Raw genomic sequence first — 143,545 nt, forward strand, 5'->3', positions numbered from 1 at the left:
TTTCTAGTGGAAAGAAAACGTCGACAATGTCGACGAAGATTCCACTTGAAAAAGCGGGTTCTTCAACTACTCAAAGTAGCTCAAAACCCTTCAGAAAGACAGTAATGGCGGGGAAATGAATGAGGTGCTTGAGATACTGCGAGTACTCAACTCGAATGTGAATGCACAAAATGCCCGTCTTGATAAGCAAGAGAAGTGTATAAATGACATTATGAACTCTGAGTGACCCGCTGAGGGTCAACATGGCATTGATGTTCCGTATGAACAAGATGAGTTTGAGGGACAATTTCAGTCTGAATCCTTCGGGGAAAGTTTCAGTGAAACAACGGAGAATCAGTCGAAATCTATTTTCAAGAAACTGTTTGACAAGTTTCAGCAAAGTGAAGTAGTAGATGCGGAGGTACATTCAGATTTAGCAAATCTGGTAAACAGTTCATTCAGAAATGGTTTGTCGGAGGAAAATCTAGAAGAAATTCTAAAACAAATACACAGACCGCAAAATTGTGACTCTCTTGTAAAGACGCGGGTAAAGCAAGGTATCTGGCGCTTGCTTAAAAGTTTCACACAGGCAGAAGATAGTAGGTTAAGTTCACTTCAAGGTGTACTTTTGAAGGCATCAGTGAATGTTGTAAAGCTTGTGGAAAAGCTGGAAACAGCTGAAAGTGAAACAGACACTGAGCATGTTGAATTAGGCACCACAGCCATTGCTCTCCTTACCCACGCTAACAAAATGATAAATTCAAAGAGAAAAGAACTTCACAAAGCAGACTTGGACTATAAATACCACTATTTGACTTCGGCATCTTTGCCCTACACTGATTTATTGTACGGCAATGACAATGACGTGAATAATAACGTCAGAGAAATCAATAACATGAACCGAATTGGTAAAGCCACAGGCCGTGGTGGAGGTCCGATGAGAGGACGGGGCCGAAGAGGGTTTAACCCATACAATTCGAGAGGCCGAGGCTTCCTTGGTCGTGGTCGTGGTGGTTTTCAAGCCCGCACATAATCCCAATCCATGACAAAAAAACGGCAAATTTCCACAGAAGAAGTAGATCAGGTCAGTACCTTTCGTGCAGGTAGATTACAAGATTATGTCAAAAATTGGAGAAAAATTACAAGTGATGAGAATGTTTTAGATATTGTTGAACATTGCCATATTGAATTTATAAAAGGGGAAAACCCAAAAAACTCTATCTGTTACAGAAGTAAATTTTCGAAAACAGAAGAGCAGGTGATTAGCCAAGAAATTTAAAATTTATTGGAAATGCAAGTCATTGAAGAGGTTTGTCACCATCCAAATGAATATATTTCTCCAATTTTTGTCATACCAAAACGCTCTGGTGAATACCGGATGATTCTCAATCTTAAAAATCTCAACAAATATGTTGAATACCATCATTTTAAAATGGACACCTTTGAATCTGCATTAAAATTGGTAAAACCAAATATATTTTTTGCTAGCACTGATATCAGACATGGGTATTACAGTGTACCAATTGCAGTTGAAGATCAAGTCAAGTTGAGATTTATTCATCTTGGTAAGAGTTGCCAGTATCGAGCCCTGCCAAATGGTATTTCCTGTGCGCCAAAACAATTCACAAAAATGATGAAGCCAGTTTATGCATCTCTGCGCATGATGGGACACAAAAATTCAGGTTATATTGATGATTCATTGTTAATGGGTGATACGTATTCTGAATGTGAGCAAAATGTTCATGATACTGTCAATCTCATGACGGAGTTAGGATTCATGATCCATGAAACAAAATCGGTAATTGTTCCAACTAGAAAAATAACATTTCTTGGTAATGATATTGATTCAGAAAAAATGGTGATAACGTTACCATCAGAAAAAGTGGAAAAAATAGTCCAATCATGCACAGATTTGCAAAAACAGGATAGAGCAAAAATTAGAGATGTTGCTAGGATTTTGGGTCTTTTGGTGTCATCCTTTTCGGCTGTTGAGTTTGGTCCATTGTTTTACAGAACTATTGAATGTGCAAAAATTCAAGCACTTCAACACCATGCTGGTGATTATGAGTCTATGATGTCTATCACAGAAAGTATAAAAAATGAACTCTCATGGTGGATTCAAAATCTTTCTCACCAAAATAAACAGATTATACATGGAAATCCAGATCTCATAATCACCACAGACGCTAGTTCGTTTGGATGGGGTGCTGTTTCAGAGAATGAAAGCATTGGTGGCCGATGGGATGATACTGAGATTCAGAATCATATCAATGTCTTGGAATTGTTTGCTGCAAGCCATGCTCTCAAGTCATTTTGTAAGACAAAATCAAACATCCATGTACAAATACGTTCTGACAACTCGTGTACTGTTGCATATATTTGTTAAATGGGTGGTAAAATAGAACAACTTAACAACATTGCAAAGCATATGTGGCTCTGGAGTAAGGATAGCGCAATTTGGCTTTCAGCAACACATGTTCCTGGAATTGCAAACGAGGCAGATTTTAGTTCAAGACATTTTAATGAAAATGTTGAATGTAAACTAGCAGAATCTGTTTTTTCAGAAGCCGTGAATTGTTTTGGTTTGCCGGAAATTGACATGTTTGCTTCTCGTTTGAATAGGCAATTGGATCGATTTGTTTCATGGAAACCAGATCCAGATGCAGAAGCAGTTGATGCTTTTTCTGTGGATTGAAAAGGTAGACACATATATGCTTTTCCTCCTTTCAGGTGTGTGGCACAAGTAATTCAGAAAGTGAGGCAGGACAGAGCAGAGGCCTTGCTGGTGGCACTTTTTAGGATAACACAGAATTCTTTCACCAGTATTCTGGAAATGTTGACATACGATCCATTCATTCTGAAAGTGGACCAGGACACATTGAAATTACCACAAACATTGAAAGTGCATCCTTTAGTCAACAAACTACATCTAATGCTATGTCGTATATCCGGAGATCCTATGAAAAGCGAAACTTATCTGAAAAGTCTATTAATATCATCATGGCCTCATGGAGAAAGACTACACAGAAGCAATATTCCACGTACATTAACCGATGGATTCACTTCTGTCGTGAAAGGGAAATTGATCCACTTCAAACCCCTATAGAGTACTGCATAGAATTTCTAACTGAACTATATGATTCAGGATTGAGCTATGAAACATTAAATACTGCAAGAATTGCTTTATCAAGTTTATGTAAAAAACAAGATGGTTATAATGTGGGAAGCCATCCATTAGTTATACGTTTTCTCAGTGGTGTTTATAACTTGCGTCCAACTAAACCAAAATACAAAGAGACATGGGATGTGTCAAAAGTTCTGTGTTATTTGAAAACTCTGACACCAGCAAGACAGTTGTCATTAAAGATGCTATCTTACAAGCTAGTTATGCTTATAGCTTTGACTCAGGCAAGTCGAAGCCATTCTATTTCTTTGTTGACACTTGATAATATGATGAAAGACAGTGAGTCTTATGTGTTACACTACTCTGGGCTGTTGAAACAGTCAAGGAAAGGAAAAGTTAATCCGATCCTAAAATTAAACAGATATACGCTAGATAGTGAAATTTGTGTATATAGTACTATTGCAGAATATATTGAACAAACTAGTGGGTTACGTAATGGTGTTAGACAGTTGATAATTAGTTATATTAAACCACACAAACCTGTGGTTTCAACAACTATAAGTCGGTGGATAAAATTGAAAAAATTGTGTTGAAAAGTTCTGGCATTGATATTGATAAATATAGCTCTCACAGCACAAGAAGTGCTGCTTCATCGAAAGTGAAAGCAAGTGGACTTCCAATATCGGAAATAATGAAAGTAGCTGGTTGGTCCACAGATACAACGTTTGCCAGATTCTATGACAATCCCCTGGAGAGAGAAAGTTGTTGCTCCTTCCAGGAAGTTGTTTTACAGTAAACAGGTACCCTTTTTTCTACGAATGTTCGATGTTTTTGAATAAGTGCCTGTACGAGATTGCGCAAGTCATTTTTGTTTGCGTTGAAATCTCATTTGATTCCGAAAATAGTATGACGTAATAGAATTCCCCCAAACAAACGAGACTTACCTGTAAGTAGAAGTTGGGTTGGGATTCTATTAGTCATATTTCTATTGAGGGGATAAAAATATAGTAAATGGGAAGTATGTTACATATGGCGCCCAACCAAGATGACTCAAACATTTTTTTCTCTCAGATATGGTCCCGACACACACCGATTATGAAAAAAATAATGGTTCAGTAGCCGGGGATATGTAATAAACATGTATGCAATGATTATGGTCCTTGTGTACTGCACTTCCCCTCTATTCCCCATCTATCTATATACCAAGCTGTATTTCAATCCTATCAGTTAGTTTTAAGTTATTTTCCGGGTAAGTGTGAGAAGGACGGACGGACGAAATGACGAAGCGACGAATATACACACCTCTCTTTGCGGAGCATAATGTGCGACCTAGTAACCCTTATTTCTCTAAGCTGTTGCATGTAGAGTGTCAATCACATGTTTGTAAGTGAGGTCCAGACATTTCACGAGCATACGTACATTAAGATTTAATTCACGAACTGTTCGCACTATGCTAGCGCATGCGTTAATCCAATCGGAAGATGCTTGAACTGATGGAAAATCACTTAAATCTAAATCATTAAATAGTTACTGCATCCGCTACCCGATTAATTGTAATAATACAAGAGCGCAAAGCACAAGTTTTATAATTTCAATAATGAGGTTTGTGGGTGAATTAACCGTTTCGTACCATGATTTTTATGATTTCCTTCCTCTCATTTCCTTTCCTCACCCTCCCTCCCTCCTTCCTTCCTTCCCTCCCTCCCTCCCTCCCTCCCTCCCTCCCTCCCTCCCTCCCTCCCTCCTTCCTTCCTTCCTTCCTTCCTTCCTTCCTTCCTTCCTTCCTTCCTTCCTTCCTTCCTTCCTTCCTTCCTTCCTTCCTTCCTTCCTTCCTTCCTTCCTTCCTTCCTTCCTTCCTTCCTTCCTTCCTTCCTTCCTTCCTTCCTTCCTTCCTTCCTTCCTTCCTTCCTTCCTTCCTTCCTTCCTTCCTTCCTTCCTTCCTTCCTTCCTTCCTTCCTTCCTTCCTTCCTTCCTTCCTTCCTTCCTTCCTTCCTTCCTTCCTTCCTTCCTTCCTTCCTTCCTTCCTTCCTTCCTTCCTTTCTTTCTTAAAACAAAACATAAGGGCGTATATCTATGTACTTTGTGACCCATACTTTCGCTCATGACTTTAAAGCATATCGGATTTCAAACTACTTGGTATATATAGAGTCGTTTTTATTCACCCCACGCTTTGTGGTGTAATTAATACGAAGAATTCCACTTAAGACGAGTACCTGTCGAATGACGATTGTACTCGTTTAAAAACAAAATCATTTTACAATCAACACTTCCATGAAAGCATTAATCTTACATTACTATCGAGTTCAAGGCTGTTCGTTATCATACTCATGCGCTATAAAATTACAAGTTTAAAGATTAAAAGGTAGATCTAAATAAGGACTGTTTGTTCCTTTATTGAATATTTATATAGCAAATGGTACGAAATATTGACGCAATATATTCTAAATGCGTGGGTGACTTATCACAATTAATTAAACATTCAAACGAATAAGAGTAAATTAAAGTATAAACTTTGAAATTGAGCATACCTTCAAATTTAAATTTGATTGAAAACATTATTTTATTATATAGTTTTTCAATTTAATTACCTTTGAAAATATATGCTACTTTGATTATATCTATAACTACATTGATTAATTAGATTTAGTTTAGAAGTAATGTATAATACAAATCTGATTTTACGCATGATTGTTTTATTCATTGTATGAAGTAGGAAGTATCATTGCTATGTAGAACGAATTGGTTAGATTGGTTCACTTATATTTAGTTATCGGTCCAATTCTACGAACCCTTACCTCTCCCATATTTCAAAGAATCGTTTTGGGAAAATCAACAATCCCATAAGTTTCATTCAAACCAAAAGTGGATAATAAAAGTTTTCTTATTTTATTATATTTAAATCTTATTTGAAATACTGTTTGTGCAATTCGTTATGGAATTAACGTCATCGATATATGATATAGGTATGGATGTATTGTTTTCATAATTATTACTGTTAAATTATGGTAAACGATTGAGTCTTCTTGACACTATCTATTTCTGTTTTCTTAAGCAATTAAGGTTAAAACAGCTGATTTTAGGACTAATATTGCCAAATGTTAATAAAATAATGATGCAAAATTTCAAAAGTCAAAGTTACCTCGTATTTAAAATCAATACATACACATGTATAACAAACATATATTTTGAGTGATAAACCTTTAACTTCTTACTTAATAAAGCATTTGTAGAAAATATTAATTACTGATAACAATATTGTAGCCGTGTATTTAGTTGAAAACGCACCAAACAAAATGACTTGTGTTTCCTAAAAAGTTACAATGATCAATTTCCGTCACATAAGGTAGAAATCTTGTGTTTTTCTGTGCCTTTCTCTAAATATAAACGTAGTATCATTCATAAGAACCATTGTTTTCGATATTTATTCATCCTTTTCGGTAAATTAATACAAAAGGTTTTAATGGTGGTACATCTTGTTTGGGAGTAAGAGTGCATCTTTAACTTACTTGGATTGCGCAATCATTGCAAACCACTGCGCATCACTTCTGCGCACATGTGTCCAAACTCATCGCTGTTCGTTTCATCGAGTTAGAAAAGTTACAAAATGAAGGCAATTCAGGTACTTTTACTTTCTTTTTTCATTGCAAAATCAAAATAAGTACTTAAATTTGCATTTGTCTTTTAATGACTCTTAAACATTGTTTGATTTAAATGTGATTAATCATTTACTCATTGCAATCATGAACAGTCAGCACTTCCTGTTGTTGTGATGATGATCTATACAACTAAACAAGTTCAAACCCTTAGACGGGAGACTCATTAGATGTTTATATTATATTATTAAATATTTGAAACAATGACTTACATGTCATGAATTCATTGAAATGTCTTAACGTGTATTTTTGTTGACAATATACATTCGCATTCACCAGATATCTAATTAAGGCAATCAAAATAAGATACATCGCTCTGTTTGTGCCTAGTTTTCTTACATTAAACTTATGAATACACGAATGTGTCATGTACTTTTCTTGTGTATCATAACATTTTCAAATCATTCTGCATTTTATGTTGTTAAATAGCATTTATTTGAGCTAAAATAATCAATCGTTGCAAGGATGTAACGAATAAACTGCGGTCATTTTGTTTTCTATGCCGGTATATATATAGAGAGAATGTGAAACTATTACTGTACACAAAATATGCATGAATTGTCTAAAGTTTAACAGGATTGTGTACGAAGGTTAAGACATTCTTTAATCAATATTTAAAATAACAGAAACAAAACATACGACCATGTACTGTCGATGTCTTCGGTGTCGGCCATTATAAAAATAAAATCTAAACATACATGTACTTAAATGTATTTATAATTTGTAAATATTATGAACACATATTATCTTCATATTTTTAGGTCAAATTATCTTGAGTTTAACATTTTTTATATATTTATTGAAACTAGTTATCTTTAATAGATGCATATATTGGTTGTATGTTGATAAAACAGAGGTAACATAATATAATATAATATTTTTATTTCATTTAAAAAAAAATAATATCTTGATAATTTAGTTTACTGGTTCCAATTTTCATAAAAAAAAATGCAATGCTGAGAAACAAAAAACTTATTGCTAGCATAAAATATATCTTTGCTCACATTCTAAATGAAACATATATTTTGAGACTGCAAAAAAAAATCAAAATTTAAACAAAAACGAGAAACTTTCGTTCCCGTAAGACTGTAGTTAGTTATGAACTGTTCAGAGTGATTAAACATTGTCAAAATGTCTATATAACTAAGATTGTGTTAAGTTCAATTGAGAAATTCTGAAAACAAATGATATATCAAAAAATAAATGGTTGTTTAATCTACATAGAAATATTATTATTTTTTATCAGTACACTTGAAAATTTCTAACAATGATTGAAATATACAAAAATGGGTTCTTCATCCACATAGAAATATGAATATACCCAGATGTCATTATTACTTTTGATCAGTTCACTTGAAAATTTCTAACAATGATTGAAATATACAAGAATGGGTTCTTCATCCACATAGAAATATGAATATACCCAGATGTCATTATCATTTTTGATCAGTTCACTTGAAAATTTCTAACAATGATTGAAATATACAAAAATGGGTTCTTCATCCACATAGAAATATAAATATACCCAGATGCTATTATTATTCTTGATCAGTTCACTTGAAAATTTCTAACAATGATTGAACTATAAAATATTGAGTTCTTAATCCACATAGAAATAAAGGATACCCAAATTTCTTTATTATTTGTGTTCAGTTGACTTATAAATTTCCAACAAAGATTGATATATGTAAGGAAATGGGTCCTTAATCCACATAGATATATAAATATCCCCAGGCATCATAATTATGTGTGTTTCAGAGTTCACTTGAACATTTCTAACAGAGATTAAAATATACAAATATGGGTTCTCTTATTTTCTAATAAAGATTAAAATATACAAAAATTTAAATAATCAATATAGGAATATAAATGTACTCAGATGCCATTATTATTTTTGATCTGTTCAATTGAACAACAATCTAACTATGATTGAATTATGCAAAAATGCGTCATTAATCAACATAGAAATATAAATATTTCCAGGTTATATAATTATTTGTGTTCAATTGACTTAAAAATGTCCAACAAAAATTGATATATGTATGAAAATGGATCCTTATTCAACAAGATAAATAAATATTCCTAGGTATCATAATTGTGTGTGTTTTTGAGTTCACTTAAAACTTCTAACAAAGATTGAAATATGCAAAAATGGGACGTTAATCCACATATATAGACATATGAATTTATCCAGGTATGATAATTATTTGTTTTCAGTTCACTTTTTTTCTAACAAAGATTGCAATATATTAAAATGATTATTTCATCCACAAATGAATATATATATATACCAAGATATTATTATTATTTGTGATCTGTTGACTTGAAAATAATTCTTACAAAGATTGATATGTATGAAAATGTTTCTTTAATTCATAAGAAATATAAATACACTCAGACATCGTTATTGCATGTGTTCAGTCCACTTATAATTTATATAAAATTGTAAGTTTTATAAATCACATTTGTTCATATTAATTAGTAAAGTAAAAAGATTTAAAATCATAATTTTAGTTTTATAATAAGTTGTTCAAATGAGATTTTAAGTCATTTATAATTTGATTAAATAATTATAATACATAGATAATGAGCAAGCTTAATTATTTGGAATTGATTTATTGGTACCAAAATACCTTACATACGTAAGTGACAAAGGTTCGGTTTCCGGCCTGGGCGTAAGTGGGTTTGGTTTGTGGTCACTAAGCCGGACAAGTGGGTTCCCTCCGGGTACTCCGATTCCCCCTGAAAAAACAACACCACACTCTCGCGTGACATCGTGCCAACAAGAATGATTAATAATATGTTGTAATATCTTGTTTCATAGTCGCTGTAAAGGAAAAAAGTTATACGTTATTCTAACGTTGTAGCCGTTCCCCAAAAGTGATATCAACGATGTTGCGGAAGATCAAGGGCAGTGATTACGAGCAGTCTCAAGTCAGAGTTCAGACTCAAGACTCATTATGGCAGTTCATTTCATTGTAATTTTCCTTCTTTCAGAGCATTGATGTAAAATTTGCTGAAATATATTACTGTTTGAATGTTTTACTATTATTTACATAATTTTTTGTACAAGAAATGGAATAAATACGATTTTTTGTTCCTTTAAAAAAAAAATATTCTGAGTCTGAGTCTAGACTTGGACTTGAGACTGTTCGTAATCATGGCCCCAGGGCTTGTATTCAATATTGGTCTTAATTGGATCTAAGAACGATGTAGCTAATCGGATTTCTCGATATAAATAACGGACCAATACAGTGAATGAAGTCAATGCCGTATGACCATAAGATTGTCCTAAGTTCCATATTGAACACCACACCAGAGACACGATTTAGAAGACAGGCGTGTCGCTGTTATAATGTTTAGAGTATAAGCTAAACAGTTATGGAAGGCTGCTGCACCCTGTCTTTTTGGTCTCTTCTCTTCTGCCCTCATCGGGACTAGAATGTGCACCTTCCTTTCTTCAAAGAATGAAATACTGAAATGTGTAAAATATTTCCTTTATTTTGATTTAAAAACGTAACTTTTAAAATGATTAAAAATGCAAACAAAGTTGACATATTTGGCAGTTGAATCCTAATACCTTAACAATTAAAACACAGTTGTATCTGCTGTCAAGTAAATAATATTCGAGTTCTTCACAACCCGAAACAATGTGCCATTTTCTTCATTAGCATCCTGTCATTCTTTTGCAGCACCCTGTCTTTTATAAAACCTGGAGCAACTCTAATGTCTGCAACTTAGCTTCGACCTTCAATTGATTATTGTTCACAATTCGCTAAAGCCGTGAATAACATCGAGAAAAATTGACGCGTGAATAAATAACGTAAACATGACGTGGGAATATTAACTTGCATTGGGTCGCCGTCGATGCGTTTGTTTCAATCAAAGTAAAATAATACTTCCTCCACTTAAAGTTGGTGGATCTCGTGCCACACAAGGCGTGTAAAACTGGCCGAGAAAAAATGACGTTAAATTGACGTGAGAAAATTAACGGGTGTTGGGCCGCCGTCGTTGCCTTTGTTTCAATCCTTTTAAAAACAATACTTTTTCTACTCACATTTAGCGGATCTCGCGCCGCAAAAAGTGCATAAAACTTGCCGAGAATTACACCTAGGAAAAATTGACGCGTGATCAAATAATGTCAAAATTGACGTAGAAGAATTAACGGGTGTTGGGTCGCCGTCGTTGCCTTTGTTTCAATCCTTTTAAAAACAATACTTCTTCTAATTACATTTAGCGGATCTCGCGCCGCAAAAAGTGCATAAAACTTGCCGAGAATTACACCTAGGAAAAATTGACGCGTGATCAAATAATGTCAAAATTGACGTGGAAGAATTAACGGGTGTTGGGTCGCCGTCGTTGCCTTTGCTTTAATCAAAGAAAAATAATAATTCTTTCATTTAAAGTGAGTGAATCTCGCGCGACAAAAAGGGTGTGTAACTGGCCGAGGATTACATCGAGAAAAACTGAAGCGTGATTAAATAACGTCAAAATTGACGTGGGAAAAATTAACGGGCGTTGGGTCGCCGTCGACTTGTTTGTATCAATCGAAGTAATGCTTGTTTTTTGTTGTTGTTGTTGTTGTTGTTTTTTGTAGATTTTAAAGAATAATAACGGAAAGAGTTTGTATCGGTATAATTAATTGTTCTTTCCGCTATATATTATGAAAACTAGGAGGAAGTCCTCAAACTTCTGAAACAACCCTCGCAAGTCCACTACTGTGGAAAGTTTTGTAACTTTCATAAAATGATTTCTTATAAACATATTAAATGATACAAATACGTATTATTAGTAATTTGGGGGTTTTTAAATTCCAAATCAAAACAAAACAAAATATGTTCTTTTTCTAAAATTGTAGTTCATGGTAATCATTGAAGGAATCTTTTCCTTTTATTTATGTGTATTATTTTCGCATGAATAATGTTATGTATGGAACACATCAGCTTCGAAACTACCGTACCATTTAATTTACAATATCCAATTTATGCTCCTTGTTTTCCGTGTAATATTTATATATACATAAGCATATACCTTCATATAAGTCCTGTTTAGTTTAAACATATATATTTTACAACAATTGTAAAACAAATTATTACAGCAATATTAATCACTCTGGTTGGCACCATGTTACGCGTGAGTGTGGGTCTTGTTTTGTGGGGGTAAACGAAGTATCCGGAGGAAGCCCACTTATCCGTCTTCGTGGCCACAATCTAAACTCACATGCGCCCAGACCAGGAATCGAACCCAGGTCGCCTAACTGAGAAGCGAGTGCTCTAACCATTGTCCTGTCTATGACAATTTTAAATATAAGGATAATTTTATTATACAAAGCTTGTATGGAAAAAATACCACTTTGCTCCATGCTAAAACTACGATTGTATAACTTAACACATTACAATAATTCAAAACTAAAACAATGCATTTCTAGGTTTAGAAGAAAGGTCAATGATTAGATTTTATTGTTATGCGTATAATGCACCAGTCAATTGTAACCACGCCCCCACCCCCACCCCCAGGTCCGGGGAATAGCGGGGACTTCGACTTTCGGTCCAGCCAAGCCCGGGTAAAATCCCCGACCTGCAGTAACGAACTGATGGTAAAATCTCCGCAAAATGCCCCCGCAACCCAGGGACCATAGGTAAGGCCCATTCCCCGCAATATCTGGCGTGAAGACAAAACCAACGCATTCACTGCGGGGCCACCGGCAAGGTAAAACACGGTCCATTTCCCCGGCTATCCCCGGACCTGGGGGTTGGGATGGGGCGTTCTGCCGATTGACTGGTGCATAAAAGTCTACTGTTTAAAAAGAACACTATTTATAATATATTATATATATCAGTATTATGTTCATAGGGTTAGGTAAGTATTAAAAAGGTAGCCCCAGTAGACTTCATTTAAAAAGAACTACATACTGACATTGAGTCATATTTTTAGAAAAAGACAAAAATAATTTGTTTCAGTATCTTTGGGAATAAGGATTGGTTCAAACTGCTCCTGTCGAGTTTCTTGATCATACAAATACAAAAGCAATGAATCTCATGAAATGATACTTTGGAAAAGTAGTCATGCGGCATTATAAGAAAATGTAATACATGTAAGTCTATTTGTATCGATGCTAAATTTTTATAGTTTGTTTTTATTTTATTATTAGGATTTTGTTAAATAGTGAAAGTATTTATCCCTAATGTTTTGATCGAAATATTGTCAATTTACTGTTAAAGTATCGGTGTTGCGGTAATCTTCCGCTCTAAGGCTTCCGTCTTTCGCTCGAAGACATTTAAATATTGCGTCTTCCGTTCAAAGACTTGTCAGTCAGCCGTCTTCCGCTCAAAAGTTTTTAGGGTTTACGTCTTCCGCTCAAATACTTGTTAGTCTTCCGTCGTCCGCTCAACTGCTTGTATGTTTTCCGTCTTCCGCTCAAAGTCTTGTATGTCTTCTATCACCGCTTAAAGGCTTTAAGTTTTCCGTCTTCCGCTCAAAGCCTTGTAAGTTTTCCGTACAAAGTCTTGTAAGTCTTCCGTCTTCCGCTCAAAGACTTGTAAGTCTTCCGCTCAAATACTTATAAGTCTTCCGCTCAGAGTCTTGTTAGTCTTCCATCTTCCGCTCAAATACTTGTAAGTCTTCCGCTCAAAGTCTAGTAAGTCTTCCGTCTTCCGCTCAAAGTCTGTAAGTCTTCCGTCTTCCGCTCAAAATTGTGTAAGTCTTCCGTCTTCCGCTCAAAGACTTGCAGGTCTTTCGTCTTTCGCTCAAAGACTTGTAAGTCTGCCGCTCAAAGTCTTGTAAGTCTTCCGTCTTCCGCTCAAAGACTTGTAAGTCTTCCGCTCAGTCTTGTAAGTCTTCCGTCTTCCGCTCAAAGACTTGTAAGTCTTCCGCTCGAAGTCTTGTAAGTACTCCATCTTACGCTTTTAGGTTTTCCGTCTTCCGCTCAAAGACTTGTAAGTCTTTCGTACAAAGACTGGCATTTCGGTAATTTCCCGGGTTGAAATATTGCTTTGCTTATTACCTTGTCTTTAACTAAACCGGTTGGAAAACCTTTGAAACTTGGAACACATGATAAAAATAGCGATGGGCATATGCGTAGCAAGTTTCGTGACCCTAGCCAAGATATTGCCAACTGAAAAAACGGACGATTTGCGATATTTTTGCGGCCATGTAGTCTACGTAAAGTAACCATGGTGAATATTTGCTGCTGACATTGTCAGCATAGTTTCATTTATTCCGATTGCCAAATCTTTATCAAAAGGAGAACCTCGGCCATTTTCCTTCGATACAACCTCGGATGTATATGGACGAATTTTTAACATTTGTTGATTACTTTTATTTGAATTTTGGATCCAATATGACCCCATTTTTTAAATATCGTTTGAAAGGGATATGTGGGTAGAAAAAGAGTATGAAAAAATGTGCTAAAATAAATTTATGTTGTTTGCGTTTTGACGATTAGAAAATAGACCGTTTCACGTCTAATTTCAGTTGAAATAGAACATAAATATTCAAATTGCCATAATATTATTAATAAGAAATAAATCGTACATTTATTTTATAAATAAGTGATCAGCATTTGATTCCTTTTCAAATAATATCAAACATTAGTTAACATTATCATCAAATACGCATCAGAATTTAAAGGCGCACAACATTGGTTGATACAAAAAAATATTCTAATTTTAATGCATTATCGTGTTTAACTCAAATGACTTCCATTGTCAAATCCAAAAAAAAGTACTGTTAAGGTACAAATAAGATAGTATTAGCGTTCTTTAAGGGGTTGTCTCACGTATGATAAAATAGCGAAACAAAAAATTGTCGAAAACTGACATAAACTTGGCATGTGTACAATGCATTGAAACTTACTAACTAAAGTACCACATAGTTAACAATTTATTTAAGTTTAGCAGTTATTTCGTATTTTTCCATTAAAAAAGATTACTGGGTATGTCTACCAGGTATAATTCATTCCTTATGCGTGATTGGATAGTCGGTGTTATCACGTGATATTACCGAGGTAGGTGAATAGCTTAATTATGTCACCCGATTAGCATAAGCCTTTGTAGCTCAGTGAGTAAGACGCAGGACTTCAATTTTGGCGACGCGGGCTCGAACCCGGTCTCCGACACATTATTTTTTTACATTTTGGTACTTTTATTACAATTATGATATCAAAGTGTAAGACATTCTATTAGATAATTGTCCTGAGATTCGTTACAGAAAAAAACTTTTTTTGGTGCCAATCTGTAACACAGTCCCTTTAAGGCCCTTTCAGGCGGGGTATTTGCGTATTCGTAGCTATTTATTAAAAAACATGTATAAATCTGTTCCTAAAACATATGTTTTTGTTGTTTTTTATTATTAAAGTCAAATAAATTAAAGATGGTTATGCAGGAAAATTAATAAAAAAATGCATCAACATATATTGTACGCCTGAAACACAATTACCAATGGTAAGCAAATGTTGAGTACCCGGATGATATCCTAAAGAGATCAAACTCCTTTAGGTTTCACTATTTCTGGCAAAGTTTCAGAATAAAATGAAACTATCATGTTCGGTTGATCACATATGCTATTGCTTGGTTCGACAACTTTTCGCCTATATTTCTTTACAAACGATTCCAGTGCGCAAAATGTTTAAAATGTACTAAGAAAACTTGAAATGTCCGATAAAAGGTGTATGGAGCATTTAACGCTTAAAATGCCATTTTAGTCTAGGATCAGAGGAAAAGCCTAGAATAATTCAGATTGAGCTAGTTTCGGGTGCGTTTAGGTGTATAGTTATAATCGAAAGTGTTTTCCAAATGCAGGGAGTGACTTCCAAGTATTTCATTTTCCGGAAACTAGACAATAGTTAATACCCTTGTAATTGTGACAGAATTTGAAAACTTGAAGTGTTTTTATTCCTTTCCTGATTAAAGTAATTATCATTTCGATTACTGTATATTAATGTTGCTTTGAAATGTACAAATCGAATATATTTATGAAGTGAACACTTCGTGCAAACGCAACTTGAGGCCAATATAAATTAATTGATAGATTTTCATCCAATGTCTTTTCTTTTTTTTCGGGGGGGGGCGGTCGGGGGAAGGGTGACATTTTTTCTCAGATGACTTTTTTTCACCGTTGAATATGTGTTCATGGTCTTTCTTATAACATAAGGACCCCAACACATGAGTTTCTAACAAAAACACAAACACAATCGTAACACCTTTTCAATGTCCGCCTAATGCCGCCTAATGAAACAGAAACAGGGTGCGTTGTTTTGACACATCCCTTTGACCACGCCCCTCCCCCTCCCTCATTTTTTTTAAAAAAAATCCCAGGCTTATTTTTTATGATGGAGGAACTTTTTCTAATAAAAACTTACTAAAAATGATTTTTTATTCTATAATCTTTGAAAAGGGTGACGACTTACCCCTGTGTTTCCCCATATTTGTCGCGACGACCATGTTCAAGAGGCCATTATATATATATAAACTTTGTCAAATCTCAAACAAACTCTACAATTTTGATCTTTCCTTGTTAAGTGAGTACAAATCTTTAAGCAAATTTACAAGTTTACAAACATGTGCCATTTCAAACCCAAAATGCCAAAAACACGCTACTCGTCGAACCAACTACCCGCTAATTTCACCCAAGTTTTCCAGACTAAAAGACATTATCCAGCTATTGCATCATCAATTCAACACGTGTGCCGAAGATAAACCATATATCTATTACACTATCTGTAAAATGGAAGTCAAATGTTGTCCCATAGAGCCGTGCACACGATTTACAATCTGTGTTTATTTCTGGACACATATATATCTGCCGACATGAAAATTGCGCAATTGTTTTCAACCGGAAAATCTTCACGGCACATGCGTTGGTGCCCTGCTTGCATGTACGATATAGTTGCGTTGCGTGGATCAATTTGATCGTGTATACACATTCTTGCTGGCATATATATTTACGTAAACAAAGTCTGAATATTGTTTATTTGTGAGCACAGCTCAATGTGGCACTATTTGTTTGGTTGAGATTTGACAAAGTTATGGCCTCTTGAACATGGTTGTCTCGGCAAATACGGGGACATACATGGACAAGTCGTCACCCTTTACAAAGATTAAAGCCGAAATAAAAATTCAAGTTCTTTTTTGTAAGGTATTATTGGAAACAGTTCCTCCATCATTATCAATAAGCCTGGGATTTTTTTTAATGGGGCTGGGGGGGGGGCGTGGTCATAGGGGTGTGTCAAATCAACGCACCTTGCCCCTGTGTCTAATGCCACTCATCCAATTCACACTCTCTGCGTCAGAGTTTGCGTTGACAATGTCTCAGCCTATGAGGTAGGATTCTAAAACATTTAGATGACCTGAAGGAATATTTAATCATCAAGAAGGGCAAATTCGCTACGCTCACTCCGCCAGTTCTTAAACAATAAGATGTTAATTCATGTCATCTAACTATAACGTAAAATAACGTTCCAAGGCGGGACCTAAACAATCCTTGGTAAACACCCATATTTGTATACATTCTTAATGCTGTGGGTTGTTTGTGGATATTTGTGTTCTACGTTTCTGGTTTTGGCCGTATGCCATTGAACGGAGTTTATACAAATATTGTAGTTGTTCTTTTGCTTCTAGGCTTGTCTGTGTAGTCCTCACTAGCGGATCTAGAGGGGGCGCACCGGCGCGTGCCCCCTCCCCCTTAAAATCGTCCAAGTTTGATAGGTATTTCTATAAAGTAGAAACAAATAATTAAATACGCACGAAATGCACCATTTCGGACTAGAAATCGTTAAACTCCAAGGGAGACACTTCAAATCAAATTAATTTCGGTTCTGAGGGAGGGGCGCAATTCAAAAGGTTACGCCCCTAAGTTACGCCCCCTCTTATGTGGAATCCTGGATCCGCCCCTGTTACTTAAGTTTCTATGATTTGTTATAACTTTGAAAATTTACTTATAATACAATGGAGATTTTATTGGGACGAGCCCGGGCCCCGATTTCTCGAAACTTCTTAAGCTTAACTGGCTTAAGTCGCTTATTTCAATAAGCCAAAATACATACTGAAAATGGATTTTGATAAATGAAAAATGGTTTATTCTGGTAATCATACAGAGTATTCCTACATAATTTCTAAAATTTCTTGAAGAAGTAAATATAACACATTTTATAGACCAACAAAAATAGTGAGATTAGCTTAATCCTGTTATAAGGGACTTAAGAAGTTTCGAAAAATTGGGGCCAGTGATTAAAGCTGCACTCTCACAGATTGAACGTTTTGACAACTATTATATTTTTTGTCTTGGAACGAGCCAATTTATGCGAGAATGCATGGAAACAAGTCATATAAGACTCCTGACAAAAAATAGTTCGCAGAATTTTATATTTAAGTTCAAAAAATAATGTGTTATGCATTTTTCTTAAACCGTTTCTTAGCCATAAAACATTAATTTTCGAACGAAAATATGAAAATCTGCGATCTGATCTTTTGTCAGCAGTCTTTTATTACTGGTTTGCAGATATTTACGCAAAAAATTTCTTATTCCAAAACAAAAAATTAAACAGTTGTAAAAACGGTAATTCTGCGAGAGTGCAGCTTTAAAACCTTTACAGTGACTTTGTTCTAGCCAAAACAATCAAGGCCCAACAAACACTTCGCTTTAAAGTTTGAAAGTTATAATAGTCAAGGCTCATTTAGAGCCCCTGACAAATCAATGCAATAAACAATATGAACATTAAAACATGTTTACCACATAACTAAACAGACCCAGATTGCATTAATAAGAAAACATCGTTATCAATACATGTTGTCACTTTCCACTGCAGGGGCGGTTCAAAAAGCTAACGTTAGAAGGGGAGGGGGCGTAATTTCGGGGCGTTACCTTTTAACTTGCGTTCTTCCCTCAAAATCGAGATTTATTTGGTTTAAAATGTTGGCAGTGGAATTGGTTTTTTTTGCGTCACTGTAATTTGAACAAATTCAAGTCCGAAATGTGCATTTTAGGCGTATTTAATTTTAAATGTAACCCCCCCCCCCCCCGGATCCGCTACTGAGCCACTATTCTCATTTGTATTTGTGTTCAAAGCCAAACAAACATTTCGCTACATGACAACAGACGAATATTACGTAAACAAGAAAAAACGTTATCTATAAATAATGTCGTTATCAACCACTATTCTTCTTCGTGTTTAAATTTCATTTTTAATGTTTGCCTTACTTATGATATAAGTGTCACTTTATCATAAAATGATAAATATCTGAAATACTTCTTTGCATTGATTTGAGGCAATATACATACTTTTATGCTGAAAAGACACTTCTACTTTTTTCTTATTTGACTATGAATGATTACAATGCCAAGCCCTGTAGCTTCCGTTTAATCACTTCTTGTTTTATTTCAAGGCCAAATAAAGGCCTAGTTTAAGAAATGTTTGACATGATAATTCCCTGCTGTGCATCTCCTGCTAATTGCACTATTGTCACATAAGGGCCAATTTCCTGTGTATTTGTTAATTGGCTCAGGGTCATTAGGGTCCATTTCTAGAATAAAACCTCCAAAACTGCACAGCAGGATACTAAGATCGGATATATGATTAAAAGGGATCAAGGTAAGTAGATAAAGATCAATACACAGAGGCCGTACACCTATTGGGGGGATGGGGTCACTTCTAAAAGTCTCAAAACTAGGCCTTCAAGGAGTGTTGGGCATGATATTTTCCCCTGTTGTGCATCCCTTGTGTATTGCATTGGTCTCACAAAAAGGGTCCACTTGCCTGTGTATTTATTTTTTGGCTCAGGGCCATTTGAAGTTGACAATTTTACAGTAGATAATCTCAATGTTTAGCTTATACATATACAATTTATAATAATAATAATAATAATAATAATAATAATAATAATAATAATAATAATAATAATAGTAATAATAGTAATGATAGTAATAATAATAATAATAATAATAATAATAATAATAATAATAATAATAATAATAATAATGATAGTAATGATAATAATAATAATAATAATAATAATAATAATAATAATAATAATAATAATAATAATGATAGTAATGATAATAATAATAATAATAATAATAATAATAATAGTAATGATAGTAATAATAATAATAATAATAATAATAATAATAATAATAATAGTAATGATAGTAATGATAATAATAATAATAATAATAATAATAATAATAATAATAATAATAATAATAATAATAGTAATGATTGTAATGATAATAATAATAATAATAATAATAATAATAATAATAATAATAATAATAATAATAATAATAATAGTAATGATTGTAATGATAATAATAATAATAATAATAATAATAATAATAATAATAATAATAATAAAAATAATAATAATAATAATAATAGTAATGATTGTAATGATAATAATAATAATAATAATAATAATAATAATAATAATAATAATAATAATAATAATAATAAAAATAATAATATAATAATAATAATAATAATAGTAATAATAATAATAATAATAATAAAAATAATAATTACAAATTAAACGCCATAAATACACACTCATTTACTTTGAAGTAATCGGACACATTAGAAGAAAAAATACTTCGAGAAAATTAACCCGAGTCAAAAAATACAAACAATCATGAAAAAATCATTATTCTGCCAAAAGAAAAAAAAAACGATATGAAGTGTCGAAACTGTTAAAAAACGTATATATTCAATTCTGTATGTTAACTCACCCAAAGTGCTCTCAGACGACCAATTTTATTGTTAATAGTGTTATCTTTAATCGTTGCAATAAGAGATTACACTAATTGAGATGTATTACACCCACTCCAAAAAACACAACAATAATAACCGATAATAAAAGTGTTATTTGGACACGGATGTCCCACATTGATGCATTTGTCCCATGACGAACGTATGTTTTGCCTATATCACAAACAACAACATCAACAGCAACAACAACAACGTTTTTTGGCAAACCGGCATAGTTGCTCAGTAAAAACAGCATGCGATGCATAGTCAGTAAAAACAGCATGCTATGTATAGTCAGTAAAAACAGCATGCGATGCACAGTCAGTAAAAACAGCACGTGCATAGTCAGTAAAAACAGCGTGTGATGCATAGTCAGTAAAAACAGCGTGTGATGCATAGTCAGTAAAAACAGCGTGCGATGCATAGTCAGTAAAAACAGCGTGTGATGCATAGTCAGTAAAAACAGCGTGTGATGCATAGTCAGTAAAAAACAGCGTGTGATGCATAGTCAGTAAAAACAGCGTGTGATGCATAGTCAGTAAAAACAGCGTGTGATGCATAGTCAGTAGAAATAGCGTATGATGCATAGTCAGTAAAAACAGCGTGTGATGCATAGTCAGTAGAAACAGCGTGTGATGCATAGTCAGTAAAAACAGCGTGTGATGCATAGTCAGTAAAAACAGCGTGTGATGCATAGTCAGTAGAAACAGCGTATGATGCATAGTCAGTAAAAACAGCGTGTGATGCATAGTCAGTAAAAACAGCGTGTGATGCATAGTCAGTATAAACAGCATGTGATGCAGTGTCAGTAAAAGCAGCATGTGATGCACAGTCAGTAAAATAACATGTGATGCATAGTCAGTAAAAACAGCATGTAATGCACAGTCAGTAAAAACAACATGTGATGCATAGTCAGTAAAAACAGCATGTGATGCAGTGTCAGTAAAAACAGCGTGTGATGCATAGTCAGTAAAAACAACATGTGATGCATAGTCAGTAAAAACAGCAAGTGATGCATAGTCAGTAAAAACAGCAAGTGATGCATAGTCAGTAAAAACAGCAAGTGATGCATAGTCAGTAAAAACAGCGTGTGATGCATAGTCAGTAAAAACAGCAAGTGATGCATAGTCAGTAAAAAACAACATGTGATGCATAGTCAGTAAAAACAACATGTGATGCATAGTCAGTAAAAACAACATGTGATGCATAGTCAGTAAAAACAGCGTGTGATGCATAGTCAGTAAAAACAGCAAGTGATGCATAGTCAGTAAAAACAGCAAGTGATGCATAGTCAGTAAAAACAGCAAGTGGTGCATAGTCAGTAAAAACAGCAAGTGATGCATAGTCAGTAAAAACAGCATGTGATGCATAGTCAGTAAAAACAGCATGTGATGCATAGTCAGTAAAAACAGCATGTGATGCATAGTCAGTAAAAACAACATGTGATGCATAGTCAGTAAAAACAGCATGTGATGCAGTGTCAGTAAAAACAGCAAGTGATGCATAGTCAGTAAAAACAGCAAGTGATGCATAGTCAGTAAAAACAGCATGTGATGCATAGTCAGTAAAAACAGCGTGTGATGCATAGTCAGTAAAAACAGCAAGTGATGCATAGTCAGTAAAAACAGCAAGTGATGCATAGTCAGTAAAAACAGCGTGTGATGCATAGTCAGTAAAAACAGCAAGTGATGCATAGTCAGTAAAAACAGCGTGTGATGCATAGTCAGTAGAAACAGCGTATGATGCATAGTCAGTAAAAACAGCATGTGATGCATAGTCAGTAAAAACAGCGTGTGATGCATAGTCAGTATAAACAGCATGTGATGCAGTGTCAGTAAAAGCAGCATGTGATGCACAGTCAGTAAAATAACATGTGATGCATAGTCAGTAAAAACAGCATGTAATGCACAGTCAGTAAAAACAGCAAGTGATGCATAGTCAGTAAAAACAGCAAGTGATGCATAGTCAGTAAAAACAGCAAGTGATGCATAGTCAGTAAAAACAGCATGTAATGCACAGTCAGTAAAAACAGCGTGTGATGCATAGTCAGTAAAAACAGCAAGTGATGCATAGTCAGTAAAAACAGCGTGTGATGCATAGTCAGTAAAAACAGCAAGTGATGCATAGTCAGTAAAAACAGCAAGTGATGTTTAGTCAGTAAAAACAGCATGTGATGCATAGTCAGTAAAAACAGCAAGTGATGCATAGTCAGTAAAAACAGCAAGTGATGCATAGTCAGTAAAAACAGCATGTGATGCATAGTCAGTAAAAACAGCAAGTGATGCATAGTCAGTAAAAACAGCATGTGATGCATAGTCAGTAAAAACAGCGTGTGATGCATAGTCAGTAAAAACAACATGTGATGCATAGTCAGTAAAAACAACATGTGATGCATAGTCAGTAAAAACAGCGTGTGATGCATAGTCAGTAAAAACAACATGTGATGCATAGTCAGTAAAAACAGCAAGTGATGCATAGTCAGTAAAAACAGCAAGTGATGCATAGTCAGTAAAAACAGCGTGTGAAGCATAGTCAGTAAAAACAGCGTGTGATGCATAGTCAGTAAAAACAGCGTGTGATGCATAGTCAGTATAAACAGCGTGTGATACATAGTCAGTAAAAACAGCATGTGATGCAGTGTCAGTAAAAGCAGCATGTGATGCATAGTCAGTAAAAACAGCATGTGATGCATAGTCAGTAAAAAAAGTCAGTAAAAACAGCATGTGATGCATAGTCAGTAAAAACAGCATGTGATGCATAGTCAGTAAAAACAGCATGTGATGCATAGTCAGTAAAAACAGTCAGTAAAAACAGCATGTGATGCATAGTCAGTAAAAACAGCATGTGATGCATAGTCAGTAAAAACAGTCAGTAAAAACAGCATGTGATGCATAGTCAGTAAAATCAACATGTGATGCATAGTCAGTAAAATAACATGTGATGCATAGTCAGTAAACACAGCATGTGATGCATAGTCAGTAAAAACAACATGTGATGCATAGTCAGTAAAAACAGCACGTGATGCATAGTCAGTAAAAACAGCAAATGCATAGTCAGTAAAAACAGCATGTGATGCATAGTCAGTAAAAACAGCATGTGATGTTTAGTCAGTAAAAACAACATGTGATGCATAGTCAGTAAAAACAGTCAGTAAAAACAGCATGTGATGCATAGTCAGTAAAAACAACATGTGATGCATAGTCAGTAAAAACAGCATGTGATGCATAGTCAGTAAAAACAGCAAGTGATGCATAGTCAGTAAAAACAGCATGTGAAGCATAGTCAGTAAAAACAGCAAGTGATGCATAGTCAGTAAAAACAGCATGTGATGCATAGTCAGTAAAAACAGCATGTGATGCATAGTCAGTAAAAACAGCAAGTGATGCATAGTCAGTAAAAACAGCATGTGATGCATAGTCAGTAAAAACAGCAAGTGATGCATAGTCAGTAAAAACAGCAAGTGATGCATAGTCAGTAAAAACAGCAAGTGATGCATAGTCAGTAAAAACAGCATGTGATGCATAGTCAGTAAAAACAGCATGTGATGCATAGTCAGTAAAAACAGCAAGTGATGCATAGTCAGTAAAAACAGCAAGTGATGCATAGTCAGTAAAAACAGCAAGTGATGCATAGTCAGTAAAAACAGCAAGTGATGCATAGTCAGTAAAAACAGCAAGTGATGCATAGTCAGTAAAAACAGCATGTGATGCATAGTCAGTAAAAACAGCAAGTGATGCATAGTCAGTAAAAACAGCAAGTGATGCATAGTCAGTAAAAACAGCGTGTGATGCATAGTCAGTAAAAACAGCAAGTGATGCATAGTCAGTAAAAACAGCAAGTGATGCATAGTCAGTAAAAACAGCAAGTGATGCATAGTCAGTAAAAACAGCATGTGAAGCATAGTCAGTAAAAACAGCAAGTGATGCATAGTCAGTAAAAACAGCATGTGATGCATAGTCAGTAAAAACAGCAAGTGATGCATAGTCAGTAAAAACAGCAAGTGATGCATAGTCAGTAAAAACAGCAAGTGATGCATAGTCAGTAAAAACAGCAAGTGATGCATAGTCAGTGAAAACAGCAAGTGATGCATAGTCAGTAAAAACAGCAAGTGATGCATAGTCAGTAAAAACAGCAAGTGATGCATAGTCAGTAAAAACAGCAAGTGATGCATAGTCAGTAAAAACAGCATGTGATGCATAGTCAGTAAAAACAGCAAGTGATGCATAGTCAGTAAAAACAGCAAGTGATGCATAGTCAGTAAAAACAGCAAGTGATGCATAGTCAGTAAAAACAGCAAGTGATGCATAGTCAGTAAAAACAGCGTGTGATGCATAGTCAGTAAAAACAGCAAGTGATGCATAGTCAGTAAAAACAGCAAGTGATGCATAGTCAGTAAAAACAGCAAGTGATGCATAGTCAGTAAAAACAGCATGTGATGCATAGTCAGTAAAAACAGCAAGTGATGCATAGTCAGTAAAAACAGCAAGTGATGCACAGTCAGTAAAAACAGCAAGTGATGCATAGTCAGTAAAAACAGCAAGTGATGCATAGTCAGTGAAAACAGCAAGTGATGCATAGTCAGTAAAAACAGCAAGTGATGCATAGTCAGTAAAAACAACATGTGAAGCATAGTCAGTGAAAACAGCAAGTGATGCATAGTCAGTAAAAACAGCAAGTGATGCATAGTCAGTAAAAACAGCGTGTGATGCATAGTCAGTAAAAACAGCAAGTGATGCATAGTCAGTAAAAACAGCAAGTGATGCATAGTCAGTAAAAACAGCGTGTGATGCATAGTCAGTAAAAACAGCAAGTGATGCATAGTCAGTAAAAACAGCGTGTGATGCATAGTCAGTAAAAACAGCAAGTGATGCATAGTCAGTAAAAACAGCAAGTGATGCATAGTCAGTAAAAACAGCATGTGATGCATAGTCAGTAAAAACAGCAAGTGATGCATAGTCAGTAAAAACAGCAAGTGATGCACAGTCAGTAAAAACAGCAAGTGATGCATAGTCAGTAAAAACAGCAAGTGATGCATAGTCAGTAAAAACAGCAAGTGATGCATAGTCAGTAAAAACAGCAAGTGATGCACAGTCAGTGAAAACAGCAAGTGATGCATAGTCAGTAAAAACAGCAAGTGATGCATAGTCAGTAAAAACAGCAAGTGATGCATAGTCAGTAAAAACAGCAAGTGATGCATAGTCAGTAAAAACAGCAAGTGATGCATAGTCAGTAAAAACAGCAAGTGATGCATAGTCAGTAAAAACAGCAAGTGATGCATAGTCAGTAAAAACAGCATGTGAAGCATAGTCAGTGAAAACAGCAAGTGATGCATAGTCAGTAAAAACAGCATGTGAAGCATAGTCAGTAAAAACAACATGTGATGCATAGTCAGTAAAAACAGCGTGTGATGCATAGTCAGTAAAAACAGCATGTGAAGCATAGTCAGTAAAAACAGCAAGTGATGCATAGTCAGTAAAAACAGCATGTGAAGCATAGTCAGTGAAAACAGCAAGTGATGCATAGTCAGTAAAAACAGCATGTGAAGCATAGTCAGTAAAAACAACATGTGATGCATAGTCAGTAAAAACAGCAAGTGATGCATAGTCAGTAAAAACAGCATGTGATGCATAGTCAGTAAAAACAGCAAGTGATGCATAGTCAGTAAAAACAGCAAGTGATGCACAGTCAGTAAAAACAGCAAGTGATGCATAGTCAGTAAAAACAGCAAGTGATGCATAGTCAGTAAAAACAGCAAGTGATGCATAGTCAGTAAAAACAGCAAGTGATGCATAGTCAGTGAAAACAGCAAGTGATGCATAGTCAGTAAAAACAGCAAGTGATGCATAGTCAGTAAAAACAGCAAGTGATGCATAGTCAGTAAAAACAGCAAGTGATGCATAGTCAGTAAAAACAGCAAGTGATGCATAGTCAGTAAAAACAGCAAGTGATGCATAGTCAGTAAAAACAGCATGTGAAGCATAGTCAGTAAAAACAGCATGTGATGTTTAGTCAGTAAAAACAGCATGTGATGCAGTCAGTAAAAACAGCAAGTGATGCATAGTCAGTAAAAACAGCAAGTGATGCATAGTCAGTAAAAACAGCATGTGAAGCATAGTCAGTAAAAACAGCATGTGATGTTTAGTCAGTAAAAACAGCGTGTGATGCATAGTCAGTAAAAACAGCAAGTGATGCATAGTCAGTAAAAACAGCATGTGAAGCATAGTCAGTGAAAACAGCATGTGATGTTTAGTCAGTAAAAACAGCATGTGATGCAGTCAGTAAAAACAGCGTGTGACGCATAGTCAGTAAAAACAGCATGTCACATCAAGGTCACAGACTACTTTATAAATATCCTATATTTTCTATAGACATTTAACCAATTTGCACGCGAAATAACACTGGTATCTAATGCTTCACTACCCCAACACCATACATGGGTAGAAATCACTTGCACCGGATTTTCAAACTCATTCATTTTTTCTTTAAATTTTAAAAAAATATTAGAATTCCGAACTAAAATTATAATGCCAGTGGTAAAATGTTCCACATGTGAACTTAATATTAAACAAAATTAATTAAGATAAAAGTAACATTTCTTATAAAAAAAACAAAAAACTGCGTCATCGATCACGTGACCAAATCTGATGTAGGAGAACAAACAATTCGGTGAAAATGTAAACAAAATAGTAGATCCAGCATGCTTTTGAAATTACAAACCATTCACCTTTAAAAACTCAGTGACTGTATACCACGTGATAAATGACGTCATAAATGCTACGTTGGAAGGCAACATTTTGCCTCGAATGATGACTTTAAACAAAGATAACTTTTCTTTTTCTTCACCTTTTTAAGAGAAGCAAAGGACAGTATAATTATGCCCTTTAAAGAGCCCCACCTTCGTTTATTACCGGAGTTTGATTAGGTGATTAGTTTCCTCAAACACTTCGGCAAACTTGTTTCCAAATAATGTTTTGACACTGCTCCATCAGGCTGCGGTTTTGTGACAAGGTTTGTCGACGTGTTGTAAGAAACTAAACTCTCAATCAAACTCTAGTAAAAGGACAAAGGCGGAACTATGTAAGATGCGTAGACTGATCTATGTTTCATTTAAAATGGTGAAATAATAGTAAAGTTATCTTTGTTTAAAGTCTTCATTTGCAACAAAATATTGCCTTCCGACACAGCATTTATGACGTAGAATATCATGTGGTAAAGACGCACTGAAACTTAGAATTATGGAAAGTAACCGATCGTCTGAGATGGTATAACCATGATTTGATTCACTGTCATGTGTAAAGTTAAAGTAATAAGCCATGTAACTATGAATAGGCACTTCCGAATTGGTGTAAATTGCCCTCAACGAAGGTATCGTGCGATCGCTTAATACTACCCGAAAGTGGTAGTTTGATTGGTCGGTTTGGACTCAATGTATCTGATTTAAAGCTGCACTCTCACATATTTACCATTTTTACAACTTATTTTTGTCTGGAAAGAGCAATTTTTGCATAAATGTCTGAAAACCAATGATATAAGATCAGATCGCAGATTTTCTTATTTCCATTCGAAAATTAATGTTTGATTGCTTAAACTGTCACAAACGGTTTAAGAAAAATGCATAAAACATCAATTTTTGAATTTAAAGATAAAACTCTGCGATTTAATTTTTTGTAAGCAGTCTTATATAACTGGTTTCCATGGAAATTCTCAAAAATTGGCTCGTTCCAAGACAAAAAATAAAAACAGTTGTCAAAACGTTTAATCTGTGCAGCTTTGAGAAGTAAAACGTTTATCTTTATTTGAATTCAATCACAATGTTTGAACATGGGAAGAGTGTGGGAGAGACTGGTTCAGTCCGTTAAGAAAGCCTTACATTCTGAAATCAAAGAGTAGCTTTTGAATGACGAAGCACCTGAAGTCTCCTGGGGATCTACTTAGGAACCATATCAATTGGTGACAAGCGATAATTTGGAATTGGATTTGAAACAGACGGACCTGCCACACGACCTGTAGCTACTTCCTTCGAGTTATTTTCTAAAATTATCCATGATATGAGTTTGCAGCCTTAAAGTTAGTTGATTACCCGGGGCCGCTGTAGTATAAAGAAACCACATACGTTAATTCGTCAAGTTTGTATTCAGCTTGATCGATCGGATATTCATGAAGTTCAGCTTGTAATTGGTGTATGTGAATTGGGGAGGATGCAAAAGGCAAAATGCAAATTCACTGTAATGCACTATTCAATTGTAACCACGCCCATCCCGGTCCGGGGGTTTACCGTGGATAGCGGGAGAAATGGCCGTGCTTTTGTCTTTCCGTTGGCCCCGGAGTGCCGAATGAGTGTAGTGATTTTAGTTTTCGCACCGAAAATAGCGGGGAATGGGCCTTACCTAGGATGTCCCCAGGGTGCGAGGGCATTTAGCGGGGATTTTACCTGCAGTTTTTCCCCGCAGAGCGGAGATTTTACCTGGGATTGGCTGGACCGAAAGTCATAGTCCCCGATATTCGGCGGATCCGGGGGGGGGGGCGGTGTTGGGGAGGAGGGAGGGCGTTGGCGTGGTTACAATTGACTGGTGCATAAGACCCTCGCCGGCCATACTTCCGTCCAAAGGTTCTCCTCGCATAAGTCAATAAAAAGGGGGGTCAAGTTATTCCTAAGAAAAATCACTCCACTTGAAAAACAAACTCTAAAAATTGCACCGTCCGCCATGACAGTTCTTCCAAAATGACCTTTCAACTATAGGGCAGCGGTTTATGCTTTAATCTCTACTCTAATATTAAATCAAGCAAGAATAGATACTTAAGGTATAAATGTTTCAGGAATAATGATAGTTTTGATTTACAGTGTATTGAGCATGTGAAAACATGTCTATTAATCATAAGAACATTTTTTTTATTGAGAATTTTCCACACAACGGAAGTACAATTAACCCATACTTTTACTTAAATGCACGCGTTCTTTTCCTCGAAATTTTTCAAGGGGGGCTATTTTTTACTGAATGACGTATTGCTGTATCCGATAAGCTCAGTAATCTAATCTTACGTTTTTTATTTCCATTTCAGTTCATGCCAAACATAACATATTTATTCTCTTAATCTCAAGTTAAATAAACATATTAACATAGTGTAGGTGTTCCAACAAGCAGGGTGTTTTATTTGTTTATGTTATTTCAATTCAAAACACATGCACACTGGCATTGATTCCTCTGAATGGATAGCCAAAAACTTGTTTTTATACACAGTGGATTAATTTACATGTAATATCAATTCCAAAACACATGCACACTGGCATTGATTCCTCTGAATGGATAGCCAAACACTTGTTTTTATACACAGTGGATTAATTTACCTGTTATTTCAATTCAAAACACATGTACACTGGCATTGATTTCTTTGAATGGATATCAAAAACGTGTTCTTATACGCAGTGGTTTAATGCTTCTGCATTTTGGTAATGTCCGAAATCAATGCTCCTCACTACGGAATGCCGTTAGGGACATCGCCTAGTTTAGTTTAGTTTATCGCATTATCATCATCGTACTGTCTCGTTTTCATGATCGTACTGACGCGTTTTCACCATCGTAGTTTCGTGATTTCGCGTTTTCATCATCGTACTATCGAGTATCGCGTTTCAGATCAACACTTTCACAGGCGATGGCCATAACGGCATTCCGTACCTCACAGCTTTCAACAAGAACAAACATCTCACTCGTACATTGGTTTATACAGGAACAGTAAACAAACTGAACAAAAATCCCTATGTGTTAATGATACTCAACAAAAAAACTGCATCCTATTTTGCGATAATAGTTATGGTAATAAAAACGCCATTTCTTTATAAGATGTGTATACCACCCTGCTTGCTAATCGAATGATTAACAACCAAATCAGTATATCACTCAATACTAGTTTTTTCCTCGTGGGAAAAGTAAAATTTATATAACCAATCGTACCATATCAAATATAAACGCACTTCCGTATTTAACCATATCCATTCCGAATATGAATAGTTAGATGGTATAAAGTAACATTTAAACGACTAAGAATGGATGTAGTGAGCGTAGCGAACGATATATGTAGTATGCAACTTACATTTTAGTCAATGAAATTATAGGTAGGCATGAATTAAGTGCTAGACTTGATCATTAAGCATTTCAACTTGCGCGGGCGTTTAAAAGTCCGCCTACTGTCACTTATTCGATACACACTCCCTGCGTCAGATTTAGCTTGGCAATACATCAGCCAATGAAGTTGTATTCTAAGTCAGTAAGATGACCTGAAGTAATAATCTTAATAATCAAGAATGGACTCGTTCACTACGCTCACTCCGCCCATTCTTAATCATTAAGAATTTACATCATGTCATCTAACTATTACATATAATGATTGTTATTGTTGGCATGTAAACTGACCCTTTTTAATTATCAGTATTTTTCTTTGTTGCTTCCTTACCGCTGTTCGCATTTTACTTAGGTGAAAGAATGTAAAAAGGATAAATTTTTAATCCCTTATTTGGCTTGAACCCACAATTCCCACGTCCAAATCGACTCCTGTAATCTTGGATTACACGGCACTCTGGATTAACAATGGATCAAATATATAATTGTTTGCCAACACTAAAATACTGCTGTCTATAAAGGCAGTAATGCTAATTCTATTTTTATCTGCACGACATCAAAAATCGCCCACTTAATTATGGTGGGTTCTTGTAGTATTTTTGTTAGTCATTGGAAGTGTCAACAGGTGCATTTCCTGCCGGTTCATTTCAGTGAATGATTTGGGTAATGTTGTTCTATTTTTAGAAAATGACACGGCCATAGCTGTTTCCTGTGCCAGTGCAAAAATCAAAACATTAAACATGTCTTTGGCAAGATTTTGTTCATCTATTTTAGTATAAATTAGTATATACAATTTAAATCGACTGAAGAAGTTCATTGATTTACTTAAAATAAAGAATAATTGAATCTCATTTAACCAATAGGAGTATCATTGAAGGGTATTTGTTTTTCACTTCATGGAAGACAAGCCTTCTCGCGCTTTATCTTTCTATAGAAATTTCCCAGAAGACTCTGAAAGAGAAAGTGGACTCATCTTGGTTATAGTTAGTTAGTTTATTGGTATGAACATGAATACTTCTTTTGCAAAGTAATATCAATAAAACTACATGGACAAGCCCAGTAGCCAAACATTTTACGAAAACCCTGTTTGAACGCACAATGTCAAACCCCAACAGTCGATAAAGAAGTCTTATAAAAATGTTCAGGGTGGATAGGGGGGTACTGAAAAAAGTATTTTTAATAATTTTTAAGTAAATCTTATTGACAAAAATGAAGATATGTTGATAGTCGGACATTTGACGAAACGTTCGTTTCGCCGAGAAGTCAGGTGCACCCCCGGCTGTAGCAGTCGCCGTTTTAGAAACATTTCCGCTTGGCTCAAATTTTCCGTGGCTCGAGTTTTTTCTTGCCTGTCCATGGGAGTTCGAGCCCTTAAAGAGCCCCGCCTTCCTTTTATAACCGGAGTTTGAAACGGTGGTTAGTTTCATCAAACACATTGACAAACCTGTATCCAAAATAATGTTTTGACAGTGCTCCGTCAGATGGCCGTATTGTAAAAAATGTTTGTCGAAGTGTTTTAAGAAACTTAACTATCTATTTAACTCTGGTAAAAGACCGAAAGTGGGGCTCCGTAAGCGGCGTTGACTGCGCTATGATTCATTTAAAATGGTGAAGAATAAGTGAAGTAATCTTTTTTTAAAGTCTTTTATTCGAGGCAAAATGGTGCCTTCCGACGTAGCATTTATGACGCAATTTACCACGTGGTATACACACACACTCACTGATATATGTCACACTGTATTTCAGATGCATATCTTAATGATTCGCTGACCGTTCCAATGCGGTAATCCCAGCGTTTGTCGGTGAAGCTATTTTGATTCGTGTGTGGTCTGTTTGTGTTTGAGCCCTTAATTTGTACCTCTCAACAGGGATTATATTTGATTGACTACTGGGTTTGTCCCTGTAGTTTCCATTGCATTCTTCTTAGTTCATTTTGACCGAGTGTTTCAAACATTCGGCCGCAGTCAATTGTATACAGTAGCCAGTTGTATAAAACCGGTTATCTTTTTTGTTTGGTCAAAGTTATTTGATATGTTTATTGATTGGTCAATATTTATCCAACGTTTTTTTCTAACCAATCAAAGCATTGAAAAGTGTACACTGGCCGAAAAAAAGCCTGTTGACAACGTATCCGAGTCTTATATTATTGGTCAATAGTGTGAATTGGTTGCAGTGACGGATCCAGGATTTGACATTAGAAGGGGTGTCACTTAGGGGTGTGGCCTTTTGACTTGGGTCCCTCACCCCGAACCAAAATTTATTTGGATTAAAGTGATGGAAGGGGGGGGGGGGTTAACGGGAACTTCTCCATGGCAATGTTAACCATTTCTAGTCAATATGCTGCATTTTGAGCGTATTTAATTACTTTCTTCTCCTAAATTAAAATAAAAGTACGCCCCCCTAGATTCGCTAGTATTTATCCAATGAAAAGTATTACCCAATCAAATCATTGAAATTTGAAAACTGGCCATAATATAACCTGGCCCCAATTTCTCGAAACTTCTTAAGCTTAACAGGCTTAAGTCGCTTATTTCAGTTAGCCAAAATACATACTAATAATGGATTTTGATAAATGAAAAATGTTTTTTCTAATTAGCATACAGATTTTTCTTATATAATTTATAAAAACTCTTAAAGAAGTAAATATAACGCATATTATAGAACAACAAAATAGCGAGTTTAGCTTAATCCTGTTATAAGGGACTTAAGAAGTTTCGAGAAATTGGGGCCAGGGGATATCCAAGTTATAAACAAACAACTGCTACTGAAATATATTTGGCATTAGGTACTCTGAATTGTATTCCTTCGTCTGAAGATAAGGTCGGGATCCCTAATCATAGAAGTACTTGTGGTTTACCTATTGGTTTATTATTATTTGTTTTATAATTAAGTTTCCACAAGTTATTGCATACTTTGATAATATTTACCATTTACGTTTCGACTTTATTCGTTATTGATGGGATAAGACATTCGGAACTCCTCGGCCATTTTATCGAAAACAACCTCGGATGTATTTGGACGGTTTACATACTCAAAAAGTGGTACGTTTAAGTCCGCACCAAATAGGTCGCGTAGTAATCTTATTTAGTAGTTGAACTTTATGACTTAACTCTTGGGAATCTTAATTATGTTTGCAATAAAACACTTCACAGGCAATCAATTTAAACTGAGAACATTAAATAAAACTCTTGAACACTACATTTAATTAATGATATTATTCAAAATTTTACGGACTACTTCAACTGAAATACCAGCATACATCCGAGGTTGTTTTTGAAAATAATGGCCGAGGAGCTCCGAATGGGGATAAGAGTGAGGTTGTGCACACAAACTGGTTTTAACTCCCCTGAGTAAATTTGCATTTTACTGACCGTTTAAAAGCCTTACCTAACAATCCTTGATAAACAACCCTAGTTTTTTTATAAAGTGTATTTTGTACTGTGTTGTTTTATGGAGTTTTGTGCTGTAGTTTTATGTGTCTGGTTTGTGATTGTTTGTGTTTGTGTTCAATGTCTTTGGCGTTTACCATGTGTCATTAAACGGGGTTTATGTTTAAACTTTAAACTTTGATAACTGAGCTTGTTTCTGTTGTTTTTCATATAAATATTGTGTTGTGCAGCGTGGTGAAACACAGTGTGTGTGTGTATAACACTTGATAAATTTGATTAGGTACATAAAACACTTCGATAAACATTTTCACAAAACAGCAACCTGATGAAGCTCTGTCAAAACAGTATTTTGGAAACAGGGTTGTCGAAGTGTTTGAGGAAACTAATCACCTAATCAAACTCCGGCAATACAATTAAGGAAAGGCTCTTTGAGCGGCCTTTTGTTTCTTTTAAAATGGTGAAAAAAAGAAAAGTTTTCTTAGATTTAAGTCATCGTTCGTAGCAAAATATTGCCTTCCGACGTAGCATTTATGACGTATTTTATCACATGGTATTCACACACTGATATTTCTATATGTACAAAAACGTTATAGCAAGATACTCTATCTATTTGAAGAGCACTTTATAATGCTTCAAAACGATACTATTGTATGTAATATTTTCACAATCACATGAATGGGCACACAACAATTTAGGACTATTTTTTTGGCAAAAATGTGCATACTTACTTTACCAAAGTAATAATAATAATAATAATAATAATAATAATAATAATAATAATAAATAATAATAAATAATAATTATAATTATAATTATTATTATAATGATTGTTATATTGAAGATTTGCCAATGGAAGCTAAACATGCAATATGAGCATCATACCGATTCATATTATCGATCAACAAATCGTTTTTGTAGTGATTTAAGGGGGTGATTGTTGATGGTAACTTGGACATTTAAACTCTTCTTTTTCTTCTTCCTTGTTCTTCTTCTTCTTCTGCTTCTTCATCCTCTTCTTCTTCATCCTCTTCTTCTTCTTTTATTAACATCCTCATCCTCATCCTCATCATTTCACCATCAGCAGCAGCATCAGCAGCAGCAGGATTAATTAAAGGCTGCACATTGACCAATGAAATGAAGCAGAGTACATAATGAACCAATGATATGACCTATTAAATTAGGTAGAAAACATTATAAACCAATGAAATAAAGAAACAAATTTTGTATGAGAAAACTGGCCAATAAAACATAACATTGGCCGATGACGTAAATCCCAAATGCTAAATAACAGCGAAAAAAAGGGAGATTACATACCTTTAAACGAAATGAAAACATGTAATGGATGATCTTCAATGAAAAGCGAACATGTTTATAGCTCAAATATTAATAATTTAAGCCGTGAAATAATATACTGCAACTCGATATTTATTCTACTTGAGTATTACACTACGGTCATGAAATACATTCGTACTCAAACTGGCGCAAATATTTATAAATAGCGACCACGTATTCCTGGATTTTGGTCTATAAATAAACTAAGTGGTTTTTATCTCATTGCGTCCCGGCTTCAAGTGTAGTTTATAATGGCGGTATGGATAACAAAATATGATCGGAAACCAGTCTTCCTGGTATTCCCGATTGTTTTCTAAAAATCACCCGTACCCGGCTACCTACTTTCTTTATAACATTTAAGTCGAAACTTATCATTCAAAATAAAACACTGCTCGTCAATAGATAAATTTGTTGGAGTTTATATTAAATTAAATAAACGTTGTTATCTTAAAACTTACGAGTGCTATTATCCAAATATGAAATGTAAACAATGCTTCAGTTTGCAGACGACAATTTAGACGCATTTAGAGCATTGATATATTTATAATTTACTTTATTTAGCGCTATTCAAAACCTAATTATAACGTCGAAGAAACGGTGCATTTTGTGCGAAATCAGAAAGGATATATACTTTCTTGGAGTTTCAAATGTGAAATCAAAACTTTATTTTGTGCAATCAGGTTCCACCGGAGATGACAACATTCGAAATTGGGCCTGATGGGACGGGGTTTATGGATATTGAGGTGCAGCACGACGTCGAGGAGGAACTGCAAGGTATCGATGAGTTTTGTGCAAATTTGGTACAAATGCACCAACTTTGTCTGCAAATATTGCAAGCGTGTACATGTAGTTCGTAATCTAAGGTTACACTGAAAATGCAAATGATGAGCCTTATTTAGTAGTTCGCAATATTTGATTGATTGATATATTGAGATTTTGATATTGAAACATTGATTGATTAATTGATTGATAGACTGATTGATTGAGATTTTGATATTGATTGATTGATTGATTGATTGATTGATTGATTGATTGATTGATATTCAGTTATTGATTGATTGTTTGATTCATCAATATAATGATTGATAGTTTTTATGATTATTGAAAAAAGTGTGGCCTTTTTATTTTTCACGTAACGTGTATTTTTCTCCGTACTGTTGATTGCTTCTTGGTGCAATTACTCCTATTGAACAAATTTTGCATATATCTATCTGCTTGTAGGACAAGGTTTAATTATAACCGTGCTCTGATATTTAAACATGCTATTTGTAGTAACTGATGCGTTCTATTTATTTTCTGCTATATGCTTAAACACCGAAAACATGAGCCTAAATCGTCTAGGGTATATATTTTTTGTATCCGGTTTTCTAAATTATGTAACAAACAATGACATAGCAGGTTATTGTATAGATTAATGGTACTCATATATACAAATATATCTTTGCTGTTATCAGACTACTGCAATGATTCGGTCGTGGATATGTTTACATATAATATTTATATCATTGCAATGGTATCTTAAGGACTACAAAATCATCACGTGCAGCTTTAATGACATAACGTCAACAGAGATTGCAGCAATATGCAGCAATATAATCGGATGCAAAGATTACATAATGTGATTAGATCAAATGACGCATATGACAAAAAGTAAGCTACTTCTTAAACCATTGCATCCAATTGTAAGCTACTTCAAAAACCACAATTGTAAGCTGCTCCACAAACTAATTTTTTTAACTGCTTTGCAATAAACATAAATTGTAATCTGTCCGTCTAGCCGAAATTGTAAGCTGCTCAAAAACCGGTTATGTAAACTGCCCTACAGGCCAAAATTGCAAGCTTCCCGTCAAACCGAAATTGTAAGCAAACTGAAATTCTTAACTGCTCCACAAACCGATATTGTTAGCCCATCAAGCAGAAATTGTAAGCTGCTTCACAAACAGAAATTGTAAGGTGCTCAACAAACTGATATTGAAAGCTACCCGTCAAACCGAAATTGTAAGCTGCTTCACAAACCGAAATTGAAGACTGCCCAACAAATTGGATGACAAACATTCTCAAAACACATATGTGTGTTAATAGTTGTGTTGTTGTTGTTGTTGTTGTAATTGATGCTGTTGTTGCTGCTGCTGCAATTGTTGTTTTTGTTGTTGTAATTCTGTCGCAGCGGGGTTCACTCGAGAGTACACCGGTTTTGCAAATATTCCAGCTGGCCTTACTCAGACTTCTTTACATGACAAACATTTACCCCAGGAAGAAGTTTATACCCACGGGGCAAATTCTGGAAGAGTTTATATATATAAATTAAAAATAAATCCTCAATATTTTCAATAGTTTGATTTAGAAACAATACATCAGCATTTTGATAAAGCATATATTTTGTGACCTGTGTCGATATATTTATATATCATACTATTGAATTTTGCTTAAGTATGTCAGTCATCAATCCAGTAGAAATTTTAGAGAGGTGAGTTAGCAAAATAAATGTCCTGTGTGCTGTATTCACTCATCCATCTATTATTCAAAACTTCAAATTTTAGCTGCTCTTTAAAACTTGGTTTAGTGGGTCAACATATTTTGTCCAATGGGAAGGCAGTATAAATCAAGTATTCAATTACATTTATTCCAGTAAATCAGCAGTCAGTCATTTTTGACTTTGATCAGGTGAAGCGGTAGATAAAAACAGTGACCCAGTTAAAGTTTAGTGTACACAATATAATGTAGACCACTTAAACAATTAAAGTTTGTTATTATGTACTTACACAAAATAAATGGTTATCCGACGATGCATCAAACCATTTATTTTTGTAAGTACACATACTAATAATAGTGAACCAAACATAGTCCTACATTTAAGGTATTAATACTTTTCTGAACGTCAGCAAATTTAATCGTTCATCATTACAATGTACACACAAAATCGCCTGAAAATAGGACTTGGAATCTGATCATGTATTTTGATTTTTGACTATACACTTCTAGCTATCATAATCGAGGGGTGAAAGCGAAAAGGTTCTATCTGCTTCTTTATTTAATGTCACTTAGAACCTTTTCGCATTCACCCCTCGATTATTATGCTTGTGATGGACTTTACCTTATAAAAATCCGACTGAAATGTGGCCTTTGAATTAGACCTAGTTTATGGCTATAAACTTTCCGGTATCATATTTTTTCTTTACCAAATAAACCCCTCAGGTCTGGTTAATTTATTAGGTCATATATGTTAAAATGCATTTTGCTCTTGCAGTCCACCTTGATAACAAAAATACGTCAATGGTCTTTTCAGTAAAGACAAAGCACTTCATGTAACATATGTTAATGTAATAATCCTTCAAAACACTGCATGCATCTGTTGATATCTTTTGTCTGAACGCAAAAAATACAGTGACATGCATTCTTTTTTACCTAAGGAGTGATAAATATCTAAGGTCAGGCTGAATTCGGCCAACTTGCATATTTGTATTTTATCATGTGTTCCATTTTAATCAAAATCATAAATCAATTTAGCGAACGCAACTACGCGCTAAATGGTGAGTGACTCAACTTTTTGTTATGATTTCCAATATGACATCAAAGTGTTCATGTTTAAGGACACTCAAACACTTGTATAGTGTAACCATTTATTATGTCACATTCATTGATAAGTGTCTGTGGTTATTTATATTAAAGAAATTAAAATTAATAATGTTCACGTACCATGTGACTTCTTCAGCAGTTTGTTATTACAAATGTGACAAGTTCAAGGATGGAAGAGAGATCAGTCGTCTGCGGGCAATACTAAGCTGCATACCAAGTATACATATAAGTATGTTAGGTTTGTCTTAATGCATCAGTCAACTGTAACCACGGCCCTCCCCAGGTCCGGGGGTATACCGGGAAAAGCTGGAGAAAGGGGTCGTGTTTTTGCCTGCCAGGGAGCCCCGCTGTACCGAGAGAATGTGGTGGTTTTGTTTTCGCGCCGAAAATAGCGGGGAATGGGCCTAACCTAGGATGTCCCTGGGGTGCGGGGGAATTTGGGATCGGCTGGACCAATAGTCAAAGTACCCGCTTTTTCCCGGACATAGGGGGAGGGGGAGGGGGGGTGTGGTTACAATTGACTGGCGCATTACAAAACATTGTTGAAATACCATCTCCGTGACCTGTTTGTTAGAGCGTCCGCCTACAGAGCGACTTGTCGAACATCCGAGCCCACTAGGGTCCTGTTCTGATAATGGTCGGTTGCTGACCGAGCAACTAGTTAAATAATGGGTTCCGATCGCCTCCTTGCCAGGCGGTGGGTATATAGATGGGAATCCGAGGTAAACGTGTTCATTTGTCAAGGTGTCCCATAAGTCCAGCTTGCTGCCAATGTAATTGAGGGGGATGGGTACTATAATAAACAGACGCTTGACTTACAAAGAATGAAGGTATGAAGGTATTTGACACTATTAAAATGTATTTTACTATGAATTCTTTGAGACAGACCTTAATTGAGGAGTTGATACTATAATAAACAGACGCTTTACTTACAAAGAATGAAGGTATGAAGGAATTTGATACTGTTTAAAATGCATTTTAATATGAATAATTTGAGACAACCATTGATTGAGGCGTTAATACTTTAATAAATAGACGCTAATGACTTACACAGAATGAAGTTATGAAGGTATTTGAAACTATTAAAAATGCATTTTGATATGTATTCTTTGAGACAACCATTAATTGAGGCGTTGATACTTAACTAACAAACACTTTACTTACATATAATGAAGTTATGAATGTATTTGGTACTATTAAAAATGCATTTTGATATATATTCTATGAGACGAAGGTATTTGACACTATTCAAAATACATTTTGATATATATTCTATGAGACGAAGGTATTTGACACTATTCAAAATACATTTTGATATGTATTCTATGAGACGAAGGTATTTGACACTATTCAAAATACATTTTGATATGTATTCTATGAGACGAAGGTATTTGACACTATTAAAATGCATTTTGATATGTATTCTATGAGACGAAGGTATTTGACACTATTAAAAATACATTTTGATATGTATTCTTTGAGACGAAGGTATTTGACACTATTAAAAATACATTTTGATATGTATTCTTTGAGACGAAGGTATTTGACACTATTAAAAATACATTTTGATATGTATTCTTTGAGACGAAGGTATTTGACACTATTAAAAATACATTTTGATATGTATTCTATGAGACGAAGGTATTTGACACTATTCAAAATACATTTTGATATGTATTCTTTGAGACAACCATTGAGGGGTTAATACTTTAATAAACAAACACTTTAATTACATAAAATGAAGTTATGAATGTATTTGGTACTATTAAAAATGCATTTTGATATGAATTCTTTGAGTCAACCCTAAATTGAGGGGTTAATACTTTAATAAACAAACACTTTACTTACACAGAATGAAGGCATGAAGGTATTTAATACTGTTGAAAATGCATTTGAATTTCAATGAACAATTTGAAACAGGATAAGGGTAGTTAGTACATCGAATGAACTGACTTGTATATGCTGCGATTGACAGGGAGAAACTCGTCATGGGGATCGATCACTCTGACTCTGTCTGAAGAAGCTTTGTTTAGCTCTCGTAGTTATTGAGAATGTAGGACAAAACGTCCCATGGACAAAACATCCCATGCCATTTTTTGACTAGGTGGACAAAACCTCTCATATCATTATTACAGAGTGAACAAAACATCCCAGATCATTTAGACATGGTAGACAAGACAAACGGTTTAAAGGGTTTGGGGATCTAGGATGTTTTGTCCACCTTGTCAAAATGATCTGGGATGTTTTGTACACCATGTCAAAGAGATCTAAGATGTTTTGTTCACCTTGTCAAAATGATCTGTGATGATTTGTCCACCTTGTCAAAATGATCTGGGATGATTTGTCCACCTTGTCAAAATGATCTGGTATGTTTTGTCCACCTTGTCAAAATGATCTAGGATGTTTTCTCCACCATGTCAAAATGATCTGGGATGTTTTGTCCACCTTGTCAAATGATCTAGGATGATTTGGCCATCTTGTCAAATGATCTAGGATGTTCTGGCCACCTTGTCAAAATGATCTGGAATGTTTTTTTCCACCTTGTCAAAATGATGTAGGAGGTTTTGTCCACCTTGTCAAAATGATCTGGGAAGTTTTGTCCACCATGTCAAAATAATGTAGGAGATTTCATCCGCCTAGTCAAAAATGACATGGGATGTTTTGTCCATGGGATGTTTTGTCCGGCTCCAATTAATTGATCGTATCATTTACCCAGTATCGGGTATCAGTTCTCAAACATGTATCCCTTATTCTGCTTTATCCTCATGTCCTTGTTTTGAATATTGGCGAACTGTTTAAGGCCAATATAAATTAATTGCTCGATTTTTATCCATTTTTAATGGGCGGTGTTAACTTTTTTTTTAAAATTGCCTTTCTTAGATGACTGTTTCACCAATGAATGTGTGTTCATGCTCTCTCTCTTATACCATAATGGACCATAAGCATGTGTTTCTAGACGAACAATGGACACCATCGTAACAATTCTCCTTTTTCACATGTGAATGTTTACATCGACACCGGCTGGTATGAATAAACGCCGTTCCCGGACAGTACCGGACCGATACGGAATTACAGACCCCTGTTTGAGTAAAAACAATAATTAAAGGGCCGGCGGAAAAAAACGGTTGAGGCGGGCGGTGATAAAAATAATTTATAGTCGCCTAAGCGAAATACCCTTATCCAACTAGAACTTAGGCATTCCAGTTTATAAAATGCATGATGACGTTAAAGTTATCAATGAACTGGCCTTTTTTGGTAGTTTGTATATATTATCGTAAACGCTGGTTAAGGCTTCCATAAAATGCATCATTATTATCTAAATAGATGAATCAAAAGTCAATCAAGGTTTCCTATTCCATATTTGTCTATACAGTAAAAACTCGCTTTGTCGAAGTCGTTCGGACCTCGGGGAATACTTCGAGATATCGAACATTCGATACAACCGAAATAGAAAATATGTCTTTCTTAACCCAACACGTTCGAAATAGCGAATTCGGATTGTACTTATTCTTTCTTTGTATGTTCAATCAAGAATATTTAACAGCTATTTTAGGTGCTCTTTCCTAAGGCATTGCTATGTTATCCAGTGAAAAAGAGCCGATTGCTGATATTCAAGTTTCGACAATGCCCAATATATCATTCAAGTCTGATATAATACAAGACGTTATTGCACCTGTACCTTGAAAAGGTTCGGGTACTATTTTGACTACTCTATGCGTTTTGTGGGCTTATAAGAAGAGCCAACATGATAAACACAAGGACACCCGGCCCATGTGATAAAAGAAGAACCGGACGTTGTCCAGTGAGCGAAGTGTTTAGCGCCCTCACACTCTCGCTTCTCGCCACCGCGTCCTGGGCGGTTTCGATTCCTGGCCTGGGTGTATGTGAGTCTTGTTTGTGGTCACCAAGCTGGGCAAGTGGTCTTTCATTCGTTACGATGGTTTCTCCAACACTCTCGCGCAACACCGTTCCAACGAGAGTGACTTAGCATAAGTCAATATAGCTTTCTCACCAATCGTTGTAAATCAAATATATTTTATATTGACGAAAACTAAACAAACAGTTTTAGGTGGAACGGGGCTTTTGTGTGTAAAGGAAATCTGACAAATCGAGTCTTGTTTACAAAAGAAATAAAATCTTGTAGAGGAAATCTAACTTTGCAAATTTTCTGCAGGAAATTCGATTAAGCGGATCTGATTGAAACTATTGATTTATTCCATGAACTATGACCATGACCGTTGCGTTTTGAGACTGAAACGATTAGACAGAGGAAAAGTTTGAGTCTTTAAGGTAGTCGACACATAGATAGCTCATTTTCTAAGTTGCATTTACCATAATGCTACTTGCCGATGCCTGGCCACAATATCACAAAAATACTTAAGTCAAATCTCAATATCAAGTCATTTTTCCACCTTACAGTATGACATTACAGGGCTTTTTCACCCAAAATTGTGAAGAGGCCTAGCCTTTTCAATTTGGGAAATTTAAACTCGTGAAATTCTGCAAATTGTGAAATTTAAATGCGTTAACGTCTCAAAAATGGGAAATTCCACACATGAGGACTGAAGACACTTTTTAAACACTGGTCAAGGTATCCATATGAAACTTGGGACTCAAGTTACAAAAACAGGCTCATATCTTACGTGTGAGTCTACTTATAGCTGAAAAAGAATAATTTGCTCAAACAGGATAATTTTTTATTGTAAATTAAGTAAGATATTCCTTTTTGGGAAAAATATCTGGGAATTGTGAAAAAAATATCTAGAAATTGGGAAAATATACCATTTTTTCCAATTGTGAAGAAGCCTAATTTCGGCCCCTAGCAAAGAAGGTGAAAAAGCCCTGCATTATTAAAATGACTTATGTTCTACTATTTTTTAAAGCACACTCTCACATGCATTATGTTGATAAACATGATTGCTCAATATTCTAAACAAATTATTTCTACAACACAAAATGTGCTTGAGTAAAACTGAGAAATAATAAATTGGACTCAAGTACAATTTTGGCTCTTATTTATTTTTTCATAAAATATTGACCAAATATTTTAATCAACATAATCAATGAGAGAATGTGATTTTAAAAAGGGAAAACAATTTACAATTTTGAATCATATGATGCTGTAATTTGATAAAAAGAGTTGAGACTGAGATTGAGATTTGACTTGAGTATTTTCGTGATATTGGGGCCATGACCAGTATTCAATATTGATCCTATCCTTATCCTTAGACATGCCTCAGTGATTGCATGCAGCCTATTGGTCAGCTAAATATACTGGCCAATCAAAACACTTTTAAGGTTTTAATCTTAAATCTTAATCTTAAATCTAAGTTCAATCTAAGTTGGTTATTGAATACGGCCCCAGGTGTCTTTGAAATGGTATTACTTGATGAGTATATATATAATATGAGCGAATATACAGAATAGATACAGTTATTAAAGTAATTACTTTTTTGTTCTTTATTTTAAATGAAATCGCACCTGAAATGGCCGATTTGCAGTCTTTAAAGGAAAACAAATGTATATTTCAAAACAATATTTTAGTATAACGATTACATTTTCCTTCCCTACAAATTTAACCTTAAAATGATACCCAAATAGTTAAGTCGGGGCTACCAGCAGCCAATTGTATAAACAATGGTAAATAATTACCCTGGGTAAATCTGTTTATACAATTGGCTGCAGGTATCCAAACTTCCAAAGTGACTCGCGCATGTTTTTAGACCAAAAATTAGTATTCCCGGTAATGCATCTGAAAACACTTATTTTATCATTAATTTACTCTATAAAATCGAAATTGCAGAATGAAATACAGTTATAGCATAAACAAGTATTTTGGTTTAAGTAGGGTTCGAACCCAAACCGGTAAAGTCAAGAAAGTAGTAAACAGCCGGCTAGTCAACACGGCCACCGGGACTTTAACAAAAAGGGTGGATATGTTGACCTGTTAGGGGTACATTGATAACATCACGTGATAATATAAATCAACTTATCTCGCAACACCACGGCAGTAATTAATTTTCAGTCACGTTATAAACGCTAACGAAAAGTGTGGTCTTCAAAGACGATATTTGACCTAATATCAACATTTGCTGAAGGGTTCTAGCTTTTGGTATTTTTGTTTTAACACTCCTTATGATTTGCCACACTTTATTTCGAAATTAAAAAGTGCATTTTACAAACCATGAGCGAGTTACTTAAATCATTTTCTATAAGACTTGAAAGTTTGAGGTTCGATCGCCATTTTGCAGATAAATAGCTCTGTTAATTTGGGATGTCATTTGTTACGGCGCAGCTTTTCTGAAACAAAAAGAAAGTCCATTATAACGCTTTGAATTGCCATGTTTCTTTATGCACTGTGCGTCACTTATGTTCAAAATGATGCATTTTTTATAAGTTGCACATGTTTGTTAGAAATAACTCAATATACATGTACATGTGCCAATCGATTGAGCTTACGAGCTACCTATAAAGAATGCCGTGCGAATAATTGATTCATCCCATATCTCGTTTATAACGAGTGTCATATTTCAGAATATTAAATTCACCGTTGTATGGGTAACAATTAAACGTTAATAGCACACGATTTAATAATGATGAAGTTTACAAACTGTAAAAATTTTGAGAAGGGGGAGGGGGGCATACATGCCATTGTATTCGTCCGTCTGTCTTTCGGTCCGTAACGAAATCGCACATGTCTCCTGAAGTAAATAAGTAAAAAGAAAGACTGATGAAACTTTACAGGCATGTTCAGCACCATGTGGAAATGTGCACCTGTGGTTTTGTGTGCGAATGAGCCCAGCAATTGCAGAGTAATAGCCCTTGACTTCGTTAAATAACATCCTTTAGAGCCTGCGATCTGTTATTCAAAAGTTGTATGAACTAGAGTCACACATCTTTAGAGAATTTTAAATTTAAAGTAGCGCATGAAGCTGTGCATCGGTGTTCGCCCAATGAGTGCAGAGTAATGGCCCTTGACTTTGAGAAAACATGATATATAGAGAATGCAGCCTTGTATCGCGCATATCGCTAAAAGAATGAAAGCCAGAGTCATGAAACAATACGGGAATGCATTATGCCATAATACAAATACAGTCGAACTTCGTTGGCTCGAACTTCGAGAGAACGGGAACCTCGAGCCTCGGAAAACTCGAGCGACGCGGGATTGTATACCTTCATCGGTCATATTCATCTGGTTCGAGCCAACGAGGAATTCGAGCCAAGCGAGTTCGAGCCATAGGAACAAAGAGCATTGAATTTAGTGTCTTAAATGGTGTTCGAGTTAAACTTTCTCTGAGATGTTTGCATGTGAAGTTGTGTACCTGGAGTCAAGGTCACTGCAGACAACGGATTTCACTTCATATCTTTAAATCAAATCAATATATAGTTATAACTTATAAGATATAGTATGTAGGTGCGTATACTTTAAGGTGGAAACATTCATCGTCTTCGGGGAGAATAATTGCCCTGGGCGAAGAGAGAGGGCATCTGTCTCCTGTTGGTATTTTTCTAGGTATCTTTACGTACACAAAACAGAACTACAGTCGAAACTCGCTATGTCGAACTCTCGACTTCTGTTACATCGATGTTCCGGTTATGTCGAACTATTTTCGATTATTTGGATCAGTTCCAACGACTTCGGCATAACGAGTTTAGAGTGTATCTATAATGCGGTTAAACAAAATGTAAAACTCAGTTGTATATATAAAATATTATAATTTAATGTTTCGTTTAATTCCGGATTAAAAGACGCATCCTGCAAAAGTAGATTCGATATCCTTGCTCTTCGTTTTAAGAACGTGTGCTGTTGTATTTGCATTTCAGCACTAATCTAACCTTCTTTTATTTTTTATACAACCTCAGATTGCGAACTGTCTACTGTCATTATTATTTAAACCCATACTCATTGTTATGCTTTATATAAAGGGAAAGGAACATTTATGTCTAACCAGGACGCCATAATCACGTGTGACCGAATATCACGCAAACTTATACAAAATTGAAAATTTAACTGTGTCCTGGTATACATGCCACCGCAGCCAAAAACACTGTCACAATTCGTCCTGCCCAAGGTCATATTAAACAATGGGCCGTATATGAATTCCATAGTACGATTTTGCTTGAAACTTGAGCCCGGATCATTTTAAAAGCAAGCTAGAGTTACTTAAGTATTTACAGACATGAATAGTATGCGTGCATGTAACTATTGAGTGAAATAATTGATTGCATATCTGTTAAAGTGCATTTGCATTTGTAAATGCACAAATGCACGCCTTAGCCGGTTAGTTTGTGCATGGCAACGTGTTAGTTAGTTTGTGCACGGCAACGTGTTAGTTAGTTTGTGCATGGCAACGTGTTAGTTAGTTTGTGCATGGCAACGTGTCAGTTAGTTTTTGCACGGCAACGTGTCAGTTAGTTTGTGCACGGCAGCGTGTCAGTAAGTTTGTGCACGGTAACGTGTCAGTTAGTTTGTGCACGGCATCGTGTCAGTCAGTTTGTGCACGGCATCGTGTGAGTTAGTTTGTGCACGGCATTGAGGCAGCTAGTTTGTGCAAGGCATCGTGTAAGTTAGTTTGCGCACGGCAACGTGTCAGTTAGTTTGTGCACAGCAACGTGTCAGTTAGTTTGTGAACGGCATCGTGTCCGTTAGTTTGTGCACGGTATCGGGTCAATTAGTTTGTGCACGGTATCGTGTCAGTTAGTTTGTGCACTCATCGTGTCAGTTAGTTTGTGCACTCATCGTGTCAGTTAGTTTGTGCACGGTATCGTGTCAGTTAGTTTGTGCACGGTATCGTGTCAGTTAGTTTGTGCACTCATCGTGTCAGTTAGTTTGTGCACGGTATCGTGTCAATTAGTATGTGCACGGTATCGTGTCAGCTAGTTTGTGCACGGCATAGTGTCAGTTAGTTTGTGCACGGTATCGTGTCAGCTAGTTTGTGCACGGTATCGTGTCAGCTAGTTTGTGAACGGTATCGTGTCAGTTAGTTTGTGCACTCATCGTGTCAGTTAGTTTGTGCACGGCATAGTGTCAGTTAGTTTGTGCACGGTACCGTGTCAGCTAGTTTGTGCACGCTATCGAGTCAGTTAATTTGTGCACTGATCGTGTCAGTTAGTTTGTGCACGGTATCGTGTCAGCTAGTTTGTGCACGGTATCGTGTCAGTTAGTTTGTGCACGCCATAGGGTCAGTTAGTTTGTGCACGGCATAGTGTCAGTTAGTTTGTGCACGGCATAGTGTCAGTTAGTTTGTGCACGGCATCGTGTCAGTTAGTTTGTGCACGGTATCGTGTCAGCTAGTTTGTGCATTGTATCGTAACATCTAGTTTGTGCACGGCATCGTGTCAGCTAGTTTGTGTACGGCATCGTGGAAGCTAGTTTGTGCATTGTATCGTGGCATCTAGTTTGTGCACGGCATCGTGTCAGCTAGTTTGTGTACGGCATCATGGAAGCTAGTTTGAGCACGGCATCGTGGCAGCTAGTTTGTGCACGGCATCGTGGCAGCTTGTTTGAACACGGCATCGTGACAGCTAGTTTGTGCACGGCATCGTGGCAGCTAGTTTGTGCACGGCATCGTGGCAGCTTGTTTGAACACGGCATCGTGGCAGCTAGTTTGTGCACGGCATCGTGGCAGCTTGTTTGAACACGGCATCGTGACAGCTAGTTTGTGCACAGGCATTGTGACTGTAAAACTCGCGATTATTTGACGATTTGGAGTACATTTAGGGTGCCCTTTCTTCTTGATAAACATATTAGTATCCGTCTTTAAGACTAAAGACGTTTCCTCGCTGAAAAAGTACTTTTAGAAGACGCACAAAAAAACAGCTGATTGTTATTTACAGAAAATGATCATACTTGCTCAATCATTTACAGAAAATTAGTAGGAAGTGCCCTCATTACCCTCGGGTGGCAAATTTAATTGGCTTGAAGCATAGTTTCTAGGACCAATTAACTTGTAGTATGTAATCTACAAATAAATTGTAATACAATGAATCTGGAACCTTTTGACCCTCAAAATGTGATCATTTTCGGAACACAATCAAATCCATCTTCCATTGTTTTAAATAATAGTTCGATTGACAGCTTGTTAAATAGGAAATACACCATTATGACACTTTGGACGTGAGGATCTAGGTCACCATCTATCTTAAATATAAAAAAATGCTTCTTTAATTAGATAATGTTAAATAACAAAGTATCATTTACAGAATTTAAAATTAAAATTCTAAAAAGAATGAAAAATAAACACTTTAAGATTAAGGCTTTATTTAGGCATAACTTTAGTCAAAACTCGCTATGTCGAACTCTGTTTTCACGATGTTCCGGTAATTTCGAACTTTTTTTATTTGAACATGTTGGGTGTACTCAGACATGTTTTGTATTTCGGTTATATCGACATAACGAGTTTTGACTATATTTCAGTTTTGAAGATTTGTGATTCATTAGATAGATTAAAGTATAACTTTTCCAGTTGTGATAAATGATAAGAAAACGGTCAAAATTCGTTATGTCGAAGACGTTGGGGCATCGGGAAATACTTCGAGATAACGAACATTCGATGTAGCCGAAATACAAAACATGCCTATTTAAACTCAAAATTAAGTTCGATATATCCGGAACTTCGTGATAACAGACTTCGACATAGTGAGTTTCGACGGTATTTCATCTGAAACAGGCCCTTTTAAGAAACCTGCAGTATGCATGACACGAATATAAATGCTCTGATGTTTAAGCGGAACGCGGATAAAGGTAATTTTTACCAAAATTTAACAAATCTTCGCATTGTGCACCGAAAAATAGGCAGATTTACGCAGATAATGATTCTGGTTCTTTGTGTTCTATGATTCATGTTTGTATACCTCACATCATATGAACTATTTATGTGGATGGTAGACAGGAGTCGTTAAAACTCTGGGTCAGTATGTACACAAAACTATAGATTCGGAACTCCTCGGCCATTTTCCATTCAAAACAACCTCAGATGTATGCCAGGACATCAGTAGAAGTTGTTCGTAAAAAATAAAATAATAGTATTATTTAACAGTAGTGTTTTAACGTGTATTATGTATAACTAAGTTTAAATTGATTGCCATTGTAGAGTATTATAATTCCCAAGAGTAAGGTCATTACGTTTAACAGCTAAATTGAAATAACTTCACGATTTACTTGCAGCGTAGTTAAACGTAAAGATTTCTGACATTGTAAACCGTCCATATATTCATATATATCTGAGGGTTGTTTTCGCTGGAAAATGGCCGAGGTGTTCCGAATGAAAACTATATTGCGACCACATTGGTTCAGATATATATATATATATATATATATATATATATATATATATATATATATATATATATATATATATATATATGACGCCCATTCTTGGAATAATTCATGTTCAATTGATCTTCTGAAGTCAAGTCAAGTGCAGTCAAGTGTATTTAATTGAATGAAACTCAAGGTCTCAAGTGTTTTCACTTGAATCAAGTATTTAGAACAGTGCAGACATTTCATTTAGACTTATACAACGTACATTTAATTTATCTACAATGCATACATGTTTTCATTTAGAAAAATAAGACAATTGGTTACTCTTATAAAAGACGCAATTTTAACGTTTTATGAAACTCTGGGCCGATTGGTCAGAAATTAGAATTAACAACGTGATTAACAATATCGTTGTTAACTTTTTAACGTGTTTTATGATGTGCTCATGATTTTAAATAAAACAAGTACATCTGAAACAACTGTTTCATATCTTGTTAGATACTCAATATTGTGTTCATTGGACTTCCAGAGCAGTAAAGATTTAAAAGTTAACAACGACGATGTTAAAAACGTTGTTAACTTTAACAAAATTCTGAAGAAAAAACCCGGTCAATTATCTCCTGTTTACCCTTCAATTCAGAATGCTCAGCGTTCCATATACTGTCGAATTTTAGTTCACCTTCAATAGAGTATACATTTTAAACACACGGGTAATTTTAATGCCTCGTAAAACATTCTTTATGTGCCTTTTGAAATATTCATCCTAACATTTTGAAAAGTATCCATCCACGTTATTCTAATCGCATGGCTGTCCCTTTTTCAAGGACGATTCAATTTCAACGAACACATTGACGTGGGTACAATAAAGTCGATCTGCAGTATTTGTATAAATTTATTGAGGAATAGCTCACACCTTAGCCTGTTGTATTTATCGCATTGACAATCATTTGATAAGGGTATGCATAAGCCAGACAATAACAGTATTGACCGTGTAAACCAGCACATGCGGTCTAATTTATGTATTGTACAAGGTCAAGGTTGCATGTGCACAGGCATAGTCGAACTAGTATGGAGCGAAGGAAAACAAACACAGGTTGAATGAAAAACAGGCATGTTTAGTTATAACCGTGTAAACTTCGATAGGTATCAGTTACACAGGTGCCCTTGTGTTGTGTTTTTGAAAGAGACAAATGTATAGGTACGCTTTGGTGTTTAAATCTCTAACCGTGTAAACTTTGATAGGTATCAGTACTGGTATCCTTGTGTGCAGGCTTTTAAGCGGGCCCTTCTTGTCCCTACTCTTTTGTTCGGCTCCTACTTTTCCCTTCTTTTTCTTGAAAAAGCCCTACTATCCCTATTGTTTTTGTATAAATAGTTTGGGGGGGGGGAGTTAAAACTAAATGAATTGATTGAGATAATCTTAATCTTGATTTTAATAAGAAATTGGTTTGATGCAAAAGATATCCAGTGCTGCAAAAAGGGTTCTATGGTGGGAATGGGTAGTAAATGTTGACAAGTCAGAGACACCAATTCCAGATTCATCTCCTCATCCTGTGGCTGAATCCCTCTTGAAGCACTGGCTTCTAAGCAAAGATCACTACATGTACATCACAATTGATGAATTAATTTAGTAGTCATTTATTTGCATCCAAAAAGGTAAGTAAAGAGCACTACTATCCCTTCTCCTTGCTCTTAATATCCCTATTTTACCCTGCTTTTTCAAACAAATCCTACTTATATCCTTACTTTTTTGTTATTTTTCACTTGAAAGCTTGTATATATGTGGTGTGTTTTGAAAGAGACGAAATTAAATGTATAGGAAGGCTTTGGCGTTCAAATTTATAACCCGGTGTAAACTTCGATAGGTATCAGTACATGTGCCCTTGTGTTGTGCTTTTGTAAGAGACAAATGCATATATAGAAACGCTTGGGCGTTCAATGAATATATTCTGAAAGTAAAATCATCTTTCGGTAACACCCGACTACATCCACGGCTAGAAAACCCATGTACGGAGCAGTTCTATTTGATAACACCTGTTCGATGACAAAAATGAGCGTGTTACACTGTCTATTGGTATTAAAAGAGTCGTTAAAATTACAAAGTGAATTCATGGGCCTACGCTCTAGACGAAGTACGGTGTGACATTTTACATTCGTCTCACATCACGTACCTCCAGCTGTAGTGAAAGGTTAAGTTACCCGTCGACTTCCGTACCTGTAGTGAAAGGTTAAGTTACCCGTCGACTTCCGTAGCTGTAGTGAAAGGTTAAGTTACCCGTCGACTTCCGTACCTGTAGTGAAAGGTTAAGTTACCCGTCGACTTCCGTACCCAACTTTTTAAAGGGACTCGCTCATGTCTTGATAAAACGAAATAAAGTGTTGCAAATCATTATTAGAGTTTAAACTAAGATACTCATTTTCGGATCGGGGGAGAGGGGGGGGGGGTCACCCGGTGCGCGCCACCCCAACCCCATAAATTGTCCAAGTTTACTTTTTATTTCAATATAGGAGACAAAAGTAATACAAAATAAAAAACGCCAAAAATGCACCCTTTCGGACTAGAAATTGTTTAGTAAAAAACCCCTGCCAATACTCTAAAACAAATAAATTTAGGTTCTTAGGGAAGGGCGCCCCTAAGTTACGTCCCCTCTAACGTCGAATCCTGGGACCGCTTCTGATACGGGGCTGGAATTCTTCAATAAATGTTGATATATGGTCAACTATTGTATTTGAAAGCCACGATTTTGATTTGTGTTAGTAACGCGATTGAACAACAGGCTAAAAGGGTTAGGTAACCACCTGCTGTGTAAGAGTCCTTGGGGGCGAGTGGTTTTCGTGTCATTTTTCCTTGACTGTACCGGTGTGGGTTCGAACCCCACTACAACCAGACTTTTATACTAATTGAATTTTGTTTAGCAATATCGGTATTTAAGAGTAAAGACACAATACTCTGGTGTTTTTCATATGCCTACAGTGAAAACAGGTTGAACCGAAACATGAGCGAATCCCTTTAACGTCGAACCAGGATGAATAATATTACTAGGATTTTGATGTGAAAAATTCAAAAAATTGTTTTTAGTCTTCTAGACTATGTCTATAATCTAGACTATGTCTATTGTATCAGTAATATTTAATTATTACATGCACGTAATATAAATATGCTTCAACACTTGGTTTCTGATCATTTGATATATCTATGCTAACGTGCATTTTAACTAAAAATCAGATAACAAGAATGCATATAATTTTGACAAAAGTCTGCACTCTTTAAACACTAGCAAAATATCATCGGAATGTTCGCCGAAGTAACAACAGACATTTTTTGTATCTGTTTTTTTGTCAAATTTATGAAACAGATTTACCTTAACCCAGCTATCGACTTCATACGATTACGGTTATGGTAACATGACTGATGGTGTTAATTTCGATGCACAGACACATGGTTGGCTAACTTATAAACCAATAGCATTCATTGGGTGTATAATATCATTTTTGGAAATCCGAATTCCATGAAATCATTAATGCATTCAATTCACGGTGTTTTCCAAAATCGTAATAACCGAACTATTCCGGAAATGGCCGAGTTAAATCGGTGACTGTCGAACGCGTTTCAGTCTTCAGAAGTATTTGGAATAACGAAAGAAAAGAATGCCCGGATTAAGCCAACCATTGTCCGTTTAAGATCGGAAGATCGGGTTTAATCTTTTAGAAAATTTGGAATGCTCATTTTTTTATCATTCTGTGAATAAATTTTTCGATACAATGGAACATTTTTATCAGACGGGTATTGAACAATTTTGAAATAGAAGAATGTATTTAGGCTTACCACGGCATACATTCGTGAGAAAAAATATGAATAGGAATAAATATGGAATTGGCCTTTGACAATTTCGACAATACATGCCATTTAGTATTCATCGCACAATGGTGACAGTTTTCAACTACAGTCTCGTCATTAATAGCTAAATTCTTTGAAAAAGCTTGTTGTGCAGTATTTATTCAAAAGAGAATAAAAAAATGACAAGTGTACATGCATAATATAATAAACGTTAAAGGTACTCGCTCACGTTTTTTTTGGTGAAATGTACTCTTTTGTATGAAGAAATTAAGTGTGGCAAATCCATTCCATACTTTTATTTTCTAAAACAATACAATGTTTATAACAAACAACAACAAAAATACATCAATATCAAATGGAAGACATTGAATTAACAAGGACATACGATGGATAAATTGATACTAAAAATTAGCAATAACAACGTAAATTTTTTATTTCATGCGGTATATTAAAGTGATATATCATTGTGAAGGTTACGTCATTACAAACTCAAATATTCACATTTTTTTAAAATCCATCAATATTTGACAGAATTATGGCCCTTTTAATGACAGAATTATGGCCCTTTTAATTTTACATTTTTTATAGTGGTATTAGCATTGTGCAGAATAGGGAAGTGTAAAAAACGACGTTACGTTGTTATTGATACTAAAATGCTTGTTCTAAGACATAACATTTATAACAATCGAGTTTGATTTGCTAATTATATAAATTATGATATATCATAAAGATTTTTCTTAGATGTTGAACTCATTAAAGTGTCAAATTTTTTAAATGATACATTGCAAATCATTAGGAGGGTTAAAACTAAGATACTAAAAGCTGGAACCCTTCAGCAAATGTTGATAGTTGCTCAAATGTCGTCTATGAAGACCACAATTTTCATTAGCGTTAATAACGGAATTAACTACTTTGTTGTTGCGTGATTGGTTGATTGATATTGTCACTTGATGTTATCAATGTATTGTTAAAAGGTCAAAATACCCATAATCTTTGTATACGTTTTGGTGGTCTTGTGGTAAAGAGTCGGATTCCTAATTTGTTCTTGACTTTACCGGCGTGGGTTCGCTCCCCATTAAAACCAAAATACTTTCTTTATACTATAATTGTATTTGTTCTGCAATATCATAGAGTAAAAAAATGATGAAACAAGTGTTTTCAGATGCATTACCTGTAAAAGTAATTTTTGGTCCAAAACATGAGGGAGTTCCTTTAATGGGGGGGGGGGGGGGGGGGGCAAAATGGTTTTACACTTGAAAGATGAACAAACGAAAGGTACTTATTTATTACATGAGTTTATTTGATTTTGAAATATCTGTCGTAAGAGGATAGCACTTAGATGTACCGCCTGAGGAGAAAGAATAACTCGTTCAAATGAAATGATAAGGCATCATTATATAAGATAAATGTGTTTAGAAACTAGGTCGAACAATTTAATCACTCCTTTGCTATTAAACAGAACTGATAACGAAGGTGACGAAGCGATTTAAGTCTCCACAATTTATTCAAATTTCTTCACGCACAAAATCAAAGTGACACTCTTATTCAAAATCAATACATACACTTGCATAACAAACACATATTTTGAGTGATAAACCTTAAACTACTTACTAAATAATGCATTTATGAAAAATATTAATTACTGATAACAAGATTGTAACCGTCTATTTAATAGCTGAAAACGCACAAATATTAAATGATTGGTGAATCATGCTAAAAGTTTATTTATCGTCTCATTAGGTAGAAGGAAGGTGTTTTCTGTACCTTTCTTTCAAATTAATCTCGGTATCCTTTATAAGAACAAGTGTTTTCGACATTTTCGACATTTTTCATCCTTATTAGACAAATGTATTAATTGTTGTAAATCTTATTTGTGAGTAAGAGTGCATATTTTATTTTATTTTCATGGCTCCTTATGTGCATTGAGCTGTATTTAGTTGAAATCATCGAACTTAACTGAAAGTCATGTAATGGTAAATATCTTCAAATTTTTCTGTGATCTACATCATATTGTTTAAACTCCCCACTAACTAGGCCATCCACTGTTTTTATCTACCGCTTCACCTGATTAAAATCAATAACGGCTGGCTGCTGATTTGCTGAAGTATTTTTATTTGAAAAATACTGCCTTAGTGGTCAACAGTATATTTTGTCCAATCAAGTCGCATCAAAGCTTTTACGTTTGTAAGTACACCCTAACAATCTTTAACCAAATACTAAATGATTATATTGTTAAGCAAATGACTGACATCAGTTTACCAATGCAGCTAAGCAAATGACTGACATCAGTTTACCAATGCAGCTAAGCAAATGACTGACATCAGTTTACCAATGCAGCTAAGCAAATGACTGACATCAGTTTACCAATGCAGCTTTTCAAGAGATTTTCTGTTATTCCAACCGAAGCGCAAGAGCTGTAACGCATTTCAATGATAGAAAATGATATTTATAAAAAAAAAAAAACGCAATAGGTTGATAATAAATTAATAATTCAGTTTAACTTTGATTTATTTAACAACGGTTGTAAAGAAAGTTACATTAACTCTCGTTCGAACAATACTGCACGAAAGTGTAACCATGTGTTGTGTGTGTGTGGGGGGGGGGGGGGGGGGGGAGAACCTGCAGAAAACTTACTTGTCCTGCTTGATGACCACAAACCAACCCCACATACGCCAGGGACAGGAATCGAACCGGGATGCCTTGGTGGAAAGCGAATGTTCTAACCTATGAGCCAACCGAACAATCTAAACATTTTTTTTTGGTTGGAAGGCCACGAGAAGGTACAAACATATGAGATGTTCTGATTTACCCATGTTCTCTTAGTCACGAGTGCGGAAACCTAATAAACTACGAAAAATACAACATCGATTTTATCTTCTTAGTATTCTCCTCAACAGTTTTGAACGTTTTAATTTTAAAATGATTGTGAAATGAATTATTTAAACATCATATTATGAGCTCCCATTGACACGATGTAACGCGAGAGTGTGGTCCTTTGTTATGGGAGAATGGGGGTGTTGTCGTGTGTTTTGTCTTAAACAGAAGTAACCCACCTTGTGTCCACCTTGATGGCCACAAATCAAACTCTTATGCGTCCAGAATTGATGCATCTAACTTGAGGAGCTATATAAACACCTTTCTTACCGCACATGGAACCTACTTTATAATGACGGGTGAGATTTCTTGCCATAGCGTCAGAATACTCCGTACCTTGGTTGGTATTCAATCTTGGTCTTAATTGGATCTAAGAACGATGTAGCTAATCGGATTACATGTTATCAATAACTGACCAATAGAGTGAATGAAGTCGTTAATGATGTATGTCCCTCAGAATATTTTATACCACCCCGTATCGTTTAGTTTTACACAAAGGGTTTGCAATTCATATTTCATTTAATGAAAAGAAGAGCTTTCACAGACACGTAAGAAATGCCATCGAGTTAGCCATTTGTTTAATATGAAGGAAAATTAAATAGATGATTACAGGTGAGACATGCGTTATTATCAGTACTTTATTGTCTCTATCCCAATTGCACAACATTGACATTCAAGAGTGACCTTGACCTTCTAGATGAGAATTTTACGGTCGACAAAAGTTCAAATGGTGCGCTATAAATGTGTAGAAATTGATTCAATTCCCATCAAAAGTGAAGAAGTTTTGAGATATACGCACAAATTGAATGCGCATGAGCACACTTCCTATGGCGCTCTACAAATGTGTTGAAATTGGTTGAGTTCGCATGCGTAGTTAAAACGGTATGGCTGCGACACGAATTATTGCTATGAAATGCATTACGTTTAAGACTAACCTCCAAGTTTGACCTTGACCTATGAGATACAATCGCGACACAACTTCCATGTTGGCCTACAAATGTGTTATTGAATGAGTTCAAATTCATACTTAAAACGTTATGGCTGAGATACAAATTATTGGCTATGAAATCAATTGTTTATATGATTAACCTTCGAGTTTGACCTTGACCTTTGAGATAAGATAAGATAGCGACAATCCTTCATATGGTGCCCTCCAAATATCTAGAAATTGATTAGTTCGCATTCATACTTAAAAAGTTATGGATTAGACATGAATTATTGCTATGAAATCCATTGTTCATTTGATTAACCTCCAGGTTTGACCTTGACCTTTGAGATAAGATAGCGACAATCCTTCATATGGTGCCCGCCAAATGTGTAGAATTTGATAGACTTCGCATTCATGCTTAAAAAGTTATGGCTGAGACACGAATTATTGCTATGAAATCCATTGTTTATTTGATTAACCTCCAGGTTTGACCTTAACCTATGCGATAAGATCGCGACACACCTTCCTATGGCGCTCTTTAAATGTGAAGGGATTGATTGAATTTCAATTTAAAGTTGCAAGGTTGCAGGTGTCCGTCACTAAGCTTGGACACTCAAATATTACCCTTCAGTCCTTTGATGTTGTTTAGATAGTAATTATAAAGAAATTCAACAAATATCCTCGAGTTTTATTTTTAAAAAAACACTATATAAATATAGTATATATAGTACATGTATATCTATATAATTGACAAGGTGATCATGTCCAGAAATCTCGGAAACCACAGTTGCCCTTAACAACGACAAATAGTTCCTAAAATAATTGACAGTAACTTATACTTTTTTACATTGCCAGAAAGGTGAAAGACAGCTACAGGTAGAAAATAACCTTTATGATAGTTCTATCTACAATTTTTAACATAATCAGACGAAATTCGTAGACTCAGCACTGAAAATGCGAATCACAAAAAATGTTATGGTTAAAAAAAAAAACTACGAAAATTCTACCCTAACATGCGATAAATACAGACTGACGCACATTCTTTGCGCCTATATTATAAAAAAAAGCTTGCTATATCACCCCTATCGCCGTGAACTCGATGATTAACACGCGTTTTTATCTTAATGGATTTTGTTTCGTTTCGGATCTTCTACTTTCACTTTCGGTCGACTCTTGAAATCATTTGAAAGTGTATTGCGTACTTATTTTTAGTATAAAAAGGTTATGATAGTTTGTATTTAAATATGCACTGCTCTCCCAAATATAAAATTGACACATATACCTTAAAGAATGAACAAATGTCGAAAACAATGGTTCTTAGGAAGAATACCGAGTTAAATTTAAAAGAAATGTGCAGAGAACAGGGTATGTCTACCTTTATGAGACCATAGTAAAACGCAGTAAATCTTTTAGCATTCACCAAACATTTAATATTTTTGCGTTTTCAGATATTAAATACACAGTAATATTAAATTTTGCTATTAGTAATTAATATTTTCCATAAATGCATTATTTTGTATGAAGTTGAGGGTGTATCACTCATATTTTTGTTTGTTTCACATGTGTATGTATTGATTTTGGATAAGAGTGTCACTTGAATTGTATTTTGGTTCTTTATTTCAATTGAAATCGAAAGTAAAATGATCGTTTTTCCATTTTTCCAGTTTAAATGAACATGTTTGTAATATTATTATCAGTATAATATTTACATACTGTTTTTCTGCACGTTAAACTCTCTCGTATGATGCCACAATAAAATGGCGCCACCAGACATAAAAAAAATCCGTTAACGCAGGGGCGAAAACAGGAATTGACGTTAGGGGGTGGGGGAGCGTTACTTAGGGGCACCACCATTCAACATCCACCCCTCCCTCAGAACCGAAATGCAAATGGTTTAAAATGTTAGCAGTTTTTGTTCTTCACGTGTATTTTACTTTCTTTCTCCGATTTTGACATAAAAAGTAAACTTGGACGATATTATGCACCAGTCAACGGCTCCCCCAGGTCCGCAGAATAGCGGGGACTTTGACTTTCGGCCCAGCTAAGCCCGGGTAAAATCCACAGCCTTCGGGAACGAACTGCTGGTTAAATTCCCGCCAAATGCCCCCGCACCCCCGGGACCCTAGGTGAGGCCCATTCCCCGCTATATTTGGCGCGAAAACAAAACCACCGCATTCACCCGGAACTGCGGGGCCACCTGAAAGGTAAAAAAACGGCCCATTTCCGTGGTTATCCCCGATACCCCGTGACCTGGGCGGGGCGTGGTTACAATTGACTGGTGCATTAAGGTTAGGGTAAGGTGCGCCGCTACCCCCCCCCCCCCCCTTACTAAATCCGCTAGTGTAGAATGTTTATCTGATACCTGAAGGAGTGCACGTTGACCATTATCTTGTTCTGCTTTGAATTTTTTACAAGCAAACAGCAGGGTTTGTTTGTGTATGATACTCAGACATAATTTATGAACGTTGTGAGGTTTTTTTTACATTCAAATTAGGTCAAGTGGTGACTTTTGACCGATGTCTACGAGGGCTGCTTGAATGGCTTATCCGCAATAGATAAATAAATTCACTTTAAAGCAAAAGTCCACTGTTTACGAAGCAAAATACAATTTCAAGTTAACCTTTCTGCTGGCTAAGAGACTTTAATGGTTATATGTACTTTCGTATTTAGTTTCGAAAGTAGACCCGGTTTTCCGATTGCATTATAAATAAACCCAAGCGATCATTTTTCGAAAATTCGTGTTGCATTGTTAAACCTGCTGTTTTTGTTAAATCTTAAAGTTTTTCTCATTGGATTGTTCAAATTTTGCGGTACAAATGGAAACCCCAAGCTTCTGTAAGTTTTTGTTTATCTAGTTATCACTTTTTGCTGTTGATGAAGAGAACCATTGATAATCGCTTCACTGCTCAGTGCATAAAGCGTACCGTTGATAATGATATCAGTGGAAAGGGAAACAACTCAAAATAATAATGTTCGTAATCATGACCAAGTCACCTCCCTACATTAAAATTGACAGGGGCAAAGAGTCGTACTTGTTTAGTAACTAAAAGTGTTGGAGTTGTTTCCCCATTATTGGTAGCGTTATTTTAAGGTCGAATCAAATAATTGTTACCGTATCCGACTATTGGCTATTTTTACGAGTTCTGAAGTTGAACGGTTTGTGATTTCAAAAACTTACAGAACATGCTGGTTTATTTTCCTTTTAAAGTGACGCTTGTATTTAAAATCATTACATACACATGTAAAACAAACATAAATGTTGAGTGATAGACCTTTAACTACTTACTAAATAATGCATTTATGGAAAATATTAACTACTGATAACAAGATTGTAACCGTGTATATAATAGCTGGACACGAAAAAATATACAGTGATAACTATAAATTCATAAGGTAAAAATACCGTTTTTACACAATTCTTTAAAAATTAAACACGGTATTCTTCATAAGAACCATCGTTTTCGATATTCATTTTTCCTTTCCAGTAAATTAAAATAATTATTTCTATTGTGGTACATCTTATTTGGGCATAAGTGTGAATCTTAGAGAAACGGGAGACTTTTCTAAAGTTGTTCTGAATATATTGGAAATGAATCAATTGTCTATAATCTTTAAAGTAATCTACAGTCAAAATGGATTACATCAACATGTATGAAGAAATAAAAGATTAGTTTAAAAATAAAGTTGATCGCAAGCAGGGGTCGGCACTAACTATATTTTTCAGGGATCCTACAGTCACGGACCATGATTACAAGCAGTCTCAAGTCTGTGTTCAGACTAAAGTGGCAAAATCTTCATTTTATTGTAACTGTCCTTCATATTAAGTTTTGATGATGAATTTTGCTAAACTTATTACTATTTGGAATTGAAAAAAGTTGTTTCCATTTTTTTTGTAAAATAAATGGAATAAGAATGATTATTTGTGATTTTCTAAGATTGCTTTTCTGGGTCTAGACTCGAACTTGAGAATGTTCGTAATCATGGGTACATGTGTCCCTGGGAACATTCGTCTTTTTTCTATGTCAGTGTGCGTATACCACGTGATAAATTGCGTCATAAATGTTCCGTCGGAAGGCAATATTTTATTTTTTTTGAACGAAGACTTTTAACAAATATTTATTCACAATTCTAAATGAAACGTGACACAGTCTATGCCGCTTTCAGATGCCCGCCTTCGGTGTTTTACCGGAGTTTGATTGAGAGTTTAGTTTATTACAACACTTCGACAAACCTTTTCACCAAACTGCCGCCTGACGGAGCACAGACAAACTTTATTTCGGAAAGAGGTTTGTCGGAAGTGTTTGAAAAATTTACACCTTTTCAAACCCGGTAATAAAATGAAGACGGGGATCTTTAAGCGGCACATACTGCCCTTTGTTTCATTTAAAATGATAAAGAGAAAATGTATAATGCTTCATTTTCCTTGGAACTATTTAAAAAGACCGATTTGACTATTAACATTAACTTGATCACTGCGTGCATATCCATGACAACCACATGCTATCGCATATCCATACGCAATTATTTTCACTAAGCATAAAAGAGTTCCAGCTAAAAATACATTTTTACTTAAATTTGTTTAACTGAGGTGGGAGAAAAAGCATCTACCATAGCCGCTCGTGTAAGATAGTTTCATCCCCACCCTACGCTCGGGTCGGAATGAACCTATCTTACACTCTCGGCCATGGAAGATATTTATAATCTTCAGACATCGATCTTGGCCTGCCCACCTCGGCCCCACTACCTCTATCAGGGTCTGCGCCAATGTTTTCACATCCTTTCATTATTTTATTCCCTTCAATAGTTTGGACATTCACTAGTTGTGCCATCCCACTTCGGTCAGGCAGGACACCAGGACTTTTTCTGCCCATTTTGGACCCGAGACATTTTGAGAAATTTTGCGTCGTGAAAATGCCGAAATTGGGAAATTTTACAGTTAAAAGAAAAAGCTGTCTAGTCTCCTGCGAATTAATATTAGTTTATTTTCCTTTTAAAAGACCCCAAAAATATAAATCCTTGGGGTGTAAATATATTTTGCTTTGGGAATGGGTCCGATAGTCGAACCCGTGGGTACTATAGAAAAAGCCCTGGACATGAGCGGATTGTTCAGAACTTAGTTGAATTTATCAACGAGACTATCAAAAACATTGTTAACTTTAAAACGCGAAATATTTCAAGATGTGTTAATATATATTCAAATAAAACAATTTAAGTTGAAAGGGTCGTCTCAAATATTGTTAAGAACACTAAGAACACAGGTGTATCCATTTAACTTCCAGTGGAGGTATTCAATAAGCAACTTAGATTAAACTTAAAAATAAGAATAAAAACTAAGTGTGTTGATTGGACTGTATAATTAACTGACCAATAGGCTGAATAGAATCACGGAGGCATGTACTAGAATAAGAATAAGATCAATATTGAATACTGACCCAGAGCAGTAGCGATTTGAAAGTAAAAACGATAACTTTAACAACGTTGTTAACTTTTTTAGAAATTTTTAGTTCCGAATAATCGGCTCTGAAGCATGTATAGAAGTTCGAAGTAAACAAAGTGTCGAACAATCGGCCCTGAAGCATGTATAGAAGTTCGAAGTAAACAAAGGGTCGAATAATCGGCTCTGAAGCATGTATAGAAGTTCGAAGTAAACAAAGTGTCGAACAATCGGCCCTGAAGCATGTATAGAAGTTCGAAGTAAACAAAGTGTCGAATAATCGGCTCTGAAGCATGTATAGAAGTTCGAAGTAAACAAAGCGTCGAACAATCGGCTCTGAAGCATGTATAGAAGTTCGAAGTAAACAAAGCGTCGAACAATCGGCTCTGAAGCATGTATAGAAGTTCGAAGTAAACAAAGCGTCGAACAATCGGCTCTGAAGCATGTATAGAAGTTCGAAGTAAACAAAGCGTCGAACAATCGGCCCTGAAGAATGTATAGAAGTTCGAAGTAAAAAAAGTGTCGAACAATCGGCCCTGAAGCACGTATAGAAGTTCGAAGTAAACAAAGTGTCGAACAATCGGCCCTGAAGCACGTATAGAAGTTCGAAGTAAACAAAGTGTCCAACAATCGGCTCTGAAGCATGTATAGAAGTTCGAAGTTAACAACGTTGTTAACATAAACAAATTGTCTAACAATCGGCCCTGAAGCATGTATAGAAGTTCGAAGTAAACAAAGTGTCGAATAATCGGCTCTGAAGCATGTATAGAAGTTCGAAGTAAACAAAGTGTCGAATAATCGGCTCTGAAGCATGTATAGAAGTTCGAAGTAAACAAAGTGTCGAACAATCGGCCCTGAAGCATGTATAGAAGTTCGAAGTTAACAACGTTGTTAACATAAACAAAGTGTCGAACAATCGGCCCTGAAGCATGTATAGAAGTTCGAAGTTAACAACGCTGTTAACATAAACAAAGTGTCCAACAATCGGCCCTGAAGCATGTATAGAAGTTCGAAGTTAAAACGCTGTTAACATAAACAAAGTGTCGAACAATCGGCCCTGAAGCATGTATAGAAGTTCGAAGTAAACAACGTTGTTACTGTTATCAAAGTGTCGAACAATCGGCCCTGAAGCATGTATAGAAGTCCGAAGTTAACAACGCTGTTAACATTAACAAAGTGTCGAACAATCGGCCCTTAAGGATGTATAGAAGTTCGAAGTTAACAACGTTGTTAACATAAACAAAGTGTCGAATAATCGGCCCTGAAGCATGTATAGAAGTTCGAAGTTAACAACGCTGTTAACATAAACAAAGTGTCGAATAATCGGCCCTGAAGCATGTATAGAAGTTCGAAGTTAACAACGCTGTTAACTCTCCGAACAATAGGCCCTTATCATATCGATTTTTACACCGTTTGTATCCTCTCACCGTTTTGTCCCATTATATTTCAGGCATCGACCTTGGCATGCTGACATCGGTCCTGTACGACACAGAATCGTGCCCTGATGTTCAGTGTGAGGTTGAGGTCGGCACCTCTGAGGCGGAGGACGGAGACGAGGAGGCGGAGGAGAACGAGAAGGTCTACCACAACCTTGACAATCTCTCTAGCAGCCCATCGTCTGACTATGTCTCCGGTAAGTCACAGTTTGATCAGACAATATTAATACCACTGATAAATCTAAGACACAAATAGATCACACTGCATCGTAGAATTAATTGCCTTTTCTCGAATATGTTTTTAGACGGATTTTACATCGAACTCGCTACAACATTCAATATCATTCGGAACTACTCGGCAATTTTCACTGGCAATCAATTTGAACTTCGTAATACAAAATACACGTTGAACACTACAATTTATTAGTATCGTTATTTTAAAAAAATATTAACTTCTTCAACTGATGTGATGGAAATTGGCGGAGGTGTTCCCAATGGGCCTCGGAAGGTTTAGAGCTTCCATTTAGATTAAAGGACGTACTTGAACTTTGGCGTATGATTAAGGTCACCAATTTTACCTCTTATTTGAACAGTCTAGTTATTATCGCATTCACCATTACATAATTATATTAGATAAAAGTGCGCCATAACAAAAATGCCAATTCATAATGGAAGCATAAATTCATTACCTGCATATCTCTCTTGACAAATATAGAAATAAGGATGACCTAAACATGACAGCAATGCTATAATCTATTTTTGTTCTCAAACGATTTACCGCGTTCATAAGCTGTTGAAATATCGTGATATATATGATAAATGTATGGAGATACGATCTTGCCCAAAGTGCCCATCTCATATGCACATTTTTATCCGCAAAACACGACAGGTAATTCTCGTGATTTTTCAAGGAAATTTTCTCGAGGAAACGGTTCGTAGCTTACTTAAAACAAAACCGAATAGAGCAGAAATACCCTCATAGGTTTCCCCAAATTGCATGTACATGTATGTAAATATATAGCTAACACACAGATAAACAAAAACAGTTCGCGTGCACCCAAGCTAAATCTTATAACTAGTATGTCCATCAGTAATCAACGACTCCATTCGTCCGTCTATCGGAACAATCACTCACAAGGAAAAGACATTTGTCGCCTTTACTATAAAAACAAGGGCGACTACTGAAGAGAAAAGAACGTTGAATTTGTCATCAATATATTGGGTTGTTTCCCTTTATCTTTTTTTTTTTACATCTATTTATTATTATAACCCCCAAAACAAAGTTTGGGGGGGTATACTGGAATCGGGTTGTCCGTCTGTCTGTCCGTCCGTTTTTTTTGTCCGGGATTCATCTTTGTCGTTATTGAACAAATCTTTTTCAAACTTTCAGATATTAATGGCCATGATGTAAACTTGCGCCTCTGTGAAATTGGTACGGGTCACATGACCCTGACCAGAGTTATCTCCCCTTGATGTGTTAAAGTAGGCAAAATAAGCCCTGTCCGGGATTCATCTTTGTTATTATTCAACAAATCTTTATCAAACTTTCAGAAATTAATGGCCATGTTGTAAACTTTCGCCTCTGTGAATTTGGTACAGGTCACATGACCCTGACTGGAGTTATCTCCCCTTGATGTGTTAAAGTAGGCAAAATAAGCCCTGTCCGGGATTCATCTTTGTTATTATTCAACAAATCTTTACCAAACTTTCAGAAATTAATGGCCATGTTGTAAACTTTCGCCTCTGTGAATTTGGTACAGGTCACATGACCCTGACTGGAGTTATCTCCCCTTGTAGGCAAAATTAGCTTTGTCCGGCCTAACTCCAGGGCAAACAACCTAGACATGGAGGGGTGGGGGGTATTCGTTAGCCTATGGCTTACAGTTCTAGTTCATTATATTCTTTATACCGTCTAATGGTGAAAAACAACTCTTACTTTGCTGTATGTAAACACTTCAGTTTTGGTTGAAAAACTTTATCACAATTGGGGACAAGTTAAATCTCTTGAAAATGCGTTCCATATCATATATATAATGACATAATTTTGCCTGAAGTTGTATTTTAAGAGCCTATTCATTAAGATAAAATCAATTTTTATACTATTTGTATGTCTTTGTAAGATAGCAATTGAATTATAATAATAGTTAACAAAACAAAACACAAGAAACGGTAACACAATTTATTCGTGAAAAATCTCAAAGACCAAAAGCTTGTACGAAATGTTTCAACAATAAACTTTAAAATATGAAAATCTGTGATCTGATCTTTAGTCAGCAGTCTTATATTATTGGATTGCGGATATTAACGCAAAAATTTGCCCATTTCCAAGACAAAAAATAAAAAAGTTGTAAAAATGGTAAATCTGTGAGAGTGCAGCTTTAACAGCAGTTGACAAAATGCTTAAGTCACTTGGCGGAACTAAATTGCATTCACTTCTCAAAAGAAAAACTTACATAACGGCGTTATGTAGTAGATTAAATACCAGTTATTTCCCGTTGTGCAAATATCTTAGCATTCAAAAATTTATATCATTTAATTATTTAGTATCTGAAATGTTATGCTATCTACCTAAATAGTTTCAAAGTCAATGTTTTGAATAAAAACATATATACTTAAATAAACATATATACTTAAATTTAAAAAGATGGTTATCTTTAAGCCCGTCAGTATAGAGCACTGGAATGACCTTTTATCTGACAAAACAAAACCCATCGAATTCGGAAGAAATGAATCAGATATGAAGAATATTTTTTTTACTCTTCGCTTTTTTGGATGATTATTTCATGACAATTACACGTTATTTTTTCTACATTTTTTTTAATGTATACACGTTCTTATGCTATCTACTCTTAAAGAACATTGTACCGTACTCTGACAGTATACGAACTTTTTATATCGTATTTGATAAAGGCACATAGAGAAGTTTTAATTTGTTGTTGAAGTTATCTTTAAACCCGTCAATTAATTATTTTTAGTCAGAGTTAAACAAAAAGTAGTTTTTGGACTCATTTTCGGAGCGAATTGACAACTAGAAATAACATATATGTGCAGAGCAAGCCTCGCCTGCGTCAATATAGATGTACTCAATGGGTTGTTCCATTCTTTTTGATGAATGGAGCCATTCGAATCTTGCCTAAAGCGACAAAATGCCTTAAATTGTGAAATTATTATAGTATATTTCATAAAAGAAAACAAAGCAAAAAAAAAAAAAAACCTTGGGATTCCTTAAAACCTTAATAATATATTTAGAATGTAGTATTGTACCGTCAAAAATAAACATACAATTGTACGAGCTCTTACTTGTGAATGTTCCAAAAGGCCCGGTAATCGTTAAACCCTTTCCGTTTTAGAATACAATCTTCATTTTCAGCCAATGATATTGCAGATCGACACTCACTACCACTTAATCATGGAGAATTTCCACTTTCGCGTGTTTTCCGCCTCCTCCCACTCATCCGACACACACTCCCTGCGTCAGAGTTTCCTTTGACAATGTATCAGCCAATGATGGTTGTATTCTAAGTCAGTTAGACAACCTGAAGTAATATCCTACTGATTAAGAGGGCTCGTTCGCTACGTTCATACTTCATTACCATTTTTCATCGAGAACAACCTCAGATGTAAACGAACGGTTTACAATATCAGAAATTTTAACATTTAACTACGCTGAAAGTAGATCGCGTAGTAATTTCAATTTAACAGTTCAGTTATACTTCATGACACTTTTGATAATCTTAATGAGTTATGCAATAGTGCACTTCACTGGCAATCAATTTTATATATGTAATACAAATACACGTAAAAACACTACAATTATTTAAAAAATGTATTCAAAATTTTGCGAACTACTTCTACTAAATACCGGCATACATACGAAGTTGTTTTCGATGGAAAATGGCCGAGGTGTTCCGAATGCTACTTATTACGAAGATTCGGTTTATTTTCCGGAAACATCGTTTAATCTTTTTAATTTCTTTCTAACCTTGATCTTTATTTCCTTGATAGATATAAATGTGATCTTTATTTTTTTAAGAAAACGATCGTTATTTTCTTTTTTTTTCAATAGACATTAACCAACCTTTGGAAGGTTATGTTCCGAATGTGCGTATGGTAAGCTTGAAAACAATCATAAAGGTAGTTGTTTTGGACAGAAGTTGTTTCTGAAAAAAAAACGCGTCAATATTAGTTATAACTGTAATTTAAAATACTAGAATGTAATTCTAAGTGTCTATAATAAAAATAGAAGTCCAATTTCAACATTAATTTTAACAACGTTTCAGTCAATTTGACCTTCATCAGTATGTACGCAATATAGGAAATGACGTCATGAACAGGATATTTTTAAATGTCGGAATTGAATATTAAATATTGAAAACTGAACGTCAAGATAAGGCAAAACTGTTCATAGAAAAACAATGACAATGTACCTTTAACAGACCTTAACCCAACATTAGTCTGTTGATTTCATAAAACCCAATGACAATGTGCCTTCAACAGATATCAACCTTAACACAACATTAGTGAATTAAACCAGTTGATTTCATAAAACCCAGTGACAATGTGCCTTTAACAGATATCAACCTTAATCCAACATTAGCGAATTATACAAGTTGATTTCATAAATCCAGTGACAATGTACCTTTAACAGATATCAACCTTAATCCAGCATAAGTGATTCATACCAGTTGATTTTATAAAACCTAATGACAATGCACCTTTAACAGATATCAACCTTATCCAAACATTAGCGAACTTATAATACCTGATGATTTCATAAAACCCGATGGCAATGTACCTTTAACAGATATCCCCTACCTTAACCAAACTTAAGCGAATTGAACGAGATAATTTTTCTAATACCTAATGATAATGTACCTTTAACAGACATGCCAGCCGTAACTTAACATTTAATAGCGAATAAAAGAAGTTATTTTTTTCTAAAACCTAATGACAATGTACCTTTAACAGATATTCCCCAACCTTAACCAAACATAAGGCGTATTATACATGTTCAGACTAGGTTTGGCGATAAATGTACATTAAGCGCGTTGTGTTTATTATACCGTAGTTTTATCGCGAGCTGGTTTAAACGAGGAAGGATAAAGCGCCGACCTTTAATGCAGTTGTGGCTTTATATAGACATTTTAAGCGACAGAAACGACGTATCGAATAATAAATAGATATAGAACATTCTCGGCCTGTGTTATATGGGAATGAATTTTTCAGTTTTTATTTGGATTTGAAGGTGACATGAACGATCATTTAAGTGTAGCATTACAAATTAAGTACTCAGGAAATTGTGTTGGACATATACAGTATAGTGATATCATATTGGCTAAGATCTCATCTCGTTTTAAGCTGTGGTAAAGGGCGAGTTTAAAGTGAAGGACACTTTGTTGTTTAGTGTTGTTGTGAACGATCGGTGAAACAGGAAGTAGTTTAGATACACAACAGAACACTATAGTTACGTGGAAACGAGGAGATATTGGATTTTCTGTGTTCCATATATAGCGTGGCAGTATGAATGTTAGCTTCGTATTCAATACAAGCCATTGATTTCACTACGAAGGTGATCGATAGACGTCGTTCAAAATCTCCGACGTTGTAATTGCGAGAAACGACCATCTTAAGTTCAGAACTTATCATCAAGATAATACAAAAGATAAAAAACACACAGAGGCGACAAGATTATTCGACCACAGTACGCCATCGAGAACAACATGCTGTTCTAAGAAACTAGCTCTAATTCATCCTTCAAGTTTAAGACATGACCATTTTTATCAATTCTGAAAGGTTTCTTGAAATTTGTCACCTTATCAGCTGGAGTTCCAAGAAGAAAACATTATACCCATGGGCGTAGAGTTGAACATCACCCGAACGTACGTTACTCCAGCTATGAAGAAAGCCCATTTGCGGAAGTGGCGGAAGGAGTCACGCCGCGGCTGTACGCCCCACGGATGCTCCGAGAGTGTTCGTCCCACGGATTATCACCCAAGCACGAACGGCTACAAATATGTTCTTAATCTCATTCCAATTTCGCCCGCCCACGGTGGAGGTAAAGCCTATATTCATTCTTACTAATTAAATTCATTGTAGATTTTACGATACATTAGTTTTGAAAACTGGTGTCTAAAACAATATATCCGAGTACATATTGTCCAATGTCACCGAAATAGTCTTATTAAAAGTAATTTTCTCGATTTTTGGCAAGATAAGACTGAAAAGTTCTTTTGATTATGCCTGTCAAAGAATACATTATTCTATGTTCTATATTGGTCGTTTTAAAGAAATCCGTTTCAAAGTATATTTCATACATTGATTTATAGATAAAACAAACCCTACTTTCTGTTAAAAGTACTTGAAAACGCCCTTTTCCATGAATGAAATATAGTACAATTTTCAAAATCAGTCTACAAGTACAGGATTGGAAGTAAAAATGAAGAGGGAGTAGTAAATCCGAGATTGTTCGTCCCGGAGTTGCCCCGAGTCTATTCGTCCACAGTTGATCCGAGAATGTTCGTCCCATGGATACTTACCCTAACACGAATGCTTTTAAATATGTATTTAGCTTCATACCAATTTCGCCCGTTTACGCCTGTTTTTTTATTATTTTCTTACAAGTTGAGGATGACCTTCAATATAGCAATTTCACACAGGGAACTGTTGTCTAAAGCTGTTAAATACTGATTATGTATGATCAAACAAAAGTCAGGGGAACAAAAGTTCCATTCTGTCGGTTCAGAAAAAAGACCAAAGTGTATGCTGAGCCTGTAAAACAATAAGTTCTTCCAAGAATGCTCTTTATCCACGGGTATAAACATGAAGTTTAAAGAATAATCCAAATATTGATTTATTAGTAAATAATAAAACCGTGTTAGGACATCATCGTTAATATAAGTATTTAGTTTACGAAAACGAGAAATCCACAATAGTGTCTGGAACAAGAGACAAAATGACTCGTAAATCTAAAATCTTTAAATCATACTAAACGTAGAAAAAATCCCGTTTCCTTAACCTTTAATCCATCATTAAATTAGAAACACGTAGAAAAAATCCTCTACAATCTAGAACCTTTGATTCATATTAATATCAGATACAGGTTGCAAAATCTCTCCAGAATCTAGAATCTTTCATCAATATTAACATGAGATACAGGTTGCAAAATCTCTCCAGAATCTAGAATCTTTCATCAATATTAACATCAGATACAGGTTGCAAAATCACTCCAGAATCTAGAATCTTTCATCAATATTAACATCAGATACAGGTTGCAAAATCTCTCCAGAATCTAGAATCTTTCATCAATATTAACATCAGATACAGGTTGCAAAATCACTCCAGAATCTAGAATCTTTCATCAATATTAACATCAGATACAGGTTGCAAAATCTCTCCAGAATCTAGAATCTTTCATCAATATTAACATCAGATACAGGTTGCAAAATCTCTCCAGAATCTAGAATCTTTCATCAATATTAACATCAGATACAGATTGCAAAATCTCTCCAGAATCTAGAATCTTTCATCAATATTAACATGAGATACAGGTTGCAAAATCTCTCCAGAATCTAGAATCTTTCATCAATATTAACATCAGATACAGGTTGCAAAATCACTCCAGAATCTAGAATCTTTCATCAATATTAACATCAGATACAGGTTGCTAAAGTACTCTACAATCTAGAATCTTTATTTTATGTTAACATCAGATACAGGTTGCAAAATCACTCCAGAATCTAGACTCCTTCATCCATATTAACATCAGATACCGGTTGCAAAATCACTCCAGAATCTAGAATCTTTAATTCATATTAACGTCAGATACTGGTTGCAAAAGTGCTCTATAATCTAGAATCTTTATTTTATATTAACATCAGATACAGGTTGCAAAATCACTCCAGAATCTAGAATCTTTAGTTCTTATTAACATAAGATACAGGTTGCAAAATCACTCCAGAATCTAGACTCCTTCATCCATATTAACATCAGATACAGGTTGCAAAATCACTCCTCATTTCTAGAATTTGTAATTCATCAATTTCAAGCTCATTAATATTCCATATATATATATATATATATAGCTTCTTTATAATGGTTTTAAGTGAAGATACTGGCTTGCTATATTCAAATATGCTAAAGCTGTGGCCATGATTACTTACTGTATCCAAGTCAGTGTTCAGACCACAGTTGCGAAGGTGCAACTCTTACTTTCTTTGATCAACTTTTTCCAGTTGTTTTCTGATGACGAAATTTAACTATTAGAAATTTTTCAATGGTCAAATTGTTTTGAAAAACGAATACAGTAAAGATGATTCTTTGTAATTTAATAAAAGTGCTTTTCTGAGTATAGACTTGCACTTGAGGATGTTGGTATTTATCATGACCACAGGTTACTTGTTTTAAACAGAGTTTCGAGCGTCGAGTATCTTAAATGTCTCATTAAAAATAATTCGAATCCACTTTCATACTAATTATGATCTTATTTTTTTCCCTGATCACCTGATTGTGAACCTTATTGTTTGTGCATTTCGTAAGCATCAAATTGTCATTGGTCAAGTGTATAGTGTTTGACGTATTTTGCTAAGTGTTTTGGGTTCAAAGGCTTGACATCCACATTGTTTGCTGTATGATTTTATGTCTACGATGAGAAAAAGTGAATGTTTCGCTTCCTTGTCTGTTTTGTTATATTCTGAAAGCAAATGTTGATCCCCCCATAATTTTCTGTTTAATTATGTGGTGTTTGTTTTTCTCTTTCGGTAAACCTCTTTTTTGTACTGGATGTCATTTATTTCAAGCTATGTTGAAGCAATGATATACACTCGATTTGCGCAATAGTGAATACATTTGCGTCGACAAATTTTACCTCGGCAGTTTATATCTCATTATAAAGCAGTCGATTTCAGACAGCGCTTAAGGAAAAGCATCCGATTTCTGTAAAAGAATATTCGCCATTTCTGGGAAAACGGCTGGCTATATGATATCCATGTAATGTTTCCAGAAACTTTGTCACAGCTAATTTCAGCCAAGTTCTTTCGCAGCCTTGCATGTAAGTTTTTGCTATAATATATAAAGGATAACTGTTTGTTTTAGTGTAGTATCGCAATATATTTCACCAATGGTGAAGTATTTACTTTTTTTGTGTTCACGAGGTGAATTATATTGCGATCTTGAACTTATACTAACAACTTATGATGGACATAAAATGACAACTTATTGTAAAGTTTCAGTTATGCTTGTTTATTTTGTCTCCAATGAAATACTTTGGAAGTAGATCGTATGAACAAAAATCCGTCAAATATCAGTGGGCCTAAAACAATAGATTTGGTTCGGGTTACCCGACCCTACCGATTTTATAGTCAGTTGGTAAAAATAGAAATAAACGTTTTTAAGCGTGTGCTTTAAGATGTAATTTTAATCTTTTAAAGCTTTCTACAGAAGATAACTTTAACACAATTCTCCAATGATGACAATAACGTTCTAATATAAAGCCTAAACAAATACCTGTTTTTGGAAAGGATGTTGCCCTAACCAAACCATTTTATTTTGGCTAGTGTACAAGGCGGTGTCAAAGGGTCAAATAACATAAACATATCGGCCATTTAGGTTTGATAACAATTTTATATAACTGCTTAATCTCAACAGTTCAAACAGCGTGTATTTAACTTGTCCAGTGAAGGTCAGTCATCGTCGTGTTGAGGAAGTTAAACTCAAGATTTGATCAAGGTGTTGAAGTATTGCCCTTTCTTTTGTTTGACTTTGTTAATGACACCAAAGATTCAGTAACAATGGTTATGAATATGTTGAAAACAAATAGGACAAGTTCATGTTAAATATTGACCCAGGACATGTATATAAAGTTTGGTATGCCTACCTTGGTGCTGGGTGTTATATGATATCTTGAACGTATTCATATCGTTTATGGTCAAAATCGATATAAAATTGTTATTCAAAAACTGTTTGAATTTTAATTTCAAACATTTGATTTATTCGCAAATGGTTATGTGGTTATCTTTAGACCCGCGAATTAGCACATACACAGAGAGGAATGACTTTTCGTCTGCAGGGCCAAAAAAACTTAAGTCTTATTTCTCTTCGAAAACAATCAGATGATAAACACACTTCATTTGATATCCTCTCAATTCATCGAACAATTATATAAACAATTATATTATTTAATGACAAAAATTGAACAGAATAAAACTGAAAATAGGATCTACTAAAAACACATAAGTTAATATTTAAATTGCTGGCATATCATAATGGGAATTTCCTTTAAACATGTTTGACCGTTTTAGAATTAGAAACAAAATTTTGTTTTATATTAAATCAATTCAATTTAATTCAGTTCAATTGTATTTGATAGTTGAATAAAATGGATCCCTTTTGAGGAAGAATGATGATAATATCTTGATGCAGATACATCAAATTTCATCCCTGTTTTTTTTCTTCGGCATGTCATAGCAAACATATTTATTATCTAATATAGATCAGTTTAATATGTGCTGACACTACAGATCATGCATTTCCATAAAATGTATTTTATATCTAGATTTAAAACGTGTTTACGCTTAAGTATGCAGGCTAATTTTCTGTTATCGTTCAGTGCTACTTTCGACTCGCCCGAGCATTTAAATCACTTTTACGCAAACTCCCATGTATGAAAATTTCAAGTCCGTGTCTGAATATCATATTAATGTATATTTGTGGTTACAAGCTTTTAAGATAAAAAAAGTTAGGATTGGCTTTGACCAAACTTGTGTTGGTTGTTTTTTTCTTAAAGTACATAGAGGATTCACTGGTGTCAGTCAGAGATGGTGTCTTAAAGCTGCACTCTCCCAAATTGAACGTTTTGACAACTTTTTTTTATTTTTTTTGTCTTGGAAAGAGCAAACTTTAAGTGCAACTTTAAAGTACATAGAGGATTCACTGTCGTGTCAATCAGATATTGTGTCTTAAAGCTGCACTCTCACAGATTCAACGTTTAGTCACCTTTTTTTCCTTTTTTATCTTTTGTCTTGGAAATAGCTATTTTTGTGAAAATGCATGGACACCAGTGATATAAGACTGCTGACAGAAATTCAGATGGCAGGTTTTCATATTTATGTTCAAAATTTAATGTTTTATGCATTTTTTCTTAAAGCATTAGTAACGCTTTTAGCCATATATCATTAATATTCGAACGTAAATATGAAAAACTGCGATCTGATCTTTTTGCAGCAGTCTTATATCACTGGTTTAATATATATATATATATATATATATATATACGCCAACATTGGCTCATTCCAAAACAAAAATGTTGTCAAAACGGTAAAATTGTGAGAGTGCAGCTTTACAATATTATGTGTTTGATGTATATACGAGCGAAAGATTTGAAGATATTGGTGAATGATAACTTGATCAGGGAAATAATAACATTTAATCACTTTCATTCCGGCTTGATATGAACTACTTTTTTCAAATATAAGGTGAACTTGCAGTTGGAACGGATCGAATTAATCTGGTGTGGGCGAGAACAAACATTCGAACATGAACCTTATTATTGAAGATCATTTCCATCGCTTATTGAGTCAGGGGATCTGATGTCTGTAGGACTATATGCGCAGTGTGTGTATACCACGTGATAAATTACGTCATAAATACTACGTCGAAAGGCAACATTCTGCTTCTAATCAAGACTTTAAACAAAGATAACTTTACAACTTTACTATTTATTCACCATTTTAAATGAAACATATTGCAGTTTTCGCCGCTTACAGGTCTTTCACCAGAGTTTGATTGATAGCTTAGTTTCTTAAGACACTTCGACAAACCTTGTCACAAAATCGTCACTGTCAAAATATTATTTTTGAAAGAGGCTTGTCGAAGTGTTTGAGGAAACTAATCAACTAACAAACTCTGGTAATATAACAAAGGCGGTGCTCTTTAAGCGGCATAGACTGCCCTTTGTTTCATTTAAAATGGTGAAGAAAAAAGAAGTTATCTTTGTTTTATGTCATCATTCGAAGCAAAGTTTTGCCTTCCGAACTAGCATTTTATGACGTAATTTATGACGTGGTATACATACACTGATGCTGGTTTTGACATGCATCCATGATAGTGGCAATCCACATATTTATGTAACATGTTAATGCACCAGTCAACTGTAACCACGGCCCCCAGGTCCGGGGAATAGCGGGGACTTTAACTTTCGATCCAGCCAACCCCGGCTAAGATCCCCGCCCTGCGCGGATTAACTGATGGTAAAATCCCCGCCAAATGCCTCGGCACCCAAGGGACTTTAGGTTAGGCCCATTCCCCGCTATATGTTGCGCGAAGACAAAACCACCGCATTCAACCGGCACTGCGGGGCCAACTGAAAGGTAAAAATTGACTTGTGCATAATGTGTATAGACAAAGGCAATGACAAAGCAAAACCCAATGAGATGTTGATCATCACCAACTTTCATGCTCAAAACTTTACAGAACGGTCGAACAATCAACTTTTATAAATCGTATGAATTAATATTTTTGAGTTGAAAGTAAGAGCTTTAATGGTCCGCTTATGCAAACACTATTTGATTCGTGACGCTGTAATTCATGATCGAGATGGCATTGCACGCCCTCTTAAATAAACAACTACCGTGTTGCACGAATGTATTTTATTCAGACCAGTATTAAGTGAAAAGAACTGTACAATACTAGCGGGTTTAGACCAGGGACGAATCCAGGATTTGACGTTAGAGGAGGCGTAACTTTCTGACTTACGCCCTCCCTCCGATACAAAGTTAATTTGGTTTGAACTGTTGCCAAGGGGTTGTGGGGGTACTCCACCTGAAAACTTTAACATTTTTTAGTCCGAAATGGTGCATTTTGGGCGAACTTTATTACTTAACTTCTCCTAGATTGAAATTTAAAGAAAACTTGGACGATTTCAGGTGTGTGGGGGAAGGGGGGTGGGGGGGCGCTTACCCTTAAACATGTTTAAATTTGTATTTTGATGTCTATATCCGAAAGCAATATGAATGGACTGCACTTAAATGCAATATAACATACTCGAATCGCTATATCTTTTCTTTGGCAATGATGTCAAGCTATAATTAACTCATTTAAACTATGTATTGTTCGTATTAGGAAGGGGGTGTACTTTCTTAGTTGCGCTCAAAACAGTGCGCCCCTCGCTTAGCATGAAACCGCCACTGTACACTCTTAAGTTCTCAAACTCCGTCCATGTACATTCTTAAATTGTCAAACTTTGCAAACCATACTTTAATCAATTATGACTAACTCAACTTAGCTTACATATTACCAAATATCGTATTCAACGTTTAACTGTTGGGGAATAATGGTTTGTATAGGAATGTAAAGAGCTGCGACCTACTTTCAGAACACAACGGGACAAGAGGTAGTTGAAATACTAAACGATATATTGAATTTTACAACACCCAGTTTGTTAAACGCTCAAGCGACAGATTTGTTTACTACGTCCTTTATCGGTCAATGACATTAAACCAGCAACATTTTAAAGCCGCACTCTTACAGAAAAACCATTTTTACAACTTTTTTTTTTTTGTCTTGGAAAGAGCAAATTTTTGCGTAAATATCTGCAAACCAATGATATAAGATTGCTGATAAAAAATCAGATCGTAGTGGCTTAAACCGTTACTAACGGTTTAGGAAAAATGCATAAAACATCATTTTTTGAACTTTAATAAAAATCTGCGATCTAATTTTTTGTCAGTAGTCTTATATAACTGGTTTCCATGGATTTTTGCAAAAATTGGCTTGTTCCAAGACAAAAAAAAATAATGTCAAAACCTTTAATCTGTGAGAGTGCAGCTTTAAAGCGACACTCCTACGCCACAAACTAATAAAAATACACTATTTCAATTCATTATGGGAATAAATTACTTAAAAGTGCTTTACTTATTTATGGTTAAAATGCAGAACAGATACACCCCGAACATTATTGTGTACAGCTATTTAATACAAGGACCACTGCTTTTGATAAATGAGTGCATACACATCATGTTAATTATACGCAACGTACATGTATGAAACATCATATACACTAGCGGACCTGGGCACCCAACCGCCGCCCCCCCCCCCCCCTTAATCGTTCGCGTTTATTTTTTTATTTTAATATTGGAGAAATAAAGTTATAAAATACAAAATACGCCCAAGTTTTGGACTATATATTGTTAAAATTGTCTATGGGGAGTACTCCAAAAAAAACCTTCTGCCAACACTTTAAACCAAATGAACTTCTGTTCTTATGGAGAGGCGCAAGTCTAAAGGTTACGTCCCCTAAGCGATGCCCCCACTAACTTTGTATCCTGGATTTTTTCCTGAAATACACTCGACAAAATTTATAAAAGGTTACTACAATAATACATTTCTTGAAATATTAATTTAAAAAACAATAGGGTCCGACTATTCGCTAACAACTTGAGTCTGAATTTAAGTGTATTTTAAAATTGAAGTACATTATTGTTTAACATTTATGTTTAAATAATTGTTATACATAGTGTTTGCAACATATATGCCATGGGCGGTTCCAGCAATTGACGTTAGAGGGGGCGTATCTTAGGGGCACAACCTTTTAACATTCGCCCCTACCCCAGAACCGAAAGTATATGGCATAAACTATTTGCATGGGGGTCTCAGGATACACCCTCAAGAAAGTTTGAACAATGTTTAGCCCGAAATGGTGCATTTCTTATTACTTTTTATTCTCCACTGTTGAAACAAAAAGCAAACTTGGACGATTTAAGAGGGGGTGCGTAGATTAAAGATGCTCTCTTACTCCCAACTAAGATTTACCATATTTGATACAATTGTTTCAATTTACCAAAAATGATTAATTAATGTCGAAAACAGTGGTTCTTATTAAAGATACTGTGATTAATTTGAAAGAAAGGTGCAGAAAACACGGTAGTTCTACCATATGCGACAACAGTAGATCGCAGTAAATCTTTTAGCATTCACCGATCATTTAATATTTTTGCGTTTTCAGCTATTAAATACACGGTTATAAACTTGTTATCAGTAATAAATACTTTCCATAACTGCATTATTCAGTAAGAAGTTGAAGGTTTATCACTTAAAAAGTATGTTTGTTATACATGTGTATGTATGTATTGATTTTGAATAAGAGTGTCAGTTTAAACAAATTAACGGATGAACTATGCCTGTTTTAAATATGATATGAGTAAAAAAAATATCCTAATCAAAAGAAGTAAATGATTAACATAGCAATACAATGAAAACTGCAGAGACAAGCCCTGTTATAAAAACAAATAAAAAATTACCCTGGTTGAAAGGCACACGAGCCCGAACAACAATGAACTCACAAACGTATCTACAACACCACATACACAAATACAAAAACCACATACTCAAATACAAACACCACATACACAAATACGAACACCACATACACAAATACAAACACCACATACACAAATACAAAAACCACATACACAAATACAAACACCACATACACAAATACAAACACCACATACACAAATACAAACACCACATACACAAATACAAACACCACATACACAAATACAAACACCACATACACAAATACCACATACTCAAATACAAACACCACATACACAAATACGAACACCACATACACAAATACAAACACCACATACACAAATACAAACACCACATACATAGATACAAATACCACACGCACAAATACAAACACCACTTGCAAAAATACAAACCCCACATACACAAATACAAACACAAACAAACACAAATACAAACACCACATACACAAATACAAACACCACAAAAAACACACACATCAAAATAACTTGACTGATAAAAGATGGGATTACCGCCGCCTCGAAACGGCCAGTGAAACACGAGTTCACTTGAACACGAGTCTACTGGGGGCTTTAACTGGTTTGTATGGCCATACCCGCACACTATAAATATTTTTACAAACTTGGCCTCACTATTTACAGAAAGTTGCAATAGCGGCTAATTCCTATGGAGTTCATTAAAGCCTCGTTATGAGGAAAGTTGGAGAATGTCATGATGTTTGGTTGGGTGGGCGTTGGGTCACATTCCCCGGTGATCAGGAAAATATTCCTTGGTTTCTAGGTAGGGATGCTTTCATCTCGCCGCTGCTAATTGAACTACCTGTTTGCCATAATTGGTAGGTCATAACCTTGATAGCACTTTTTGTACGCTCGTGTGATACAGTTTTTTGACTGCTTTCTAAACATGCAAATAACTCAGTCAGTGGGTTGACGGGACATCATGATGTTTGCAGATTATCCTCAACGTGTCGTGAACAACTTTCCACGACTGTCCTTGATGGCTTTTGCCCTGATTGTGGAATTCTTGTTTGGCTGCTCTCAACTTGCAAAAACTGGAATGGTATTGCATCATGATGCTTGCAGATTCTATCTCGCTGGTTTTAGAATACTTTTTCAACTGTTCTTGATGCACTCTGAATTGAGTTAAAGGGACTAGACTCCAGATGATACCATTGCAAGAAAAACAGAAAATGGTCAAAATTGTACATACAATTGGTATCGTTATGTACAACGCATTGGATCTTACTTATTGATGTTTCACATCGCTTACTACAAATGTATCTTTCGATGTTTTTGTGTGTGTTTTTCCAATTCAAAATGTATTGGGTTTGTCTACCATGTAAATCCTAGTAAAATTAAAAATAGAGTCGGTGTATGTATCTGTTATAATCACGTGATTTTTACATGCTACATTTACACACTAAACTGGCAAACCATTATACGATATTTTTTAATTGGTATACAGTTGAGGCAACGACAAATTATTATTTAATTAATGTAAAATGATGTCTTATTGGGCTCAAACTAGCTTGTATTGACAATTCTATTCTTGTTTGGGGAAAATACTGTATTTTTCGATTTTGGTACAATATGTGTCTAGTCCCTTTAATGTCTTCCGTCTTTCCTGTTTGACTGCAGATTCTTCCTCATTTGCTTAATAAAAACTTTCCACGACTGTCCTTGATGGTTCCTGAACGGACTAAAAACCTTTTGTCTTTATGTTATAAAATATTTGATTGCTTTAAACTCGTAAATCACTGCATCACGGTGTCTGCAGATTATTTTCGGTTGGTTGTAAAACAAACCTTTCCACGACAGTCCTTGATGGTGATTGCACTTAGTTTATGCCTTGTAAGTTTTACCAGGGTAAGTTTGTGTGGTATTCTTGATTGGTAGTTCTGAACTCGCAAACCGGAATCACATCGCATCAACATGATTACAGATTATGTCTTGTTGGTTGCAGAATGTTTTTTTTAAATACTACACAACATTGTATTCTAGATCCTCTCCGCATTGATGTCGCTTTACACATCGGTAGGTTCGTGTTGTATTCTTGTAAAACTCCTCCAAGGTTAGGAATCACGTGACTTCAAAGGGGTTCTCACATGGGTCATCACGGGTTACAACCGATTTAAACGAACACGTCGGTGACGTTATTTTCTGAATACTTTTGTGACAGAAAATATATGAAACTATTTCAAAGCCTATAAAAGAATATGCTATATTCTGCTTCTACACCTGTGTACTTTTTTAGATTTGCTTGTATTTTAGTGATGCAATAATTGGCCAAAATATAAGCGTTGTCACGTTCTACAAAATTCCGTCAAGTTGCAAAAAAACAGCGTTTAATCGTTCTACAAAATTCCGTCAAGTTGAAATTTCGGTCAATGATTGGGACATAAAATTCAAGCCAATGTTAAATAACGTTTACCATTTTTATGAACATCGATTTCGAACTCAAGTTTTGTGCAGTTCAAACGGGTATAATCTCTTTGGTTTTTTAAGGTTTAATAGTAAATGTTTCCTGGTGACGAACAATTTATAGCAATTCAATAAAGACTTGTTTACCCAGACCCAACCTGATAATTTCTGTTGACCCTGTTCGAAGTACTGATAAAAACAATCTTAGGTCATATTCGAAGGCCCGTAATCAGTTCAATACACGTGTTAATACTGCACTTCCACAGATTGACTGGGTTTTTAAAAAAAAAAATGTCTTAGAATGAGCCAATCGTTGTGCAAAAATCTGGAAACCAGTAATATAAGACTGCTGACAAAAGATCAGATCTCAGTTTTTCATATTTACGTTCGAAAATTGATGTTTTATGGCTAAAAGCGTTACTAACGCTTTAAGGAACATGTTCATCAGCTGATTCTTAGACCAAAAAAAAAAAGTGTAAAAACAGCCAATCTGTTAGAGTGCAGCTTTAAATGGTTACCATTCAAATAACATCAATACGAGTAACGTCATAGATGTACCCGGTTTTAAAAGTGCTGTTTGTAAATTCTTAAGTTATTACGCGCCTTGTTTACCCCACTGATTTTAATAATGCTGTTCATCCCGTATGTTTATAGACGCGAGGGTACGAATTGTTGACGCACTTGAAAAGGAAATCGAATACGAAACTCACGACTCAATAAGAGGTGTGTAATTTTTTGAGGTCGTTAAAACAGTTTACGCACACCCTTAGATGTCAGTTTTGATTTTAAACAAATTAGCAAAGTTTTTTAACTTCAAAACAGAAAATAATAAGTGAGGTTTATTACATGTAGAAAAATAAATCCAGTTGAAAAATTGATAAATCCAATTGAAAAATTGATTTTATATCAATATTTTGTGAAAAGAAAAAACATCTTCAGAATATTTAAGATGTTAAACATTAATGTTCCGAAATTGTTAAAGCACCTTATTTAACTTACCTAGTCAATATTTTGCCTGCTTTTTTAGAATATCTTTAAACCCGTCAGAAATTAGGACTGCCATTTTTGGTCGGACGGACAAAGACCTTTCGGGTTCATTTCTAATGGAAAGAGGCAAAACTAACCATAGTTCTTTTACTTTTTCCTCAGCTTTAGTTTTAATCTTAAAGAATGATATTGTTCTAGAAAACACTTTTCTTATACGGAACATTCATAGTACGCTACTAATTTTTTTTATATAAACAGCACGAAATATGATATGGGATTTTTGTTTGTCAGGGAACAATCCTTTAAAGAAGTAACCATATACCATATAATTCTTAAACAAAAACGTGTGCTAGTTATTTACACTTGAGTCTGGTGATGTTACGATAAACTGCTACCAACCACTATACCGAATACTTTCTTCCAGTAAATGATCTGTGCCGTAGTAATTGTATACATAGGGCGAGCACTCTTTATTGAAGCTATTCTGTACTATGCATTATGGATCGAAAGGATTGCCTTGTATTAAACGCGCCCACTGCAGAATCTTCAATCATGAACGACATAACAATTATTGTCACAGGCACTAGTCCACCCAAGCGTTTAAAGCTGTACTCTCACAGATCGATTGTTTTGAAAACTTTTTTATTTTTTTTTGTCTTGGAATAAGCCAATTTTTGCGTAAATGTCTGGAAACCAGAGATATAAGACTGCTGACAAAAGAGGAGATTGCAAGTTTCATATTTACGTTCGAAAACGTAATGTTTTATGGCTGAAAACGTTGCTTTAAGAAAAAGAAAATTTTCGGCAGTTTACCATAGAATTGAGATCTGTTATATTGTGATTTTCTTTATATGACTGAATTGAAGGCACCGATGCCAAAATGAGCTGATTTGAGACTAAAACATAAAGGTCAAAATATATTTGTTATAAAGCAGCTTTAATACATTGAATGCACTAGTTTACCCAAGCGCTTCAAGCTACCCATTGACACAGGCACTAGTTTACCTAAGCGCTTCAAGCTACCCATTGACACAGGCACTAGTTTACCCAAGCGCTTCAAGCTACCCATTGACACAGGCACTAGTTTACCCAAGCGCTTCAAGTTACCCATTGACACAGGCACTAGTTTACCCAAGCGCTTCAAGCTACCCATTGACACAGGCACTAGTTTACCCAAGCGCTTCAAGCTACCCATTGACACAGGCACTAGTTTACCCAAGCGCTTCAAGCTACCCATTGACACAGGCACTAGTTTACCCAAGCGCTTCAAGTTACCCATTGACACAGGCACTAGTTTACCCAAGCGCTTCAAGCTACCCATTGACACAGGCACTAGTTTACCCAAGCGCTTCAAGCTACCCATTGACACAGGCACTAGTTTACCCAAGCGCTTCAAGTTACCCATTGACACAGGCACTAGTTTACCCAAGCGCTTCAAGCTACCCATTGACACAGGCACTAGTTTACCCAAGCGCTTCAAGCTACCCATTGACACAGGCACTAGTTTACCCAAGCGCTTCAAGCTACCCATTGACACAGGCACTAGTTTACCCAAGCGCTTCAAGCTACCCATTGACACAGGCACTAGTTTACCCAAGCGCTTCAAGCTACCCATTGACACAGGCACTAGTTTACCCAAGCGCTTCAAGCTACCCATTGACACAGGCACTAGTTTACCCAAGCGCTTCAAGCTACCCATTGACACAGGCACTAGTTTACCCAAGCGCTTCAAGCTACCCATTGACACAGGCACTAGTTTACCCAAGCGCTTCAAGTTACCCATTGACACAGGCACTAGTTTACCCAAGCGCTTCAAGCTACCCATTGACACAGGCACTAGTTTACCCAAGCGCTTCAAGCTACCCATTGACACAGGCACTAGTTTACCCAAGCGCTTCAAGTTACCCATTGACACAGGCACTAGTTTACCCAAGCGCTTCAAGCTACCCATTGACACAGGCACTAGTTTACCCAAGCGCTTCAAGCTACCCATTGACACAGGCACTAGTTTACCCAAGCGCTTCAAGTTACCCATTGACACAGGCACTAGTTTACCCAAGCGCTTCAAGCTACCCATTGACACAGGCACTAGTTTACCCAAGCGCTTCAAGCTACCCATTGACACAGGCACTAGTTTACCCAAGCGCTTCAAGCTACCCATTGACACAGGCACTAGTTTACCCAAGCGCTTCAAGCTACCCATTGACACAGGCACTAGTTTACCCAAGCGCTTCAAGTTACCCATTGACACAGGCACTAGTTTACCTAAGCGCTTCAAGTTACCCATTGACACAGGCACTAGTTTACCTAAGCGCTTCAAGTTACCCATTGACACAGGCACTAGTTTACCCAAGCGCTTCAAGTTACCCATTGACACAGGCACTAGTTTACCCAAGCGCTTCAAGTTACCCATTGACACAGGCACTAGTTTACCCAAGCGCTTCAAGCTACCCATTGACACAGGCACTAGTTTACCCAAGCGCTTCAAGCTACCCATTGACACAGGCACTAGTTTACCCAAGCGCTTCAAGCTACCCATTGACACAGGCACTAGTTTACCCAAGCGCTTCAAGCTACCCATTGACACCCACTGAAAATGTACTCCTTTGACAAACACAGAATTTATGATGAAATATTTTAAAGTGGCACCTTATTTAAAATCAATACATACACATGTATAGCAATCATCAATTTTGAGTAATAAACCTTAAACTACTTTCTAAATAATGCATTTATGGAAAATATCAATTACTGATTACGAGATTGTAAACGAGTGTTTAAAGTTAGCAAACGCAAAAATATTAAATGATTGGTGAGTGCTAAAACATTTACTGTATTATACTATAGTCTGATAAGGTAGAAATACTGTGTTTTATGCTCATTCCTTTCAAATCAAACTAGGTTTCCTTCATAAGAACCTTTGTTTTCGACATTTATTCATTCGTTTTGGAATATTAAAAATAATATTATTAATTGTGGTAAATCTTATTTGGGAATAAGAGTGCATCTTTAAATAGGACAGAACATATACCATATTAACAGTTTATTAAGATCTGTACCTGGTACGAACATCGTCGTCGTCACCACATATATAAACCAAAAAATGGTGAATCGACATGGTATATAAAATATGAACTATAAAATAGTTAAATACTTGCATTTCAATAGAAAATTTATGACTAAGTAAGGAGAGGACGATCAAAAACACCTGTGAAATTTCCATATTTAATATTGTTTGCGTTAAACACAAAGCTTTTTAACAAACAAATATGATTTAATAATTTCTATTAGATTTATAAATATAATTATATAAGATGGTAACGTTTATTCAACGACCTCACCACCGGCGTCGTACGCAGTGAGAGAATCATTCTTCTTAAGCTGTGGACCAGAGTTTGTAACACTGGTTAGAACTACTTCGGTTCATTAACATGGACCAGTGTACAGTGTATAGACACTGTCAAACGGGACCCCCGTTTAAAGCGCCCTCTCCCCCGATTGGGGCGATTCCGGCGCGCGCCCTCTCTAAAATCGTCTAACTGTACATTTTATATCAATATGGGAGGAAAAAAGGTAATGAAATATGCTCATTATGCACCATTTCCGACTACAAGTCGTTATTTTTTCTTAAGGGAGTAAACCCATATCCCCATGCAAACAGTTTACACCATATACTTTCGGGTCTGAGGGAGGGGCGCATGTCAATAGGTTGCGCCCCTAAATTACCCCCCCCCCCCCACGTCAAATCTTGGATACACCGCTGTAAATCTCAAAAATCTGATTGATTGACTCCTGACTAATACTTAAAAAGTATCAGCCAATCAATTGATTGCTATTCTTACCAACAGTATGACTAACCAATTTCATTTTTGTAAGATCAATTGACTCTATTCATTTGCAAATTAATTATTTCGAAGTAGCCTATAAGAAACACGTCGTTGCATAATTAAAATTTGCTTTTTCATTTTATAACGAATAATTGTTTTTCATACCGGTTTTATCTATTTATAACGAATATTTATTGCAGTTGCTTTATATGATATTATTTACGATCACGTTTTAGAATAGTGAATGCGTGATGTATAGTGCATGTTGGGTTATACAGTTTAAGTAACTTCATGGTCTGTCGTTCATCATCAATTCGTAAAGATATTATAATTGAAATGCACTGAAACATTAGAGTACATGTCCATCCTATAAATGCATGTATAAATGTAATGGTATAGTTGATGTCCTTACACGTCATAGCGTTTTTTATACCGAACATTTGTGGCAATAACAGTTCAACATTGTGAAAAAGGCATATAAACAGTCGAACCCCGTTGGCTCGAACTCGCTTGGCTCGAATTCCTCGATTGCTCGAAATGAATGTTAAGGACCGATTTTCTTATACTGAACTTAAGCATTCTCGCTTAGCTCGACTTTTCCGAGGCTCGAGGTATTTTCGCTGGTCCCTTGGAGTTCGAGCCATCAGGGTTCGATTGAAATTAAATACAAGTCACCTTTTTTCTTCTTTTCTTCTTTTCTTCTTCTTGCTGTAAAATTAAACATCTTTTAAACAAGCCTAATTCTGAAAATAACAATATCATAACAATATATTTTTGATCTGCTTCAGATTTTATTACGACATTAAACAAGAAATATTTTTACGATTAAAGGTAGGTTAGGTGAGGTTTTCATTTATCTTTTTATTAGGCATAATGTAAAAATCTATTTGTCATCATTTGGGAATCCTGTTAAAGTGATCTTAATCATTAAGCCTTTTAAACTACATATTAAAACACGCACAGTGTCGGGTAACCCGAACCAGAAGTATTTTTAGACCAGACGAGCGCCTTTCTAATGTTATGTTACTCATATGATGTCGAACACACGGGACATGTGCGTGATCAATTTAATAATGGAAACTTATTCAAAAGTGCGCATCACTGAATAAAATTTGGGAGGTTTTGTTAACTAACCGATGTTTTTGAACAAAAAGTAAGGTTTGAACTTGAAAAGAAAATGACTCGCTAAAATATCGAGTGGGCATGAAATTCTACTCGCATTTTCTGAATTTGACTCGTATTTAGCGGGTTAGCGACCGCTAATTTTGAACTCTGAATTGATCATGGGTTAACATAGTTCATTGATGTAGATGTAATGTTCTGAAATGAATGTGTGGTCTTGTTATTGTACGTTATAAATAATATGTATATAAGTATCTATAAAAAATAGATTATTTCACAATCTCTGACTGATAGTGCTACCTGTGTAACTGAGAGATTTTCATTCTATAAATACGATATCTTCATTCATGAAAACTTAATACATCATCTGGGTTATCAATAAAGCTATTGATTCCTAAAGCAAAAACGAAAATCATGTCCCGGTTCAAATCCCATTGATCTTAGTTTTCAGATAACAGAGTTCAAAAGGTGTGCTATATATAGAATTTATGGTCGATATAGTCAAAAAGCGCCATGGAAATTTTGAAATTTATTTAAGTATAAACAGAAGCCAGAAATGTTATTTAAGAAATTTATATACAAGAGAAATTAGATTCAGCCTCAAAATGAGTATGGCCATTGATAAAGATAGCTTAAAATGAATTATGATAATCAAATGGTCATAAAACTAGAAAGGTTAAGATTTACATTAATGATGTCATACAATTTCGCGACAACTTCCTCTACAAAAGCCGCACATGCGCAATACAAAAATACGTGTAATTTGATTTATTACCCAGTGCATGGTGTAACTTTATATTTAACTTCCTTGTGGCTGCTGACTAATGGTTTTAAACTTTTCGTTTAATTAGTTTGCTTTTTGTCAATTCGAAGCGTGAAAAAAACAGTACATAACAACAGCGATAAAACATGACGTACATGTTATCTCAATGTATTCGTTAAGCTTTTTTACAGTCATTTCCCGCTTATCAAATTTCAGTGCATGCATGCACGCGAGCTATGCTGTTTTTTATTTAATGATATCCTTTTGATTATAAACAGGCATGCATAGTTATACTGCTTGAAAATGTACATGAACGTTAATTGAGATGGTCGAGTGGTGTATATTTCTCGTGGCGCGATATCTACTGCGAGATTACCGGTTTCAACCGGAACACCTCAGCTTTTATGAAATATATATCCCGAAGCTTGCCGGAGATGGCCGAGTTGTTACAAGGGTGCCGTTTTTTTTTTTTTACTGAACCCGGAAAATGACTAGAACATGATCCTGTTTGTGAATTAAATATCTCTGGCAATCTAGAGGCATAATCTGACTAAAAAATATGCGGTGCATTGCTTGGCAAGCAGCCAATCAGCGTTCAGATGACATGGCCTATTTCTCGTTTAGTAGTTTGTGTGGCTATGCGAAGCTGTGACGTCATTATTAAATGTGTGATCGATTTAACGGAGTGCCAGCAATTAACTAAAAGCTACATTTTTAAAATGAATGACGAACTAAACAATTATATCTTCTTTCAACGATGAAGACATAAGCATCATTAAAACCTCTCAATCAAATACGCACACACTAGAATTGACACACGCATTCACCTATCAAACCAGGAAGTAAAAGACAAAACATTAGTGAATGATATTCTTTGTCGACCAACTGCAGACCAATTCACTACCTCGTACGTCCTCAACAAAAACTTCCGGCTTTGATTACTCATTTTATTGTCAACGTGTTCCGCCATTTTATGATCGAAACATTCATGATTAACATTAGGGCATAAGCAAGCGATTGTATTTTGATGCAGCCTTGTCGCAAGTATTACAATATTTTATGTTGTTTTTGTTTGATAATGATCGTGTATTATACTGCTTTGCGTTGAAAACCACAGGCTTTCTTGGAAGTTAAGTGGACAACCGCGTATAAGTTATATGCATCCGTTTGCATCTAAATGACTGATTCATTTGTTTGCTTGCAAAGCAAAATTATTTTTGCTATTTGTTTTTGAATTCCAAACGTATTTGGTCATGATTGTTTCATGAAATTTCTATAAATATATTTTTTATATGTACGCAAATACGTAAAGGATACTTTAAATGCGTTTTAAAATGCGATGAATAGATTTCTGTATGTAATAAGTATGTATTTATTTACCATGTTTGTTGTGTATTATCCCGAAATAAGTTATTCTTTTTGTACACTTATTTTTATTAATAAGTCATTATATATGGTTATCTGCCCATCTCTTACAGACGATAACTGATATGATCATTGGATTAAACTGGGGTGGTATTCAATTTGCAACTTAAATTAATCTTAGGGTCATACATCATTGACTTCATCCACTCTATTGGTCAGTTATTAATAACAAGTAATCCGATTAGCTATACCGGTCTTAGTTCAATTAAGACCAATATTGAATACCAGCCCTGAGGCATACGTAACATTTCCTCAAATTTCACATCAACAAGGAACAATTGTGGTTATTCGAAATATCGGGAAACTCGAGGTTTTCTGAATGTCTCGATCGTATTCGAGTCATCGCCTGTATTCTGAAGTCAGGGGCTGTATCCAATAAACATCTTCGATTAAAATTGAAGATGAAAGTGAAATTCGGCTGTTTTGATTAGACTTGAATAATTATTGACCAATGAAAACACTTTTCACGATTTTGTTCCTTATATTAAGATTGATTTAAGATGCTTATTGAATACGGCTCCTGACAAACATAGCGGATCCGAGTTTTACTTCAGCAAGAAAATAAAAGAAGTTATTCGAAACATCGGGTAACTCGAGAGAAGTTCTGTCGGTCCCAAGCTTCCTGGAGTTAAAGCCTGTTTACTGTATACTTTCAGAATCTGAACAAACGCAAACCTCAAACATGGATCTCGGCGCTGGCTCGCTTGACCTTACCGTACGCGGCCCTAACAGAGACCTCCCTTCCGGTTTGTCGCCGTCAGCTGGTGACGTCAGCCGTCCACGTCCGTGTTTTGGCATCGACAAGCCATTCTTTCCAGCACCAAGCATCGTCCTTAATATCACCGGAAGTGAGGATGCGGGGGACACGGGTACGTGCCTTGACCTCAGTAAAAGTGGACCGAACGCCGCCTTAAACGGAAGTAGCTATATGCACTATAGTGGCGGTACGTTGGGACGCAATAGCGGCTACGTCCCGAATGGTTTTATGCCCGGCTTCCAGTTGCCGAGGATCAAACTGCAGCCAGGGCTCGGAATTGGTAAGTAAAGAAGCATCGAACTTTATTAACACGGCTATGATAATGGAATTTTATTAAATAAATGGTCGTAAAAACTAAGTTGTTCGGGACCTTGATGGCTTTTATTTTTTCGTTTTTAATATGATACAATATGATGATTAAACAAGTTAGTAAAACTATCATGATTTAGAATTATTTCTCATGTTAATGAAATTTGAATGTGCACTAGATAGTATTTTTCTTCTTCAAATGTTTCAGATCAAAGCGTCAAAGTTGAGGCTAGAACAGACTTGAATCATAATGATAGTGTACCGATGGATAGTTCTAATAACATTCCCCCATTTGCCAAGTCTTTCGCTCATTATCCAGACCAGGAAATGAGCAATGGAATAAACGGTGTGAATGGACTATCATATGCGAATGGAATTCCCACAGAGCATGGTTGTGACGTAGAAACAGGTGCGCAATCACGTGTCACTGTAGAGGAGTGTCACGCGGAGGATTTCAGTAGGATTCCTCTAACTGTGACGTCACAGGATGACGACATCGATAGCGGTACGGAGAGTATAGACTCTAAAGATTCGGACTCGAGTATAAGACTTAGTGTGGGTGGAGAAAGTACAGAAAACAATAAGGAAAAATCCGATAGAAAGAGGCCGGGTCGCAAGAAAGGGCAAGGTCAGTGAAAAAACAACATTATAAGAGTTTCAAATACAATTTTTTACCGTTAAGTTCGAGATTATGAGAATTCACTACTAAATTCAATAAATTAATCAGTGACACAGTTCTTTATGTGGAAATTGATCAACTCCTTTCAATTTTGGTAGTTTTGATAATCATATGTTTTGTTGTTGTTGTGTTTTCTTTTTCTTGTTTTCAAGTTAAAAGAAACTATTTATCATGATTTTATCAGTTTGTCAAAAATACAAGAAGCATACAATTAATTGAAATGATCCACAAAAACTTACCTTTTTCTCTCTCGCAGTATCCAAGGTTTACCATCTCTGGGAGTTTATTCGTGACGTATTGAACGACCCTCGATACAGCGGAAACGTTATCAAATGGGAGAACGAGGAGGAGGGCATTTTCCGCGTCGTCCAATCAGAAACAGCCGCTAGCATGTGGGGGGCAAAGAAAAACAATCGAACAAAAATGACATACGAAAAAATGAGCCGCTCAATCAGGTACATATATACGTTAACATTTTAAAAAGAATTTTAACGAATATAGACATTTCAAATAAGATTATAAGTGCCAAAACTGCGGTGTCTTTACGCATCTTCTATGACCTTCCTACGCTCTTCTTTCTTCAAATATACCAGACAATTAACAACCGTGTATTTTGCACACATTACAGATTATCAGATTGAAAGTTGTATCGCTATTATTACATAAGAAAAAAGTTCTATATTGTGAAACAAAAGCTTTTATTTTAAACTCGTTCAGCAATAGTTGACCCTTGATCAGGCATATCTTTAGACCGCAAAACTATATAAGTTTGTTAAATATCTAAATAAGACTTCTTATGACGTCATCACACCAACAATTCAATTGGTTATTTATACATTCAACATGATCAAAATCATTTACAAACGTTCAGGCAGGTCAGTATTTGACTCTTTGGTATTGAAATGCTTAATATACCTCAGATATGCTACCAAATACGAATACAAAGGCTTTTTTAACTTAAAGATAACAGACAAAAGAAAAGTTAGCTTTTGTTCGAGTTCATGTAAAACTTTTGTTCGAGTCCATGTAATTTTTAAGCAATTTGATATTGAAATGAATATGAGATGAATGATAACGATCCTTTAACTTCCTTGTATAACAATAGACCAAACGAAATTTTGTGACGATATGGTTTGTAGATATTGTTGAGTGTATAAATAGAGACCTTTGTAATTAAAAACTGGTTGGTTTGCGGTTCTGACTGAGATTTATCTTTTTATCGACTGTTCGTCTTACCGAAAATACGTTACGTTCGGTGAAACATCTTTAACGGCTTTAATTAACGTTATCCATCAGGCGCGTAGCTGCCTATACGCGACTGAATTCACATGATTTTGACGAAAAAAATCATCCATCTGCCGAGTAAAGGGTGTATCTATTGATATATGATCCTAAAACTGTCTATTTTTCAGTACTAAATAATGCACCTCAGAATGACCAGAATGCACCATTGTTTTGAAAAATGTCGGGGGGGGGGGGGCGATCCCCCACAATTATTAATCCATATGATAAAGAGGGCTAGCTACGCCCCTGTTCATATGTTAAAAATAAAGTTATTTCTTGCTTGTACTAACATATAAGCTGATAATTCAATGACCAAGTCGAGAGGTAAAAGCATTATTTAATGTCACTTAGAACCTTTTCGCATTCACCCCTCGAAGTCCTTTATACATTTGTTTATTTGGTTCGTCCGTCCGTCTCACCTTCACTTTGATCGACGGTAGAACATACTTGAATTTTGAAATCAAATAATTTTATAAATACACACACTCAAATTAGTTCACTGCATTATTACATGTTAGGCCTTAAAAAAGGTTTGGTTAGGGTTACATCCTTTTCAAAAATAGGTAAACTTGTTTTTATTATTGGGCTTTATATAAGAATGTCATTTTCATCATTGGAGAATGGTGTTAAAGCAATCATCTGTATAAAGCATTCAAAGTTTAAGTTTTTCAAATTTCTTTTCAAGCTGACTATAAAAACAGTAGGGTCGGCGCCTTTTTCATAAGTAGGGTCGGGTAACCCGAACCAAATGTATTTTTTATGCCTTATTTACGTTCTTTTGTAACACAAGGTGTTTTAATATTAATTATACATCTTTGTTCAGGTATTCAAGGAAAGAGGGTTACTTTGATGACCTCCCAAAAGACAAAGGCTATCCAAAGAAACTTTGCTTCAAGTTTGGAAAGAAAGCCATGGGCTGGAACAACAAGAACCCCAGTGACCGACTGTGAAGGCGTAGACAACATTCAGATGTTGGCTCCCTATTTATGCAAACTGCTGACGTTTGAGAAGTTGGTTTATGGAGTGTAGTTGTTTTGCAGGAGGTTAAACTCATGTGACAAACGTACGGAAAAGCCAAGTGTCACTTGTTTGCAATTCTATTTTGTTTTGCAAAAACACGAAGTGCAGTAACAGATGTGATGATAAGCTGAGTTGCAATTGTTCGGAACGCTCTTTGTTTTGCAAAAATACGAAGTGCTGTAACAAATGCAATGATTATGTGCTTTGAATGGGGATGCTTAGAATCATTTCTATGATCTCTAGTGGAAGGAAAACGGAGTGTGATCGATCAAACTTGAATTTACGGAGTGTTATGATAATTGCACGTGTAATGACAATATGGCCATACAAATGTGTAAATACATGTAAGACATGAACATATATGCACATGTTAATATTGAAGATTTGAAATTCTCATCACATTCCAAAATTCATCGGCACAAAGACATTTTGATAAAATTCTATTTTGGATGTAGTATACGGGGCATTATAATTATATCTTCTACTCTGAACAATATGTGTTTTGTAGAATGATAGAAACATAAAAAGCTTTATATCTTTGTAATACTGACCTTAAAAAATTGTTTATAGATTCTAGATAAATATTTTTATGTTTTTTAATGCTTTAAAAGCCTTATAAAAGATACATGATTATGTCTGTGTATATATTTTTAGGGGTGTATTTTGTTTTGCACAAGTTCGAATTGCTGTATCGAATGTACTGAAAAGCCAAGTGTTATATATAATTATGTGAAAAAAACACATATTGTATGAATTAATAATTCGTAAAGGTAATGAATGTAATTGTAAATCAATCTACTGTGATAAAACCAGCGAGCTATACTACATAATACGTTTGGGAGAAAAAGTAATGAAAACATGAAATGATATTTAATAATTATACATGTTGATATTTTTTAATAAGGACAATACGTAACATGTCGCTGTGTAAGATATTTATTTTGCTCAGTTTTAAAACCATTTATAACCGGTGTCTAAATGCATATTTGCTTTGAGATATTTTGATGCATCGAGGCGGCAGTATCAGTCCGAGATAGTGACATAATTACATACTCCTAAACGGTGTTCAACTATTGCCCAATACACCTTATTATTCAAGTTACAAAACAAATGGATACAGACATGTACCTGCACATGTCCAGAAGGACTATTAAACATACACTAGCACCGTTTGTGTATAAGGGTCGGTATTCACAAAACATCTTAAGCCTCTTTCTAACTTACGTCAATTTCTGGTTATATAATATAATGACCAAATAATATATGAATATACATACTTTCATTTCATAAACACTTATAATTTATTTTGAATATGACTTCAAACATTAAAGGTAATCGACTAAATTTAAGAAACAACTTTATTTTCATAACTTCATAACGTAATATACATACTTCTATGTTAAAAACATTTCTTTTAATTTGACTATGAAATATTACGAAATCCAATAAAAGTTAATAAATGACTTAAGATGTTTCATAAATACCGCCAAGGCTTTTCAGGCAAGTGATGAAGCGGTCCTCGATACCTTCTTACTGGTATAAAGTTTTATAATGAAATTTACCATCTCTGATTTATACTGCTATCTATGACACTGTGAGGCTTTTAACTATATTTTTATATTCAAAATGTCACATCAACAAAATAGATGTCAACGGGATTTTTACTATCATAACTTGCTGTGCTTAGACTTAAATATTAAAATGTCTGTTAAATGTATTTTTTTGTAAAGATCTCACATTTTAAAGGGGTTATTGTATGTCATAAACTTTGTTATTTCATATAGATTTTTGCTTGAGAGTTAAGGGCTAATGCATATGAATTTGTGTATGTTAAATTTGGCTACATCCACGAGTGCAATCAATTTGTTAATTTCATTAATGCATTATTTGTAAATAGCAAACACAAATGTATCTGGAATTTCGCGAATTCATTAAAATGCAGTCTTTAAGGTTTATACCTCTTGCTACAAGCATAATAGCGCTTGAAGCTTGAATACTTCATGATCCAAGCATAGTAGCATATATATATATACCACAAAAATCAAGCATAGTAGCATTTGAATTTATACACCACATTACCTAAACATAGTAGCACTTAAAGCTTATATACCACAATATCCAAGCATTGTAGCACTTAAATTATATATACCACACTATCAATAAAAAGTGGCATTTAAAGACTAGGTTATACTCTCCAGAACTTAAGGGAATCTTATAATCTGATTCAACAGTTATACTTTCCTCTTATTTAAACAAAATACTTCTTTCTTTGTGAAACCGGGCTCAGTACCACAATATCTAAGCATAGTAGCACTTCAAGCTCATATACAACTGGATCCAAGCATAGTAGCACTTCAAGCTCATATACCACAAGATCCAAGCATAGTAGCACTTCAAGCTCGTATACCACAAGATCCAAGCATAGTAGCACTTCAAGCTCGTATAGCACAAGATCCAAGCATAGTAGCACTTCAAGCTCGTATAGCACAAGATCCAAGCATAGTAGCACTTAAAGCTCATATACCACAAGATCCAAGCATAGTAGCACTTCAAGCTCGTATAGCACAAGATCCAAGCATAGTAGCACTTAAAGCTCATATACCACAAGATCCAAGCATAGTAGCACTTTAAGCTCGTATAGCACAAGATCCAAGCATAGTAGCACTTAAAGCTCATATACCACAAGATCCAAGCACAGTAGCACTTCAAGCTCGTATAGCACAAGATCCAAGCATAGTAGCACTTTAAGCTCGTATAGCACAAGATCCAAGCATAGTAGCACTTAAGTTATATATAACAACAGTTATACTTCCCTCTTATTTAAACAAAATACTTGTTTCTTTGTGAAACCGGGCTAAGTACTTAGATTTTTTAATTAATCCTTAAGTCATATATCTATGTTAATCTTTTTAGCAATATGAGATGGATTCTTGTTCTGTTTCATTAATAGTTGAAGTTAAAAATGTAATATAATTAAATTATTTATGGGAGTACTATAATATCCCGTCTTATTTATTTCTGTAGACAGGTCTTAGATTTACACATAAAGTACACATATGATTAAAAATGAAATTATCGACAATTAATTGGTTTTACTATAACGAAACATAATAAAATTGATTATATGTTAACTCCTTTTTTGTGTAATATGTGCATAATTAACATACATATTAACACTACAATCGGATCGGATTATATATTTTTTACTTGAAATATGTTTTCGTTTAAGACTTTGTGAAACTAGGTGCAGAACCAGCTTTTATTAAACCATTTTGCTTATTTTGTCATGAAGATGTATTATATGTTGCAAATTCAACCCCGAAAACCGATTCCATAGATTTTGTCCTATGCATAAATGTGCCTTAGAACTATGCATGATTATGTATGTTAATTATTGTCATTCTGTGATAATATTTGTAGTTATGTTTTTTGTTGTTTTCCGAAAGTTGAAGTGTTCTACATTATGTCCTGGACATGTTAATTAAATGTAAAGTTGTTATGCAAATACAAATAAGGATTGTGTTATTATCGGTTAAGAAAACACCCACTTAACTTAAGTTTTGAAAAACTGGCTTGTTTAAGTGTTTTTCAATTGTATACATATTATGAATACCTTCCCCTAATCAGTTTTATCTCCTCTTAAGTAATGCAAAATGTTTTGGCCTAGATAGTAAGTCATTTGAAACTTTGACTGTTTGGTTTAGCGATTCAGACGACAGTATCTAAGCGGAGTAGTTATACACTTTTAAAGGAGCTTTACTAAGGTTAAGATTAAATTAAGAAACGAAGAATACACAAACGGAATACTGAAATTGCAGGGGCGGATCAAGGAATTGACATTAGGCGGGGCGTAACTTTGGGACGCAACCTTTTAACATGCGCCCCTCCCTCGGAACCGAAAGTACATGGCATAAATTGTTTGCATGTGGATTTAGGGATACTCCCTCAAGGAAAACTTAGCAATTTGTATTATGAGCGTATTTCATTACCTTTTCCCTCCCATATGGATAGAAAAAGGAAATTTCGACGATTATAGAGTGGGCTCGCGCCGGGTGCGACCCTCAAAAACCGCTTGTGAACTGTGCAAATAAACAACTTTCCCGGCTCTTTAACAATCGTAGGAATAGCAAGTTTTAAAGATGTTGTAATTCTGAGAATAGTCACATGCTTTGAAGAAGTATCCCCCTGTATCATTGTCACGTTTATGTTTCAAATAACTGAAGTAAACCACGTGACGTCATCGAAAGATTTGACGTTATTTTAGAAAAAAAAAATCAGAATAATCAAAATTTTACATTTTCTTTTTTTCTGCTAGTATATTGAAAAATTATAAATAAATATATAGAAATATATTTATTTTCACCGACAACGAATCTGATAAACATATTTTATACATGATATGGCAAACCTTATTTTGTATTAACAATACTGAACTGTAGTATTTTGCTAAAAGTTTATGCAAATGCATTAAAAAAAAGCTACGCGGTTCTGAAAAGACCTTATTTAGTATAAAGCTATTGAAATTCGTTTTTTTTTAATATAAAGATAACATTTGTCATAAACCATGATAAACGTCCTTTCAATTTTGAAACTACTGTACCAATGGTTAAATCAGTAAATTCGGCGTACTACCTTTAACATATTTATGAAGTTTAAGTAGGACGCAGTTAAGTCGGTTTTCCATCTGACTTCCGTTTAGAGATAAATTCATCGAATCGATATCCCAATTCATGGAAACCGTCAAACACGGCAGTGTATCGTTTATAGAATGTAAACTTGGTTGAGGTTATGCGGTTAGTTCATTGCTATTTGAATAGCGATCTATTTTTTTGTATGAAAACTTTGGTTGTCCCCGACTTTTATCATATTTATTGTGTTTCTTTGTTATTTTTTTTTAGTGCTTTTAACCTTTATATATATAGCTTTTTTATGTTAATGATTTGTTTTGCTGGTAATTTAATTATGTAGCACGTTAATAGAAAAGTGCGTGTACATACAATTTTTAATATTATAATATATGGTATAAATACTATTGGTTAACTAATGAAGTACATTTCATGTATTTTCATTTGTATATATATATCCATTTATGTTTATACTTCGAGAACCTTAAGGTTTCTCTCATAAATGCCAAAAAAAATAAATAATAAAAGATACAGAAATAATTTTAAGTTATTTTATATCACAAGACAGACTTGGCGTCACAGAACAAAGGTATTGACCTGCCTGGACTTCGGCGTCACAGACAAGAACACCATAATTAACAATAGGATATTCCTCTTGGTCAAGTAATATTCTCCGTCTCCGTGGCCTAGTGGTTAAAGCATCCGCCTACGGGGCGGGAGGTCGTGGGTTCGATCCCTGACCGCTTCATACAGAAAGACGTTCAAAGTTGGTACAAGTAGCTTCCTTGCCTGGTGCTCGGCATTTAAAGGGTAGTGCTTGGAAAAGTGGTGTACTCGGTCCTGGTTTTACTCAGGAAGTTGTACCCTGTGTAGCGGTGCTTTACACCAAGCACGTAATGAAACAAGAAGTATCTTTGCAAAAAAGAACTACGGTATCGAACCCGAACTTCCTTGTATCCCACCGCCGTCTCTTTCGCGTACTGTCCCTTTTAGCAAAAACGGTGGACCCCGTTGGAAGTGCTTGCACTGTCACGGGTTATTCTTGACCGCAAGGTCAAAAGAAATACATACATACATTCTGGCAGATGTAGAGATAAAAGTCAAGACACAATGCACCAGTCAATTGTAACTACGCCCCCCCCCCCCTCCCGGTCCGGGGGAATACCGGGGATAGCCGGGGGAATGGACCGTGTTTTTACCCATCAGGTGGCCCCGCAGTGCCGGGTGAATGCGGTGGTTTTGTCTTTGCGCTAAATATATATAGCGGACAATGGGCCTTACCTACGGTCCCTGGGGTGCGGGGGCATTTTGCTTGGATTTTACCATCAGTTCGTTTCCGAATGGCGGGGATTTTACCCGGGGTTGGCTGGACCGAAAGTCGCTATTCCCCGGACCTGGATGGGCCGTGGTTACAAGTGACTGGTGCATAAGACAAAAACATTGTTATGAATATATAAGCATTGGAACTAACTGGTGTTCTAATAACAGTCGATACAAAATACAAGATACAAGAATCTTTATTTAAAGTCGGGTATGTTTTAGAAAACATAAGCTCAATCAGTTATTTTCCGACATGAATAACAAACATACATAACAAATCAAATAAAAATAACAAAGAGCTTGTGACCTGGAAATAAAAACATATATATCTTAAAATGAACACATATTGGAGCATGCAAACAAATACAACAAGGAAAATTGGATTAGAGCATCGAGAATAGTAATAACATCATCAAGTTTTCTACGGAATGCCGTTAGTACGATGATGAAAACGCGACAGTACGATGCTGAAAAGGCGATAGTACGATGATGAAAACGCGATAGTACGATGATGAATACACGACAGTACGATGGTGAAAACGCGACAGTACAATGATGAATACACGACAGTACGATGGTGAAAACGCGACAGTACGATGATGAAAACGCGATAGTACGATGGTGAAAACGCGACAGTACGATGATGAAAACACGACAGTACGATGATGAAAACGCGATAGTACGATGATGAATACACGACAGTACGATGGTGAAAACGCGACAGTACGATGATGAAAACGCGATAGTACGATGGTGTAAACGCGATAGTACGATGATGAAAACACGACAGTACGATGATGAAACACGACAGTACGATGATGAAAACGCGATAGTACGGTGGTGAAAACGCGATAGTACGATAATGAAAACACGACAGTACGATAATGAACGCGATAGTACGATGATGAAAACACGATAGTACGATGATAAAAACACGACAGTACGATGATGAAAATACGATAGTACGATGGTGAATACACGACAGTACGATGGTGAAAACGCGACAGTACGATGATGAAACACGATAGTACGATGGTGAAAACGCGACAGTATGATGATGAAAACGCGATAGTACGATGGTGAAAACGCGATAGTACGATGATGAATACACGCCAGTGCGATGGTGAAAACGCGATAGTACGATGGTGAAAACGCGACAGTACGATGATGAAACACGATAGTACGATGGTGAAAACGCGACAGTACGATGATGAAAACGCGATAGTACGATGGTGAAAACGCGATAGTACGATGATGAATACACGCCAGTGCGATGGTGGAAACGCGATAGTACGATGATGAAAACACGACAGTACGATGATGAAACACGACAGTACGATGATGAAAACGCGATAGTACGGTGGTGAAAACGCGATAGTACGATGATGAAAACACGATAGTACGATGATAAACGCGATAATACGATGATGAAAACACGACAGTATGATGATAAAAACACGACAGTACGATGATGAAACCGCGATAGTACGATGAAGAAAATACGACAGTACGATGATGAAAACGCGACAGTACGATGATGAAAACACGATAGGTAGTTTCGTGATTTCGCGTTTTCATCATCGTACTATCGAGTATCGCGTATAAGATCAACACATTCACAAGCGATGGCCCTAACGGCATTCCGTAGATTTCCCGGCTGTACGGCCAGTCGACATGAGGGGTTTGCAGTATGAGGTTTGATTTCCTCACGTTCGAGTAATAATCAGGCTTTGACACATCTCTTGCCGACTATAGGTTACACACCACCATTGTAATTCCCTATATAATTCAATGTAAAATTATAATTTTTAGACAACATTTAAAGGCATTTCGAGCGAATGCAGGCTATGATAACCACATATATTCTTAAAGTACAAGCTTTAAATTACCTTTTAAGCCAATAAAAAAGGGGGTCAAGTTATTCCTAAGAAAAATCACTCCACTTGAAAAACAAACTCTAAAAATTGCACCGTCCGCCATGACAGATCTTCCAAAATGACCTTTCAACTATAGGGCAGCGGTTTATGCTTTAATCTCTACTCTAAATGATAAATCAAGCAAGAATAGATACTTAAGGTATAAAAGTTTCAGGAATAATGATAGTTTTGATTTACAGTGTATTGAGCATGTGAAAACATGTATATCAGTCATAAGAACATTTTTTTATTGAGAATTTTCCACACAACGGAAATACATATGACGTAATGGTGACGTCATTCCTATAGTTCGTATTTGACAACGGAGTAATGGCTCTTGGCTTACTTACATTTAGTGTCTAAGGTCGAAAGGATTCACATTAAATCTTTTAGAAGACCTCAGACAAATATTTGTGCCAAATATCAAGTAAGGCACTTATTGCTTTTATTAAAAGGGTTATTTAGAAGCTCACGAATGTGAGCTGGCTAGTGAAGAGGCATTTCGTGCTTAACATTAAGAAATTAGACATTCATGTTTACTCTTCTAAACAATTACGTGGGCGTCGGGCTGCGCCCGCCCTGGTGACGTATTTGTTTGAAAGAACAAAAATAGACATTAACTATTACATAATGGACATGATTAATGAAACAAAATTATTAAGTTAGACAACTGGAATTTAGGGTCTTTCACAGTGCAAAAGTGGGTGGGGAAGGCCAGAAATTAAAACGTTTCTGTTGTTAAAAATTGCTCAACCCTTTATTACAGCTACAAATGTCACATTAGCTAAATATCGAACCTCAAAATTAAATAGAATTTAAAACAAAACAAAAACATTTTAAGTGTTTGTCCTTCTAACGAGTTTTGCACTGTGGAAGGCCCTTAATTAAATGCTTGACGACGAATCTGCCTTTTAACAATGCCAATGGGTGAGAATGTGTTCGACAGTGATTTAATACGAGGTTAATATTGTGTGATACACTAGAGGGAAACCTGTATGCATTGAGCAATACTTAAAACACGTTTTTTTGGCAATAAAGTTTTGTATTTCAATGAACAAGTTGCGACCGAACATTGAAATATGCGCTTTACGTATGACTTGCTGAAGTTGCTACGATACGCTAGGTTTCCTTTAGAATATATTACATTCCTAGTTCGAGTGAATCACCTTCTCGTGAGTCATATACGAGTTGTGTCTAGAGTGATCACCGTTTCAAAATCGGGACTTCTCGGAAATTTTTATCATCGCTTCAATTCAGTATGCATTATTTGGACTTCTTTTGTAGATGTTAATCGCTGTAACGACAGCAACGGTTTTTCAACGAAGTAACTAGGCATGCGCCAGTACGCCCGGACGTACAGATCAGTTTGGTTCCTAAGAAAAGGAGAGTGCTGAACTATCGAAATCAGGAATAAAAATCGAAGGCTGAGTGGATGTTTGTACATGCAACGTTTACGTAGCTACCGATTATTGTAATTTCAAGGAATGTTTGCATTCAGACAGCTTGAACATTGTTCCTTTATTGTTGTATTCTTCAAAGTCTTCCAACGTTTAGAGGCACTCCTCCAGCTTCCATCCATATAGCATTTTCTGACAACACCATTTGAAAACCTCCAAATGTTCACGGCTCATCACGACTTGCTCAAATATACGAGTGTACAATTCGAAATGCTTTAGGTACGCCCCTGTTCTTGCAATACTTTCAACATTAACTTGCACCGGCTTCAGTGATAATCAGTAAGTTATACTCATTGAATTTAAGGTTATAGACTACTAATTAATTTCCTGATAAATTTCAATGTAAATAAGCAAACTACAGACTAGAACAAAATACCACTTATAGAGTTTCACGTGCCTGAAAACCATATATTCCCTTAAGATTCAGTTCAATTATAATTGATTAAAGCAATAACGATGTATGTCATGTGTCCTCTTAGAAAATGATATCACTTTGCACCATTAATTGTTCATGTAATCCATTTGCATAAGGCCGGAAGCAAAGGGCAAATCCAGCGGTAAATATATCAATCTCCCTTTTCTTTCTGATTGCAGGTATTGGACTGAATTCAGGGTATAACAACAATTAATAATTTGCAATACTCAGACTTGAACATAATATAAACCTAAAGAAACATTTTCAATTTAAATATAAAAAGTACACCCTGGACCACATCCGGGCACTTGGAATTTAGTAATGACGTACCCGATGGTATACGAGCGGAAGTCGACAAAAACTTTCGTATCTACAGGCGCCTACGACAGAGATGACAGGGGAATTTCTCTTAAAGATGTCCTCTTACCCCCAAATAAGACTTATTACAATTTATACAATTGTTTTAAAATACCAAAAAGGATGAATAAATGTCGAAAAACAATGGTTCTTATAAAGGATGCCGAGTTTAATTTGAAAGAATGGTGCAGAAAACACGCATTTCTAACTTATGAGACGATAGTAGATCACAGTAAATCGTTTCGCACCTACCAATCATTTAATATTATTGTCTTTTCAGCTTTTAAATACTCGGTTACAATCTTGTTATCAGTAACTAATATTTTCCATAAACGCAATATCTAGTAAGTAGTTAAAGATTTATCATTCAAAATGTTTGTTTCTTATACATGTGTATGTATTGATTTTGAATAAGAGTGTCACTTTAATGTACATTTACTGGTTTGAAATCTACATTGTTAACTAAATAAGTTTACACTCCAAACGACTTCAATAAATGGACACACTTCCTTTTCAGCATCTGTTTACCGAAACGAACCAATGACCGTGGCACTAAAGTTCATAACCTTCTGATGCGCCTGGGAAAGTAACTTACTTACCGTCACGTGTGTTTGCTTTATTCTTTATTCCAAACTCCCATGATCTGGGTAGGTGGAAAGCTTGAACAAAAAATGAAAACAAAACTAAAATTAAAACATTCAAGATTTAGATAACAAACAGAAATCATAATCTTAAAACAAGGTGTACATGGTCATTCAGTGCGCCGTTTCATCATTTCTGGATGCAATTTCGTACCTAGAAAGGATTTAGCACTTGAAAATCGCCCATATTATTCTTGATGAAATGGCCCCCGGATGCCTATATTTTCCAATCGAACCTTTTCCATTACATCATTAATATATTTATTTAGATATAATTTCCGATATTTTCGTATTGCATGACAACCTGATAGCGGCCAAAATGGCAGAAACATGGGGTCGATTTCATATCATCAAATATTTCAGGTTTAAGGGTTTACCCTGTGCCATTAAAGGGGTTTATGTTTAAAATTTTGACTACTGAGCTTGTTTCTGTAGTTTTTCATATAAATATTAACATTGATCTCGTTTATCCCGTTGCTTACACATTTTATATACATATGAATGCCTTATTAAATCTGTATTCCTACATCTAGTGATTTGAAAGCAAAAATGCCTAATTTGTAAAATGCATGTACACACCACAGGGGCAGGTCGCGTTGTTTTGAAAAGAAACGGGCGGGGGCGTGGTGTGTCAAAAACAACGCATCCTGCCCCTGTGTTCTCACAATCTGTCAAGATTCCTTCAAAATTCTAAATGTTTTACTAATAGAGCTCCTTTAGCATAACTGTAATCTGTCAGAGTAATAAAAAAAACATGAATACAAACTAGAAACATGGAACAACAGCACAAAACTCCACAAACAACACAGTTCATAATTATATATATATAAAACAACTCCAAGGCACACATGAAAGGCAATGTACAAGAAAGAAACGTACATGACATTATAAATTTATAATCACAGAAAAGATGTAATTTCAGATTAAAGAAATTATTTATCCAATGTTTAATTATCAATTTTAAACTGAAACTTACTTCGTGTGGAACCTAGAATGGCTTAATTTGCCTATAACTCTATCGATTTTCTGAAAACATTTTTGAAAAAAATGGCTTAATTGGAAACAAGGGCAGTAATCGCGCTCCGCAAAAGGGCAGTACGAGTAGGTTACTTGCTCATTACAATGCAATACACTTACTTCGTCTGATATGTTTTAAAGTGTTATCACAAACAAGACTTTAAACACATTTTACACCACCTCAATACAAAGTAGATCACTAAGTAAGTGTACGCGTCGTGAAATTGTAAACTAATTGCCCACAAAATTTAACAACCAAAACAGTTTGTGCTTTTATAGTTTGATACACGCCTCGACTGCCTATCGCCTTAATCACGCTATTTATCGGCTGATGTCGAATGGAATGACGTAGGTATCACCTAACATTGCTCACAAAGACAACATCTTGCTATTTGCTTTAAAGGGACTCGTTCAAAGATGTTTTGTGCCAACGATTTTTTATTGAGACTGTTTTTACTTACTTATACAAACAAGCAACAATTCGCAACTAGTTCATACTCAGCTGATTTTTTTTTTTAAATCAAAGCCTAAAATCGGCTAATTTTCAATAGCAATGCTAACGCTTTGCGGTGAAACAGAGTATATTTATTTCAATAACTAATACAATTAGAACTCTTATCTGAACTGTAGATGATATTGTATCAATGAAAAAAACATCGTGTTCAAAAATGAAATTAAATTTGATGATATCTGACCCTATTACACGTGAATAAGATTATGTATCCATCGAACAAGTAGAAAAATAGTATTTGCTCTTTTTTTTATCTCCAAAACAGATTGTCTACAAGGACTTAATATGTGAAAATACCTTCCTTTTTACGCCCATACCCTCAGCTTTTTGTATTGTATTTTTTCCATATTCATTAAATGTATAGTAATTTTTATATGTTCATTTTGTTCCTTTGTAGTGGAACTTTCAAATGGATTTCATATTGTAATTTTCGTATGTAATGTGTGTTTTCAACGCATCTAGTATCCACAGCGAATGCATAGTTCTGTCATACCTGTAGAATCTTTTCGGGTTCTGTTGTAAGGACACCAAAGGCCTCTGTAGTAGTTCAATAGAGATTAAATGTTTGGTCAAGTAAGGTTAACAAACGACATTAGCAAATTACCATATGTGGTCGTACAATTGCAGTATATAATCTCTCAAAAATATACTTGCTCATAAAACTGAAGGAATTTTTTATTATTGACAGAATCATATTGTCTTTGTTATTTTGTATAGATATATGGTTGTTGCATTACATGTCCTTCTTAATTACAACCCCTAGAACACATTTTCAACAATATTTAAAAATTCTCTTCTCTCATGGGGTATGAATTTCAGGATGATTGTGTTCATAGTGTATAGCTATGCACATTTTGGCATTGAAAGACAGGTTCCAATCTACAGCCCATTTGGACAAATGTTCTTGGTCTTCTTTAGAACAGCGGAATGTGATGTTAAATCATCTTTTTTCTTCAGCAAAATTTGTAACCGCACAGCTGACAATGTCTGGAATATCATTCACATATATGATCACTATTTTAGGACCGTTGACACTGCCCTGAGGTACGCCACTCTCCACTGTTTTCATTGTCGAGGTAAGGCCGTTTACAGACACACACAGGTTACCGGTTAGAAAGTATTTCAACCAAGACGACGCAGACCCATATATGTCGTATAATCACAATTCCATCACCAGTCGAAAGTGTGCAACTCTGTCGAATGTTTTGGTTATGTCTACATATACTATATCCTAACTCCCTTAATCACCAATGAACTCACACCAGTCATTTAATACACGTAATAGCTGTAGTTGACATGCTCTACCACCCTGAACACCCTGAACACCATTCTGATCATCTGATAGTAAATTGTTTTGTTCAATAATTACGTTAGTAGTTAGTAAATGATTTCATACACTTACAGAGTCAGGCCGTTTAATTACTTTGTTCTGTTCTAATGACCTTTTGAATCATGGAGTAGTTCTCGCTTCTTTACAAGCTATTGGTAAAGTTCCATCACAAATAGACGTCCTTAATACGATTGATTTTGTAAATATGTTTGCCATGTTTTTGTAACAGATGAGGGAGTATATTGTCCATAACAATCGATTCAGAAGAACCAGACGCTGAAAGGCTTTACGAAGGTCGTCTTCACTTATATCTATATCATTCAAGATGTGGTTTCTTAGATTTATTTCTACATCCGGGGTGTTTTTCAAGTTTTTTTTGTGAACGCAGTGCTAAATCATCATTTCATAGTTTTGCTTTATTTTGATTTGAAGACAATTATTGAGTATTTTCAGATTGGACACTCTTGCTGCCTAGAGTTTTGTTGTTGTTTTTTTACATAAAATTGCTTTGGTCAAATTCAATCCGAGAGATATTTTTTCATTATTTCTTGGGCACAATTTTCTTTCATAAGCACTTTGTTAACCTGATTTCGTAAAAGATTGTTATTTTAACAATGAACATCGCAATATCATCTGACTAAGCATTTTTTTTCCAGTATAAGTCTCTTCAAATACATAACATTGCCTATGGTTTGGTTTTTGATTCTTGGTTTGGTTTAGATTTCGGTACATGATCATATACACATTTATCAAATCCATTTGTAAAAGGTTCCCACATATCTTCATATTCAAGTTTTTTAATCTATCATGTAAGAGTTCCTTAATATCCATATTTTTAAAGATGATATTGGGCATTGGACATATGACCGTTTGCTTTGTTCGCGTGACAAGTAGTCCTTGGCGTATTTTAAAATTATATTTTTTCATTGAACTGGGTACAGACAAAGCAATTTTCTTGAGTATTAGTTCCTTCACATACATGGCAAAAAGGTTCAGTATGGCTTGCTTTAAAACGAATCTATTACTATGTTAATGTTAAAGAACTGTTGTCAGCCGGTCTTCGTCAGTTGTCCGTTGTCTTTAAAGGCAGTCAACTCCATTTGAAAAATGTAAAAAAGTACCTTTGCGACGAAAAGGTATAAAGTATCACAAAAATACTAAAACCAAATTCGAAATAAGTCAAATTCCACCAAAACAACAAGTTAAAAAATGGGGATTCTCATTTTCTGGCTACGATCGAAGTGCTTTATTCTCAGATGTATTTGTTACGAGTGCATATAGTAAATGTAGACGTTTCCATTCTGAAAATAGAATTTGGCATTCCGTATGGGTACAACATTTTCAAAAAAGGTGTATTTTTTTTGTAGCTTTATTTTGCATTTCTCTTTCATTTGAAGGACTGATAATGTTATCAAATTCCCAGTATAAGAATTGTATCGCTATTTTGTATATTTTTGTATTGAAACATTTGCGTTTGGCTGCCTTTCAGCGACTCCTCTGTAACCGTTTGGCTTATTCGTTTTAAAACTTGATAGACATCTCTGTATTTACGACACCGGAATCTCCTTGGCTGAATCAATGTTCTTGGCTTGAGATAGTGTCTAAGCAGCGCGTTTGCCTGAAGTCCTTTGACAATTTTGTTCAAATTATCCTATTATAATCACAGATGTCCAGGCAAAGGGTTATAGTTTCCATTGTATTTTTAAATTGTTAGATTTTCGACCAAAGACCTTATCAGTATACGTACTTAATCAGTATTTAAATCAATCAATCATTCGGTAAATCGTTGAACAGATGTTCGATATCCCATTTCAAATTCAAAATGAATGGGTAAAGGGAGACCACCGATACATGTAAGCGCAGTTCGCCGTACATAGTATTGCATATTGGTTTGAGAGTGAAACGAGCCGAGAACTTGTGGATCACTGTGAGCATAATATTAATCTTAGTTATTTACCTTAAGTGTTTAAATTGCATTAGCTTCTACCAATGGCGTTATTGATGATATTCAGTCTTTGGATATTTACTAGAACTAAATAGACAACGTTCGACCAGTTTGTCCTTAAATTTAAGGGTTTCACTCGTAATCGTAGTTTTGAGCTACCCATGGTGTGATTTCATTAATTGTTCTTACTTGTCATTATTATAATGGTAAAATCAGCTATATATCTATCTTTGGAGCTATCTATTTACGAAAGACTCATACAACACGGGTAGGATGGAAATTCTTTCGAGTCCTCTGCACTTATGTGTTCGTTTGAGACCAGCCTCCAAAATAATAATATTATTCAAAACGCTCGTCAGACATGACATCTTAAACAAGTTTTTTTTTACCCAAGTCACAAAGTGGTACTTTTGATTCTGTGTGGGGCGAAATGAGGTTGTTTGAAGACGCGTCGCCATCACTGTTTAAAATGATTGTTGCCAACGGTTTTGTCGCAAAAAACTACCTGCCTATTATACGGTCTGCTCGATGTCAAAGGTAAAGGTTAAAAAGAAGTCAAAATGATGAACAAATAAGTTACATTTTTTGTCTTTACCTATATTGTATGTCTTACAATATGCTAAACGAGTAATTAAGAATCATTTACCATAATCATCGACGAGGTTCTGGTTCAGAGTTCGACATGCTATTTTTAATGTTGCATTTTCTCGCTGTCCAAAATCAAATGCCGAAAAATTGCTGCGATAAAGAACGACGCAAGAAGAGCTGCGACATAGTCTGTATTTCACTACGACATTTATTTGGAGAGTACATGAGACAGGTAAAGCCATGCAGGCGTTATATACGTTTTTACGAGCAAATATGGAGTATGCGAACGACTTTCTGGAAGTCAAATCTGACCATTAATCATTTAAACCACTTCTTGTGGAAATTCTGATCATTCCGAACGAATTTTGATTTATACTATTTTATTTTCGAAAACTCGTCTGACCCGTATTAGCTTGTACCTGATCGAAAACAATTCTGAGTTTCCGTAATAATGTGGAATACTTGTCGAAAGAGTTCCGGTTAATATTGAAAACATTGTCGTCAAAGTATTTTGTTGTGCACTCCAAAATATTTCAAACGCATGCGATGAAACTTCCGATCAAGTTGTCTTCGAATACCTCGGCGTAATCGAGCAGTGTTTTCTTGTCTTCCGCTGCTTCAAACAAATCGCCTTAACAACGTGTTTCAACAATAATCGGGTCAAAATTCCACACGAGGTCCAGACCTGGAAGAATAAACCATACTGAAGTCAATGTGTACAGGCCAACCTGTTATGGAAGGTTCCCATAGTTATACGACTATATTCGACGGCTTTACTCGAAGGTAATTTTGAAAGTGTAAGAAAGAATATGTCTGCCACAGTCTGTATGACTTCCATATAAGTACGTGATAAACTTTGTGTTAAAACTCTTTCACTCGCACAATGCCAACACTTTTTGTCGTTAAAAGGAGAAAAATCGAATTCAGATATAGATTTACATGCGAATGTAAACATTATAGTATTAGTTGAGATGGTAATTTCCCACACGAGTATATTAATTATACGCAGATTTCTTTCAAAAGTTTCAGGAGAACATAACCTTGCTGTTAGGAAATTTTGCTATTGTGTTTTTGTTAGATGATCTCGCCTAAACTCATCGACATATTGTTAATTGCCGTAAATTGTCGAAACAATTTCGAAGTGTAACCAACATGTTTCGTGCTTTCCCGGCACAGTATTTTGGTTCCATACGTAATGCTTCAAACTTTAAGTTTGAATGAACATCGGTATTATTCATTTAGCCATGAAACATGATAGTAATGGACAGTGATTTGCAACAGTTTATGAGAAAATATAACGACAGAGGATCGTATTAAGCCAAGCAGCATCCATTCGATGCTTCCTTAACAGCGGTCATGTCGTGGCATAAGTCACAACGGAGAAGAGGGCCGTAGAATTAACGAATGTAAAGGAGCAGGTGTAATTCAAATTAGAGAAGAAACATGTTTTATTAGATATTCTTTAATTATCTTTAAAAATATTCTGTGCACGGAATGCGCATAACTTAAACCTTTAATTCGGTATTTTTGCTGCTGTGAATTGTATCATTAAGCCTTGAAAGTCGAAAAGGTTTCTTGACTGTCGCGTGGTAAATTTGTACTCCTTCAAATTGTCAATATCATGACACCTTTTTCGACTTTCAGGACCTAACGACGCCAAGGATCACCCACGGCTACTTCTAACAAATCTTCATATCGATGGCACCATTTAAAAATGCCGAACTTACATTTTTGCACTTTTTCGGAAGATACAAAAAACAATATAAAATGTCATATACAATGACATGTAGGTTCGGGTTTTTCTGCAACTTCTTCTGACCAGTAAACTCAATTTCTATTGGCTGTTAAGTCCGGTGTTTTCAGAAAAGGTGGCAAACTAAAATATGTTAATAAAAAGATGAAAACCCCGAAATAGCAAAAAATGTAGGTTCGGCTTTTTAAATGGTGCCATCGATACCGATGTTGTAGATGGTATGGACTGGCGATACTTATACAAGGTTACCAAGTCCATTTGTTTGGGTTTCTTTTTAAAAAGGATCAATGAGAAAATTTGAGTTGTATATGTATATATTAAACATTATTTTACTTATTTTGAGTATAAAAGTGTGTTTCTGTAAAGGGACTAGACACAAGATGATACCATTGCAAGAACAAAAAATAGTCAAAATCTTTCATAAAATTGATATCGTTGTGTACAACGCCTTATTTCTTACTAACTGATGTATCACATCACTTTCGACACATGCATCTTTTTGCGCATTTTCTAATTCGAAATTGACTGGGGCTGTCTACCCGAAAAAAATCTAGGAAGTTTAAAAAAAAAAAAACATCGGTGTATTTATCTGTAATCATCACGTGATATTCACATGCTAAAGATTTACACTTCATGGCTTCCCAGGAGAACTGACATTGGAAGAAAGCGGAAAACTGCTGCGAAACAACGTCAACACATAGCCCTACAGATCAGCATCGGTTATGAACTTGAGCGTTAGAAACTTTTGAACAAGCTGCCAAAATGCTTATGCACAATTAATATGTGAAACGATCGAATGACTTGCAATGTGTTCGGAAAAAAACATTCCGCGCTTATTGAAACAAGGAAAACATTATGCGCTATTTTTAAACTTGGACATGGTTATTGCGTGTATTCTCTTTTAATCTTGTAAAATGATTTGTTATCGGCCTAATACAGGCTAGCATTGATAATTCTAGGCTTGTTTTGAGGAAATACTGTATTTGCCGATTTTGGAACCATCTGATGTCTAGTCCCATCAAAGCTTCAAAACACGGAAAAGGGAGGTCCTTGTACCTTAGCAGCGACAGGGTCCCGTTTCAAGTCGTTAACCTTACGCTTCTTAAGAGTGCTCAGGAATACTGAGAAGTTACGGATACATGTCATTTCTGTATCTTTATTGAAACGCAGTCCACGCCAAAAACGAGGTAACACCTGGAATTCTTAAGCCTTACGACCTTTATTGAAATAGGATCCATGATTATAATTATAATTGTATAAAAAGGTACATTATTATTGTTATATTTACAAACTATTAGACCGACACGAACTCCTTTAACGAATATTGTTTATTACATGTAGTTCTTAGATTGAGTTTCTACAACTCAGTGTTAACATACGTTTTTGTACTCGACTCGACTATTAATTATGGTTTTCCAAAAGCTACCATTTTAATAACCCGTTGCAGCTAAGTGCTTTAAGCTTCAGCTGACTTAATTTTCAATGAGATGAGTCTCGTCTTACAAATATCTTTACAGCCTTAATTTGAATAAAATGAATGCACGCGCATTTTTATTTATGTACCTTTTCAATACACTATATTTTCGCGTGTATTGAGAACGGTTCAATGTCGGGATCAGATTTATGACATGCTATTATTTATCAATTCTTTTCAAAAACCGCTTCTTTCGGTGGAGTTCGCGATTTTCTGATAACAACATCTTTATCAAAAGATTAGTTTTTTGTTTGATATTAAAACAAAATTCAGGAAGCAGGAATTTAAAGTTTCCAAAATTTGTCCAATCAAAATATTAGCTATTAGATATAATTTCCCGAAGCTTGTATGATTGGACTAGTATTAAACAGTATTATCCAATCAAGTTTATGCAATATATCAGTCGCTGTGCAATAGTATTCTTACGTGCAACAAACCTTTCATGTTCTATTTTTTATCAGGTGTTCATTTTAAGTGATAAAAAATGAAACAATTATTCTAATGTCAGCATGTCCTCATCTTATTTGCACTGTTGTAATTCATTTTAAATCGCATCAATACTGATTTTGGCTTAAAATTATAGTTCATATTTGAACACGGTCGATACTAATATTAACGTAGATCATAGCACTTAAAACTTACAAAAATGAATAAATATTCTTAATATCAAATTAATTAAAACATAATTGATATTTTTATACAATGATAATTAGTTAGAATATCATCTCTTAACGTTCACATTTTCATACATTTATTTTGCTCGATTAAGTTAGAATTCTGAATTTCAAATATTAAGTGTGGAAGAATTAAGGTGAAGCGGTCAGATGGCATCTTTACATTTAAGAAAGTGCTTGTTCTAAATTTGAATATGACTATGTCACTGTGCCATTGAAAACATATACCAATCATATACATATATATACTTTCAATATTGTAAAAAATAGGATTAACGTGTATACGAACGCGCAAAACATGCGTTTTCAGTTGCATTTGCGCACACACCAACATAGCAAAAATCGTATAAATTGTAAATTAAAGAGTGAACTTAGCTAACATAATAACTTTGAATATGAAATGATAATTGAAGAAAACCCTGATATTGTTCGAATAATTTGCATAAAATCGCATCTGAAACAAAATCTTATTTGTTTTCAGGAAATAGAATTGAAACATTATATTGTTCGCAAAGGAAATTTCATTGTTAAATCGATTATGTATAAATTTAATTTATTTATAAAATTATATATAGATTAAAGCTTGAGTGTGTCGCCATATTTTTAATTTCGTGTTTTGTTCGACGGGATTTTGCCGAGATAAATTCGAGCTAGAGAGCGAAATGAAATTAAAATACACTTGTTACCATTTCGTTCAAAAACAGAAGCGGACGAATGCGAAGGCATTTCTTCCATTCTAGTTACTAAATAAAAATATTTAGAATGAGAGTCATGAACAGTTATCACTTTAGTTTGCATTCTAAGTGTAATTTGAAGGAAATACCCAATGAAGTACTCAAAGTTTATAACAGTTTCGGCCTTTAGAAAGCTGCCCGAGACATATTATAACATGGGCTTGCGTTGTTTCTGGAAAAAAGGTGCGATAAATCCAACAAATGAAATATGAAGTTTGTGTAGACTTTGGTCACTCCTTTAGGCATAATAAAAAAACCTGCAAGTGGCTATTGTGCACGGTGTTATACTATATTATTATTATTATTATTATTATTATTATTATTATTATTATTATTATTATTATTATTATTATTATTATTATTATCATTATTATAATTATTATTATTATTATTATTATTATTATTATTATTATTATTATTATTATTATTATTATTATATCAGCATCTCTCTGTCTTATGGCCACTTTTGTTTTGATCATCCACACGCGGCAATTGTATAGCTCGAAATCTGAAACCACTGGTCAAACTACAGAACGTCCATAGGCTGAAAACATTCTTCCAAATTATAAGTCTGCACCGGGCTGTCCCTGCCTTTCAACTTGATCGTTTAGAAAACCCAAAATAAAACTTACTTTTAACAAGCAAGCAGTTCAATCCATATGTACATGTCATGTACAGAATTGTATTGAATTGCCCTAACCATCAGTAACGCAACAGCCTTCCCCGAAACCTCATCTCAATGCCAGAGCAAAACAAATGTATAGTAAATAGTGATTTACCTCTAAAATACAATATGGAATAGTTTGTCTACATTAATGTTTATAATGTCTTCAACATATAATAATAATATAAGGTGTTCGTCTAAATATATTTGCAATGTTAGGACTTTACGTCAGCATTGATGCAGTTGCATCTAGGGCCTTTATGAAGGAACTCATGAAATATTTTTGTTTGTATATATGCAATTGTCAAAAGTATCTTTTTGTTGTCACCTTTGCAATTTGTCTTTATTTGATTTCACATGTTCAGAGTCATGGTCAAAGGCTTACGTATTGCCGAAATTGCCAATAATACTTCAAACATAATAAAATAGTGGTAACTCTGCGTTGATGTAATTTCACGCGTATAACAAACAAATGTGAAGATGTTCAAGTAAACGTCAGAAAAAAAAACGGAAACGCAAGAACGGACTGTAGATAAACTGTCGGACGAATAGAATACCTTCCTCCAATGACTTTTACCGCAACCATGATTAATTCTCTTTCAGTTGATGGTTATTTCTATATACATGTACTTTCAGGTGATATAAGATGTCATTTGAGTTTTATGTAGAATTACCGCAAATTAAACTTCCCTGAAAACATGTATTCCTTTCTTTAAAATATTGTTTTGATTGACCAATGACAAATACGCTAAAATACGCTAACTTTTCATCTTCCTCAATTTAGCATCATTATCAGCAGCAGCCGCAGCATTACATTAATCAGTATTCAATTATTATCATTTTTAATCATCATCATGATCATCGTCATGATCATCATCATCATCATCATATATGAACAAAGAACGTACTTAAGTTTATTTAATTTATTTTCAATATAAAAATAGAAACACTCTCATATAATATTATGAACAAAACAATTTAAAGTCACGTATGACTATTGTTAAACATGTATTTACAAACGAACACAAATTTGGTAGTAGTAAATTGCATTTACAAAATGGTTATTGCATTTAGTCCGACCTTGATTTAATATAAAACAATTAACAATGTAAGTGTAAAAATTCTCGAAACTTTTTATGCAATTAACGGTGTTAATGCTAACAAATCCTGAAAAAAACACATAAAATGCTATATATTTACAATTATTTGAAGAGAAATGGTTGTGGTAGCCTTTGCGGCGCTATTTTTGTGGCGGAACCTGCTGACAAAAATCAGAAAGGTCATTAAGAGGGATTTAGATATTTTGTTTTCCTTTTTTTATTTTCTTGCAGATCATTTGTTTACATGTACTTTACCTCTTTTACCAGTTTTCTGAAAGAAGATTTGTCTATTTATTTATGTTATGAAAATAATTAAGTTCGTAAAATGAATATGAATAAGAAAAAAAACTAAACAAGTTTGTGCAAACTCAAAAAAATAAAAACGCAGGCAAGGTTCAAAAACATAAATAAATTTGTATATATGTAAAAAAAAAGGTATGTTTCTGGGTCAGAAGTTCATTTCCATTGTTCAGAGCTCGCGAAAAGGGTTTTGTAATCCCGGCCGATGTCTTGGAAAGATAATTATAAAAATGAAATAAATATTTTTGTCAACTTGTTTACGTAAAATATGATACTTAGCATCACTTGTGACAAAAACTAATAACTTACAGTAGAAGAAACATGGAATGTACTTGCACAATGTGAAAGACTCTCGCAGATGAAATGATAGACACCTTGTCATTCGAGAGATCTACTTCCTAATAGAGAATAAAAGAAATGTCCGAGGTCAAATAACTTTGATATAATTATCATCTTTAAAAGATTAGAACGAGACAAAATTGAAACCTAGCACCAAGTCTAATTAGTTTAAAACAATATTTTAACAATGATGCAAAAATATGAAAACAATAACAAGAATTTTCAAAAAGTAACATATATTGACAATCAAAACAAATACTCAAACTCCAAACATGTGGACATATTTACACTGAGATGAATCCCTTTTCTAAAAGGTAAAAGACAATCGAATTTCATAATCCAGATGAATTAATTATTGTACGTTGGTTATTGGCAAGTCAACAACAATAAATAAAATAAAATTTGAACACATATATAATTTCAAAGGAATAACAAACAACAATTGTACAGTGCAATATACAAATATCTGTTTAAAGTCCTGGCGCCAGTATCAGGAAAACACTCAAATCTCAATCTCAATCTTAAATCCTTCTCCACAAAAAAAGCATGGTAAGACTCAAGACCTGATATGTTTTCACTCTTGTTTTGAAAAAGGATTTACCAATGGAATGTATTGGTCGAACCCTTGTGTCAAGACTTTAAAGAAAACTAATTCCAGGGCAGAAACTGTACTTGAATAATGGTTAAGAATTGAACTCACTAACATGACTGTTTTGTTGAAGAAATATTTTTCTTTGGTATGTTAATAGTCTATGCGAGAATACACCTTTACAAAGTGCAAAACAAATTCGGTTGTTAATAGTTTTTGATGTTATGCGGTAAAATGAGTTCAGATTGAGGTTGAGATTTCACTTGAGTATGTTTGTGATACTGGAGCAAGCTACTAACATCTTTTCAATTTGCAGTTTGTGCTAAGTACACATTTTCCAATCTCAAAATTCAAAAATTCAACTAACAAACAAATAAATATTTATCTATGCAAGCGACGTATAAGTCACATTTATAACGACATAATATTAATGCAATAATATACAAAATAGGTAAAATACATGTTTGGCAAATTTAAACAATTTCAACGGTCTAACGCAAAAAGTTAGCTTATAATCGTCCGAAAAATTGCCACGTATACCGATTCATCTATTCATCGGTGAACATAACTATATACATGCATTAAATTAAGATTAAAATATACAATTTTCATAAAAGCAATTTTCAACCATCAACACATGCAATTGGAAATCGATTGTTCAGAAAACTGTTGAAGTAAATAACGTTGTTAGCGTCACCGTTGTAATAAAAATGGTTTGCTCTGAGTCTCTCACGGTCAATTGTGAGATCTTCTGTACATCTGTCAAGACTTGTTTTATTTAAATGCACGAGCCCATCATTAACTAGTTCATTTTTTAAAATAAATACAAATGCCGTTAGCATTGCTCTTTACTTTAACGAAGTTCTGAACAATCGGTCCAATAAGAGCGATAAAAAAATAACAACACGTTATACAACAGCCGGTATTGGCTAACTCTGCTTGCGGCTAACGATGTGTTGTTCGAGACACTGAAGGGACTATTCGTTCCTTATGGATATGATGGCCAGGAATGGCGTTGTAGTCTTTGATGTGAATACGGGAGGTAGAGCTTTCCTTGGTGAAAGAAATGAAGTCTGTGGACTTTGATTACTGGTGAACAGGAAAGTTTTGCCGACGGTAAAGTGAACAACAATGACATCGCAAAACAACATTGTCTTGATTTCGACCGCGGATCGCGATGCTACGGCCCGGAGCATTTTTGTTTATTGGAACAAAGTCATTCTTTACATGGGTTTGCAAGAATAGTATGTGCAAATAGCGGACGAATGTTTTTGTTGCGACTGGGCTGTCCTGACGTCGATGAATGCAATGAGCGTAGTGGGATGGATAAAGGCTTTACATGGAGTAGCAGGGGGTACGCCTAAGCCGAATTGGGCGGTAGGCAACAGGAACTCGGTCCCAGTGGAATTTGTACACAAGGCGGATTCCGTCTTTACGAGACATCAGTCCATCGCGATAATAGTGTCTGAAACAATAAAAAATTATCTTGGAATTGCATGCATATATAATACATTCACTTGTAGATGGAAATGTTCACATAAAATTTCAACCCACGAAAATGTAACGTAAATATAAAAGCAAAGATTGTGTCGCAATACGTAGAAGTTTAAAAAGAAAAGCTATTGTTCGCTTCCCTTTTATATGTTTTTTTTTATTTTCACGACAAATTCTTCAAAAAAAGACTGAAACCTAGAATAAATAATAAAATTTGACATTGCTTTTTTTCTTTTCAGACGTTCTCTTTCTGTTGGATGATTATTAAAATGTAAATGATAATTTTCTGAAATATTTTAGATACTGCAGCGTCAAAAATAATTTGTATGTATATATTTATTTTTTAAAAGTAAATTTGGATCGCGAATAGTTTGAGCTTTGATAACATCGGTATTGGAAAGATACACTAAAATTATACAAACTATTTTTTTCTAACATATAAAAAATGTAATAATAACACATTTTAGAATAGCTGAAAGATGGTGAGGCGGTTACCTCAGCATTTATTAATACAGGTGGGTCATAGAGTAGTTCAAACCCCGAGTGAACTTTTGTTTCGCAGACTTTTACAAGGCGGTGACCCCAGCATTTATTAAAAAAGATTTATTGATGTATGTGCTGTTCGTCTTTCTTGTTTGTTTTGTGGCGTTGTGTGTATCTCTTTTAGTGGCTTAATGTTGTGCCTCTAAACGGGATATTCGCTCGATGTTTTTCTACCAGGCCTGTCCTTACAGTTTCCATTGATTGACAAATACCCGTATAAGACATGTTCATGCCAGCTAAATAACCAAGTAGAACACCTCGACCATCTCCACCAGACCACGAGCCTCGGGTATTGGTGCATTAGTATAACTATGATAATTATCATTATTTGCAGTGTTTTAACGGGTATTTTTATTACTTAGCTCAGATTGGTTCCCAGTGAAGTCTGTCATTGAATACATCATAGAGATTCCTAAGAGAAAAGTCTTCGGGCTTAAGTGCTTAATTAAAATTACTTCTTGCAGCCTAGCGCATTATAAGGAATTCTGAAATTCTTATTCGTCCATACATCTGAGGTTGTTTTCGAATGAAAATGCCTAAGGTGCTCCAAATGCGAAAACATGGCTATCTTACCGTATTCCTCTGCTGAGTTTTTCAAAGTTCATATCCGTCTTCTTCTTCTTTTCGCCCCAGCGCCGGCTTGTCTCTGTCGTGTCCACGAATTTGAATGTGCCCTCGTCTTCGTTTTCCCATCTAATATGTGTTTTGGAATGTTGAAGCTCTTCAAGCAGAAACTTCCAAAGGAGGATATTCTTTGCGCCACCTGAAGACGTTAGAAAGCCAAACTAGACAAATGTAAACATGTAATGCTTTTTCGTCTAGAATCATTTTCGTACAATATTTAAACAAACAGGATCATAAGAAGACAAACATAAGTGTTTAGCATCTAGGATGTTATATGTTACATCTAGTATTCGATCGAATTAGGTTTGTTTAATCTTTGCCTAACATATCGAATGCCGCATCATAAAATTCATCTTTTAAAATAAAGAAGAAAACAAAACTGTGATTAATAGGAAGCGCCATCACTGATTTTGGTGACGAAATAAAAGGACTATGATCTAAATACAAATAAAGACATTAGAAAAAACCTTCGACAAGCTTCGACAATATCGGGCTTGATTTACTTTGTTGAAAAAAAAATAATAAAAGCAGACGTCCCAGTACCTCGAGGTTTACAGCCGGTTCTATCCACCCTTACGCCCATGTCTCTGTGACCAAGCTTAAGGAACGTTGGCGGTCGGCCACGTTTTGAAAACGACTTTCCAGAATCTAGGTCTTCAATTTTCGGAATGTTGTACCCTTGAAGGTCAAATATACAAGTCTTTGAGTTAAAATTGCAATATAATGTACATTTTATTGGTATTCTAAAAGTTCATTCAACTCATGACGAAGTGCCAATATGGCAAACGAAAACCGTTGCATCATGAATAACGATTCTGGTGCGTGACTAAAATTATACTCCGTTATAAGATTGTTTTTAAATATCAAATGAGTTGTTTGTCCTATTTTGTATTAAAACATAATTTTCCACGCCAAGTCATTTACAAAATATGTAACAGGTGATTACCTTCAAAGACTGATTTAGTACTGAAAACGTAATGGTCGGTGGAACGTTTGGCAGCATCTATCGGCACTTCAACTGGAATAAAATAGTATGCCTTTAAAGTACCTTTATCATTATTGCAAGGTCAAATATCTTACTGGATTATATCAATGGTTCTGTAATGAATCTTAAGACGACAAGAAACGCTTAAAACTCTCGAAATATTCCTCAAAAGTCAACAAAAAAGACAGAAACTATTTATTTTGTTCGGAGCATCTATTTTACTCGAAGGATCTTCAAGGATTACTCAGTCCTAAGAGTGCGCCTTTATAAATACCAGAAACCAACGGCTTCAAAGCGTCTTTAAGTAACATAATAGAGACTATTGATAAGCGTGAACGATGTGTACAATAAAACGGTTGATCAAGACAACGGAGAATAATATGAAACTCTTACCGCTGCTATCGCTGTCGTACTCCATATACTGATAGGGCTGTGGATGAGCGACATTTTCTTGGTAATCCTCGGGAATGCAACGACCGTAATACGGATTGGTGATCTGAGCGGGATCAGCATATGGTGCCTGGTACGTGTAATTCTGGAACGCCTCCGATGTTGTTGTATTGTTATTACTGTCATTGCACGGAATGAACTCGCCTGTGTTTTGACAGTGAGCATTTTGAAGCTCGTAGAGTTCAGAACCCTCGGGAGAACTGTCGTCGGAACTTATGCCATTGTCGCTGTAGTTTCCGTAACAACCCGTCGGACTCCTAAGGCAAGGGATTTGCGACATTGTTGCGTGATCAACCCGCAAGTGTTCTGTCGAAGCCGCAATCATGGCCTCTTGGAAGCTTTCTCGCTTTGGAATGTGATTAGAAATCATGTAAGCATGTGCATTTGGAGAGTGTTCAGGTGAGAAAGAGTTCAGACCGGAATTAATTTGTTCTGCTGTATAAGCGTCTCGTGGACTTGGTAGTCTCTCTCGAATTAGTTCATATCCTGCTGTGTAAGGATCTTGAGGACTTGCAATTCTCTCCGGATCTCTAACATATTCTGCTGTGTATGGGTCTTGAGGACTTGCTATTCTCTCCGGAACTCTAACATATTCTGCTGTGTATGGGTCTTGAGGACTTGCAATTCTCTCCGGATCTCTAACATATTCTGCTGTGTATGGGTCTTGAGGACTTGCTATTCTCTCCGGATCTCTCACATATTCTGCTGTGTATGGGTCTTGAGGACTTGCTATTCTCTCCGGATCTCTAACATATATATTTGCTGTGTAAGGATCTGGGGGACTTGCCATTCTCTCCGGAACTCCTACATACCCAGCTGTAAAAGCCTCAGGAGGACTTGGCATTCTCTCCCGAAGTCTTACCTCTTCTTTCGTTGTCATCGTCTCCTCTTCGAAGCTACTATCGCTTTGCCACTCTGACGTCTTGCTAAGGCCTAATTCGTCCTCCATTTCTGTAAAGTACAATTATAAAAATACATTTCGTTTTAAAACTTGGCTAAATTATCAGTAAAACACAATCGCTCGACATATTGAATCTATATAAATAAACGAAGCATACATCTGAATACCGAAGTCAATTTAGAACCGGCCGACTTTTAAAATCATTAACATAAAGAGCAAACGTTAAAGTCGGACTGCTTGTTAATCATAACGCATTGGTATTACTAAATTGGTTTGTATTAAAATAAACTCTTTATACCAAAACAAACTGGATAATAATGATAAAAACTTAAGTTTGCATGTTCTTCTATAGTTTCATTCTAATATAAAATACCAAACTGTGCTGGCTAAACAGTAAAACTAAATTCACAACGTTATATTAAAAAACAGATTGACAAACGAACCCTTTTCGTTTGTATTTGGGACGTGATACAAACGGTGAGCAAATATGAACTCAGTCACGTATTTCAAGAAAACACACGCACAGTTGATGATTTTTTTCCGAAGACGCAAATGCTTCGAGACTTTGAAAGCGTCAGAAGCGTGCTTATTTAAAACATGTCATTTAATAAGATAAAGAACTACCCCAAAACATTATTTTGTCAATAAACGCTATCATTTCACGCATGTTGAAATAAACTTATCCCAGATAATGATAATAATGATAGCGAAGCATTCGGTCCGTGTACAACAGGAAAGTATTATATGTTTTTTTATACCTAGAACGTCTTCCAATGTGTTTTCGTTTTCCATTGAGGATAAGAACCGTCAACTTTTATCTGAAAGAAAAAGGATATATATAAATAAAAAGATACCTACCTATTTGTGAAGATCTCCCTTCTGTCACTAATGTTGACTTTAAACTAAGGTTACACTTATTCCGAGAAAAGATTGCCACTGACTAAAGATTCTTTCTTTATAATTATCACTTTAATATTGAGAATTTCTCTTGCAAAAGTGTTTTCAAAGTGTCATTGAATGTACACAAGTTGATTTTATCTTGTGTAATTGTCCAAACGGATATAGTGTTAATTTAACAAGTACTCTGACAATAGATCGTCACGAGTGTCTTTCCTCTTCACAAGACATCTAGAAAGCTTTAAAGTTTTAAAATGCTTTTCAAATGCGCATGTACAGATTTTAAGACAATACGATACTAAGATCAAGTTAACCAACCAAATTTCTAAGCTAAATCTCCATCCAACCCCATTTCTTTGTTCTTAAATAAGTAGATAAACTTGATTGCTATTCACAAAAAAGACAAAAGCTACACTATTGTATTCTAAGCTTCCTTCATAATACAGATTGAAAAACCAGATAAAATAAATATAGCATTTAGGAAATTGCAAGTTTCTTAATACTATACGCCTTTATATGTTACAGATAACTAGGTTATAAATCTATAAAAAGTATGCAATATATTGAGTAAAAATTACCTAATGGGTAATGCAAAATACCCGCTATTATTCAGTTGTGTAATTTTGTAACAGCGTACTATTATTTAAACTACTTCCCAAAAGTACGCGTCAACACAAAGTGCACAATTTGCAGACGACGCTATAAAAACTTGCAAAATCAAATACTATCCTTCAATATCAGTTTAAATTCTCTTTAAAACGAAAAAGAACCGGATTTAAAACTTAAAAGAACGGTTATCTAAGTTAAAGCAAGGTGCAATTAATTTCGTCGTTGCAGTATTAAATAAAGCCATAACAATCGCATTAATTACTTGTAAAATTAAAATTCCATTTGCAAATTGCATTGTATTATTTAAGCTCGATCAAAATAAATGCAAACATTATTGTTTTATATGAATATTTAAAAATTATTTCCTTTTTAGCAGTTTTAAACTTACAAAAGTTAATGTCGTCTGTGTCTGCCGCAGCAGATAATAAACAAGTGGTAAAATGGCTGGTTTGCCCAGTGATTACATAGCCCGAGGATCTATTTTAGGTATTAAGAGGGACTTCCCCCCTAAGATATAGTAGCGACGCGCATGACTTTTTATATTGATTGACAACCATTGTATACAATCATAGACGCATATTACATTATGTTTACAACTGAGGTATTTAAGACATAAATTGCGAATAACTCAATTCGCTCTTGCGACTCGTGCAACTCAGAAAAGAAAATGCTTTAATTTGGGGGAAGCAATTGCATTGAAGTTGTAGAAAGTGTGAACTGTTCTAGCAGTAAGTTGTTAATCCATTTTATTTATTTTTGATTATTCATTATAAAACACAAAAATATCTCAGAAAAATGTTTGTTTTAAGAACGTCAAATGGGATAAATGGATTTTCTTTCAATACCAGCATACTTATGGCCGTTCATTTGTATTAATTTAATTCAGGAGGCTTTATTATGTTCTTGTTGCGCGCTTTCTAACCAATTATGTACTTTGGCATAGTCTTATATTAAGTAGTTGGCGATGCAATATTAGCATTGCCATCTAGTTTGTATTAATATTTCATTCAATAAGTACTTCGCGCTAAGCGATTCAATTGCACGTACGCCATCGTTGGTCATGTTGTGCAGTATGTACGGTTAAATTGCGCAGTTTCTTCGTCGCATTTTGGCAAAAGCCGCACGCCAATGTAGAACGTGGTACATCAGTATATACTGTGAAATTGCACAAGTTGTATTCTCAACATAGCAAACGTTGAACGGATTTATACGGTATGCAATATTAAATTGCTCATGTAAATGTTACTACCACCTACGTGTTTCTATGTTAAATATTTCAGCACAGCTTTTCAAACGTTTAGACAAGGTTTCACTAAACAAGTTTTCAAAACGTCCCACCATCTCCTCAAAATATCGTAAAACGGGTTGTGGTCTGGCTAGAACGTGCAAATTTGGCATATAATCGTTTCAATGCGACCATGGTTAGTTCGTCAACAGTTCTCCATACGTCCATCTCGTCTTTAGCGCTCGTCTGCAGGTAAATGGCCTGTTTATCTTATGGGTCCAAGTGTCCAAGCCTTCCAAGCCCGTCTGTAGCCAGCTTGTTTCTTTTTTATTTCGATATCCGATCTAACTAGTTCGTTACTCGACCACCTCGTTCACAGACAGTTTTACTCGTCCTGAACAGGTTCTCATCTCATCTCATCCCTGCTATTAAAACTCAGAACGTATTTGTCAGTCCTCATTCTCGTTGCATCTTTAAACTGTTCTCTATTGCCCAATCATCTCATTGTAGTCCTGCTCTACCATATCATTGCATTCTTTCCCTACCATCTCATTGTGTTCTTCCTCTACCATCTCATTGTGTTCTTGCTGTGCATTCAACAATAATTGCATGAAACCAGCATTCAACATGTTAAGAGCTGCAGTACCATCGTTCTGGGCAACATTTACTAAAATCTTAAAATTAGCAACAGACTGTACAAATCTGGTAACCAAATGATGACCCAGTATGGTCAGACTGTACTGCAGACGGGATTTACGTTGTTAGAACTTCGTAATTACTACTTAAACTTACTCAAAACGAGTAGAGCGTATTGAGAACCTATTGCGAACGTTAAGAACTTATTACAAAAGTGTTCAGAACTTGTTGTTGTTGTTTTTTATCGTATTTAGACGGAATAAAGACGCACTAAGGACGAAATGCGATCGAGTTAAGTCTATCTGTGAACGGGTCGAATAAGCTACAAACGGGCCGATTGGTGTGAGCATGTACTGCCAATTGACGCCCGATCGCATCAGGTCATAACGATTCCCTATTATGATCAAAGAACAGCAATTCCGTTCGTGGAACATCCATCGCGTGTTTAATGCGTTGTAACGCCGTAAATTGCAGGATGGGGTGACGGTTGCCCGAAAACTTTGAGCAGGCTCAACGTTTTGGAGCAACTTTCCTATCAAACTCTGTCCGAGTCCGTCGACGAAGTTCGTGAACCGACCGTAGAAAGTTGCTTCCATGTCCTCTTTGTCTGCATTCATTTTAACCCGTTCGGCTACATTTTTCAGAACGCAGTGAGAACAAATTTTGTGTGATGGGGCTATCATGAAAAAGAATTAATAGCGCATCAGTATTTATCAATTATTAATTTCTACAAAGTTTTAAATCGTAACCAATTAGTCATGTCATATAAAAGTTATTTTTTTTTATTATTTCCAAAAATAACGTGTTCCTTTTTTATGTTAAACACGATGGAAATTGGAAATTATGATTCCCGAAGTATCAGTAGTAACTAGGTAGTTTTCCATTCATTTGTTTTACGGAAGTTTTATTTCACTTGCCCATTTTACAAAAATAAAAGATAAACAAACAAATACAATCAAATGTAGTTTTGGTGTTTGCATTTTTGTGTGGGCCAATACCAATCCTGGATTGTCCGCTTATTAATCTTAAGTAGATCGATTCTAACGAATGCCCCAAAAATAGTTTCGTCAGTCTTTTTTACCACCGAGGTCTACGGGTTAAACTGGAGTCAGTAGGAAAAGGAAGCGTATATTTGGTGTTTCCATGTTTGTGTGGGTCAATTACAATCGAGGATGTTTAAAATGTTCTGTTCATTATTTTTACGTATATCGATTCTGACGAATGCACCAACAAATACCAAATAAGTTAGAGTCAAATTTCGAGGTAGGCCCGCTCATATTGTAGATTGCCAAAATTGCATCATATGGCCCGTCTTTCTATGTTTGCTCTTCAATTAACAGATTAATGAATAAAACAAAGATTTCCAATAATGAGTCTTGAGTTTGAATCTTTCTCCGGCCAAAGGCGTTAGGAAATGCGGACCCAGTACCCGTATTTACTTTCATTTTTTAGACTAGCCGAGATTACATGTTCTTGTTGATGTAAGCGGTAATTTTCGTTCATTGCGTCAGCAGGAGCTCGCACGCGCAAACTACGCAATGGCAGCCAGTGCAGAAGTGGAAGGTATTGTTTACATGTTTGTTATTAAATTATTTCCTCCTATATCATGCATATTTGTATAAATTAATTGGCATGCTGATTATGTATTTTCTTAGTTTGTGCTGAGTGACCTGTCATGCTCGTAAAAACTTTTGCAACGTACGGTAAATGTGTTACACTGTGAAGCCGTGGTTCTTTTAGGATTTGAAAACAATAAATGAGAGCACAGCAACATACTTCTGTAAAATTGACCTTGTGGTACGCTTGTGAATTCCTTTGATGCCTTAGTGTGCTTCCCCTTGAATAAAGATGAAGAACTAGTAAAAGATATTAAGATACGTTGCATGCGTTCAAACTACAAACCTTTAAACTTGTAACTTGGTTTAGTTATAAACTTAATAAAAACTCATTAGGCTTTTTGTATTTCTACATCTACTTTTTGCTTTTAAAAAGCCACTTTTTACGAGCATTATTAAGAAATAAAACTTCAATATCAGAGCCAATCGTCTGTGGTCTAGTAGCTTTGAATAACCAAAATGTCATATGTTATTTTAATGAGAGTCCTATATTTGGACCGGCCCAATGTTATCAATATGCACAAGTGTTAGCAACTAAATGAATAAATGGGTAAATCACCAAATCTCCATTTTTCAATTTATTCTAAAGACTTTATTGGAATTACAATAAATGTAGTTTCGAGTTAACAGAACAACTCAAACAAATAAATCAACGAATACGTATGGCTTACAATTTCAAAACATTCACTGTTTGTTTGTAGAGTCGTGATTTGATAATGTATACAGAACTACTTCCTCTTTGACGTTGCAGGTGTTTGCAGACGATTTATTAACCCTATCTGGCCTCGTTTTCGCAAAAGGTGTAACGCAAGAACCCTCAGATTTCTAACTAAGATAACATTAACTTGCTTGCCGTTCAGTGCACAATATTGTGACCCAAATCTCAGATAAGTGTTCCTATAAGGTTCGAGCAGTCCTGTCATAATAAATTCACTATCATTGATTTGTTTGATGGCTCGCCTCTTAGAAAGCGTCTGCTCTTGTTAACTGTTTTCAGTAAGCTCATATTTCGGGAAATGATGCAAGTTTTAGATCTATATTTGAATTTTCTTTCGGAATATTAAAATGTGTTCACTGGGCGAGTGATATTAATCTGATTTGGCACGTTTTGCTCATCTACAGTTTTTGTAATGAAAGTGTCGTCTGGTTTTTCACGTACGGGTCTTTATAAACGGGAACCGAATCTACCAATTCCCATTACGAGCCAATCTGTTGCTGTCTTTGGCAAAATGTGTATTTTACGAAAGTTCCTCTTCGATCACTGAAGGACAAGCAGTATGCTATCGGTGTTCAGATGCAAAAACATAAGCTTATACAATATGCATTTCAATACAACAATGATTATATTCCAGATATACAAAGTTTCAGCGTAATCAAAGGATAAACCAGGACAATGATACGTAAAAAAAGACAAGTGATTTATGACCAAAAAAAGTAATCTCGACAGAATTTAGCTAAATCATTCTAATAGTTACTTCAGAACCACAAAACACGTGTATTTAATAAGCTGTAATCATTGAAAGTAACCATTACTGCAGTACCGTTATCGTCCATCCATGAAACCAGTTACGGTATTACGTATAGCATTGCAACACCGCCATCGTTCACCAAACCAGTTTCGCCACAATGCATATCATATCATTGCAATACTGCCATCGTTCACCAAACCAGTTTTACCATTATGTATATCATTGCAATACCGCCAGTACCGCCATCGTTCACCAAACCAGTTTTACCATTATGTATATCATTGCAATACCGCCAGTACCGCCATCGTTCACCAAACCAGTTTTACTAGTATGTATATCATTGCAATACCGCCAATACCGCCATCGTTCACTAAACCAGTTTTACTAGTATGTATATCATTGCAATACCGCCAGTACCGCCATCGTTCATCAAACCAGTTTTACTAGTATGTATATCATTGCAATACCGCCAGTACCGCCATCGTTCACCAAACCAGTTTTACTAGTATGTATATCATTGCAATACCGCCAGTACCGCCATCGTTCATCAAACCAGTTTTACTAGTATGTATATCATTGCAATACCGCCAGTACCGCCATCGTTCACCAAACCAGTTTTACTAGTATGTTTATCATTGCGATACCGCCAGTACCGCCATCGTTCACCAAACCAGTTTTACTAGTATGTTTATCATTGCGATACCGCCAGTACCGCCATCGCTCACCAAACCAGTTTTACTGTTCTTCATATCATTGCAATACCGCCAGTACCGCCATCGTTCACCAAACCAGTCTCACCATATCGTTTATCATTGCAATTCCGCCATCGATTTCCAAACCAGTTTCATTTATATACATATCATTGCAATACCGCCAATACCGCCATCGCCCAACAAACCAGTTTTACTATTATGCATAACATTGCGAATCCGCCATCGCCCAACAATTCATCTCGCAATAAAGCATAATTTTGTTATTGCAACGCCGCCATCGCCCCTCCGAACCGGTCTCGTACTTATGCATATCATTGGAGCCCCGCCATCGAAACACAACCCAGTTTCTTAAGTCTAATTAAATTTCATTGCAACATCGCCATCACCCTTCAATCCATTTTCGCAGTTATGCATATCAAGTCATTAATGTCCTCTTTCAAGCATTAACAAATTTCGGTTTCTGTTATTTGATATCAATTTTTTGAAATCTTTTCTTGTGGTTAAATTTTGAGTAGCTCCTTTAATAACATAAATGACCTTGAGGCGCTTGGGTTTGTGTCATATGATATCTTGGCCTACAAATTTTACTACAAAGTTGTAAATTTGTAAAACGTAGAACTTCCTGGCCCCCCAAAATAAGGAAGTAACACGTCAGCAAAATGAAGAAGCCCAGATATAAACATTGCACTGTAAAAACTATCATAACAAAAACATTGAGTGCATCGCTGACCTGCAAATTTCGCAAATCAAAAATTACAAAAACAAATGTAGCAGAAATGATTTGGGACTTGTATTATGGTGTCCTCTTGTGGACATGTTCACTAAATTACATCTGTTAAATAGGACCCTTTAAAAAAACTTAGTTTATATGTTTACAATGCATTTGCAGTTAGAATATTTGACATGAGTTTGTCTTAAAGATGTACTATTACTCCCAAATAAGATTAATCATAATTAATATAATTGTTTAATTATACCAGAACAGATGAATTAATGTCGAAAACAATGGTTCTTATGAAGGATACCGATTTTAATTTGAAATAAATGTGCAGAAAACACGGTATTTCTTTCTACCTTATGAGACGATAGAAGATCACTGTAAATCGTTTAGCATTCAACAATCATTTACTATTTTGGGGTTTTCTGGTATTAAATACACGGTTACAATCTTGTTAGCAGTAATTAATATTTTCCATAAATGCATTATATTTAAGAAATATTACACACCACTGAGGGTCATATGACATTATAAGGACCGGCCAGTCTGACACCAAAGGTGTATATGGACCGAGGCGTTCATCGAGGTCCATTCACCTTCGGGGGCTGACTGACCGCTCCTTATAATGCCATATGGCCCGATATTTGTAATATTTTAAAGATTTATCACTGAAAATGTATGTTTTTTATAAATGTGTATGTATTGATTTTGAAAAGGTGTCTCTTTAAGTCTTAAATATATATATATATAGACATATACACAATATCATGTGACCAAAAGAAAAAGTAATCAAACGAAGCATTAGGTCAACATCCACTATTATTTATTTTTGTGATATTTTCACTAGTAACTTAGTAATTACACATTTGATAGGCAATTAAACCATAATGTGCCACTAGTCAAATAACCATTTTGTAAATACAATGTACATGTATGTGTCTGTTCGTCTTTGTGTTATTTGCATAGTATTTTGTTGAAATGTTTGATCAGGGGTCATATTGACCTATTTCAAACACATCGTCTTTACATACTTTTTCGATGAATAAACGTTCTTCTTCTTCTTCTACACTGTGTGTCTATTCCTTTGGATCATGTTAAGATTTTGATATTGTTAATTTAGTTACGTACGATTTTTTGTTTCGTTTACAAACATGTATGGAAAATTACATCATGAAATATCTTGATTCACTATACTTAATGTTGATTCTGTATATATGCTTATTCTTATTTTTTGTTTATTGTTTAATTCTGTAATGTACTCTAATTTGCATTGAATCACTTGAAAGCACTATATTGTCACGGTAATTATTTGTCCACATGGGCCATGGCCTTCTGGATCGTTTGTAAATAAATCTTCAAATCTTGCTTTAAATATATAATAATAAAAACGCATTTCATTTTGTTTTCAAAATGATAGAAAATGGCAACGGTAAAGAAACAATGTTTAACATGCAAGCCAACGCTTTTTACAACCACATTGGTTGAAGAATATCAGACACCTAGAGTGTTATAAAATCCCTCATCTTGAAATATGATTTATTTACGTTTGTCACATAACAAAAACATAAGGGTACTCAATTTTTATTTGTTAGGATCAGAAAAATCATGATGATGTTAGGAATGTCACTTAAAACTTTCTGAGTGATTTATTCAACTTTTATTGCTTTATGATGTGTCTGTTTGTCTCATTTCGTCGTGCCATCGTCGGCAACCACGGTACTGAATTCCGTTATACTTCATAAATACCGTAGGTCAATTGACTGAGAAAATCTCCTTTTTATGGATATGCATGAAGCAGGGGGTCACAACTCTTCTTCCAATAAATTTGCATGTTACAATTAGGTATCCCTCAATAAGCCCGAGGTGTCAGTAGCCTCCACCACCGAGTGGACTGCCGACAAATATCATTGCATTTAGTCCAATAGGAAAGGCGGACCCGGTTCAATTTCGGTTTTCGCCAGAATATTTCCAAAGGAAAAGCATCTGTTACTTTGCGGAACCAATGAAACTGCTTCAATAATTTTTCATGATTACGATATGCACCAGTCAATTGTAACCACGCCCCCCCCCATCCCAGGTCCGGGGTATATTGGGGACAGCCGGGGAAATGGGCCGTGTTTTTACCTTTCAGGTGGCCCTGCAGTGCCGGGTGAATGCGGTGGTTTTGTCTTCGCTTTGAATTTAGCGGGGAATGGGCCTTACCTAGGGTCCCTGGGGTGCGGGGGCTGATGGAGGATTTTACCATCTGTTCACCCCCGCAGGGCGGATATTTCAGCCGGGGTTGGCTGGACCGAATGTCAAAGTCACCGCTATTCCCCGGACCTGGGGCCGTGGTTACAATTGACTGGTGCAGTACTTTCTTAGCCAAATCGCCTACGGTACACAACGAAACATAGTTTAGTATTGTACCGGGTGTATCCGACGATGAGTTTTTTCACGGAAGCGTTAAGTATGCTTGTCGGCACTAAGACTCTGGAATTATCTATAATGAAATTCTGAACTCATTTTACCACATAGACTCGATATTAAATGTTTTCTGTATATTTTCTTACCTTTTAAACTTACGTTCTATAGAGTATGTTGATTAAAACCTTTTATTAAGATTCCATGGGGAAATTGTTATATAGTCCAAAATGTATTTGAGTACAATTGTTGTTTTATTAACAATTTACTCAAGTGTTTTTCCCTAGAATTAGGATTCTTTGAACTTTTGACAAAATCTTTTCATCAGCACATTAGAAAATACGTTTAAAAAAAACACTATAAAAACATCCTATACTTTAAAACATCCTATACTTTAAAACATCCTACTTTAAAACATCCTATACTTTAAAACATCCTATACTTTAAAACATCCATAGAACATCCTATACTTTAAAACATCCTACACTTTAAAACATCCTATACTTTAAAACATCCTATGATTTTGGGGGTAAAATGAGTAAAGTATTAGATTGGGATTTGACTCGAGCGCTTTCGTAATATTGGGTCCTGGATGCTATTCCGTACGCCCGATTACACGTCAGGTTGATGTTAATGCGTCAGTGATCGCATAATTTACGGGATTTTTTACGGAAGCATCTACACAAATAAAAATACTACATAGCAACCACAAAGTCGTAATAATTTCAACATATCTGTTTACTAGAAAGTCCAACAACCATTGGAAATGATTTAGAATGTGTTACGATATTGATAACTAAGGATGTATCTTGCTAAGTAGGTTTTAAGAACATCTAAATCAACATTAGCCACGCGTTCTTAAAATCGTTGCTTAGTTTATTAAAAGCATACAAACGAGGTAATCTTAAGAAAGTTTCTTCTGTACCGCCTAATTCATTCTTAATTAGTTTAACGACGCATCGTTAAAATTTATGACGACTTTAGAAAGACAGCCATTTAAATATCAAAAACGCATTAACCTAAATTTTGACACTTTGATATGGGTTATCATGATTTGAGTGTGAATTGATAATTAACTTTCTGAATTTATTTCGGGTCTAGATAAGGTTAACTGTTTGAGATAAACCTCCTGTGAAGGAAAATAATATTCCGCAAGAGAGTTCGATTGGCTGATAGCTCGGGTATGCCCAGACACCGTGCGAAACTCTTCCGACTGCGGCCAGCGTATGCAAATTTTTCAAAGACGCCTGGTTAACCGTTTGCATGCATATTAAAGGAGATTTACTTTCAGACTATATTAATCAGTTCTTTGCAATAAGAGTTCGCTAGTACGCGGACGTAAGGCGAGATCGCGACAAATAGGCTACATATTGTATTTGTTTTTATTTGCAACGATGCAAAAGAGACTCACACGAACAGTTGCCTGCAAGACTTTTATTCTATTAAATTCTACTTGTAACAACACTTTTGTAGAAACCCCGTCTAGATATCGTATATATATTTAGTTTCGAATTTTGCGAACCTCGTAAACAGCTGGACATTCGTGAAAATTGAATATGACCTAAATTACAATAACACTTACGGTACTTGTCCACGTGCATCCGAAAAAACATCGTCGGCAACCACGTTACTTTCTTCCATTATATGATATATATGATAAATGTACACAATGGACCATAGCGCAGATGTGTATAGGAGGTATCTGACGATGCCGAAAAACATTAATGTCAGCCGATTTTCATGAAACATGGTACGAACAATCGTTATAGATTGATAAATAGTTCACATTATCAAACACAGTGTGCAAAGGTTTAAAAAAATATACAAATAAATGTAATCCAATTGATGCATTTCGATTGAATAAACAACTTTAATTCTTTATGCTGTATACGAATAGTTAACAATTAACCAAATATATGAAAAAATACTGCTGAGTACTATCAATTTTTAAGACTTGTCCCGAAAATCAATTATGATGGTTATTACCTTTCTTTCACACCAGCTTCCATCGAGAGGCCATACATTTTGCGAAAAAAGCTAAATATTTGATGTTAAATTGAGCGTTTCTATTAAAATCACATTCATGAAATAATGTAGCTTTGTTTGAATATGTAATTAAATGTTTACAATTTTGACTTAATAAAATTTCAATAACGCGGCAGCTGTGTTTATTTTTTATGCAAAGCGTTATTCAAAATATGAATATCGTTCTCGTTTTTTTCTACTACTGAATGCTCTTAATAGTAGGTAGAATAAGCGCTATGCCCTTAAATTCTAAGAGGGGTCATAAAACTGTCACGGTAATGAAATAAAGCGTTTTATTCGTAACCAAGCGAGGAACGATATGGTTTAAATCATTTTAACAAATGGGTGTCGTGTAGCCTACAAGGTTATGTCATTGAAAGTTCCATTTTCGTTTGGGTTTTCTTTTAATCGTATGATATTTTAAATAATAGAAGATCTGTACAACTTAGGTAATTTCCTTTGAGAACTGTTTATGTCAAAACACAATCCCAAGCTTATATCTGTTAATCAAATGATTACGTGTATTTGTTAAACGATCAAACGAATTTGCTAGTTCAATTATGTGTTTAAATGCTACTCTCTTTTAAATGATGCAGATAATCAATGTTAAGTGAAACATTATATTCACTATTTTTTTCGGAAATGAACGTTTATAGGTAATCAAATATAAACGAACTTGACTTGTATTAAACACTCTGTTAGTGTCAAAGTATGGGCCAAAAAAAAGATTTGGTTAGGATTATGTTCTTTTAGAAAAAAACAGGTAGGCTTCCTTTTAATGTTTTAAGGCTTCAAGTTAGAACGATATTGTCATCTTTGGAAAATGGTGTTAAAAATATTCTATATAAAAACACACACATTTTTTTTTTTTTTTTTATTTACCAACTGACTTTTTCAACGGTAGGCGAGGGTCGGCGCCTTTTCCGTAGGTAGGGTCGGGTTACCCGAAAATGAGCCTTTAGGCCTTTGCCAACTTATTATTACAAAATCGGGGTATGCCAATAAGTGAAACGAGTGAAGTTAAATAGGAAATGTTTCCGCATTAATTAAATGAAGAAGGGTGTTCAAAAAACTAAACTAAGCCCTGACCCTTTACGTTATTTTAAAATCGAGTCCCCTAAATAAATGATTTCGGTTGCAGTAACACTCTCGAAGTAAAACAGCCCAGTGTTCAAAGGCAAAAAGTCGCTCAAGTGATCAAACAGTTTTGTTTTCTATTCTTGTTATATTGTAGCGCGTACACTTCAAGCGGAGAACCAAGTTGCAAACATTAGCTGTCACAAGCCTTTACCAAACACAGGACAGGCCAGTTGCGGATTCAGAGGGCAGAAAATCGTCCAAGTTTACTGTGTATGTTAATATCGGTAAAATAAAAAGAAATAAAATACGCTCAAAAATATTTTCATTAAGTATATTTCAGTCAGTCTATTTTCCACCACGGCGTACTTAGTAAAAATAGTGGATGATTTTTCAAATTTTCAGCTCAGTAATTTTACGTAAAAGGATTATGAAGAATGTTCCAAAAACAACAACCACCAAATAAGTCCTATTTTGACGATCTACAGAAAACAGAGCGGGCATTCTCAGCGGCCGAAGTTCAAACTGAACTCTAACATATACGTGGAACTCAGAGCATATGGATGGGTTGCCTCCTTCACCAGAACATCAGCGGGTTACGACTCAGTGTGTGTATACCACGTGATAAATAACGTCATACATGCTACATCGGAAGGCAACATTTTGCTTAAAATAAAGACTTAAATCAAATAATTCTTTTCTTTTACTGCACCATTTTAAATAAAACAGAAGTTTGATAAGGTGATTAGTTTCATCAAACACTTGATAAACCTGTTTTCAAAATAATGTTTTGACAGTCTCCTTCAGACGTATTGTGAAAAGGTTTGTCGAAATTGTTTTAAGAAACTAAACTCTCAATCAAACTCCGGTAAATGACCGAAGGCGGTGCTCCGTAAGCGGCGTAGACTGCGCTATGTTTCATTTAAAATGGTGAAGAAATCGAGAAGTTATCTTTGTTTTAAGTCTTCATTCGAAGCAAACTGGTGCCTTCCGACGTAGCAATTATGACGCAATTTATCACGTGATATACACACACTGCTACTGCACGTATAACAAAATCGTTGTAACCTATCTGCATGCGGCCGAGGTGCACCCGTTATATTTTCCGTAGTATCTAATGCACCAGTCAATTGTAACCACGCCCCCCCCAGGTCCGGGGAATAGCGGGGACTTTTACTTTCGGTCCAGCCAACCCCGGGTAAAATCCACGCCCTGCGGGGACGAACTGCTGGTAAAATCCCCGCTAAATGCCCCCGGACCCAAGGGACCCTAGGTAAGACCCATTCCCCGCTATTCCCCCGGCACTGCGAAGGCCACCTGGATGGTAAAAACACGGCCCATTACCCTGGCTATCCCCGGTATACCCCCGGACCCCCGGGGGGGGGGGCGTGGTTACAATTGACTGGTGTAACATACACGTAGCGGAATTATTTTTTTCGCAAAGAGGAGACGATTAACAAAGACTGTGCTGCAAACATTAACACAATATTCAATCAATTTGTTTCTTAATTGTGAGTCAAATTTATGTGATATAGTTTTAAATGTTTTAGTTTTGGAGTTTTATCTTAAAGGCTTTTATCTTTTTTTTTAAATAAACTATTTTCCCAAATCAAAGTAAAAAAACAACACTATGGCACATGTGAATTAGCATATGTTTGTTCAAAATAATTCAAACAAAATATAATTACTAATTTCGAAGGCTTTTTTTATGAGTATACGGTATCGAATATTTCATTATGTTCAAAATAATTCAAACAAACGAATATTTCATTTTAGTATGACATGGTAAATGTTCGCTAGACATTCATGCACAGGCTTTTTGTTTTTAAGGAGTCATATTTATTTTTTCCATGGTATCACCGTGTGCCAGGACGCTGTTTTAAAAGAAGAACAAGGTTGAAATGTATTAATTTTGTTTTCTTTTAATGTGTATGTCTGCACGCACTGCATCGAGTAATTGTTAGAAGTTTTTAAATTAAAAAAATGGAGATAAGTTCGTTTTTAAATCGGAAAATAATCTTTATACAGTTTGAGGAATTGATACACTCAAAAAGCATTGGTATCGTATATTTCATACCAAATTTCAAAACAGTGAACAGAAGAACGTGAAGAAAAGGTCGAGAACAATAATGTCAAAAAATATATTGTAACGACAAGCGCTTACGCATATTCATCGTTATATAATACCAAAAAAAATAATATCAAATATTGAAAGCGCGATTTTTTTTTGTAAAACAATAATGACAGCAAACCCCCATCGTCCCTTGAAAATGCGTGTATAAAGTGCAAAGACGCTGTAATATAACACCGACCTTTTATCATATATCTAAATTTGTAGTATGATAAAGTTTATGTAATTCAATTTGCGTTTAATTTTTTATGTGTTTTCTATGATATTTAATTTCAGACCGCAAATGAATGGATTTTGTTCAACATAGCCATGCAGGCGTATCATCTAAAAACCGTCAGAAAGCATTGTTGATGCTGATGCTCTATTTACGTCGTATCCATGAGCTTTTACGCTACTCAACATGGCCAATGCGATACACAGAAACACACACGCACACTGGAATCATTTTCCTCATGCTAAAATTCGAATTTTTTCGAAGATGCACTTTTACTTCCAAATAAGAATTACCACAATTACCTAATAATATTTTTTTAATATTCCAAAATTGATGAAAAAATGTCGAAAACAATGGTTGTTATGAAGGATTTCGAGTTTAATTTGTACCTTAAATGCTATAGTAGATCAAAGTAAATCTTTTTGCATTCACAAATCATTTAATATTTTTGCGCTTTCTGCTATTTAATACACGGTTACAATCTTGTTATCAGTAATTAATATTTTCCATAAATGCATTATTTAGTAAGTAGTTAAAGGTTTAATAGTCAAAATTGATGTTTGTTATACTTATGTATGTATTGATTGTGATTAAGAGTGTCACTTTAAACAGGATTTTGGTTGAAATAAAAAATGATAAAGGAGAATTCGGTGTTAAATAATTGATACTATGCCTCGGAGCATGCAGTTTATCGCATGATAAACTTCCATGCAAAGGTGTTGTAAAAATATGAGTGACGCAACTTGTCATAACACTGGGAACAATAATTTTTAACTCAGCGAGTTATTTAAAATCTCACGCATGCGCAATAGCTTTTATAAAGGGATTCGTGCGGCAATTCGCACTGCACACTTTAAAAAAACGCTAGCATTTATTGTTTTGTCTTTTAAACCATGAATTTCCGTCTGGCTGATCGAGCATGCCGACTTAATCATTTAGAAAACCAAATACAGGCTAACCCCGTTGGCTCGAACTCCTAGGGACAGGAGAAAATACATCGAGCCTCGAAATATTCGAACCAAGCGAGATTGTAAACCCTCATTATAAACAATCGGTCCTTTACATGTAGTTCGAGCCAACAAGCAATTCGAGCCAAGCGAGTTCGAGCCAACGGGGTTCGACTGTATAAACACTTACTGTTACATAGAATAGAATTTTCGCAAACGAGTTATGAATGTTGTTATGATACATGCTCGTATCCTCTTGACATACGATAACTATTATAACAAGAGTGAAACAGTGAACAAACATGTAAACGGACGTGTCAAAGGCCCCCGTTGTGTTATTTAATGAAAAAGTAAAGAATGCCCATGATGTACTATACTGACAGTTTGTTGACTTTCAGCTCTCATTGTCTGCCCGCTGGGCAATCCTAACAAAGGATTGAAATCCAAAATAATTAAAATTTAAGTGAAAACGGAAATTCGCCACCGAGTCATTAGATTCATTCATGAAACAAATGTGGTAGATGGGAGCGAAAATAGATTTTTATCATCCCTCACAATGGGCGGAAAATCACGCGCAACCGCCATGAGAATTGGGACATTGCAGTCGTTAACGTATTTTATTTTTTATACTACAAATCGTTCATAGTTTGTATATAGTTTACACATTTCAGCGCGCTTTGTAAAGAAGTTCGCTCCTTAATGCGCTTTAGATATATTAAGTATTCAGGGGAAATATTCATAATACATCTTAAAGTATTCAGGGGAAATATTCATATTACATCTTAAAGTATTCAGGGGAAATATTCATAATACATCTTAAAGTATTCAGGGGAAATATTCATAATACATCTTAAAGTACTCAGGGGAAATATTCATAATACATCTCACAGATTGAACGTTTTGACAACTTTTTTATTTTTTGTCTTGGAAAGAGCCAATTTTTGCGAAAATGCATGGAAACTAGTTATTTGGACTGCTGACAAGAAATTAATTAGCAGATTTTTATTTTCTAGTTCAAAAAATGATGTTTTATGCATTTTTTCTTTAACCGTTAGTAACGGGTTGGGACATAAAAAAATAATTTTCGAACGGAAATATGAAAATCTGCGATATGAGCTTTTGTCAGCCATTTTTTTATCATTGCTGTGCAGGTATTAACGCAAAAACTTTCCAAGACAAAAAATAAAAAAGTTGTAAAAACGGTAAATTTGTGAGAGTGCAGGTTTAAATCATTTCCTAATTTAAGTTAATTTATTAAAGTTTTTAAAGTGTATTTAAAATGCATAAATTATTAAATTTTTAAATGAACTTGTGCATTTTGAATAAAGTAATGTTTACATTTTCAAGAAGAAAAATGATATGACGAATTAAATACTTAAATCAGGGAACTGACCTAAGTTAGGAAATGTTTTACGATGCATTATCAATACCAGGCCAATATCAGGCTTCCGCGAATGGCGTCATCGGTATAATTTACAGTTTTTTTTTATTAATGCCTCTTGCGAAAACATCCCTTAATTCCCATTTAGTCATTCATCAATGTTATTAGATGGGTTACTCAGTTTGCGCATGCGCACTGACTTGTATAGAGGCACTTCGCGCTCAACATTAAGAAAAGTAGCAGATACTTTAATATTAGTGTACAACAAATGCTAACTTTCTTTGTGTCGAGCGCGAACATCTTTTAAACACATGACATTATCTTATAAATGTCAAGTGTTTGTACGTGGCAAGTCTGAAAATAAACATACATTTTGTATTCGATCACGGTATAGAATACGGTATTTTAAGTTACGCGGTTAGTAGGTTTTACACGGGACAAGATACAATGTTGCTTCGCTCTCACCCGATATGGTTTCCTTTGCACCATATATCCCATATCGTGTCAACTCTAACCCCGTAACGTACATATTACGTCGATAATCTGTTTACATGTTTAAATGTGTCATTTATTCATCCGAATACTCCAGTGTGTGTATATATAAATTGCGTCATAAATGTTTCGTCGGAAGGCCATATTTTGCTTCGAATGAAGAATTAAAACAAAGATTACTTCACTATTTCTTAACCATTTTTAATGAAACAAAGCGCAGTCTATGCCGCTTACGGAGCCCCACCTTCGGTCTTTACCAGCGTTTGATTGAGGGTTTAGTTTCTTAAAACACTTCGACAAATCTGTTCACAATACGGCCGTCTGGCGGAGCACTGTCAAAACATTATTTTGGAAATAGGTTTGTCAAGGTGTTTGATGAAACTAAACACCTTATCAAACTTCGGTAATAAAACAAATGCGGGGCTCATAAAGCGGCATAGACTGCCGTTTGTTTTATTTAAAATGGTGTAGTAAAAGAAAAGTTATCTTTGATTACAGGCTTCATTTTAAGCAAAATGTTACCTTTCGACGTAGCATATATGACGTAATTTATCACGTGGTATACACACACTGTACTCGTGGGAATCTGAAAATAGACGCCATTTTGGTACGATATAAACTTGGTGACCCTGTATTGAAAAATATGGGGTCACCGCGTGACCTGAGTCCTGGACCAATGGCGTTGCGTCATTTATGTTTGAGGCGTGATATAGAATATTATATTGCCGTTTATAGTTTAAATATATGCATGTTTCAAACACAATAATGTTGCAAAAATAATATGGCAAACTGGGTGTTCATTATCAAGATATGTTATTAAGACAAGCATTCCAATGTATGGTGAACCTCGTTTCCGCAAAATGCCCCACGCTCGGGTTTGGATGAACCTTTCTCACACCCAGATACACATAAGTAGATCCAAATATTTTGTTTTTTAAATTTCACTCAAAATGAAAATTGGAATTCTTGATATAACTTTCGTTCCCGGCCTGGGCGCATGTGAGGTTGGTTTGTGGTCACCAAGCCGGACAAGTGGGTTTTCTCCGGGTACTCCGGTTTCACCCACATCACAAGAACACTCTCTCGCGGACAATCGTGCCAACAAGAGTGATAAATATAATGTGGTAATAAATAAAAAAAGTTTAAACTCAACTCAGTATTGAAAATAACCGTTAGATTCCCATTCAGTAACGAAAACAACCGACAAATTCCCATTTATTCATTTATTTGTTTTATTGAGGTATAGAGAAGCTCACAAGTACTAATGCAAATTTGCTATAGAAATTTTGCTTCGTCCGGTCTGCCGACTCACTCGTTTCAGAGATCCAAAAAATAAAAACTGCCTTTAACGTATGAAAACCACTAACACGTTATGAACGCAAATGGCAAAGCATGTGGATATCAACAGGGAGTGACCTTCAACAGGACGATGCGATTTAAACAACCTTAGGGCGTTTTTGTTGATACCAAACCGGTCTCAGTTTGGTTTCAATGGTCTCGGCAGTACGAAACCGGTTTGGATAGTTTTGCTTGACGGAACAAGTGCATGGTTTAATGAACATTTTACATAATATGGCGGAGCTACTGTAGCTACTGAGCTACATAATAAATAATATAACCCTTTTCATTTAGCTCATTTTCCCATTGAAA

At 35.3% G+C, this 143,545-nt stretch overlaps 2 protein-coding genes across 8 annotated transcripts; one reads left to right on the forward strand and one right to left on the reverse strand.

The window, feature by feature from the left end:
• Nucleotides 1-3,602: 3,602 nt before the first annotated feature.
• Nucleotides 3,603-99,515, forward strand: LOC128230537 (uncharacterized). Of its 5 annotated transcripts, none has more exons than XM_052942885.1 (7): nt 3,603-3,903; nt 36,011-36,104; nt 64,694-64,876; nt 91,204-91,584; nt 91,822-92,241; nt 92,549-92,747; nt 94,400-99,515. In XM_052942885.1, exons 1-7 carry the CDS (start codon nt 3,841-3,843, stop codon nt 94,524-94,526), a joined length of 1,467 nt encoding a protein of 488 aa, XP_052798845.1. In that variant the 5' UTR covers nt 3,603-3,840; the 3' UTR covers nt 94,527-99,515. The 5 variants fall into 5 exon arrangements, with proteins under 5 accessions (XP_052798845.1, XP_052798847.1, XP_052798846.1 ...); XM_052942887.1 differs by lacking the exon at nt 3,603-3,903 and adding an exon at nt 5,927-6,066; XM_052942886.1 differs by lacking the exon at nt 3,603-3,903 and adding an exon at nt 6,659-6,722.
• Nucleotides 99,516-116,925: 17,410 nt separating this feature from the next.
• Nucleotides 116,926-125,312, reverse strand: LOC128231777 (uncharacterized). 3 transcript variants are annotated; one of them, XM_052944961.1, is made up of 7 exons: nt 125,237-125,312; nt 124,101-124,160; nt 122,385-123,392; nt 121,953-122,024; nt 121,550-121,684; nt 120,956-121,145; nt 116,926-119,810 (listed from the first exon to the last, which is right to left on the reverse strand). In XM_052944961.1, exons 2-7 carry the CDS (start codon nt 124,132-124,134, stop codon nt 119,681-119,683), a joined length of 1,569 nt encoding a protein of 522 aa, XP_052800921.1. In that variant the 5' UTR covers nt 124,135-124,160; nt 125,237-125,312; the 3' UTR covers nt 116,926-119,680. The 3 variants fall into 3 exon arrangements, with proteins under 3 accessions (XP_052800921.1, XP_052800920.1, XP_052800922.1); XM_052944960.1 differs by lacking the exon at nt 125,237-125,312 and adding an exon at nt 125,111-125,156; XM_052944962.1 differs by lacking the exons at nt 124,101-124,160; nt 125,237-125,312 and adding an exon at nt 124,201-125,008.
• Between the last annotated feature and the right edge of the window lie 18,233 nt (nt 125,313-143,545).

Source organism: Mya arenaria, chromosome 4 (assembly GCF_026914265.1).
Source record: "Mya arenaria isolate MELC-2E11 chromosome 4, ASM2691426v1".
NCBI classification, from domain to species: domain Eukaryota; kingdom Metazoa; phylum Mollusca; class Bivalvia; order Myida; family Myidae; genus Mya; species Mya arenaria.

Bases quoted from the DNA above. Each gene is read 5' to 3' on its own strand.
- LOC128231777 (XM_052944961.1), bottom strand. From the start codon at position 124,134: ATGGAAAACGAAAACACATTGGAAGACGTTCTAG. The intron at 122,025-122,384 runs GTAAGAGTTTCA...ATTTTATTCCAG, and splicing joins GTACGACAGCGATAGCAGCG to TTGAAGTGCCGATAGATGCT. The intron at 119,811-120,955 runs GTAAGATAGCCA...TTATTGTTTCAG, and splicing joins AAACTCAGCAGAGGAATACG to ACACTATTATCGCGATGGAC.
- LOC128230537 (XM_052942885.1), top strand. From the start codon at position 3,841: ATGACAATCCCCTGGAGAGAGAAAGTTGTTGCTCCTTCCAGGAAGTTG. The intron at 64,877-91,203 runs GTAAGTCACAGT...GTATACTTTCAG, and splicing joins ATCGTCTGACTATGTCTCCG to AATCTGAACAAACGCAAACC. The intron at 92,242-92,548 runs GTCAGTGAAAAA...TCTCTCTCGCAG, and splicing joins GGGTCGCAAGAAAGGGCAAG to TATCCAAGGTTTACCATCTC.